Source organism: Candoia aspera, chromosome 3 (assembly GCF_035149785.1).
Source record: "Candoia aspera isolate rCanAsp1 chromosome 3, rCanAsp1.hap2, whole genome shotgun sequence".
Classification (NCBI taxonomy): Eukaryota; Metazoa; Chordata; class Lepidosauria; order Squamata; family Boidae; genus Candoia; species Candoia aspera.
In genome coordinates this window covers 146,089,410-146,208,605 of record NC_086155.1, presented here as the reverse complement: position 1 = coordinate 146,208,605, position 119,196 = coordinate 146,089,410, and the positions used below count along the sequence as shown (strand labels likewise).

At 39.4% G+C, this 119,196-nt stretch overlaps 4 protein-coding genes across 11 annotated transcripts; 2 read left to right on the top strand and 2 right to left on the bottom strand.

The window, feature by feature from the left end:
• Positions 1 to 6,060: 6,060 nt before the first annotated feature.
• On the top strand, positions 6,061 to 29,151 carry KIAA0319 (KIAA0319 ortholog). Of its 3 annotated transcripts, none has more exons than XM_063298977.1 (19): positions 6,061 to 6,167; positions 7,634 to 7,845; positions 10,105 to 10,297; positions 13,195 to 13,292; positions 14,291 to 14,378; positions 15,574 to 15,666; positions 16,356 to 16,488; positions 17,235 to 17,463; positions 19,131 to 19,254; positions 20,778 to 20,910; positions 22,280 to 22,428; positions 22,740 to 22,891; positions 23,407 to 23,545; positions 24,024 to 24,183; positions 24,623 to 24,765; positions 24,888 to 25,010; positions 27,088 to 27,178; positions 28,216 to 28,307; positions 28,866 to 29,151. In XM_063298977.1, exons 1-19 carry the CDS (start codon positions 6,113 to 6,115, stop codon positions 29,042 to 29,044), a joined length of 2,586 nt encoding a protein of 861 aa, XP_063155047.1. In that variant the 5' UTR covers positions 6,061 to 6,112; the 3' UTR covers positions 29,045 to 29,151. The 3 variants fall into 3 exon arrangements, with proteins under 3 accessions (XP_063155047.1, XP_063155046.1, XP_063155045.1); XM_063298976.1 differs by having other exon boundaries at positions 7,100 to 7,845; positions 15,619 to 15,666; XM_063298975.1 differs by having other exon boundaries at positions 7,100 to 7,845.
• Positions 29,152 to 30,623: 1,472 nt separating this feature from the next.
• ALDH5A1 (aldehyde dehydrogenase 5 family member A1) lies at positions 30,624 to 45,069 on the bottom strand. Of its 2 annotated transcripts, XM_063298983.1 has the most exons (10): positions 44,675 to 45,069; positions 42,209 to 42,292; positions 39,229 to 39,399; positions 38,274 to 38,390; positions 37,972 to 38,115; positions 35,477 to 35,620; positions 34,282 to 34,440; positions 33,974 to 34,143; positions 32,926 to 32,984; positions 30,624 to 32,537 (listed from the first exon to the last, which is right to left on the bottom strand). In XM_063298983.1, exons 1-10 carry the CDS (start codon positions 45,023 to 45,025, stop codon positions 32,329 to 32,331), a joined length of 1,608 nt encoding a protein of 535 aa, XP_063155053.1. In that variant the 5' UTR covers positions 45,026 to 45,069; the 3' UTR covers positions 30,624 to 32,328. The 2 variants fall into 2 exon arrangements, with proteins under 2 accessions (XP_063155053.1, XP_063155054.1); XM_063298984.1 differs by lacking the exon at positions 38,274 to 38,390.
• An 84-nt stretch (positions 45,070 to 45,153) lies between these two features.
• On the top strand, positions 45,154 to 91,304 carry GPLD1 (glycosylphosphatidylinositol specific phospholipase D1). Of its 4 annotated transcripts, XM_063298980.1 has the most exons (28): positions 45,157 to 45,254; positions 47,268 to 47,437; positions 48,465 to 48,572; positions 48,842 to 48,947; positions 53,294 to 53,349; positions 54,670 to 54,748; positions 55,444 to 55,541; positions 58,845 to 58,955; positions 59,533 to 59,581; positions 66,640 to 66,694; positions 67,666 to 67,773; positions 68,875 to 68,902; positions 68,990 to 69,129; positions 69,633 to 69,698; positions 70,639 to 70,762; positions 72,676 to 72,815; positions 76,904 to 77,090; positions 78,220 to 78,330; positions 79,199 to 79,273; positions 79,692 to 79,848; positions 81,809 to 81,950; positions 82,750 to 82,852; positions 82,965 to 83,058; positions 84,240 to 84,416; positions 87,600 to 87,757; positions 89,098 to 89,124; positions 89,997 to 90,047; positions 90,770 to 91,304. In XM_063298980.1, exons 4-28 carry the CDS (start codon positions 48,854 to 48,856, stop codon positions 90,845 to 90,847), a joined length of 2,508 nt encoding a protein of 835 aa, XP_063155050.1. In that variant the 5' UTR covers positions 45,157 to 45,254; positions 47,268 to 47,437; positions 48,465 to 48,572; positions 48,842 to 48,853; the 3' UTR covers positions 90,848 to 91,304. The 4 variants fall into 4 exon arrangements, with proteins under 4 accessions (XP_063155051.1, XP_063155050.1, XP_063155049.1 ...); XM_063298979.1 differs by lacking the exon at positions 48,465 to 48,572 and having other exon boundaries at positions 70,642 to 70,762; XM_063298978.1 differs by lacking the exon at positions 48,465 to 48,572.
• Positions 91,305 to 94,628: 3,324 nt separating this feature from the next.
• On the bottom strand, positions 94,629 to 117,681 carry MRS2 (magnesium transporter MRS2). Of its 2 annotated transcripts, XM_063298972.1 has the most exons (11): positions 117,447 to 117,681; positions 114,605 to 114,678; positions 113,730 to 113,766; positions 113,372 to 113,484; positions 111,999 to 112,172; positions 111,079 to 111,209; positions 110,029 to 110,145; positions 106,606 to 106,758; positions 97,715 to 97,832; positions 96,892 to 97,005; positions 94,642 to 95,254 (listed from the first exon to the last, which is right to left on the bottom strand). In XM_063298972.1, exons 1-11 carry the CDS (start codon positions 117,658 to 117,660, stop codon positions 95,144 to 95,146), a joined length of 1,356 nt encoding a protein of 451 aa, XP_063155042.1. In that variant the 5' UTR covers positions 117,661 to 117,681; the 3' UTR covers positions 94,642 to 95,143. The 2 variants fall into 2 exon arrangements, with proteins under 2 accessions (XP_063155044.1, XP_063155042.1); XM_063298974.1 differs by lacking the exon at positions 96,892 to 97,005 and having other exon boundaries at positions 94,629 to 95,254.
• Positions 117,682 to 119,196: the final 1,515 nt, after the last annotated feature.

Here is a 119,196-nt window from a genome sequence, read left to right as displayed (position 1 = left end):
GTTTTCCCCCTGTATTAAAGCAACACCTGTAAAATTTAAAACGGAAGGATAGCGGTTTGCTGTTGCTTTCAGCACAGCAAAATCAGCCGAATGTTTACTATGATCGTCCTTTCCGTCTCCTGTATTGAAACTTTAAAGACGCTCACCGCGCATTGTCTACAGAAGCCGATCGTTACGAGCACGCTCGGAAGCTTGCACACGTGACTTCTGTGTTTCCGCCCACTGCGCCCCGATAAGAACTGGGGGAGTGCAAGCGTCGCCCCCTGGTGGCGGGGCTGGGATTCGGCGCCGGAGGGGTGGCGGCTCAGGCCCGGTGGATGCGGGTTAAGTGGTCTGGAAGCGAAGCGAGAAGGGCGCCTTCTCTACACACGCGCACACTAGAGCTTGCCTCCCACCCTCCCGACAAGCATCAAGGTTTCCCGGCACCCAGCATCCTTCGCTAGGTTGGCCCCTGGGTGTCCACACCCACTTTTTTTCTGGACCGCGGACTGAGCGGTTTCGCCATCCAAGTCCTGGGGAAGAAAAGCAGATGGGGCGCGGAGGGAGACGGCTGCGTCCCGCGGAGGTCGCCGTCGCCGCCTGATTGTCGCCGGCGATCGCCAGGTAAGAAGAAGCGGAGCTGCCCCCTCCCTGCCTCGGGGGCGCTGCTGGGCGGCGAGCCCGCGGTGGGTGCAGCAGGCGCGAACCCAGGGAAGGCAGCTGGTGAATTTGCCCCAGATAGCGCTGGGTGCATCACCTGCGTGTCTTGACGGCGTGCTTCTGGGTGAGACCCGACGCTGCTTATCCCCAGCCGGATAGTTTCCCAAATAAATGGCTTGCAGGGAGGAAATGCGACAAGCCTCACCAGTTCCAGGTAGCGCCTCACTTCCCTCCTGCGGTCGGCAAATGAAGACTTTATTCATCTCATCTCAACTGAGGAGCGTGATGCTGCTCTGAATCCCCCACTTTTTCACCCAGATCGATATTCCCTAAAAACATGGCAGATCGCATTTCTCTTGAGGCGGCAACAAGGGGGAGAAATGCATACAGAGCTGCCTGTCTGTAGCTTCTAGACAGCTGTGGGAAGCCCACTGCTCCCTCCCACCTGACTGAAGTTGAAGTGAAACAAATATATTTGGTTGGTTGGAGGAATGGGGACATTTAATTGATCTGGCTTTCCGAAATGGTAGACATGGCTCTTGATCACAATAGGTTGGCCTAGAAAGACCGGGAGCAAAGGGTTTGATTGCTTGCTTGCAAGAGATGGTTTCTCATATGATAAATTGAATAGTTCACAGTGTTTAGGGGATGCATGGATGAGAAAGGAATAAGAATTCAGGACTGGTGCGTCTCCCTTTAAAATTGATATGGAGACTGTTACGCTGAAATACACCCAAATATAGCATACATATTTATTTTGGACAGCTGCATAAAGTGTCAAAAACCGGCAACTGTTAAACTGAATATCAAGATCTAACAGTGCAGTCCTACTTGTGATGGGTGAAAAGTAGGTAGCATTGAGTTCGGTGGTGTTTACCCCTTGGGAACTGGAACAGAATAGTAGCTCACTTATTTTCACATGTAATGCTTAATAGTGTTCCTCCTCCTCTTTTGGCATCCAGGTATTGAGATTGGAGTGGCAAAATCCATATTAGCTGAAATGTATTTTCAATTTCGAAGTGGTTCTGTTGTGTGTCGACAAATGCTGCAGGCAGACCACAGACCATTTTTGTATGAGCATTTCTGGAAAACATTTTAGTGCTGCAGTTTATGTAACCGCTGTGCAACAGTGAGAAAAAAGATATACATCACATTAGTATAACTTGCTTAAGGAGAAACAGTTGCAATCTTTGCTATGTATTCTGGGTAGAATATGGGTAGAATATTTTGACTTCCATTCTCTTCCTTGCCTCAAAGAATGTTTGATCTGAGCTAATATCTGTAGATAAAGGATGTGTTAAAAGGTAATCAGGACTGTAACCCTGTGATGGAGTTGTTCCAGAGGAACCTGGAGTTTCTCTACCCACAAGGGTTTTCCCATGTACTTCAATGGAGATTTTCCATTCCCTCAGTAGTGAAAGGGTCAATTTACTTGGCAAGAGTTCCATTTGTGTGGTCCAGAGTTATGGATCAGATGCTCTGTTTCTACTATTTTTAAATTGGTTAGGTTAGCTTTCGTACATACTGTGCATTCATGTCTACCTGTGAACTAGTGATACATTCTTGTACACATCTACTTGAGTTGACTTATCCTGAGTAAGCAAATTATTGAGCTGCAGAGACAGTGTATGATGAGCACTACACCAAACTGGCTCTCTCTTCTAACTATAGATACGAATATATATTCCATCTTTTGTAAGAAACAGGTTTTCAGACATCTAATGTTTATTTCTCATTGTGCACATTTTACTTTTTTTCAGCATTAGCCTTTTAATTAGTTAAACTCTATTTCAGACTAGAAATAGAAATATTGTAGGAGATTGATTTTTTTTTTACCTGTTTCAAGAGCTGTTGTCAATCCTGACTGTTCTTTTTAGATAAGGCGTTGAACAACATTTTTCTTCCAAGGGTTGAAGAACTTTTTTCCATCCAAGGATCACATTTCCTCATGGGTAATCTGGTGGGGCTGATGCAAGCAAAAATGAGTGGGCTACCTGGTCGCTTTCTCCTTCTGTTACCGTCTTCTCTTTATCCAAAGCCACAAGTCGATGAAGACAGGACAAAAACCTCCTGCAATATGTGCCTACATACTGTATAATGAAGACTTTTGAAATTAGATCTCATGTTTTCTACTTCTGATATAAAATTATTGAACTATGCAGAAGGGTAAGGTATTCCCTGCATCCTCCATCATAGAGTACCTTTGGAGGAAGGGGAAATGGCTTTGGGAAGAAGGACGTGGAGGTTGCAGATTAGAGATTTACCATTCCAGTTTTAAATATTTAAATAAAAATAAATAGCAGCTCAATTTCTGGGGAATGGAATCCCTTTGCAATTTAATGAAGCCCTTTGAGTTTGTTCCACCATTTTCTTGGCTGGAAGCATTTGTAATGCATATTGCTCAGCACCTGGCTGTTATTTACAATAGAAGACTTGTCATGCTCCTTCAGGAAGGTCTAGCAGACTCATTCATTACAAGGAGCAAATGTGTCAAGATAATTTATACTTTAGACACCATCTCCATCTTGTCCTTATTATATGTACCCTTTCTTCTGTGAAGAAAGATGGGATATGTAGATTCTTAGGGAGTCTCCTAGACACTGAGTAGACCAAGTATCTTCACAATAATGGAAGTTAATGGATTGTTACCTTCACATCATACCCTTGGGGTAGAGCAAGAAGATATATTCTGGCCAGCTAAAGCAATTCTTATTTCTTGGAGTGGAATGAGAGTAATTTTTTTAAATCAATGAAACTGATGGATATTTGCACTTATCTGAATCTTGAGCTCTGTTTATCCCAGGAGTAGCTCAAGGATCATATAAACCCCATTATAAGCTAGATATTTCAGTTTGACAGCTGTAATTGCTTTTCTTAAGAACAAATATTTATAAACGGGTTAAACTTTATGGAGCAAAGCACAATATTTCCCCATTTTTATATCTATATATATAGCTATAACTATATTTAAATTCTAATATAGTTTTTGGAAAATAAAATAACAGGAAAAGCTTCACAAATTTTAAATAAACAAATGGGTATAGCAACAATCTTCTCAGTTAAGTTGGCATTTCATTATTCCCCCCTATTTGAAACTCCCTGCAAAGTGTAATCAAATCGCTTTGAAGAGCTTTGGGCAACTGTAATGCCTTAAGGTTGCTCTTTACAGGAATTAGTATTTGACCTGTCGCAATTAGAAGCCAGAGCATCCTTTTTTCCCTGAGTGGCTTCTGAAATATCAGATTCTCTTGAACAAGAGAGCCAGCATTCATTTTTGCCCTGTGCGTCACAGTGTGGTGTAAATCTTCCTTTTAAGAATGACATTTTAATAACTCGCCAGACAGTTACAATGTTCACTGGCTTTTTAGTGTGATTGGCTCTTGGAACGGTGAAAATTGTGCTTACCTGATTTTGAATGCCTCAGATGACTTAGAACAAGGGCCTTGGAGGATGACTTTCATCCATGTTCCCCTAACCCTAATTCTTAAGGTCTCGTTTCCAAGACTATGTAAGATTAAGGAACTGAAAAGGAAGAACAACAGTTTTTCAGTAGGGACACCCCTTCTCTGGAATATCCCCTGCATGTAGGTTTGAGAGACGTTGCGTTCTTGTCTTTGAGATGTCATAGTAAGACCTTTTAAACAATTCTGTTACTGATTTTATTTTGAGTGGCTTTATCAATTTCCTATCTGATTTACCAACTGCAATCTGTTACTTGTGTTCAGTGGTAATGGGAGTTATTGCTTGCTTTCAGTTTTTGTGTTCAACAATTCACTGGCTGCCTAGGGTAGGGTTACCAGATCTGACTGAAATAATTTGGATTGCCTCTAGTTGGAAACAAAGTGCTTGAGGTTTCTGCATCTCTTTACTGCCATCTGGCAGCCATCTAGATTTTTTAGTTCAGATCTGTTAGGCCTAGCCAGAGTGAGCAGCAATTCCATGTACATGGAATTTCTTCCAGGCACATCAGCTGGCTGTGAAGGTGGGACAGAATTGTTTGTCCCTTCTTTATCTGTTCATTAGACTGCCTCACTGGTCATGGAGGATGGGACTTTACTTCCTCTGCAACTAGTACAAGAGCCAAGCCTTTGGATGAAGGAGAGAATGTTAATTCTCCTTTTCTATTCTCCTTGGTTTCGCTGCTGCTTATGAAGGAAATGAGGCCATTCAAGTACAGAAGTTGAGTGGGCTAGCAAAGAAGAACTATTTCCCTTTTGTCAATGTGCTCTGTTCTATGTGGGGAAATATTAGTCTTTTTATTCATAAGGCAGGTGAATAAAAATGTTGTGTAATTTGATAACATTAGTTTTATCTGAGCTGGATTTGGTTGTTTTTACTGTAAGTTGCTATGAAAATATAAGGGAAATCACAAGCCAAATCTTAAAGATATTAAGCCCTGACATTTGGGACACTTAAAAGTGGGAAAAGGGTGATTTAAGAACCTTTAAAATCTAGATTGCAAACAAACCATGTTTTGATCCCAGTTTGCAAGCCCTGCTTTATAGAGAAATGGTTAATCATGGGCAGACAGCCTGCAGCCTAGTTTTATATTTAGACCTCTGTTTCCAAAGATATGGTACTTGGAACCAGGGGGAATCTCACCTACATTTCTTACTGGCCACCACTACATGGATTGCAGGAAGAGCAAGTAAGCTAGAATGGTGTTTCTCAGCCTCAGCAACTTTAAGCTGTGTGGACTTCAACTCCCATGCTGGCTGGGGAATTCTGGGAGTTGAAGTCCACACAGCTTGAAGTTGCTGAGGTTGAGAAACACTGATCTAGAAGGAGTTGCTGAAAGGAAAGGAAACGGGAGAGAAGGGCTAAGGGATACCTGCAAATGGGTTTATGCCTTCAGAGTTTTAAAAGTTGCCCCTCTTTGATGTAGATCATTGCTTCTCTGCTTAGATATCAGAGGAAGTTTCTCTTGCAGCTGTTAACAGAAGAGGAGGAAGTTATAAGCTTTAAAATCCATTTAATATATCATGGTTTTTGGAGAAAGCCCATGAGTATTATTTACCTAATTAAAATTATTTTTGGCAAATGGTAGATAAACCCTAACACATATGTTGGGTGAAGATGCTTGTGAAAGGGCTACAGTCAAGAGATATTTGTAATATTTTAATTGGTATCAGGGTTTACTATTGCTTGTGAAAGGTTTTCACGAGAGCTCCTAACATAGAAACCTTCTACAGTTTTATAGAAAGACAGGCACAAATAATTTATTTATCCTTTTATGTTTCCTCATTTTTTTACCTTCTGCAACTACAAGTTTCCATACTTCTGTAGCCAGAAGGTAATGTGTATCTATTTGCTTGTTCTGTAACTTTTAAATTAATATTCATGGCTTTTTTTTACCTTTTTTTTTTGCCAGCACTGCAGATTCCCCCCCTTGAAATCAGGTGATATAAGATAAAGCTGTAGAATCTCCATCCTGCCACCTGAACAGGATTTGGTACTGCCTGCTTAAGAAAGGATGTTTCTTCAACTAGGTCTGGGAATCTTCTGTTTACTCTTGGGGGCTTTAATAGGTAAGCCTTTCTCCTCCTATTTCTGTTGTTAAGAATACAAAGGGTAATTTCTTTCAAAATCATATGAGAAAGTAAGAATGTAGCTAGCCAAAATTATCCATTGGGCATAGAAGCTGGCAAAGCTGTTAGGAAAAGTAGTGCTTAATCAAATCTGTGGCATCCTCCCATTATGACTTCATAATTTTTGCACCCATATAGCCTAGAAATTTGTAAATCACAGTGGATATTAAAAATAATAGGAGCAGACCCTAGATTAGGTATTTGGCACAGAAGCAGCCCTGAATAGAACACTCATTGCTCAGAGGTAGCATGCATGCTTTGCATGGAGAAAACTCCTATTGCTCAACAAACAAAACTCTATCTTTTTTTGGTGACTCGACAAGTTGCTTTGCTGCTCAGTTTAGCTGAGTGTCCTACCCTTGACTTCTGTGGCAACTTAAAAATACATTATAATTGATTTCAAAAAACGAGGAGTTGGACTTCTGTTCTTTCGGCTTTAATTAGAGATAAGTGCTATCTGCTAAGCAAGAGATGAGTGTTCTACTTCAAGGCATGACTTTTGATTTGATTTGATGGCTTTTGTCTCTCTCCCCATCTCCTAACTCTTATATTTCCAAAGGTGAGAGAGACAGGGAAGGAAATAATTACAGAATCACTGGAGAAGAGGAAAACTATATGAATCATAGCTATCTGGGGCTGTGATAGTCTTGTCAGCTGCAAATAGTTAATGTTAAGCATGTTGTAAATGTTTCAAATAGTAAATGACTCTAAAAATTCCATGAAATATAAAATAGATATTAATGGGGTTACATATTGTATAAAAATGTAAATCAGTAATGGTGATTTCCCCACCCACCCCTCCAAAATTAGGCTGTACTTGAAGGTCATGCAATGCTTGTGTTCTCTTTCTAATACCAGAGCCTATTTTTCAGGGTGTTCCTGTGAGCAGTGCAGGGAAGGCACCAAGTACACCGATGCAATAATTCCCAATTTAGAAACAACTAAAATTATGCGGGTCCCACGTGCTGTGTCCATGTCAGATTGCATGGCAGCCTGTTGTGATCTTTCAGATTGCGACTTGGCCTGGATGTTTGAGCGGCATTGCTATGTTGTCAGTTGTCAACATAAAGGAAATTGTGAGCCCAAGAAAATGGAGAAGGTGAAGTCCTATCTGACTTTTGTGGTAAGAACTCCCCAGAGACCAGCCACCTTGCTAGGGTATGGACAGGTGCCATCAAATGTGATTCGCTCCATGGCATTGCCAAGTGACCCCTCAGAGGAAGTTGGTAGCCTAAAGGAACTGTCCTTCCTCAGCAAAGACCACAATCTTGAGGACTATCCTGATGAATATGGTGAGATGGATCAGAATCCTTTTCAACTGAGCCTCAAGCCTGAGAAGAAGGAGAATATTAACTATGCTGATTGGGGATTAGTGGTGACCACTGAAAATGGCTTCAATTCTTCAGGACTCAGTAATGGAGACAAACAGGAAGAGGTACCTCAAAATGAGGAAGTTCATTTGGAAAGCCCTACAAATATAAATAAATCTGAAAGTATTCCTACCACTGAACATCCTGGAAAATTGTCAGAAGATGCCTTGGCCTTGCTGGATAAATCTATGAATGATTTGGATTTTCATCCACCTAAAAATGAAGTGAACAGCACCTGGCAGGAGGAGGTATGTATTTTTACACACACACTGCTAAGTATTTGCAGCTATCGTTGGTGCACTCTAAGCCTTATCTGTATATATTTTGATGGAAGGTATCGACAATTAGTGTGAATGTGTACATACTCCCATTGGGTTGGATCACAAGTGAATCTAATCCAGTAATTTTGATAGTGTCCAATAAGATGTCCTTGGAAGGTGAACAAGCAGGCAAAGACTGAACTTGGAACTGTAGCAGCCTTCCTTGTTCTGACACTCCCTAGATTTCTAAGGCTAAGAGAACTTGATAGTAGTTGGAAAGCAGATTTCTTCAAACATCTTTCTATGAGTGAAGAAATAAGTGTGCACGTGCGATAGAAAAAAGATCCAGGCATTTCCTAGCTTATACGAAATGGCTAAATGAAGCCACTGTACCTGTTCGGTTTTGATTTGCTCCATTAAGGGGCTGCATTAAAAAAAATCACTAGAATGGCTACTTGTATCTTCAGTTTCTGCAAATTAGAAAAAGAAGAATGAAAAGAGCAGGGATAAACATGTGTATATACGAGTCTTATCCAAATTAAAAACTCTGGAAATGGGTTAGAAAGTATTGCCTCTTCAAAGGAAACATGCAATCCTTAATTAATTCATTTTATCACATTCCCTTAGGACCATTTAAAACATAAGATTATTTCTATTAATACAAACAGGACTTAAAGAATCCTGTTTATAAGCAAAGCATAACCCTTTATGAGCAAAACATCGCTCTTTGAAAATAGATGAGCAATTTTTACATGCAAGCGGATTCTCTATGCATACACCAAAAATACCTGAAACACAATCTGTGGAAGCTTGTCTGTTACCAATAAGGTTAAATCAAATAGAAATTCACCAGGGAACAAATGTTTAATGATAATCTAGACTTGGTCTGTTGCTACCTTCATATGCTGAAGAAGAAGATAAAATTTAATTTTTGCTTCCAATTCTAGATTCATTCAAGAGGAATAAACATGTGAGTTGTAGCTTGGCCACACCTCTCAGCTGTGGTTTTGGGGTACTTGATGCTTCAGTTTAGCTACTTTTGCTGATGGAAAGAGTCATGTTGGAGTAATCCAGATGCTTGCACCATAAATAAGAACAATCAGAATTCTCTGAGCCAAGGGATATGGTGGTGATGCAATGGTATTGCAAGAGGAAGGGGGGTATTTCCACTCCGGTTTTAGTTCTCTGATGCCATATGCCAATTCTGTGCAAGGGGTTGCTTCTAAATTTGGGGGTTAAAGTCTTTGGGAACTTCAGTGGCATGAAAAAGAGGCTTGGTATATTACCTAATTCTGACCTAATTATTTATCATAAGGACAAAAGATGAGTATCAGAAAATAAATATGTTCTTCTAAGATCTACGGTGAATATGGTTTTAATGGCTGCCGTATGTTCTTTTTAGTGGGATGTAGTGGATGAAAGGAAATTTTAAAAAGGGTATTCTTAACATACTTAACAAAATAAAGCAGCAACTATGGTTCTTTTTTTGTGAGGAGGTCGTTGCAACTACACTGGGATAAAATTGCTAAATATTTGTAAATCTAAGCCTGTTCCAATAATGGGGTTTTGGCCTGATCTGATAAGGTCACCTTTGTTGTTGCAGTCTTTGTTTTGGTTGTTTAATTGTGGCCCCTGTAAGGGTTGACTTTTCAGAGCCAGCCTTGAGTTAACCAAGTAAGTGTGCTTTGTGATTGTTGGACAACTTAAGACAATGGTGTCCTTGTTTACACTTTCTATTTCTTACTGATTATTGTGCATGGGTTTATTTTTTTTGTGAGAGCAGCTCAAATGGAGAAGATAGAGTAGTACTGTGTCCATCTCATAAGTAAGCATGTTATTGGATCAAAGACATTTTTAATATTCTGTAATATTCCACATAACTGCTAGTCCCATATATACTTTCATGTGGTTCTTTTTTATTTTATTTCTTTGTTTTCATTTGCTGCAGAAGGAGTTCTTTCGTTAGAGATTGCAGGCATATTGCCCAGGGTTTCACCCTATTTCTGTTCAGTTTTTGTAACAGAATTAGAAGTGTCCTAGAAACCTGTTTGCACAAATACGTAATTTGTGCAATTCTTGGGATTTGGCAGTGCACAATATTTTTCCAGAGTTTGCTGATAATGTTGATTCTAGCTAGAATAGAATTTTGAATCTGGATCTCCAAATACATTTTAATTTTTCAACATTGTGTAACAGAATGTGAAAAAAAAATACAATAACAGTATATTCCTACAATTTGTCTTGTAGGTCGTAACACCTCCCCATAACCCTCCTCCTTCAGGCATTGTGGAATTTCTCTCCACCACCCCAGCACAAACTGAAATGTCAAACCTAGACAATTTCATAGAAAGTAAAACCACAACATTTCCCACCAGTGCTCACAGCACTGCACCTTGTGCTGTCAATGAAGATATGTGTCCCACTCCTACCACCAAAGCAGGTAATATGGATTCATTATGACTGAGATTTTGAAAGTAATACTCATAACTGAGATCATTTCAGCTGTTGAAATAGTCTGAAATTATGGTTGGAAGTGGTCACTTAAAGCCCTGGTTTCAGACTGCGATGTTGAAGGAATATCTTTCCGTTGAATTGCCAGAAACTAAGATCTTCCTGGAGGTTCTCCTCCTGATGCTGCTGCTGTTGCAGATGGTGACCATGCAGAAGGCATCATTGTAACTCTTTTCTCTGAGAATCTCATGCTATTGAGACGCTGCTATCTTTCATTTACTGGGCAAAACCTATTTTTCTCCCAGATTTCCCCAAAACTAATCTCTGATGTGTTTTTATTTATGTTGTGATCATTTTTAATCTTTATTTTTTATGTTGGCCAGCCATTCCCTTATTCTTGTTGGCTTTTGTTATATTTTAATAGAAAGGCAGTCTAAATTATTTAATTATTTCTAAATAATTAAAAATAAAGGAATTGCCTTCAAGCAAACAGATGGAAATCTTGGTTTAAACTTTTTGCCAAATGAGATAGTCAATGTTCTTTTTTGGTTTGACTCTGAATTTGTATTGTTTGTTTAATGTTTCCCCATACTTTTTGCTTCTTTTTTTTTAAATTAGCACAGCAAAAAGAAGGGTTGTAGTCTAGCCTGTTGCAAATGGCCTGTTTTGTTCTGTTTCCAGGAGGTGTGTGTTTTCTTGCTCTTTTCTTTTTGCAGGGGATGGAGATATTTTTAAAAAGTTGATCACTGGCTTGCACCCTGAAGTGATACCTCCAAAGTTTTCCACGTACTGTAGTTCCAACTTAATTCTGTCCCGTATGGAAATAAGACCACAGAAGTTGAGAAAAGTTGGAATTGTTATCAGCCACAAATAGCCTAAACCAGAGATCAGGAACAGAGGATAGCTCCCCTTAAATTATTACTTTTAAAGTTTTAAAATACCCAAAATTTCATTATTTTATGTGTATTGGTTGTTGGGGAGAGTACCTGGCCATTATACAGAATTGTCCAGGAGTTTACTAAAACCCTAACATAGAACTGGTAGAACTGTTTGTTGGCTAATAACTTTTGGTGAGCATTATGCAAGCCTGATTTAAATAGAAGAGAAACATCAACAGTTAAATTCAAACTGAGAGCTAATCAGCTATTGTTCGTGTCTCAAAAGAAAATGCCTGCATGTTGGAATAACCTAGAGAATTATGTGACTCAAATTCAAATCATATCACTTATATAGAACTTCATTCTGTCTCACCTAAACACACACACACACACACACAAATAGAAAAGTCTTGCCAAACTTTTTACTGTACAGTAACAAATGCTAGCTATCAAACTGTATTAATAAAAGTCCCTCAGTTTTAAAATAACACTGCCCCACTCTAATGTATGTGCAGTAAAAGAACTACAGGTGTAGGGTGGAGGTAATTGCAAAAAAAAACACCAACCAAAAAATGAAGTTGAATTGTATTCATTAGTAGTCAGACTAGCACTTTCACTTAAGTTCATACTGCAAATAGGATGGAGATTTTTAAAAAGGTTTCACTGTCATTCAAGTAGTTCATATTACTAGACCTGTCAGGAGAGTCTACTGAGGCAGAGCCTGATTTGATATTTGGTTTTGTGAATAATTTGTTGTTTTTGAAAACTCCTGTCTCAGTATGGATAAGGTGCAAATCAAAGCTTTACAACTCTTCCCTCTGGTGTCAGAAGTATGGGGCTTAGTATGAGACTGGATGAAGTGTGAGCTCAAGGTTCATGATGGCACATGCATATAATTACAAATTATATGTAATAAGCCATGTGTTATTGTTTCATCTGTACTGCGCCTGTTCCTTATGATCGAATTTTAAATTATGCAAATATTAAATCTGAAGAATAAAAAATTACAACTAGAATGTTTTTATAAATTTTGTTGGTCGACGTGGCTCATGTTGAGTGCTGAAATTGACATTTCATTGAAAAAAAGTAAGTCAAAACACTTTGTTTCAAAAGATGAAGCTTTACATGATATCTTCTTTAAAGTATTGGGAAAACATTTTGCACTTCATACTCAACTTTCATATTCAAGTGAGATATTTCATTAAGTTTTGTATTCAGAACAGTTCAAAATGAGATATTTGTACACCTCTATTTTGTGTGTGTGGAAAAAAAATAAGCAGAAAGGCTCAGGTGAAGAACAGGCAAAGAAGTGAAGGGTTTTATGAAATAAAATAAAATTAAAGTGTTGAGGAAAACAAATGACAAAGTTAAAGTTAGCAAATTCTATTATGAAAGCATTCCAGCTAATTTATATGAATAAGTAAAATTTCTAAACTAAGTAAAATTAGTGTACACATTCCATCTGATTTATAGTTATACTGTTATGGATCAATTTGGTTAACAATATTTTGTGAAAGGCAATACCCAATTGTTCCAACATATACCATACTTCTCTCCTAACTGAACTCCAGTTTAGTATTAATGCAAACTTTGTATGATGCCTGATCATTGTACGATGTTTTCTCTTCACACATAGATGTCATCATTCAGAGGTTATCTCCAACTGATGTCTCTATGTGTAGAAGTTCTGCTTGTGCATTCCAGAGTTGTAAGAGAGAGATACAACTGCTGGTATGGATATCCCTGAAATTAGCTCATAGTTTATATTGGTTTTCCCCAGGGTGGTCTCTTTATGTGATTTGGGACTATAGCTCCTAGAATTCCAAGATAGCATAGTCAGAAGGAGATACCAGTCAGGGAAGAATGTCTTGCATTGTAGAAGTTGTGAAACGGGGCGGGGGGGGGAGAGAAAGGGTTACGATTCCTCTATCCCATGAAAATGACTGGGGCTATGTCTCTCTTACATAATAGCAGGCATAATTAATTGTGCTGTATTTTCTTTTTTTAGAAACAGACTATATTTATGAATGGAGCTTGATCAGTTACCCTGACAGCTATGATGGTGAAATGAAGGGCAGGCACACACCAACTCTAAAACTTTCTCAAGTAAGTAGACCCTTGCCCAATCAAACTCGTATGAAGCTGGAAGTATTCATATTTTTTGTTATGTGTAATCCTCTCTGAATGGCTTGAACGTTGTTTTTATAAAAACAATCATGATTGCCGCTTGAGAAAGAACCTCAATTGATGAGCAGTTACTCATACAGAAGGGTTCCTGATTTATGGATGTGAGTGCCAACACCACCATGGCTTCCAATCATATGGAACCATGATGTGTGAGATGTTCAACTAGTTGGAAGTCCAATTCAGATGTTCAGTTATAATGGCCAGACATGAGTGGGCATGGGGCTGCTTGGCTGTAAGATGCAGATTGGTTATTATCTCAGTTTAGAAGAGAAATTAATATGTGGTGATGAGCATTGACAGAGAAAAAAATGACATTTTTTTCTGTTATTTTTCAGATTCTAAATGCACAGAACAGGACTCAGTAACATAAGAAGGGCCTGGCTGAATCAGGCCATCAAGTTCAGCATTCAGTGCCACAGATCTATAAGAATATAGTAATTGCTAAGCTGGGCAAAACCCAGAGTTTTTTTGATTAGCTTTCTGTTTCTGACTATGATCAGCCAATTGTCTTAGGGGACATTGCATTGAGAAGGTGAGAGTCTATCATATCAAACATGCCTCCAGATCTTGCCATGGTATTGATAGGTTTGTAGATAGATTACACTTTTGTTGTAAATGCTGGCTATGACAGAGCTGCCTATCCTTTCCTAAATTGTTTTCTTCCTAAATAATTTTTGGACCATTCTGGGTTATAGTCCAGGCCTAGAGCAGTCTTCTCCAGCAATACTGATTGGGAATTAAGAAGTGGCAGCCTCCACACTTCTGGAGGGCAGGGAAGGCTGTGCTAGGCATATTCATATTCTGGATTTGATATGAGTAGACTCTCACTTCTTGGAGTGATTTGTATTATGCCCTCAAGATGCCCTAGTTTTATTTAAAATTAATGCACCCATACCTGCACACTGTTTCTCTACCAGCTGCCAGAAGGTGCCTATGTCTTCAGAGTGACTGTTTCTGCTGAAAATGCATTTGGAGAAGGATTTGTAAATGTCACTGTCCAACCAGGTAAAACTGCTTTCCAATCAGTTCAATTAATCTGTACTCTGGTGAATCTGAATGCAAATTCACTGTTGATACTTTATTATTCCCAAATGTTATCAAATATGGAATAACAGTGAAAAGTTCTCATTCTTTTCCTTATTTCTTTCTAAGACGGAAGGTATTCTTGTGGATTGGTCTTTGTAATTTGTTATTACAAGAGGGAGGGCAGTTCTCCGGGTGAGCACCTACCAAAATTGTGCCTGCTTTGAGTCTTCTTCTTTTGCTCTATAGTACTTACTAATTTTGAGGCTAAAAGAGGGAAAAAAATCAAGTTGTCAAGCATATGATTTACTTCTAGCTGAATTTAAGTCCTTGCAGCTTATGTTAAACAACAGGCATTGCCAATTTGCTTGAATTGGCAATATGGATTTTATCCTCTGCATGTATTCCTCTCCCTCATCGTATTCCACCTGTTTGTCACAATCCTAGACAGGAGACATCAAATACCTCAGATTTGCATGTATCCCCCCAAAATCTAAGATGTAAGTTGCTGCTGAACTATGATTTTTAATTCAGACGAGAAGGGAAATTATTAAATACATGGGGAATAACCATATTAACTTGAATGTTCTCCAAGTAGAAAGGCAGGATAAAATAAAATCAATAATAATAATACAGGTATGGTGAAATTTATTTAAGTTATAAATTAACATTTAACGATGTATGATGAGGTCCTGCTCTCTTTTTGAAAGGCAGTTTCTGGCATGCTGATTGAAAGATACTGATAGCCCTTGGCCCCCCAAAAGTTCTGCAGGTGTATTGCAGAGTTTCTTCACATCAGGAACAAAACAGGATATTGAAACAGTTACTGCTTATTTTGCCTTTGTGAAAATTATGATTGATTGAGCTGTTGTTTACTGTTTGGCTCACCCCAGCATCACAAAATCCCAAGCCTGATACAATTTCCTTCATGTGGATTGAATCATAAGGGGTGGGTTGTTTTTTTGTTTTTTGTTTTTTTGCAAATAGTAATTAGCAGTGATTTTTTTATTGCTCTTAACATGAGCAATAAAAAATCTATTTTTTATTGCTCATGTTAAGAATTTAGTATTTTCAGTGTCAAGGGGTGGTTTCTGGTTTTTTAATAAGCATGGGCTTGAGATGCATGCAGTGGATTTATTTAATTATATGGGGTATTCTGGTTCTCATCTTTATCCAGCAATCCGAATAAATCAGCCACCTGTTGCTATTGTCTCTCCCAAAGTACAGGAGATTTCTTATCCTACTACCTCTGCCTTCATCGATGGAAATCGTAAGTACCAGGCTGCAACTGTTGCTTTGCATTACAATATAGCGATGTGGAAATCAGTCTAAATCTGAGTCATTATGGCATGGATTCAAACATTCTATTTTTTTCCATTGTCAGCTAATTTTTTTTTAAGAAATTGCAATTTTTTTCTACATTTAGATAGATAGATAGATAGATAGATAGATAGATAGATAGATAGATAGGAATGCAGCTTACCCTATTTTCCCTAATATGTTTTATTTCTCCCTACACACATTGGCAAAAATATCCTTTTTCTAAAACAGGTTTTCTCAATTTACTTTTAAGTGTAATTTTCCTAAATCTAAACCTTTTTATAAACAGTCTGTCATCAGATAGATGTTGTCATATTCTATGAGTTGCATAACTTAGTTCTGGTAGAGAACCAATATAATTAGTAATTAACGGGTTGGACTAGGAAAACCATGATTAAAAAGTCAGCTCTCATCCATGGCTCACTGGATGGCTTTGGATCAGGGATGCTGTTTCTCAGCCCAACCTATTTCACAAAGTTGCTGTTGTGAGGAAAAATTAGGGGAGAAAATACTTTTTATGAATCTAGCCAATGAACAGATAAAATCACAGCATTTTCTTGACCAGAAATACCCCTAGTATTATTATTGCAGAGATACTTGCTTATTGACCTATGACTGTGATATTTCCCTTGAACACAGAAAGTATAGATGATACTAAAATAGTGAGTTACCACTGGGAAGAAATTGAAGGTCCCTTGCAGGAAAAGAAGGCATCAGCTGATACACCTGTTTTATACCTCTCTAACCTTATTCCTGGCAATTACACTTTCAGGTGGGTGATTCTAATTATTGCTTTCTCAACAAATTACAAACTAAGCCAGAGTCTCCACTTCTGCATTTATAGGCACTACTTGGTTCTATATGTTTAGGGTTGGATCCAGATTGGTCTTTCCATCAATGGAAGAGCTCGTTCTATTCGTGGAAAGCACAGGGTTGAACAGAGGGTCATTAATGGAGAAAAAAGTTATAACTTCTCATTCTTCTCTCAGGCTGCTCTAGGAGAAACCCTTCAGAATAAACAGAATGAGTAATGCTGGAGACTATCTCCTTAGCCCCAGATTTATCCTGTTATTATGTAGTTTGTATTTCTGACTTTACAGCTTCAAAGATTTTCTCAAGAGACAGGCTGAGAGAACTAGCATCTGTTGTTTCTCAAATGTGCCTGAGATCCTATCATAAAATAAACACAAAGCATAATTTCTTATTCTTAGAAGTGAAGCTATGAACATAATACTGTATCAATATACACTTTGATTCAAATGTATTAGATCAGGGGGAGATCTAGGGTCAGCTGAAATTGGTCAGAGGGTCAGATCATATGTAGTAATGCACTGTAGTCAAAACTATGAGTGTCTATTCAGAAGCAGTTTCATGAATTCAGTGGCACTTTCTCCCAGTTAAATGTGCATGGAATTATAGCCTGCATGCATATTTTTCCAGCAAGAGATGTGGTTAAGATAAGGGCACACATTTAGGTGTATGAATTGTCCACATATTATTTTTGTTGTTGTTGTTCAGGCTAGTCGTCACTGATGCTGATGGAGCCGCTAATTCCACAATAGCTTCCTTGAGAGTCAACAAACTATTGGATTCTCCTCCTGTTGCCAGTGCTGGGCTAGATCAGGAAATTAGTTTGCCTCAAAATTCCATCACATTAAATGGAAACCAGAGTAAGGATGATCATGAAATTGTCAATTACAAGTGGTCCCTGAGTCCCAAAAGTAAAGGCACGGTGGTAGCAATGCAGGTAACTGAAGGACATCTTGCTTTATGCCATACCATTTGTATTATATCTGAAACTAGTTTTGAAAAGGAATTATGTAGGGCTTCTGAAAGCAGGCAAAAAGCACAGTCTAGCACTGAAATTAGTTGAACGTTACTTTGAAATGCTTGCACTGATGCCTGGTCTTCTGTTGACTATCTAAATCAGAGTTTCTAGGGTTCCACGAGAGGTCATTAGGAGTTCCCTGGGAGATCACAATTTATTTAAAAATTATTTCAAATTCAGGCAACTTCATATTAAAGAGATAAGTTTCATTCATTATTTTTAGTTTAAGAACACTGATAATGCATATATACAGGCCTACCCATGAAACAAATATTATAATTTGGTAACTTCTGGCCTTTATTTGGGCCTGAACGTGCAGGGATTCCCCGAGGCCTGAAAAATATTTCAAGGGTTCCTCCAGGGTCAAAAGGTTGATAAAGGCTGCTCTAAATACATGTTAACTTTTTACAGGGCTGGAACAGCAGCTTCTAAACAGAGAGATACTTCTGATTTTTAGAACTTGATTTGAAGTGTTCAGAAAATACTTGCAGGTCAGTTGCTATGGTTGGGAAATAAGGATAGAATAGCATAAAAGGAAATAGATATGACCAAGGACAAAAATGTAACAGTGTATTTGAAGGGCCCCACCTTGTTATGTGAGAATGCGAAAAAAAAGAGAGCAGTATCTGGAAGCATAGGACAACTACTCTTGCTGAAGCTAAGCAAATTTGGGTCTGACAAATGCTTGGATAAGAACGTTCCTGTAAACCCCACGCATCCTGCCTTGAGATCCACAACAGAAGAAATATGGAATGTAAATGAACTAACTCTGTAAAGAAATAAGGATATGATTAAACTTACCTGCAGTTCCAATTCCTCAGGGTAGGGCTGCCCATGCATGCTTTGGGTCTTAGTTCCCAGAGCAGTGTTTCTCTACCTTGGCAACTTTAAGATGTGTGGACTTCAACTCCCAGAATTCCCCAGCCAGCATAGGGGAATTCTGGGAGTTGAAGTCCACACATCTTGAAGTTGCCAAGGTTGAGAAACCCTGTCCCAGAGTGACATTACATGACTTATGAGTGTGTTACCAGCCACAAAAGGTTAAGTTGTATTAACATGGCAGGGGATGTTCCAACTCAATGGAGCTTCTGCTAGAAAAAGACAAATAGACAGGCCTTACCCAAAAGTTACCAGACAAGCATTAAGCAACAAATTGCACAGAGCACTCTATAATTTGACATGTATGTATGTATGTATGTATATGAAATGTGTTCTGCTTTTAGATTTGATGTCCATTTTAATTTATTTGAAAAGTAACTATGTTAAAGTTAACAAGAACGTTTTTGGTTTCATGCATGCTAAACCATAGTTTGCTTAAATGTGGTTTATTGGATAAAACCATGTGTTGCATTAACACAACATGCCAAATCATAAACCATAGTTTATAAAATACAATGAGTGTATCCATACAATGTTCTAAGCCAGAACTAAACAAGCCATGTGATGGCTTAATGCAACGTGTACACCCTGTGTCAACGCTTAAAAGGATGATCAGACAACAAACATATTTCAAATGGAAGAGCATATAGTATTATGTTGCACTTTTTTTCTCACCTCTGATTTATGTCCTCTACATGTTTTTTTAGGGTGTGAAGGGTCCATACCTTCAGCTATCATCATTGCAAGAGGGAGAATATACCTTCCAGCTGACAGTAATGGATTCTGCAGAACAGAAGTCCACAGCTGAAGTCACAGTAACAGTCCAGCCTAGTAGGTCATCATATAGCTGCCCGACACAGTAGAACATCTGTGCTCCTGAGCTGATGTCTCTGACGTTGATGTTAAAAGCAGGAGAGAACGGTGGCCTGCTTTGCACTGTGTTGAATAGAAATTGGGCTGTGGGAACTGAGTGCATGTATCAAGTCTCCTAAATGGGAGCAATATAACTGCCTTGTGGGAGAAATCCAGAAAAAATATGGCTGGGAAGGATGATGTCACACACAAGACTCTTGAATTGGAAAGGCTGAGCCCTCCACTGCTCTGAATGAAAACCCAGCTGGCCTGTGTAAGAGGGCCAGATCAAGTCTTTGTTTTAGCCATAGACCAGTGTAGTGTGAGAGAGTCATGTCTGGAGTTGGGGGCATGCTGCTACCCTCTTCCATAACTAAAGGGGCAGAAATCCTTTTCATGGATAGGAGGTGATTCTTTATTTTCTTTATTTGGCTTTTTAACATTCAGCTTTTTCAATTCCTTTGTATCCTCCTTTTTCTGCCAACCTGTCTATAAAGATCTGTTTCTTTTATGTTTGAATGTTTAATTTATCTGTAAGCACTTTGGTTAAGAAATGCGCTATAGATATAAAAATGAAGACATGGAATTAGTATCACTCATTGAGCAATCTATTTGCCATTTTTTTTAGAAACATCTACCTCAACCTTCACCAACCTCAGTCTGCCCAGATAGATTGGACTTACAAGCCCTCATGGCCATGCTGGTCAGGGATGCTGGGAATTGTGGTATAGCATACTTTGGGGGAAAGGTGTTTATCCCATCCTTCAATATTATTGTTCCCATTTGAGGCCTAATGGATACACAAATAATACAGCAATAGAAATAGAAATTAAAAGAATGGAATTCTAAGTATTCCCAGAAGTGGTCACCATAACTGTGAAGATCCTCTCCTCAGTTGAAGCTTGTGAAGGGAGAGAAACCTTGGGGAAGGAAGATGACCTCGATGCATTTCCTCTTAAATATCCCCAAATAGCCTTGTAGTCTTTATAGCTTCTCAGTAACCAGCGCAAGAGGTGATTGTGGAAGACGGCATGACAAGAGGTCTGGGATAAGATACTGGAACTGTTCAGGTTTTGGGGTTTTAGCTTTGTAACCTGCTTGCAATTAGCCTGGCTACTGCTGCGCTGCAGGCATCATCATGGTATTTTGATGGCAGCAATTGAGATGGGATCTGATTGGATAGCTCTTTCTCTTTCAGTCCTATCATTGGGCAAAGACAGTGGCATGATTTATCACAGTAGAAGTTAATCGGGAAGATCCTCTGGCACTAGGTGTGGATGGCTTGGATACTTATGTATTCCTCTTTACATTCAGTGCAGATGTTTGGTTCATCTTCTCTTCCTGGCCAGAGCCAGCATGGTGCAATAGAGCAATATGATAAATCCCATATCCTTCCTGGTCTCTTTAAAGTTCCAGAAATTCCTTATGGAGGAGGAAATAGACCTCGTCAATATATGTAGAAAGGGCATTTGGATTTTTTTTTTTTTTTGTCTTTGTTACAGGACCAAACAAGCCTCCAGCAGCTGTGACTGGCCCTGATAAAGTGTTGACCTTTCCTATCCAGAGCACTAGTCTTGATGGAAGCATGAGCACTGATGACTTAGGGATTGTTTACTATCACTGGGAGAATATCAGGTATTTTGTACAGAGGGAAGATGCACTCCAAGGCATGGATAACATCAGTATTGGTGATGCTAAGAAGTGAAAAAGCTTAGGAGGGGAGTGGGAAGCCAAAGTCAACTATTGCATGCGGGGTGTCTGCAGGGAGTTGTGGGGAGGTTTTGTAAAAGTCAGGATGGTGGCCTTGCCTGTGTAGATGTAGCCACCACCTTAACCTTTTTGACCCATGCTGTAGATGCATGCATTTGAAATCATGCTGGTTGTATGATTTGAATAGGAAATCTTAATCATTCTTAATCACCTGTTTCTAGTGTGGAACATTACCCATGCTGTTTCCTACAGAATTGTGACCTCTTGGAAAAAATAACATGTTTCCAGGGCAGTTGATGGTGAAGTAGGTGCCATATATGCCACACTTTATATTAATACCTGTCCATTAACTTTGTTACATTGATGAAGTCAGGGAAAGGGCTGCAGTTGAGCAATGGTATTTTTTCATAATTCAGTTTGGATGAATTTGCTTTCTCTTGGGATTACCATTTTTTGAAGAATGTCATGGACAATTAGTTCACCAAGTGTCTATTCCAAATAGTGTTCACAATGCCATTTTAATTTCCAGAATTCTATGCTTCTGAGCAAAGTGTAGCAAGAGAAGACATGTTCATCACCTTTGCTATGACATGTAACCGAAATAACGTGACCAGGGTATTTGCAACCTGAATTTAGGTTTGCTTACATAGAAATATGATGCATTATGCACATTGAGGCTTACTTCCTTATAAATGATTCTTGGATTATTGACTCAAACTCAACTGTTTTTTTTTTTGTTAGTATCATATTTTATGTATATGGCTTGAATTTGTTCAGTGGGCACTCAACCATTGAGTTAAACATGAGAAAATGCAATGCATTTTCCCTTTTAATTTGACTTTTTAAAAGCCATGTTCCTTTATATCAAGTTGTAAAGGAGCTTGTTAAGTTTTGTGCAGGTGAATGAATATAATTGCAAGGAACTGCTCTACTAGTAGCTAAAAGATTTCAGCTGCTTACCGATTTTGAGAATTACTGTGATGAATTGGTGTTTGCACTCTCACTCAGCCTCTTGAAGATTCAGAATCCTGGATGTCATTGTTGCTGGGATTTGCTTTACATATTTATTTATTTAAAAGTTTTGCATGGCCACCCATCTTAAAATACAACTCTGGGTGGCTCACGGCAGAAATAAAACTACAAAATGATAAAACTGTAAAATCATAAAAACAAAACTAAAACCAAGAACTAAAAAACCTGACACTCCTAGGATGCCCCAACAACATGCAACAATACTTTTAAGTTTTGAGCTGAAATTGGTTGCAGCATTATGGGTTGGTTTGTTTTGCTACAGTGGGCCAAGTTCTTTGCACATAGAGAATGCTGATCGTGCAGTAGCAACTGTCTCAGATCTACAGATTGGAACCTATCATTTCAGACTGACAGTAAAAGATGATCAAGGGCTCAGCAGCACTGCCACTCTTTCTGTGGTTGTTCAGGAGGGTAAGATTTTCTGTCCCAATTTTTTGAAGATATTTCCTGAATAAGTAGCCTGTGTTTCTATTAATCTCCTGTGTTTCAGATATTTATGGCTTCCATTTTAATCTTTCCAGTCCTAATCCAATTGTCTAACCATGGATAGGCAGTTTGGTGCTCGCTAAGTGGTTTGGGCTGTTTCGATAAATCATTTCAGCATTTAAGCTTAATTCCTTGCATTCTGAGAATTTTATTAATACAAGCATGACATTTGGGCTATGTCTGCATCATCATCCTCTTTTCTTGTTTGAACAATCATCTCCCTTTGCTATATTTAGGTAGCAACTCTCCACCCCAGGCCCTTGCAGGGGGCAAACACATCCTTGTCCTCCCCAATAACTCTGTTGCTTTGGATGGGTCCCACTCTGTTGATGACCAAGGAATTGTGTCTTATCTTTGGATCCGGGATGGCCAGAGTCCAGCAGCTGGAGTAAGTATTTAAATCATCTAATCAGGCCAAATGGAATATTTCTCCATGTTTATTTTACTTTTTATTGTTTATATGAATTTAAAGCCAATATGATCCATCAAATTGAGAGTTCAACTAGATTTGGGTGGAATAGCCTCAGGCAAATCAGCTGGAGAAGCTTCTGTTCTTAAAATAGGAGAAAGAAAAGGATTCATGGTTTTGAGGATACATGCTTCATGGCATACTATACCTGTTAGCCAGTGTGTCCTAGACCAATTTTATGGCATTCAGGCTAGCTGTCACTGCCAGTTGCAGAGAGGGATACTTGTGGGACTTCATGCCTCACATGTCATAATAACTCAATTAACTTTGGGCACAATGAATCTTGATTGGACTAAGTGTGGGTGAGGGCAACTGCTGTTTGATCAGGCAACAACATTTTTAGAGTCCTGGTAACAGAGAGTTATCAAATAATTGGCTTCAGATAAAAATGAATTTGAAACTGATTTTTGAGTGTCAATTTCTTTGCTTTTCAGGATGTGATTCTTGGCTCCAACCATGAGGCTGTATTACAGCTAACTAATCTTGTAGAAGGGAACTACATCTTTCACTTGAAAGTCATTGATGGCAAAGGAGATTCAGACATCGACACAGCAGTTGTAGAAGTGCGGCCTGGTAAGCTGTTTCCTAAGACATTTATAGCGTAAGCTATTTTCTTGCATTGTTCCCAAAACCCTTTTCTTTGGCAAAATGGCTAAAGATCCATCGAATCCAGATGATCAGTTCTTCGGTCAGATTTCCTGTTGATGCTGAAGTTTTTATGGTAGCATTCCAAACGTTTGCGTATCCATTGCAGTTCGTGGCACGTGCTTAAAGCAGATCAGAAGCATCGTCCAATCAGATGCTTTGAACTTTTGTTGACTTATGGGCATTTCCATGTGGTTTTCTCAGCAACAATATGGAAGTAGTTGCTTTCTTCCAAGATTTTTCTTTTTTTAACTTTTCAATCTAGCTAGACCCTGGAATTTCCTGGCAGTTTCTCATTCAAATACCCAACTAAGGTTAGCTAGGTGTTACCTCCAAATGTTACCTCCATGTATTTAGGCACTATTTGACAAATTCTGAGGAAAGTTGTTATTTTTTTCATTTACAGACCCAAAGAAAAACAGGCTTGTGGAACTGATCTTGCAAGTTGAAGCTGGTCAGCTGACTGAACAACAGAAAGACACCCTTGTACAACAGCTAGCAGGGCTCCTGGATGTCTTGGATTCGGACATTAATATCCAGAAGATACATGCTTATTCTGATATCAGGTATAAGAAGATAGGGCAAATATGTACACACACACACACACAGAATATTGTTGTTTTATACACATCTAGTCGGGTATTAGTCCCATAAAACTTGCTTCAAAGTAGACATGTGTAAGATTGGGTATTAAACCTTGGCCTCACCTTCAGCTGGGGACCTAAATCTAAAAGTGGGTTTCTGCATTTCTAATAAAGCAGCCTCAAATCTGAATAAAATCCTAGAGTTCTGGAACGTCATGCTTTGCAATATCTAGTTTTCCTTGTTTTATTTCATGGTACAGAAATTTAGCAGCTTTACCAGCAGCCAACTATATATTTACAATTAGGGGGTTATTCCAGGAAAAAAGATTATTAATTGGGGTAGGTGGTATTAATCCCAAACAAAGAATTCTGATTGCTGTAATAAATCTATTGATATTTAATCTGTGTATCTTCCCTTCAGCACTGCTGTTGTGTTCTATGTTCAGAATGGGCATCCTTACAAAATCATACAGGCTTCAGATGTTGCACAAGTGCTGCGTTTGAAACTCTTGAAGGAAAAGCCAGATTTTCTACTTTTTAAAGTGCTTCGTGTTGACACAGCTGGTATGTATTTGAATGCCATAGTCCAGCACAGGAAAAATATCAAGGGGTAGTTTTCAACCTTAAAAGTGGCCTAGAGTTCATTTTAAGTACATAAATAATTTCAGTTGCTTTGTAATTTCCAGCTTGCCTCTTAAAATGTTCTGGACATGGACGCTGTGACCCCATCACAAAGCGTTGCATTTGCTATCAACTGTGGATGGAAAATTTGATACAGCGATACCTAAGCGATGGGGAGAGCAATTGTGGTAAGTTGGGAAGAACTCAATGATGTTTTCCAGGAAACATCACCTGTTCAGGTGTTATCTTGATATTGATAGTGCACCGTAGAAGGAAGTGGGAGTGCTGTTGTAATGGGGTCTATTAAACCAACCATTTGTGGTTCTTTTGATGGTTTGAGGATTCCTGCCCTGGGCAAGGAGTTGGACTACAAGGTCCCTTCCAGTCCTATAATGACTTAAAGAAAGATCATAAAGAACACTGACTCATCATGTTCATGGTCTGCATTGCCTGAATTTGAATGAGCATGAGAACTCTATGAAATCTTGAAACAGGAAGGCAATTATGATTTAAAAGGTATAATGGAGATGGGGCAGGATAACTCCTGAGTGTGATAGAATACTGGCAGACAATTTGTTAAGAAAAGTGACTGTGCTGCTCTACACCTTCTGTACATTCCACCGAATCACAAAAAAACAAATAATTTCCAAAGCAGGAAAGGCTTTGGTGGTGGCAGGTAAACCAATGGACCCCTTAGAGATCATCCTAGATTCCTGGGAATATATTTTGATTCTGAAGAAGGAAAAAAAGGAGACCAACAGCTGTTGGGGTACACACTCCCCATGTACCTATGGGAGGATGATGTTTTCCAAAAGCAAATTCTTTCAAAGAAGCAGTTCTTGAAGTGATCATCTCTCAATCCAGCTCCCAATCTCCAACTTTCCCTTTTTGCTTTGGGACAGGAACCAGAGAAGATGGTGAGGTTTCAGCTATACACAGTCCTAGATTAAATAGATTATCTGGATCTCCTTCAATAAGGATTCAGGCCTGGTCATGGGACCAAAATGGCTTTGGTCGCTCTAGTTCACGACCTTCAGGAGTATACTCCTCTTGGTCCTGTTAAATCTCCCAGTGGTTTCTGACACCACTGACCATGGTATCCTTTTAAACCACGTGCAAGCACTGAGGTTTGAAGACAGTTTTACAGTGGTTCTGCTTCTACCTAAGTGGGCAGTTCCAGTCAATATTCAAGAGCATGGTCAAGCCAGTGGTTGCTCCAGCACGTGGTGCTTTCTCCCTCATGTTATTTAACATCTATGTGAAGCCACTAGGAGAGGTCTTCTGTTGATATGAAATTCAAGGCAAGATAGATTGATGAGAAAAATGGATTGAAAGTATGGAATGAAATACAGTGACAACTGCTAAGTTTTTCACTTAGGGAAAAGAAGTCAAATGCAGAGATGTAGGACAGATGATACCAGGTTTGGTAACAGTATTTGTGAAAAAGATTTTGGAAAAAATAATCTATAGACTGAATATAAGTAGGCAATGTGATATGGCGACAAACACAATTTTTTGCAGTAACAACAAAAGCGATCAACATTTGAACCACAACAAGTAATGGTTCCACTTTATTCTGGGTTGCTCAGGCCCTAACTTGAGTTTTGTGTCAGTTCTGGGTGTCACACTTGAAGAGGATTCAGGGAAACGAACAGATTGAGAGGGGCAGTGAGAATGAACAAGGAACAAGCGACTAAGTCCTATGAAGAACTGGGAATGGTTAGCCTTGAGAAGATTGAAGGAAAATATCAAAGCCTTCTTCAAGTACCTGAGGATGTCAACAGAGTGCAGACATGGAATAATCAATTTAGGTTACTGAAAGGAAGATTCTTGTAGAATATTAGAAAAATCTTCCTATGGATAACAGCCATTTGAAAGTGAAAACAATTATCCTGCGAAGTGGTAGATCCCCTTGACTGGATGCATTCAGAGGCTAGATAGCCATCTAAGATGGTTTAATTTGGATTCTTGCAATCAGCAGGAGCCTGGACTCATTAGCCTAAATCATAGGCAAACACTAACCACAAAGACAAAATGTGCATTGTGAGATGATGACTCACCCCACTCACATCCTGACAGATGCAAGTAAGTCACGGGGTTCGCATCATGCAGAGTTCTTTTTGGTGGATGGGTGGCTATGTACATTTTTTTAATAAATAAAAAATAAATGAAATGCAGATTTTGCCACTTTCCCCCCCTTGTAGATACCCAGATGGGTCCTTCCAACTTTGATTCTAACTTTAATGTTCCAATTTTGTCTTCTAGAATGGAGTATACTCTACGTAGCAGCATCTGCTTTCCTTGTGATTGCGCTGGTGATAGGATTAATTTGGCTTTGTATCTGCTGTTGTAAAAGGTAATAGTCCTCTATTTGGTTTAAGCCAGGGATGAAGAAAGTCAAAGCATTTTTTAAAAAAAAATAAACAGTAGTAGTAGCTGGCAGGGTGATAAAATCATACCTTGCAAATGGTGGCCCATATTTTCTCTGTTTTTTCTTGTTGTAGTTCAGGTTGCACTAAATCTGTCCAAAGGCTTATAGCAACTTGAGATTGGTGTGAAATTAACAGTGCTTATGTTTGACAATTTGCCACTGGATTGCAGTAATGTAATCATGGCAGGCTTTGGGTCCACCCCACCAAAAGAAAAGTTTGGGCTGTAGGCTGCCTATCTTTGGTTTGTGATACTTGCTAACATACTTAGAGGCATACTTTTAGTCATAAAGTTGTTTTAAGTGGGCAGGGACTATCTGCTCTTCAATGATTCCATGAATTTGGAATGTTATTGAACAGATGTGCTGGGACTACAACTCCCAGAATTCCTAGGCATTATGGCCAGCTAGTTTCAACACATCTTGAAGCACCCAATGAGAGAAGCTCATTTAAAATAAGCTTCCCCTCCTCATATGTGTGATTACTCACAATGCAGTAGGGCAAAATGTGCAATAAGCTATCTAGCTGGATTCACAGATCACAGGAAGCTATGGTATGATTTACCTTGGCTTTTTAAATAAACCATACTTGACTGAGATCATATAACATGCACCATTATCAACCATGTTTTATAAAACACAGTTCCTGCTTCCACATAGAGCCACAACCAACTAAATTAGGTTATGTCTTTGTGAACAGGGTGAACCTAGTCCTTTTGGGGTGTGACTACCTAGAGAAGCTTTATCCACACTCAAGACAACCCACATAGATTTGGTTATTTGTAAATGAGCTTCTCAGGTGAAGCCCTGTGCATGGGGTTTTGTTGTGTGTGTCACATCTGTAGGGCAGCTCCACTTGTTAAATGGACATGAATAGCACTGTATGAATGAGGCTCAAGAGGAAAGATGTGCATCATTAGAAAGCTGGTTTACCAGAAGCTAATTTATTTCTCTTTAATTCATAGCAGAAAGAGGACCAAAATAAGAAAGAAAATGAAATATACAATTTTGGATAACATAGATGATCAGGAAAGAATGGAGCTCAGGCCCAAATATGGTATGACATTTCTTTCCTTACTGTTTCTTTCATTTTAAAATAAAGGAGGATTATGACTTTACAGTTGAGGGGAGAGTTGCATCTGATGGAGCAAGCTGGTAATAAAAGTTCATGCCATAACAAATTAGCAATATTATAAAACTATGAAGATCTCTTGCATTTTTTTCACAGATACCACTGTGAAAAACCACTGATTGTATTTATTTATTTATTTCAATCACTTTGAATCTATTTGTCTGCACTAAAGTATTAAGTTGTTTTGATTTAATTGTTACTAGGGGTGATCCCTTTGACTGTAGTTAATTAATTTTGCCATTAATTTATATAGCACTTTGGCTTAAATTATTATTTCTATGGAGAAAGTGGCTTGGTTTACAGATTGCATTCAGCCATAATGTGATTGTTTCATTTTGGCTCAGTGTGATACATGATTTCAGCCAACCAATTATGATTAAACTAAAACTTCACTTAGCAACTTATTGGAACATCAGGTAGGTAGAAGGATTTCCTAAAGCAGTGCAACTGTAATCCTAATCCTTGTACCTTCCCTCCACCCAGGTATAAAACACAGAAGTACTGAACACAATTCCAGTTTGATGGTTTCAGAGTCTGAATTTGAGAGTGACCAGGATACCATATTTAGCAGAGAGAAGATTGAAAGAGAAAACTCCAGAAACATTATGAATGGTACCATGAAAAATGGTGTCTCCTTCAGCTACAGCTCAAAGGATAGATAAATTAATGTGCTGCTTTGTTGGGAAATGGTATTTTAGTGGGCTGAAGACTGGACAGCCCTCTTTCCTAAAGTCCCAAAGGAGCAGATAGACTCATAAACCAAAGGGAAGGATGGATACCACAGATGTTTTGCTCTGCTCTTCAAGGAGTAGTTTTTAACTTGCCATATGTGGGATATATGGAATATTTTTTAAGCCACGGTTACTAGAGATGGCATTTCCATCATGTCTCATGGACATCTAAAGGTTTACTATTTAAATCTTAACCATGATTCTTATGTTATGAAGATTATAGAGGAAAACTTCCTTATATTATTTTCCTTAGAACAGAGTGACTTTGTCTGCATAGGATGTCACTTCTGTCAATATGAAAATTTATCATAGTTATTAAAACTGATATGTAGCCAAAACATTTCTCACTTAACATTTATTTGCTAAATAAAGGAGCAGTATGAGTGTGGGGATGAATATGTATCAAGCTATATTGCTGCTAAACTCTGCTTTGATAAAATAATGCTGTTAAGCTGCTATCTGTTTAGGTTTATGACACGATGAGAACTGGCCCTGGCTTGCCTGTGTTTGAGAAATTACAATAGTTTCTAAAGAAAATATACATAGCCCTATTATGATCAGCAGTTATACTGCAATCTAAGATGAATATATGGAAGGAATATTCAAATATGAATATATTTTGGAGGGAACAAAAACTGGGCCCATGCAAAACCTTGCTTCTTGCCAATCTGTATGGGAGTAAGCACCTGACTTGTTTTTCTTCCCACTGGATGCAACGATTGGAAAGCTCCAGTCTATCTGCTATCTGTGGCATAATCCTCTTGACTGTCTCTTCAGGATCACTATTGGCACTTTCTTCTAGTCTTACCCTTTTCTAGCAAGCTAGATCGAGGGTTAAAGATTGCTCTGGCTGTTCAAAAAAATTATGTACCACTTCATACAAGGACCTTTGCTGGACAATTTCTATGAGAGGAGTTACTCAGAGCTAAATACGTACATTTTATTCTACCTATAGGCTATCTGAGTAAAACATAATCTGGGAGCACCCTAGTATTTTACTTAGGTGGTTATTATAAGAATGCTTGGACTTTTATGGATTTGTAAGAATGAACTGCTGAATAATCTCTTAGGGATTGTATCATGTAGTCCAGACCTGTGTGAAGTAACCTTGCAGTACATAAATAGGATGATTAAACACAAAACTAATGGTATGTGTGCATGTACGTTTTGTACATAAGCCAGGTTACAAAGATGTTTTAATGGATGTGAACAATGATGAATGGAATAGGATCTTAAATGCATCTACTGGCCAATAAAAGCACAAATCTCAAACAAAATTTGGGATTGAGCTATTCTTTAAGTGATCACAGTTGTTATGTATAACCTCAGCTTCCTCAAAATCTATATCAGCTGTAGGGACTTTTACACTGGATCTGCTAAACTTTGTAACTGGAAGGCTTACAGAAACTATTTTACCATCAACATTTGCTCTAATAAAGTATGCCATTCCCCCTACTTTTTTCTTTCTAGTTTGAGAACATCACAAAAAAGAGGAAATAGTCCTGTCAAATTTGACAGTAAATGTGAATGTCCAACTTTTATTACATTAGTAATTCTTTGTTAACATCCGTATCTGGTAAACAAAAAATCTAGGAAAAAAGTAAAGTAATAAAACACTTAATTCAAGTATCCCCTTATATGAATGTAAACATATACTGTGATTTTTTTTAAAAAAATAGTAAACATACAAACAAAATTTAGATACATTACCAAACTGATCCAACCTTTGAGACATTTCTTTGAAATTAAAATATGTAATAGATCATTAAAGTATTCATTTGTGCTGTATGAAACATTTTGAAATGTCTTCCATATCCTAAATGGCACAATAATTTATGAATGAAATACTCTTCTTGCTAACACACAAGTCAAGCATATTTGGCTTCTACTTTTTTTTTTTTAATAAAAGAATAACAATGTTACAAGTGGTGCTTTTTGGAACGGCCACAATCTGAATTTTTCTAGTACTTTAAAGAAAAAAATAACACATGCGGTAGTGAAAGTTAATTTAAAACAAGTACTCTCTATAATCAAAGAAGGTTTTGACTTTGTGCTGTTCAGGAAACAATGCAGACCACTTCTGAAGCCTCTTGATGACTCTCAGGAGCGGTCTATATGGCAGAGGGGTTTGCAGTCCAAGGACAAACACTTTTAACTACCTCCCCAAAGAGCATGGAATAAAAATACAAAAATTCAAATGCAGTTTTAACAAAGTGCATGTTCAATTTAATGCAGCAATGTCAGTGCCATGCTAATTTTTCCATCCTATTTAAAAAATAATCAGTTTATTTTTTATTACAAAAGAGGATGATGAATCACCCAGTTAGACTAAGTTAATTCTGCAGGTATCAAATGATTCATCCATAGAGCACTGACAAGTTTATAGCAGTCCCATGGATCAATATGGTTTTTTTTTAAAAAATGAGCTCATGAACATAGATCAATGAAATCTAACTAGTTTATGCAGCTACTGGTCGCAAGCAGGTCTGAATGAATCTATTATGCATTAGTATTTATCATTATAACTTGTCTTTGTTACACTGCCTCATAAAATCTGTAAGGATTCCATTTTTCTGCCAAATCAAGAGTCTCTGAAGACTGCATACATTACATATTGGCAGAAATGATTACTGCCCATCAGTTTGGGCTATTGCAAAGCTTAACTACAGGATACAAATTGCCAATCTCTTCTTAAATAAGCCTAGTCCTATTGACTAATAGGAGGATATTAGGGATCAATATGTATCTACAAGGGCACCTATATTTCAGAAAACAGCTGAAGAACCACCATGAAAATTGGATTTTTCCCCAATTAATTAGAAAAAAATATATTAGAAGTAAAATTCAAAATTTGGCACAAATATTCAAGATTCCATCACTTTTATAACCCTCCACATGTGAGAAGAAATGGGTAGAGAAGCTGCTCTGCCTGCTCCAAAAATGTTAATAAAGATTTTTGAATTCTTCTGTATGTCAACAGCAAATATGATTGCTTCTGCATTATGACCAAGATAGATAATATAAACATTTGCAACCACAATTTACTTATGAATAACTGTTTTATATATATTGACATAATTGGAAGTACAGATATCTCTACATATACTGTAAACCTGATCACATTTTATGAAAAAAAAAATCCAAGTTAGCTTGCTAAACAAAGTCTACGAATGGCCAAAACTATAGCTCTATTTTGGCTAGAGTCCTAAAAATGGCTACTGTAAACCTCCAAAACAAACATACTTTATTTCTAAATACTCATCAACACCATACTTAGAACCTTCTCTTCCTAGCCCTGATTGTTTTACCCCACCGAATGGGCACTCCACAGAAGACAGAATTCCTTCATTAACACCAACCATTCCAACTTCCAGCTGCTCAGCAACTCTCCAAATCTGGGCTGGGTCTTGAGAATAGAAATAACCTGCAAATTTGAGAAACTGAACAGTAAGTAACTATAACACCAACTGCATTTGAAAGCTTTATGGGAAAAAAAAAAGGCCAAACAGTTCTAGTGACTACCAGGAGTGCTCTGATATGTTCCAAACTCCTGCTGAAGATAGAAGACTAAGTACTGTTGCTGCCCTTCCTATTTTTTTTTTGGTAAGAGAAAGAAAAAACTGCCATTACTTGCAATGGAGCAGAATATTTCACACCAGCTACAGTAGTAGTCCATATTTTTCTCATGTTTGGGAATTCAGTTAGTTACAGCCTCTGAGATGCTAGTCCAAGTATGTATGAGTTTGTATCATCTTGACTTCCTTGACTATATCAAATTCCTCTATTCTACTACCTATTTAAAAAGCACATACCTGCTAAACCCACATTGGCTGAATTTGCAATGGCAAGTGCTTCTTCCTCTGTATCAAATCTGCAAAAACAGAAATATGACATCTATGGGAGAGAGAAATAATTTGTCCTGAAATAAAAAGCACATTGTGATATTCTTATACCCTTGTATCATAGAAACTTCCACAACTTCCTATGAGATAATTTTGAAAAGCACACATTTAGACTAATTTACCTATTTTGGAAAAGATTTGAAATTCTTGAAGATACCCATCAGGTAAAGATCTCTGGATGGGGGGGAAATATTTAGGCCTAGCCAAGAAAGTATACAGAGATACTTCCATCTCATATTCTTTAAGTACAGTTAAACAAATGACAGCTCTGGTGTGGGTATACTTATATCCAGAGTTTCTCTACGAAATACTGAAGCAAGCTGAAAGTGTAGCAGCGTAAGATACATATGTACTATGCATAACACATGGGCATCTTCAGAAAATTTCAGTCCCTTTCAAATTCTCCCAGCAACATTCATTGAAACAAGATGCTTTTTCTTCCCCAACACCTTGTCACAGAATTTGGGAAATGGAATGAGCAGCAAAACCTTACTTCACAGGCAAACATTTCCAACCTTTCCTGGCTGTGATGATTCCAAAAAACATAACCATAACTATAAACATCACAGAACAAAATCACTACATTTTCTCTATAACCTTTAATCCAAGAAGGTTCAGGAAGAATTGCAGGGGGGAAAAAATTCCATTCTGTGTGTGAGACAAAGAGGGGAAGAAACAGTGTGCCATAAGTGACTGAATGAATATCTATCCCAGAATGAAAACACACAGTGGGCTTATAACAACCTAGTTTTCCTTCTGGTATGTTTTGGGGCAAGGTAATATGGGTAATGTTTTATTGATTTTATTGTAATTTATTTAATGGTGAGCTGCCCAGAAACTTTGAGAGTCAGGCATCATACAAGTCAAATTATTATTATTTCACAGATGAAGATTTCTGGTAGCAGTTTAATGATCTGTGATGATTACATGGAAATCTGTCCAAATACTTGTGACTTACTTGATAACTGGAGCCAAAGGCCCAAAAGTCTCCTCTTGTGTACATAACATACTTGTTGACACATTGCTAAGTAGAGTTGGCTCAAAGAAATTTTTCCCATAACTGTGCCTTTTCCCTCCAGTAACTATGGATGCTCCTTGGGACACAGCATCATCAATGTGTCTTTCAACCTGAGAACACATCAAACTTAGGATAAACTACTATAATCCAAAGTAAAATGTTGTAGTAAATATTATTATACAGGGGCAGACAGTAACATGACTTGGATGTGCATTTTAACCATCTTTTCTTTTATAAATAATTCTTACCTTTTCCACAGCTCTTTCATTAATTAATGGCCCCTGGGTAGTCCCTTCATCGAATCCATGGCCAATACGTAGTTCTCTCTCAATGGCTTGGGCAAACTTCTTCACAAATACATCATGGATCCCTTTTTGCACCAAGAAGCGGTTTGTACATACACAAGTCTGGAGGGGATATGAACAACAGCTGAAATATCTAGAAATTAGAATTATACATCTCTCCTCCACTCAGCCTTAGTGCATCTATTACTTTATTCATCTTCCATCTGAAATATGGAACCTGTTTAATTATTATGGGTTGTAGGCACAAGCAACTTGGGAATGAAGTCCACAGACAGCAATTTATATGTTTTCATGAAGTCTCTGTGTGATGCTAATTCTTTCATCTGCTTATTCAAAGAGTGCTATTTCTGCATATCATTCTTATATTTCAACTTAATGACAGTACAGATCAGCCTTTCCCAACCAGGACTCTGCCAAATATGCCAAAGTTCCAAGCCAGCACAAAAATTGTAAAAATGGCAGCCCCACACGTACGAGATTTGGATCTCCCAATTTCTTAATAGTCTGGGTCAATTTTTCTGATAAGACCAAATTCCAAACTCTAAATAATTTCTGCCCTAACAATTCTAGGTTGCAATCTCCAGACAAAATGCAGATAATAGGAACATTATCAGAATTCGATGCAATAAATAAAGAAGCAAAAGGATTCCTCAAAAGAGTTTTTAAAAATTATTTCATTGATAAAACGTAGCATCCCCTCACCAAACTTCTGGGCATAAACTGCCCACTCCTCTCCATCGTCCTCAGCACACTGGGGAGAGGACATGCAAATATTCTTATAGGAGTTAAATATCCCTATAGTAATTTAAGTATCCCTATAATAATTTAAGCAAAGACACACATAACAAAACTGAGTACAACAGTTTGTTTAACAAAATGCAATAGCTGGCTTCACATGAAATGCAAAGTCAAAACTCAACAAACCACACTATGCCTGTGCAATTCAAAGAATTTTATTCATTGCTATTAAATGAGTTTCTGGGAGTCTGGCAGCATATATATTTAAATAATAATAAATGTTATTGATCATATTTTCCTCAAATATAAGATGCAATCAAACTTAACAATCCTCTAAGTAGCTGCATACATAGGAAAAACAAAAGTTCCATTAAGATTAAACAAAATAAGACAATCTCACCTGCCCTGAATTTCTGTATTTAGAAATTAAAGCTCCAGCAACCGCTTTATCTACATCAGCACTGTCGAACACTATGAACGGAGCATGTCCTCCAAGCTCCATGGAAACGCGCTTCACTGTGCCAGCAGCATGGCGTAGCAATATCTGCAAGTATACAGCAGACACAGAAAGCTAATTAAGAAGAATATTTTCCTAAAGCCAATGTTAAACTGTGCATCAGAAATTAACAGTTTCTTAAATAAACATCCATTTAAACCTTGGATATGCCAGTGTTCATTCTAGTTTATAGCTCATACACTTCGCTTGTTTGTAGTTGGATAGCTTAATCTGCCCCAATCACATCAGATTAGAAAGGCTTGTTCTTTAAGGTAAATATTGACTGAATACTGTGTCTGAAATGCCTCACGTTACTCTCAGATAAGAGGACGTAATCATCTAGAACCCTCCAGATGTGCTGGGTTTACATCTCCCAGGATTCTAAGCCAGTGAGAATTCCAGGAGGTGTAGTTTGAGGAAATAGTGCAGGATGGGGAAAGTGTTTTAAATTGAGGTTTTTCAAACTGTGTTCCATGGAACCTCAGGGTTCTGCAAAAAATTGATGGGGTTCTGTGAGAGACCAAAAAAAAAAAGATCACTTGAACACAGCCAATATTCTATCACTAAAGCTTTGCCTCTTGATCAGGGAGGTCCCAGTTGTTGTTTTTAACTAACAAGTTCCACCGACTGAAAGATTGAAAACCCCAGTTTAAGTCAATCAACAATGGTTATGCTTCTTAAGGGGCTTTGGGTTGAATTTCAAGAAATGCATTTAAATGCACGGATTGTGAAAATGTTCTAAGGCATTTCTTTATACTTTTTTTTTTTTTTTTACAAATACTCCAAGCCACAAATTAGTTGCTCCAAAGGGTATCAATTAAAACCAAGTCATGAATTCTCTCTACCCTCTTCTCTAGCAGTGGCTTTAGGAGGCATACACTCTAATCAGCGTTTCTAAACCTTAGCAACTTTAAGTGCTTGTGGATGTCAACTCCCAGAATTTCCCAGCCAGCATGCAATACCTAGCATTCTGGGAGTCGAAGTCCCCACATCTTAAAGTTGCTGAGGTTGAGAACACTGATCTAGATCATGTGACCAGGAGGAAGGAGGGGCTCAGAATGGAGTAGTCAGTCAGTAGCATTCCAAGCTGCTGCCCAATTGCACTACGGGAACGTTTTCTGGAATGATTTCTCCGCAGCCCCCAGCTGGATCTGGATCATTTTTTGAACTTAATACTTTTTTTTCCTGCTTCCTCCGTCCTCTCCCCCCATATCAAATTTGATCCTAGTCTTTTAGTTTTGGGAGAGTTATTCTGTTAATGGACAGTGTCCTGCCTCTGTCTTAGGTAAAGGTAAAGGTTTCCCTTGACATTAAATCCAGTCGTGTCCGACTCTAGGGGGCAGTGCTCATCTCCGTTTCAAAGCCGAAGAGCCGGCGTTTGTCCATAGACAGTTCCATTTTAGTCTATTTTAATATATATAATTTCAATTACATAATTTCTTTCCAACTTTCTGTTGGGTTGGAAAGAAGAAAAACAGGACAAGAATAAATTTCCTTCTTCAGCAGGAAGCCTTAATTAGAATCAATACTACTAATAACATTTGCATAAATTAGACACTCCTTGAGACAGGACTTATGGGTCATAAAAGCCTGATATTAATAAAATATCCCAAAATTTAACATCGTCATTCTTTCAGAGCACTTTTCCCTCCAAATGACTAGTTCTTTCATATGGAAAAAAAAAACTTGATGGCCTAAAGTAGATTTCCACAACTTGATGTTTTTCACATGTAAAAAACAAATCTCCAAATCTCTAGCCAGCAGTGCCCGTGGCTGGGGAGGCCGGGCATCTGCAAAATGGGTCGTGTGAAGGAAATGGTCATTGTGACATTGCAATAAAATGTCCACCCTTTATGTTCTTTATGTATGCAGCCTTGAGACTCAACTACTGTATGAAAGGGAAAAGTGTGTGTTGTGATGCCACAGTGCACGCTTTGTCATTTGGGCATCATTGTGGCTACCTGTGAATGCCTATGCTGCAGCGGTCAAGGATTCTGTGAGATATCCATCATATCTGGAAATCAGCAAGTTGGGAACAGGTAGGCCAGGCCATACAGAACTCAAGGGGAAAGGATAGCAATCCTTGAAGAATGAACAGAATCTACAAACTTTCCCAAGAAAGGTGAACTATGGAAAAATATTGAAATCTTTAAATTAGTGTTCCTCAGCCTCAGCAACTTTAAGATGTATGGACTTCAACTCCCAGAATTCCCCAGTCAGCATGGCTGGCTGGGGAATTCTGGGAGTTGAAGTCCACACATCTTAAAGTTGCTGAGGCCGAGAAACACTGATTTAAATATATAAAACAAACATCAAAATTGTTCCAAAAACTTTAGCTACAACTCTGTGAAGATTTAAAAACCTAGAGTATAAAACTTTAAACACATGAATATGCATACCTTTCCTGTAGCTGTTGAGCCAGTGAATGAGATTTTGGCTACCAAGGGATGAGTACAAAGCACCTCTCCAACTGCTGCTGCCTGTTGTCTGGAACATGGAATAACGTTATATACTCCTGCAGGAATTCCAGCCTGATTTGCAAGCTGCAGTGAGAAATAATTTGTGGGACAGTCATGGACCTGGGTACTTGCACAAAACATGTATCCTGCATTACAGTATTTTCCCAGCCACATCCAACAACTCATACTCAAGAATCCTATTCTAAAAAATGATCTCTGGCATATCAGAATAAAAATCTTACCTCGGCAAGTGCTAAGGCGGATAAAGGTGTATCTTCGGCTGGCTTCACTACTACGGTGCAGCCAGCTGCCAAAGCAGCACCCACTTTCCGGGTAATCATGGCACTTGGAAAATTCCACTATATTAAAAAGACACACACAAGTTTAAGTTCAATAGATTGGGGGGCAAATGGAAATAACTGGCAAGTTCTGAAATTTCTAGCAAAAAATAATACCCAGAACAAGATCATAAACTTTAATCGCACTGGCTACAACTTCCTCTACTATTGAGAGTGACAATATTCTGGAAATCATCGGCTATCTTGTCCTGCATGGTAGCTCCTACTTTTTTCCAGTTATTAATAACATCTGAAACAGGTTTTAAAATATCCCCAAATGGACCTGATTGAACGAGTCAAAGATTTCTGGGTCTGGCAAGTCATGTGTATTTAAAGGAGACCAAACAGAATTTGATTCTAAATTCTCTTTAAGTTTCATTTATATTTATATGAGAAACACAAAATTCTGAATTGAATAGAAATCCCTAAATTAGTCCAAGGTGAATCAGGCTTTACTTGAATTCATTGATTCAAATCTTCTGATTACTCTACACCCTAGTATTTAAACCCTGAGCTGTTGGAATGAGATAATCTGAGAGTTCCCTGAGACTCTAAGTTTTAATGGTCCACTCTCAAACTCCCTGCTAATAAGTGTCTGTTTAGATTTTTTTTTATCCTGACTTTTTTATTTTTATAAATAACTCAAGGAGGCGAACATACCTAATACTCCTTCCTCCTCCTGTTTTCCCCACAACAACCACCCTGTGAGGTGAGTTGGGCTGAGAGTGAGTGACTGGCCCAAGGTCACCCAGCCGGCTTTCATTTCTAGTCCCGGTGGGGGCAGTACCATGTTTCTGGAATCCCTTCCTCTCTTTAAGTGGATTCCCAAACTGATTTTTAACAAGGCAGCCAAACTCACAGGAGTAATGATGGCAGCAACTCCCACAGGCTGCTTCAACACAAGGATTCTCCTGTTTTTTGCTGAAGGTGGAATAATATCACCATAAATGCGCCGAGCTTCTTCAGCAAACCATTCTAAGAAGGAAGCAGCATACAGGACTTCACCTTGTGCTTCCTTCAGTGGTTTCCCCTGTGATACATTCAGAACAAATGAATGAACACACAACAATAAAACATTTCTTCTTAAAGAAATATGTATTAAAATTTTTCATTCCAATGTGCTTTTATTTAAAAATATTTTTATTGCTGTCTTCTGTATGTTCAGTCTGGTGCATACCTTAAATAGAGTTTTCCCCCCTTTTTTCTCTAAATTTGAGTGATCACTTGTTTATTGTCAAGATATTGATGCAAATACCTGGAGCAAGTTTGTACAATGTAACTTTTTTATTTATTCCATAATGCTGAATGCAGAATGGACATTCTTTTGCTTTATTACTATTATCTCATTAACTTTTCTTCCTCTGTGCTTTTTAAAAACAAACCCCCAAACTAATAAATACATAAGCACATCTGTACCCAATTCCACCTTATAGGAGGAAACATTACCTTAAGACCTGTGATTCTACACTTTTCCTAAGATTTATTTTTATTTTTGTATTTAATTAATCTTTATTTTGTAAAAATATAAAATATAAACAAAATGCCAAGATAAACTAAAAAAAATGAAGTTGAACAAAACAGTCCTTAAATTTAAAAAAAATGATAGAAACAAGAAAAAGAAAAGAGGAGGAAAAAAAAAACCACAGAGGGGGAAATATGTACCTTTTGCCAAGAAACACAAATCAGAAACCTTGATCTTGGTATTATGGGTTCCAATGACAAGTTCACATATTGCACAAGCAACAGTTTGCTTAGTGAAAGTTCAAATGGCTGCATTGATGCAATACACTAACCTGTAAACCAGTGTTTCTCAATTTTGATAACTTTAAGATGTGTGGACTTCAACTTCCAGAATTCCCCAGCCAACATGGGAGTTGAAGTCCACACAGCTTAAAGTTGCTGAGGTTGAGAAACCCTGCTGTAAACTATGATTTATAATTTGGAATGAGTGGGTTTATACATCACACAAAGCTCAAAGCAATCAAATCACATTATAGCTATCTGCAATGAAAGAACCTAGCCCAATTCTTCTCTGTAAGCATCTTGTCCCCTAGGCTGTTTCCTTCCAGCTGAGACAATTGTTCACTGCCTGAATAGAAAGGGGGAAAAACCCTTCCTGAAAGGATGGTTTGCAAGGAATAACTCTTTAGCAGGGGAAGGATTAAGCAAGGCATACCACTTCTGAGTTGCAAAAATCTGGATGATCACCAGATGGCAGTAAAGGGACAGTTTTACCGTATTTTTTAACCAGATATTTAATTCTATGTTTCGCTGAATTCTTGGATAAAAGCAGCAAGCCCGCTTGATTTGCGAAACCCATAATGTAATAAAGTTCAGCACAGGAGGCATTAACATTTCACCAACAGTATACAGATAATCTACCTCAGCTATTAGTTTGGAAACATTATATGAAGCTGACACAAAGTTTTTACTGGAAGAATATATAAAAAGTGCACTTTCCATTCCTTTTTTTTTTTTTTAATGTGGAAGACACTTCTTTTTCTTAACATAAGAAAAACCTACGGGCTTACTTGCAAATTCTGATGTCTGCATTCCAAATGGTTTCCAGTTTTGATGGTTTCATGATGGCTACCTCATTAGATAGTTCTGTGTGACAGATTACCCACAAAGGCAAGTGATTATTGCTACTTGCACTTCTGAAAGCAGGCTTTAAATAGCTATCAATATATTTCTGGGTCCAAGAAGTTTTAGCTTCTTATTCCCATTTCTACACAGTTTTGAATGTTTTATCAGTTGCATTCCCCATATATTCAAGCTGAAATTATTATTTTTTAATCAGTTAACCTAAGAACATGTACAGGTGGCCCTTGCTATTTGTGGTTTGATGTATCTGCAGTTTTTACCCTTTTTGTTTGTTCTGTTACTTTATTTTATTTAACTTTTTTTTAAGGCTTAGAGTCATCTGACTGCCTATGTTTTGGTTAGAGCACCCCTCTTCCCCCACCCAGAGTGCCGGTAACATCACAGGTGCATAGCTTTAGTTGGAGACGTAAGAGCTTGATTATTTGTACATTTTCTAAGGACTGTTATTTTATTTTTTACAAGGATCATGCCAGACCCAGACCATGGGAAGTGTTGATACAGAGAGCAGTTTCAGCCCTGATGGTCCCCAACGTGCCATTGTCAGTTCACTCAGCAAACAGATAATATAAGCAACAGCTGTTTCCATCACCTCCCAGTTCCCCCATTTAGGGTTTCCTGGCTGCAAGGCCCAGGATGTTTGCTGTATGTGTTAGTCAAGCTATACCACCATTCCTATTTTCCCCTCCACCTATGCAAGCAGGATAAAAGAAATATTAAGTTGGCCCCCATATTTCCCTTGTAGCATCTATTTATTTCTTAAGCCTTCAGTACTAAATTGCTCAGCTAACCAAGTTTTACTCAAAACAACTTCATTCAACTGTATTAGAATATTAGCTGCGTAAAAGGAAAAGGCTCTTCCCTTTAACACTGCCCTTAATTCAATTTTTATGGCACAGAATAGTAACATATGCATCACCCACATGGGCTGGGGTCACACAACACACAAGACTAAATCGAGATTCACTGTGTTCAGCGAGCAATGCCACTGTCTTAGCATGTTGTTTGAACCAGGCCATCATACTATGCTATAATGTGGTTTGTTTTGGCTTAATTTATTGTGTGAATACAGCCACTGTATTTTATGAATCATGGTTTATAACTTAGAATATAGTGCAAACAAAAGCAAGAAAGGACTTATTTGTTGCTTTGATCTTTCTTCTAAGCAAAACTGTAATCAGCAAGCTAAGTTTCAGGCCCCAGTCTCAGTGGAAGATTTTCTTTCTCTTTATACTTACATTCTCTGCTGTAATGATCCTTGCAAGTTCATCTTTATTTTCTATCAACAAATCATACCATTTACGAAGCAAAACCGCTCTATCCTGAATAAAAAATACAATTGTACTGTAGTAGGATCTTTGTAAAATACATTTGAAAACAAAAGCAAATTTGTCTAAGTATAATTGTAACATATAAAGAGCCTTACATTATTAAACCTTGATCATTCCAACAAATCTATGAATTAGATCAAAGTTCGGTCTAATATTATTCATAAAACTAAAACCAGATTTTAATACATCAGCCTCATTGTCAAACATCTTCAGTGGCTATATTTTGTGGCATGCCTACCTATAGTTAATTTAAGCATCGTTTACTCAGTTAATTCAATGTCTCAATTTTCATGACTCACCGCATGGGTTGAGTTTGCATCATAAGCAGTTTGTGGACAATAGATTAAAACGTCTTTGGCTAGTTTGTAGTACAGTGTGTCTATTGTACTGTACAAACACAGGCCAAGTGAGGCCTGAGAGAAAACAAGGGGTGGAAAGATACTTTATGTAAAAAAAAAATAGACAAAACATTTAACAAGCATCTAAGACTTTCCAAGTTACTCAAAGGAAAATCCTACACATGTCGATGCAGAAGTAAGTTGGATTTAATTCTAAAGAATTTACTCTCATTTTGGGCTCCAGAATGTAGGAAAATGCTGAGGTGTCCACAGGAAGTACAAATGTTGAAAGCAGTCACACCACAAGCTCTGCCCCTTTTGTACAGTGTGGTGATGTTAGGAGCAAGCTTGTGGCACAACAGTGCAATGCTGCTGATGAAAGCCTTTGATCCTACAGGTACCCCTGGAGAGCAGATAGCTTTATATTTAGAAACTGGATAAAATACAATTTGAATGTATGTATGTATGTATGTATGTATGTATGTATGTATGTATGTATGTATGTATTCAAATAGGGTTCTGCGCAGTATCTTAGCTGTTCCTAGCACTGCACTCTTCTGGACAGAGAGCTTGGATGTTGCTCCTGGGATCTGTTGGAGCCACTCTCCCAGCTTGGGGGTCACAGCCCCAAGTGCCCCTACCACCACTGGGACCACTTTGGCCTTCACTTTCCACATCCTCTCTAGTTCCTCCTTCAGGCCCTGGTATGTATGTATGTATGTATGTGTATATATACCAATATATATGTGAATATATGGTTTAGAAACAACAGTACATTAAAGCTGAAAACTAGGAAAATATCTTGTATTTTTCTAATGGGCCTCTCAGGTATCATCACAGTATTCACATATTGGAAGCATGTAAATATTACACATGTTCCTTATATCTTGTACAAAGTACACATGCCAATTTAGTTAACAAGTAAGCAAAGAAACTGTCACTACAGCAATTTCTTTCATTGAATTTGCAAACTGGATTTTAATCTACTGGTGAGTACTACCGATTTGATTTTTTTTTTTCAGAATCCAGCCACAGGACCAGAGCAATTTATTTGAATACAACTAGAGAGTGGCTTGGACTGCAAGAAGATCAAACCAGTCCATACTCCAGGAAATCAAGCCAAACTGCTCACTTGAGGGAATGATATTAAAGGCAAAACTAAAATACTTCGGCCACATAATGAGAAGACAGGAGACCCTGGAGAAGATGCTGATGCTAGGGAGAGTGGAAGGCAAAAGGAAGAGGGGCCGACCAAGGGCAAGGTGGATGGATGATATTCTAGAGGTGACGGACTTGTCCCTGGGGGAGCTGGGGGTGTTTATGACCCACAGGAAGCTCTGGCGTGGGCTGGTCCATGAAGTCACGAAGAGTTGGAAGCGACTAAATGAATAAACACACAGTACAATTTTTTAAAAATATATATTTTTTTAAATTCTAGATTCCAGATATTATTAAGATTGAATACATGGGTGTCTGCAGGGTTGACAAGGGGGAGCAAATGACAACACATGCTTGACATCAGCACATAAATGCCACGATTTATATACTTCCATCAGATGTCAAGACACAAATCACATAACCACAGCATTTGTGTAAAGATGACCTCACACTTGGGCCATTACTGTGGTGTCGCTGTGGTTTGCTGTAGAGGCTGCTGATTAAATACACCTATTAGGAGTAAACATTTTATTCTGAATCTGAGTCAACCTGCAAAGCGCTGTTCAGCACGAATATTCAGTGCTTGGCTAATTAGAAGCCAGCACTCTGCGCATCTTCAGAAACTCTTATGTTCTTTATGCACGCCTTGATACAATCCGGATCTTATAAACAAACTGGATCCCGTGCTTCTTAGCAAGCATTTCTTTCCGTGCCCCCCTCCCGCCCCCGCATTTGCCCTTCGGGTTCTCCCTACGGCGGATGTCGGGGGCGGGCACGGACGGGACCTTTTAATCCCTGTGCTGCCTCCTGCAACCCGCTCATTGCCCGCAGCCTCTCTCTGGACGGGATGCCGGCAGGCCGCCTTCCCTTCGCTCACCTTGGCAGAGACTCCGCTCCAAGCAGCGCCGGCTTCGTAGGCGGCCTTCACCGCGGCCTCAGCCTCCGCTACGCCACAGTCCGCTACCTGGATCAGTTCCGCCCCGCTGGCCGGGTCCCGCACGGGGAAAGTGACTGCCGCCTGGAGCCAGCGGCCTCCCACGAAACCTCCGGAGCGCGCCAGCGAACCAGCCCCCATTGCGACCCCGCGGCCTGTACTGCTCAGCCGGCTCGGGGACTGGCTCGCCATATTCGGCCTCGCCTGTGGCGCCTGCAGCAGGAGCCGGGGGCTGCAGTAGAAGCGATGGACCAGCAGCCCTCGGAAATGCTGCCACAATCCCCGAGCCGCCATAGCCCTTCCCCCGGGACGGAGGGTGGAGCGCGGGGCGGGCGAGTGCAAAGGGCTCGCTGAGCGGCCCTGCGGAGCGACGCGACCCTTTGGACCTTTCGGCTGCTTAGCCGGCAATGACCGCAAAGTTGTCAGCTAGGCCGGAGGAGCCGCGAAAGCCCACGAATGTTTGCTATGCTCACCTGGGAATAAGAGCCACTGGACTCTGTGGGATTTACACACATTGATAGAGGTAATGCCATTACATCGTGGCCCAGGATGGGTTTAAATTTGAAGTCACCCCGTGGTCTAGTCACCCTGAAATTACCCCCTCGGGCTGGCAGTTATAGTCATTCTGCTGTTTATATGGGACTTATAGTATGCTAAAAGGCCATGTCATTGTAATTTAGTCGACAATCTAGGAGGAACCACTTCTGATTGTGGATGGACATTTGTATGGTGGAAGTGATTCTCCCCAGTCTCTGCTGATTTTAAGGACAGAGAGGTGGAATGGTCAGTGTTGAGTCCCCACTTCAGCAGAGTAGTACTAAGCGGGTGACTTTGGACCTGTCACTGATTTTCAGTGCAAGGTTGTTCTCCGGTTAACATTAGGGGAAACCTCGTGTATGCTATTTTGAGCTGTCAGAGAAAGGATGCAAAAGGATGGGACATAAATGCAAACACATTTAGAAAGTACTTTTGTGGCACCTTAACATCTCATATTTTTTCTGCCATATGCTTTTGGCGAATATAGCCCTCTTAGTCAGGTGAATGGGTATCCTGAATTGTAAACCTATATGGTAGGGGCATAAATTGCAGTTTAGTCTGGGGAAAACAAAAATGCAGAAATACAGACAGTGAAGATTATTAACCATGGCCATTCAAATATAGATGTGTGATAATGCAGCTGTCCCTATGTATCAATGAGCTGATTAACACATGCAATGTAATTAAAAAAATAAATAACCCTTTATCCTGCTGTTACAGGACAGTTAAACCTATTAATAAATTTGCATGTTGAAAACTGTGTTTCATTTGATTAAGAATACACTTTTAAATGCCAGCGACTAAGTGTCCCAGGATGTTAAAATTACTCATTTTAAATATTGCCATGTTCAGTTACCATTTTCTGTTGGAGAATTGTATCCACAGTACTGCTGAAGGAAGAAAAGATAAGCATTTGCTTCTAACTGCTCACTTGCCACATAGAGTTAGGTCTTGGCTGTGCAAAGAGGAGGGCTACACTTGACTTTTCTCTCCTCAGTCCTCACCATCCAGAAAACACTGGTGTGCAAAAGATGGGTTAACCTTGGGTACATTGTTTATATGAACCCACAAAGAGGAGAGATGAATGGATGAAGCAGTTGTTCTTTCCATGATCAGCATTAGCTTAACTGCCCAGAGTGGGAGAAACAACATGGTGTTTATGTCATGGAATCCCATAGGGGTCCATTATATCTCTTACTGTAATGATTGCCTGTTCTGACATACTCAGTCTCACAAGGGGGTTCTTTATGAAAACTGATTTATTGAAAGAATAGTATGCAAATACGAAGAAAGCTGAGAATGAGCAAAAGCGTGCCAAATACAAACTTAAAAAGCCTTGCTCCCGTTGCGAACCCTCCCCTCAGGCTAGCATAGCAACCACCCACCCCAGATGCTAGCAACCGTTAGAATCGGCCTGAGAAAGTAACCTTGAACAGCAGAGATAACCCAAACATACATTCCAGAAGATCACAAGTCAGCACAAAGGAAATTTACCAGCGTGGCCAGGCAGGCACGCAACTGCGGACATGACATGTGAAACGTTACGAGGAACCATAAACATCGGAACGGGAACATGACACTTACGCTCTTTAACATTTATACAAAGCTTCTGAATGAGATCATCTCAAGAATTTAGAATTACTGTACCAATCATTACTCAGGTGATACTTAACTCTGTTTATGTCATCACAGACTACTTTGCAGATACTGAAGTGGTGTCTAGATTTGGTAATGGTCTGGATAAGGACCAATAAGCTTCAAATGGTCTTAGCAGCATGGATAATATTAGCTGTGGTTATTTCTCAACAGAAATGATCTAGGTGTGGTCATCCATGCTCTCCTCATTGCCATGAAGATGACTTAGAAGTTCTGTGCAAAATTGTCAGGATATTGACAGTAAAATTCATTCAAATGTTAAAACAACTCCAAGTAGAATAACTGCACTGTTGGCTTATTTGCTTTTGCACTTCATTTAAGGTGCTATTTCTTTCATTTCTAGCTCTTTGGGACAACTTTGGAACCAACTTCTCATGCCAGTCCAGGTTTTAGGAACTTCCAAAACGGCACTGTTCCAGATGCTTCCCATGCTGGAAGTGCTATTACAAAGAAAAGAGCTTCACTGTGGGGGAACCTCAGCTTCGGAATATGTTTCCTGAAGGGATTCATCAAGTAATGCCTCATTTACAATCTTTTCAGCATCAAGTTAAAATGGATCTGTATCCAGGCATTTCAATTTATATAACCTCTCACTCTGGCTTTATCATTGTACTTCTAGCTGAAAAGTTTATTGCTGCTTTTTATCATGCCTGCTGAATACTTGTATTTGTTTTTTAGACAAATTATTATGTTTATCCACTATGTTACATACGGTTCTGGAATTACATGATGAAAGCTGTAGAAATCTTTTAAATAAGCAAAATAAGTGGGCAGAGGCAGCTGCTGATAAAAATTCTAGCTAGTACTGTGGGCCCAAACTCCACCCCACACTTGGCAGAGAGAGGCCACGGGGAGGGGTTGGGTGGGGTGGGGGGGCTTCTTGGCTGGGATTCCCTCCCTCAGTATTTTCCAGACTTCCCTGCCACCTTGAAAGGAGAAAGGATTGCTGTTTAATACCTGCTGCATTTATTTCAGAATTTAATTAGCAGCTCTTAGTTGTTATTCCTTTATAACCCCATGAATCAAGCTACGTATAAGCTGCTGTCTTGCAGGCCTCTTGTTCCTGGGCAGCTTATTTCACAGTGGGTGAAATTAGCTCTGTATCATTTGCACTAATGGAAAGAATAGAAGGACAAACAGATACACTCATCTCAGCTGCTGCTTTTTCAAAAAGATGTATATGGGTTGGTGGTGGGTTTTTTTTTTAAATTTTTGTTGTTCAGTCGTTAAGTCGTGTCCGACCCTTCATGACCCCATGGACCACAGCACGCCAGGCCTTCCTGTCCTTCACTGTCTCCCGGAGTTTACTCAGATTCATGGTCCTTGCGTCGGTGATGCTATCTAACCATCTCATCCTCTGCCGTCCCCTCCTCCTTTTGCCTTCAGTCTTTCCCAACAGTATTCGGCAAGAGAGGCTTCCAGATGAGCCTTTTATTGTGCAAACACACAGCTTTACCTTTCATAAGTTTAAAGCATATTAGATCTCATATTTGTAACTTGTTATATTTATCTCTGGCTTCTTCTTTATTTTTTATGACAGAAACTCCATTAAGCGATGTCATTTGGTTGAAGCAGAGGAGCATCCATCTGGAGATGCCCTAGGATGGCTAAATAGTGAAGTATTTACGGAGGGACTTTTCCAAGCAAGGTTCAGTAACAGTCCCCTTTCTCCATTCTATGCATGATTTGACTCATATCAATGAAGAAGGAATTTTAGGTTTCTTTTGGTCTAATTCTTGCCTGTAAAATAAAATAATCTATAAGCTAGTTGATGGAAATGGGGAATTGAATTTCAAGCATGAGGCCTTTGCATTGGTGCCACTGTCATATTTGATTAAGAAATGAACTTTAGCCCATGTTTCAAAGGTTGCAATCCTCTTATAGAACACATTCTCAAAACTGTGGTTTATACTGCAGAATATCAGCAGCATGGAAGCTTTCAGGATTTGGTCTATTCTGGCTGTACTTTGCAACTTTTGTGAAAGAGTTACACCATGTGGTTTGTCAACACATATTGAAATAGGTAAGCTGTTACAATAAAGATATGAGAATTGTAATAATAATAATAATAATAATAGCGAGGACATTAATAACATTAATGGCACAAATATATAGCAAAATTCCTGAAAAGTACTATACAGTAGATGTTCTGTTAAAATGCTAGGAAGTTAAGAGCTGCTGTACATGTATTAAAGGTGGTGACACAGTATGGAATGATGTTATAAACAGAAAACAACATATCTCTCTGTTATTATTCAGTTATTTGTACTGAAAGATCTAACTTGTATTAAGTATTAAGTATGTATTGTATAATCAGTATTATACGGTATTAAGCCTTTATTGTATAATCATAAATAACTCATTATTTTCTGAGGCTCTAAAGATGCCCTTCATAAATTGTAAGCCAGTATCTGGAAATCTTTAACAATAGCAGTGGGTTGGTATATTTAATTGTGGGTATTTCATCTGTAGTCCAATCTTGTTTTGTAATTAGCATCAGTTATTCAATTTATGGCTAAAAAGTGATACAAGTGTTTAGTAGGTTACTTATTTTGCTTAAGGATATATAAACTAACTCAGAGTTGAATTATAGTGGACAAATTTGAAAATGTGGCTTTATTAGCTAACGATGGGAAAAAAATACACACATTAATCAATATTTATTATTTTTGTATAAGAATCTGTCACTGTCTAATTCTGTACAAACATTGGTAGCATTGCAAACATATTAGATTGCAGGTAGTCCTGGTTTAGTGACCACAATTAGGACCGGCAACTCAGTCGTTAAGTGAAGCAGTCACTAAGTGAAACTGCAACTGTGCTTATGATCTGACTTAAGCTTTCCTTTGCTTTACAGACCTGTGAAGGTTGTAAATGCGAGGGCTGGTCATAAAGTTACATTTTCATCACTGTCATAACTGCAAATGGTCACTAAATGAGGCAGTTGCCAAACAAGGACTACCTGCATGTCTTTTTGCAGGTAAACATTAATGTACCCTTGTTAATATTCTTTATAAATCAGCACATAAAAGTGGTTTGGCCTTTTCTAGTATCAGGGATTATATTATGTAACAGTGCCTGGACATATTAAGGGTCTGTATGCTTCATGTAAGGTATCAACATTAAAAAAAACTTTCTATATTTCAATATTGTACTCTTAAGACAAAAAATGGAGGAATATTAAACCTAACCCATATATAACTAGAAGTTCAAACTGAACTTTAATCCTGGTTTAAATCTACTGAGAAGTAATTAAGGACAGAACAGCATTAAATAACATTTGGTAATTATTGAATGATGGTATATAATGTAATGGTCAGCTTTTATTTATATATACTAAAATTTATGGATCATTAAAGGAAACAGTATGATTTGAATTTCTGATAATTCTAAATAGCTAGTGAATATTAATTATTATTTGATCTAAGAGTAGTACTGTACAGTAATTAATACCAACTTGTTGCATTGATTTTAATGTGTTTTTCTAAGAAAGATTAAATGTGTATCGAAACCATCCTTAACATATTTTATTGTAAAATATTGTATGATGGTGGAAGTTAGTGGCTAGAGGAGCATATTTCATACTCTTTTTAGTTTTTTTTTTAACTTTTTGAAAGATCTGGTCAAGTCCAGATTTGGAAGTGGGTTCTCCCTTTCTAAATAGCTGCAAGAACAACAGTTCTTGTATATAATACAAGATAAAGAACCAAGTTGAACTTGACTTCTAATCACTAAATGGAAGCATCCTTACATTTTTCTTGGTAGTAGTATAGAAGTGGTTTGCTCTTGCATTCTCTTGAAATTTTTTTTCAACTTCCAAGTCTGTCCTTCAGCCCTTGGATGGCTGACACTGATTAACTCTGCTTTGCTTTTTCAAGATCAGGCAAAGTTATCTATGTTCTGCCACCTCTGGTAGACATGTAGATGTCTACATGTTGTCTACATGTAGGTGTTCCTAAGTCCATTCCTCTTAAATCCAGGCTGGGATGGAAATGGCTATTTTCTGAATGTGATTGAAGGGTTTTGTCCTTTCCACCTGTTTTATCTGCCCTCCTCCTCGTTTCCCCATGTACAAAAACAGTTGTGAAAACATGGCTGTTTCTCCCAAATTGTTTTCCCCAGGGGAAAAAATCCAAAGGCAAATTTATTTATTTATTTGTCTATCGTATGGCAGCACATCATACATCTTACAAATACATTATATTAAAAAAAAATTGGGAATATAAAAAGGTATATAGGAAATAGACATTGGTCATAGGGCAATTATAACTAAAAACAAACATTAAGATTACAAATATAGTCCTTTGCAGCACCAGTTGCCATCAGGAAATCAGCAAAGTTCCTGCCGTAGGCTCTAGTCTTACATTCTTGTATTATGTGTTTAACAGTTTGCCTGTCAGCCCTGCAGTCACACCTTGGAGATGGTATCTTACCCCATTGATATAGAATCATAGGCCTCCTAGGACTTTTGGGAGTGGCTAAATGGTCTGTCATTTATGAGGCAGACAGATAATCCTATGGATCTCCTGGCAAGAGCACGTCCATTTTTGTCATCTCCAAAGGCAAAGCACATAATCTACAAGGCAGTAATTGATCAGGCTTGGTGTCAAGCAGTTGACAGAAGGGCATCACTCTAAAATGAGGGGAGGATTCTCCCTGGCAGTAGGGCTCCGTAGCTAACAGATCTATGTTTGTGCCAAGTGTGTGTGTGTGTATCTTTCTATATTTCCTATGGTGAAGTGAATAGTTGTATTAGCTCAGGAAAGCAATTCATTTTTATGAAGCTGATATGCACAGCATATCACACCTATGTCACTGAATATTTGTCTTTATTACTCATCTACCTTTCCCCCTTGATAGAAACATGATAGCCAACCTTTTTGTTCTGTTGTGTCTCCATGATAGGGCTTTCATCTCATCCTTGCTCATCCCAAGAGAGTTTGGTCCTTAGCTGTTGTTCTTTTCAAGCAGCGCTTTTGCTGTTAAGATGGCAGCAGCCTGAAGAATTTATTTTATTTAGCGTATGGCATACAACGCCAGGGAGTTTATAATGTTTTACGCACAGTAGATGTTATGGTGCCGGCAGATGCTAGTTCTTTATTGCACTGGTGCACCACAAGAGGGCGTGCTAGCTTCGCACCAGTTGGCCAGCAGCGTTCCGTAGGGAAATCGGCTCATCTGGGGCTTTTCTCCTGAAGCCTGAAGAAATTTCTGCTTGACAAATCTGACATGGTTTGATGCCAGTCCTCTTGGTCGGGCACTAAGTTGACTCATAAATTGGTACAGACACACCTTGGCACTCTCCTCGGCTGCCATTTTTTTTTTTTTTATTATTATTATTCTGGAAGAAAGAGCGTGGCCCAGCTGAAGTTGTACTGGGTAACCCACCAAACAGTTGCTTTGGAGCTGGGGGAACTGCCCAGTAAAATGGCAGAGCTAGCTTTTGTACTTTAAGGGGCAGGAGCCACCACACCATGTAGATCTGTAGTTCAGTGGTTTGTTTTGACTACATATTTAGAGCTATTTGGAAGAGCATTGGTGAAGCAGAAGCAGTTCTCCTGCTTTACTGGGCTGCTGTAATGATCAACTGCTAGGTGGCCTTTTTTTGACCCAACTCTTTGGAAATCCACTGTCAAAACAAGGCCAGTGGTCTTCTGATATGTGTGTGAAGTGGTGGGGCTTCTCCTTATGCAGATATTTTGATCAGAGGCTGGGAAGGCTTGTTTGGTGTCTTGAGTTTAGAACTAAGCTTGCTGTCAAAACAAGCCCACTTGAAAGCAGCCAATCCATTGAATCGAGATGGGCTTGTTTTGGCCTCAGCCTAAACACAGTGTCAAAACAAGCCTGTCCAGCAGCTGATCATCTGGGTTGCCTAGAAAAACAAGAGAGTCTTTCCTGCTTTACTGGGTCCCCCCAACTCCCTGGATTGCCCACCCGGTAGGCTTGAGGATATACCAGATTTTTGACAGCTGACTATATTCATGATTGGCAGATAGATTCCTGCTGGCTGATGTAATTCAGGAAAAAGCAGCAAAATCAGAGACAATAATAAATGTTATGATTAACCTGCCCTGCACACATGAAATCAGGATGCAAACATCTGGCAACAAGCCAGAGCAGGGAGAAGCCAGTTGGGGATCTGTGATGGGGACAGAACGTTTTATGCTGGTATAGTTTTTATGGGCTCAAGGACGGAGGCGTGGCATTTTAACTGAGCTGTGGGGAAAGGCCCAGCATCTTGGAAAGCACGTGTGCATATAAAAAGTGGATATTTATTGGCTGAAAAACTGATGCTGATTCTTCTGTGCCGTTTCTTTATCCTATTAAATATTTATATTGTTAAATGTATTGTGACCTTATTTTTTTCAGCTCATAGAGCGCTGGAATTTTTCAGCCAGCAAGATGGAAAAGTTGACTATCGTAAGGTAGGGAGTTTATTATTCTAACATGAATCAGTATACTAATACTGCCCAGCCTATAGAAAGGGTTATAAATTAAATAAAATAATTAAATTAAATTAAATTAAATTTTTAATTGAGAGGACCCAAAGTATGCCAACCCTGTTGGTTTGTATCAACCAGGCAGGCAGCAGACCTAAATGTAGGATATATCTTAATTCTGTTTTTAATTGTATTCACTTTGTTGTGTGGGAAAAAAGAAATACATTTTAAATAATAATATGTACGGCATCTTAGTTTTTCATCTACGTAGCTACATATGTAGGCTGTCTTTATTCAGCTTGTGCACTATATAAGCAAATATTACATTTTTAAATAAATAAATAAAAATATTACATTCTTAATCCTTTCCAAAGTTTAAAATCCAGTTAGCATTGCATTGAAAATATCATTCAGAAAGATGAACACAGCTGAATTGAAGGAACTCTGATGTTTTGCAGAAAGCAAAATCAGGGTAATTCTTACCATTGTTTGCATACCTTCGACTCTCTAGAGTCAGAGTTACCATTATGTACTAAGAATCAGTCTTGTTTTCTTTTGTCTATAGCTACAGGGAGAGTTATTTATTTATTTCTTCAGAAGGAAAATTGTTTTGCAATTAGTTGGCATGTCCCAAATGAAATATTTTGGGAAGAGATACAGCCATTTGTTTTCTTACCTGAAGCATGATATGTTCAGCTAGACAAATTCTATTCTCCTGTTGTTACCAGTTTGCTGAGGGGTATGAGAGTGCTCTTCAAGCACAACTTAAGTTCAAGGAAGCTCTTTCATTGGCCATCAGTCTTAATAGTCTCATGAAAGTTGATCAATTCCAATAAGCTGCTGATTTTATGCCTGGAAATGTAGGAGAAGTATCTATAGATTGTATTGTTGTTGAATAATATGATATGGGGTAGTTAGGGAACAGATTTCCCAATTTGGGAAGGTATTTGAAGGACAGCTCTCAGAATTCTACCTAAGCATGTTGAAGGCCATCGTACCAGGAAAGGTGCACATTTGGATTTAAGATGAATAAGTTACGTTACTGCAGAAATTACTGTTAATAAGTATTAGCCAAGGCAGATCCCTATTCAGAAGAACTTTCTAATAATGTGATGCTAGAGACAAATCATGTGGGGTGACTTCTCTCTATTATGCCTTCTGTGATCCTTCTGGGGAATTACTTTGATTTTGTTAAACAGAAATAAAATTGTAAGTGTTACCTCCTTTCTGTCCCTTATATAATAATAAAGTAATAATAATATCCTTTTAATGCTTATATGTTTGTTTCTTTGTTCTCTTGTGCAGTTAATACTAGCTCACCAAGATGCATATCAAGCAGGAAGTCTATATCCTGATGCTTTTTATTCTACCATCTGCAGAAATGGTAAGAGATCATAGGTCAAATATTATTCTTTATATGATCACATCATGGCAAAAGTAAGCCAGTCCATTTATTCATGTAACTGTCTAAAATACATGAGTAAGTGTACAATTTGGTTTTCTTGATGGATTGCAATCATGTGTGAGAACCTGTTTTCTTTACACTCTAATGAGACATTCCTCTTCTTGATTAACTGTGGTTTTACTTTATGACCTTGGCTTATGGGGATAACTCATAATTTAAATAATAAATGGGCCCATGTTCAGATCTAACAATAAAGTGCAGTTAATTGAAACTTTTATTAGTGCTTTTCATATTAAAATCGGGACACATAGTGAACAGATACTCACTTGGGATTTAATAAATAAAGTAAAATCTTTTTTAAATCAAGCTTGACTTCTGGTGGCTTTGTGGACACACCCTTGCAGTTTCTTGGCAACAGAGCAGGACTTGCTTCTCACTGCTTTCTTCTGGGAAGTGTTTTGATCTTGGAATGGGATCTTGGAATGTTTTTATTATTCACATTATTGGGATTTCATTATAAATTTGTTTTGACAGTATGCATTCAAAAATATTTTCATGTAATATTTTGCCATAAAAATTGTTATTGAATGTTACGTTCTGTATGACTAAAATGCAACGTATAGAATAAATATGAGAGATTTTTAAAGAATAAGTCTTGTCCTCTGAATTGTCAGGGTTGTTCCATTATGTTTCTGAAGACACTCACTGGTCACCTTTTCTCAACACGAGTATCCATTACATCAGAAAGAACTATCCGCAGCCATGGGAAGAGGTAATACATTTCCCCTCTGTTGTTTGGTTTGAAGGTCCTGAAGTCTTCTTTTCAAAAACTGTGTTTCTCTCTCACTTTTACACCTAAAAATAGAAGGTAAGAGAGAAATTGGCAACTGAGTTTTGGTGAGCAACCAGGGATCAGCTGAAAAACAGAGCTTCAGGTTCTGTTCTCATTCTATCTTTTTTTAATTATGAATTTTATTAAGTTTAAAGAGAAAGATAAAAGCTACAGAAAAACAAAAAAACTCCAAAAAAAAAGAGAAGAAAACTAAAAAGGTATGAAAACACAAAATAATTTTTTTTACAACATTACAAAAAGGTGTGACTTCCAACTTTTAACAGCAAGGATATACAAAAATTTTCCATAATCAATCTCTTACTCTATGATAAACCAAAATCACATTATTTCTATAAATCATTCCCCTTTAGCACATTATAAAAATCATTAAGTATAGTTACTCCCTCCCCTTATATTAAAATAAAGAAAAAAAAATCATATAAACCTCCTAAACAACTCCCCCCCCAAAATAACACTTATTTAATTATTCCCATCCTACTACTATTCTATATGTTTCTGTCTACTATAATAAAAATCAAACTAAAAAGTACATAAATTGTCTGCCGTTATACTAAATAATACAACAGTTTTAATAAGCTTAATCTTAATCAGCCCCCAAAAGAAAAGCAATTTGAAACAACCTTAAATCAAATTCTTAGAACCACCCAAATAAACATTTTTATACCCTAATAATCTTAATTCATATCCTTAAAAACAAATAACATCAGTCAAATCCTAAAAGCAATCCAGATAAACATTCTTTAACCCTTCAAAATAAACCAAAGCATTTACATATCCCCACAATGTGCACAGAGCTTTTCTCTTGAAAAAATCAATCAGCCCAACTGCCCCCCTCAAAAATTCGAACTTCTCTTCAGAAAACCTTCCATACATAATGACCCCTTCTTTTTCATAACATTTCACCAAAAAGTCAATTTTACTTACTGCTTGCGGATCCCTCTCTCCATTGAATTTCTCCAGATTCACTATCCAATCTTCATCCAGCATCTCAAAAGAAATCCCAACCTCATTTTTAGAAGAAAATTTTTTGTCACTGTTGAAATCCTCCGTTTCATCCACTACATCCCCAACCAGATGACACATTTTAGAGCTCATATTTTCCACAACGTCCTGAATGTCTTGTATAAAAACTTGATAGGAGTCAGAAAGATCTGTTTAAAATCTTTATGGAAGTCAGAAAAAAAATCTGTTTAAAATCCTCCATGTCTCACTCAGTATTAAGGTGCCCCCTAGGAGCTTAACCAGTGAAAGTTGAAGATATGAAAAAGTTCCGAAGTAAGTTTACACAAAGTGAAAATGAGATAAACAGTTCCCAAGGGAAAATAGAAACAGAAAGCTAAAGGTTTAAATCAGCCGATTCAATGTGTAGGAAAATGCTAATATTTTCATTAAAATTTAGTACCAAAATAATAACAGGAAGACAATTATTTACTCTCAATCCTCCTTTATATTTAGAAGGGAAACTAATTCCAGAACTTAAAAAAGATTTTTTTAAAAAAAGTAATCCCCCAAATAATGATAAGCACAAAGAGAGCCAGCTTCTCCTTGCTGTAGAAAGCCTCTCTTACGGTATGCATACTTTAAAAAACATATAAATTTGGTGATTTAGAAATGGGATGGCTGGTCTTAGTGTCCCTTTAAGGCTGCAGCGCAGCTTGGAAAATGGTGACATTGCAGCCTCCCAGCTAGCTCTTACCAGTCGAATGTGAAACACTGTTTGTGAACTTCTGGCTGCATGCAGCCGTTGGAAGGCAGGTAGGGTGATTCCTGGTGTTTTCCTTCATCCGGAGAACACTCCTGGGCTTAAGAAAAACCTGCCTTAGCCTGAAAAAAATTGCTGTGTTGTCAGTTCCACCCGCAGAGCCTGTGAGCACAGCTGCTCAGTCAGCCATGTCCCCACTGGAAGTCCAGGTTCTGTTCTCATTCTATCTGACCTGTAGTGGAAGTACTACTTTAGTGAAAAAAATGCATTTAAAAATGTAGAATCAATAAAAGCTACCCAAGAACCATTCAGATGAGGTAAACATAATAGTCTTTTGGAATCATCCTTTTGCTGCTTCTCAATTAGTCAAATGCACTATACTTACCGTGACCATGTTTTCTTGGAAAAAAATTAAGGACAAACCTGAAAAAAGGCAAATCTGAAAGAGTTCATAAGGATAAAACATTTTAATTGTTTATATTTATAACTTTGCTTTACAAAGGCAAATTCAAGAGCAAAACCAAGAAAACCTTTACAAAAACACATATTCTAATAAAAATATCTAAAATCAAACAGTATATATTTATTTTAAAAAGGCACTTTATTTTCCATATTTTTCACATGAATGTGAAAGACTGTGCATTAAGTGGTATAATTTGTACAGTAAAAATTAAATGGCCAAAATAAAGGACAAAGTGAGTTTTTGAAAAATAAATAAATCTAAAGGACAGCTTTCTGAAATAAAGGACTATCCTTTGTAATAAACGATGTATGGTCACTGTCAAGAGCCAGTTTGGTGTAGTGGTTATGGCATCAGGCTAGAAACCAAGAGTTTGTGGGTTTTAGTCCTGCCTTAGGCATAAAGCCAGCTGGGTGACCTTGGGCCAGCCACTCTCTCTCAGCCCTAGGAAGGAGGCAGTGGCAAACCACTTCTGAAAAACATTGCCAAGAAAAATTCAGGTACTTGTCCAGGCAGTCTCCGAGAATTGGGCACGATTAAATGGAGTAAAAAAAAAAAAGGTCACTGTAATTATACTCCATATTGATTTATTCAGCTCTAATTTGGTGGTAGAGACCTTCTAAGTCAAACAGGTCTGTAGACCCATGTTTGCTATCTTTTACCTTCTTTCATTCATATTCCTCTTTAGAACCCATCCTTTATATGAAGTCTGACCATTTTGTCTATTTTATCTCTTAAAACTAAATTTACATAATTTCCTCTCTAAATTCACTGTTGTTTCCTCTCATTCTTTGTTCACCTCTCCTGGCCTATGGTGAATTTTCGATTGTAAACTCCTTGGGGTAGGGACTGATCTTCTTCATCTTTTTGTTCTTGATCTGAAATTATTTTACACCTTGGTAAACTGGATAAATAAATTTCTTGTTTGCATCAGGGACATTATAGTCAGCTTTCATCAACAAACAAGTTAGTTTGAACGTATCACCTATTGTCTGTCTTTTGCCCACTTGGTTTCAATAATGTTGCTTTGGAGTTGCATTTTTAACAAATTGGTATGTAGGCTACAGAGAAGCTGGTGGCTTTTCTCTTTGGGATTGCCTCCCACATGGTGGCAGACGTGAGCTGGCACAGCTTGGGGATTGAACAAGGATTTCTTCGGGCCATGGCAGCTGTAAGTAATGTCCTGTTTATCTTTCTAGGCATAGGGTTTTTCCATGTGTTTATTTTACAACTGTATTTATCGTTTTGCTTCATTGCTCGTCTCAAATGCCAACGGTATATTAAAAAATAAATAGGGTATATGCATTCTGCAATGTTTTTACAAGCCACAACAGAAAACTATATATTTCTAACGAGTAACGTTTCAAACACATCTTTGAATATCCATATGTTGCTGTTTTAAAACATTTATATAGTTCATAGCAAAAAGTGTTTGTTTATTGAGTTTTCTTTTTTTAGCTTTTTATGGCTGAAGGCTACTAATTATAGAACTGTTTATATGTTGGGGCTGAATTAAAACACTTGGGCAGTTATGAAGATAGCTAGAAGAGAAACAAGAAACACATGGATTTTTGCAACCAATTGGTAGGGAATTCCTGTATATATGGGCAGGGAAGAAAACCATAAGGGAGTGTTTCATCTCTATAAACTTATAAAGTTAAAAAAGGAAAAAATGAAAAAAAGCATCTTAAGGTTTCTCTAGTTGTTAAAAAAATAATTATAAATAATTTTGTTCCTTTTTTATTTAGATTGATTTTCATGGCTCATATTCAGAAGCTCATTCTGCTGGTGATTTTGGTAATTTATGTACTTATAAATCCTAGAAAATTCTCCCCAAATTTCTTTTGAATGCCTCATGATTCTTAGACTTGGGGATGGCATTTTGTAATTTTATTTGAAAAGTGTGTGTTTTGTTGTTGTCGTATGTATATACCATAGGCATTCCCCATTTTGGATTCCCTGTCTCTAGAACAACGTGATATTCAATATGTATCAGTTTCCCATATGAGATATATTTTTAATGGAACTGAAAATTATGGATACAATCTAAGGCAGCCTTTCTCAACCTTTTGACCCTGGAGGAACCCTTGAAATATTTTTCAGGCCTCAGGAAACCCTTGTACATTCAGGCTCAAATATAGGCCAACGTTACAAAATCATTATATTTGTTTCATGTGTAGGCCTGTATGTATGCATTAACAGTGTTCTTAAACTAAAAACAAAGAATGAAACTTCTTTAATGTGAAGTTGCCCGAATTTGAAATAATTTTTAATTAAATTGTGATCTCCTAATGAACCCCTAGTGACCTGTCATGGAACCCTAGGGTTCCATGTGTGAGTGGGGGGGGGGGCAAGGTAAAGAAAAACCCTTGTACGTGCCTCAAACTCATGAGAGAAGAAAAAGGGAGTTAGCCACAGGTGGGTGACCGGACCCTGAACCCGTGGGGCTGAGGATATGCGTGTTAGATAGAGCCGTTTAGGTTAGGAATTTATAGCTGATTGTGTAGAGTAGCTGGCGTCTACAAAGAGGTGTTTGAGTGGGATTAGCCTTTGAAAGGAGAAAGAGATAAGGAGGCAGAATCATCCCGGACACATAAACACATAAATTTAGTAACTAACTCAAGAATGCTTGGGAAACAAGAATATTGTGAGCTGAGCCCTCAACAAGAGGGGGAGGACAGATTAGGGTATAAAAAGTTGGTGTTAACCTTGTTCTTGGTTCTTTCCTGCACCTGCATGGAGGGAACCCGCCTTTGCAAATGCGTTACAAATGAACTCTTTTCTCTGTATCATCGAACCTTGTGGATTGGAATTCTTTTGGGAGGTTTTCCCGCTGACAATTTGGCGAGCCAGCCAGGAGCCTGAGGTTCAGGACCGATCCAGAGGGGTTGCTATGAGAGGGTAAGTGGCCACCGCTTCCCATTGTTGAAGTGTCCCTGTTCGAGACCCCTCGGGACCGCCTGCCCAGGTCCCTATACAGAGCGACGATCCAGAGAAAAGAAGTGAAGCCCGACTGTTGGAGCAGTGGGTGGAGAAGACCAACCGGTTGGAGGCCAACTGATCGAGGAGGATCAGTTGAGCGTTGTCCAGTCGTAGGCTCTGACGAGAGCTGGAATAGGTAAGTTGTAAGGCTTGTGGGAGGATGTGACTGACCAAGGGACCCTTTGTGTGGGTGGTTAAACAGTCGCAGTTCCTGCAGGTAGCCGTGAGAGTCCGGTGCCTCAGGTCGGCTGTAGTGCTCCGTCGGGGGTGGGTGTTGAAGGAGTCAGACTTTAAAAATAGCCAGCGTCTGCTGGGAGTCTGATAAGATCTTGCCGTGAAAGCGAGGGCTTAAAATTCGCATCCAGCGTGTGCTGGAGTCCTCGGGGCGAGATCAGTGAGAAGAACGGTCAGTCATGGGGAAAGAATAGAGCAAACTGCCTAGGAGACTGGAGGCTGGCAATCGAGTAGGATCCAGCGGAGGGCCAGATCCGGATGTGCCCTTAGGACAGGTTATAAACCAGTGGAGCATGCCATGGCTGAAAAGGTATACCAGAGGATTAGAGAAGGTGATGATGATTAAGCTGTGCACAAAACAGTGGCCAAAATACCCATTGGTCGATCCCGAACGTCCCTATTTTTGAGATCCCAATGGGATGTCCGATGGGTATTGGATCACTCAATTAAAGAACTATATTGTGGAACATGGTCTCACGGACCAGGTCCCTTATGTAGAAGTCTGGTAACATGTGTCTTGGGAAGGGCCAGACCCACCCACAGGCATTTTTGTAACTAAAGAGGACAGCAGCGATGAGGAATGCCTTTTTAAACTCGTCTCGATGCCATAGGTTGAGGTCGGACTTTAAAAACTAGCCAGCGCTTGCTGGGAGGCCGGCTCGGTTTTGCCCCCGACAGTCAGAGGCTTAAAATTGCTGGAAAGCAAATCCAGTGTGGGCTGGAGTACTCTACCTTGGGTGTAAAACAATCAGAAGGCCGAGAGGGGCTAGTGCTGATCAAGGATCAGGGTGAGAGAAGGCAGTAAGCAAGATGGGCTGAGGAGAGTATAGAGGATTTCTTAAAAGAAACAGAAAAACGTAAGCAGAAGGGCAGGATCAGGGTAGCAACAATAAGGGAGGTTATGGAACAAAGGGAACACAGCAGGACGCCGCCACTCAGAGATGAGGAAAGTATAGGTGTGGAAATGGTGGGGAAGAAGAGAACCAGTAGAAATCAATCCTGGGAGTCCTTCAGGACTGTCAGAATTTGTATGAGTATGTGAAAATGTTTTCCGTTTGTAGGTAGTTGCCTGTGTATTGGTATGTATATTTGTTGAGGGAAATGGTGCAGAGAGTGTGTGTGTGTGCTTATGTGTGTGTGTGGCATGGGCATCTGTCCTGAGCTGAGGAGAGAAAGTTTGAAGAGGGAAGGAAGGGAGAGAAAAAACTATGTGAGCTTGTCCCTTAAGGAGTTAAACGTGAGCCTGTCCCTTTAGAGGAACTGAACTCCTCCACAGTAGAAGGGGAATGCTTCAGGTTTTTGGAAATCCATAGCCCTGGCCAGGCTGCGGGTCTTCCAAATTTTTGGCTTTGCTGTGAATGGAAGGACATGGGATTTGATTGTGCCATGTGTTCAGTGCTGTGAGTAGGTGACCAATTTAATTTGTGTGGAAGGGAATTGGGTAAAAGTGAATTAAATAAAGTGGAGAAAAAATAAGAATGAACTTGTGATGTTGAGATGACTTGAGAGAAAGAATGCCTATGGGGTGGTACACAATTTTGGAAAATATGGTTAGAAGGGGACAAAAGGGAAAGAAGTTTTTCCCTGTAATAACACCACAATTAAGCACCGGAGAAAGATGGTTTGTGGATGGGTCAAGCAAAGTAGAAGAGGGAAAGAGGAAGTCAGGTTTTGCGATTGTTGAAGGGAATGGGGAAGTGATAGAGAGGGAGCTTTGCCTCTGAGTTGGTCAGCGCAGCGATATACCAGCTCATCAGAGAGGCCATAGCCCAGAGGTGGTGGGAAATCGGTGGGCAGATAAATGGGCGAAGGAGGCCGCTGGCCAATTGGAATTACAAATGGTGGCGGTGCCAATTTTGGACCCTCCAGAGAGCCCGGTCTGGAAACCCACTGAGCAAGAAAGAAAAAGTTAAGAGAGGAGGGTTGCAGAGAAACAGAAAAAGGATGGCAAACGGAAGGAGGGGTAGAAGTAGTATCTCCCGAGGTTATGAGGGGAATTCTGGAAAAAGTGCATGAAGGGCATTGGGGAACTGATGCTTGGGTAGATGCAGTGAAAGGAAAGTTTTGGTGCTTAACTATATGGACCATAGCCCATAGTGTGTGTTGGAAATGCTTAATTTGCTTAAAAGTCAACAAAAAGGCAGCTAGAAAGAAAGAGAGAAGGGGGGGGGGGCGACCGTTAGCCTCCTGGCCGTTTCAAAGGGCACAGGTAGACTATACTGAGCTGCCAGAAAAAGGGGGGTGCTGGCAGAGCCCATAAATGAACAGGGTGTTTACAGGGCAACCCCAGGAAGAAAGAAAGAAAGATAAAGAAAGATGACATGCCTTGTTTGTAGCTCAAGGTTTGCGGCCCCAAAGAGGGGGAGGCAGGGGGAGTTCTCGGAAGATTGGGTCGAGGAGGTATCCCATGGAATGGAGAGCTCGGGAAACAGACAGGCACAAAAACGACCTGGAGAGACGCAGGCTCTCTGGGGAGGGGAGTTGAGTTGAATCACAATAGGGCAGTTGAGTGTGGATTGACTCCAATAGGCCTGGGAGCGGCTAGATTCATCTTGATGGGAGCTATCGCCCTTTTAATAAAGCATTCCTTTCTCCTGGCTGAGAGGCAGGGAGGAAGAGCTTCTGTGTTCCTGCAGGGCTGTGATGGATTGCATGTGGCAACAGCCTGTTGAGGCATTGGTGTGCGGTTTTCTTTTTGAGAGCATTTGTTTGTCTGAATGTGTGCGTACATGTAAGGTTGAGAAACTGTTTTGAGTTGTAAAAAGAGAGTTGAGAGATTGTGTGAGTCTATTCCTTAGGTTTTGTGTATGTGTGTCGTGATTTATGTAATTTGAATGCATATGATGGGAAAGTTGAAAGGTTTTTGTCAATCCTTTCCCATTTGTTTTGTTTGTTTTTTTAATTGTTTGAGGAGTATGTGTGTTTCATTATTTGCCCAGTCTCACCCAAACTCCCCCCTTCAGTCTGCCTCTTGCCTGCTTGTTACAGGCTTGAGGATCCAGATGAGGGGACAGAAGGGTGACAGAGGGGAGGGGCAATGCTTTTACAGAAGATCCTTTACTCCCCCATCTTTTTAGGATTCTTCCTTTTGCAGTGCCTTTACACACATCAGAGACAATCTTTTAAGTTTCAGAGATTTCTCATTTTGCTGTAGAAGGAAATGATTACTCCTCTTGTGAAAAGGGGGGGAATGTGGGCAGTTTCAGAGAAGCAATGACTCAGAGTGAGGGGGGGGCACCCCTTTGCTCTCACAGCTCCACTCTGCTCTGCCCCTGGCATTCCAGTTTTAGAAAAGTGTGTGTGTTTTTATAAATTTTATATGGATTAAATTTTAATCACTTCTCAACATAGCACATGATGATAAAAACAGGAGAGAGAGAGAGGGAAAATTTTGGACAATGTATGGTTTTAAGTAGAGCTTCCATGGACTGGTATGATCTATCTGAATTTTTGTTTTTGTTTTTGTTTTGACAATTTTGGTTATGGAAACAGTCCAAACACTAGATGGGCTCTTATGTCAATGCTTTCTTTTTGTGGTGATTGTTTTATAAGTTTTGATTTTAAGGAAGTTATTGAGAAATTAAAAATTGGCAAGTAAAATCCAAAGTAGTGTTTAGATATATCCAAAACTACACCTACCAATCTGGTCACATGGGACAAACGCTTTGGGGGATTGTGTGACTAGAACATGGACACAGGCCTTTGTGGTAACAATACTAAGTCTCTGGATTGCTCCTAAGAACAGACTAGCAGTCAGTCCAGTTGAGATGGGTGACTCTATCTTGGAATTCTTAGTGGAGAAGTAGGAGACATGCATGCCATGGGGAAGAAATTTGTCTGCAAGTATTTGAAACAGTTATCTGCGCAAGTCTTGTCCTTGTCTCCCTATCTACAGGAACACAGAGTCCTCCTGTTGGAATAGCAGACGCATCCTTTTAAGTCTGGAAATCGAGTTAAACCAGGCGGAGGGGAGTCGGCAACTGAGTTGGGAGAAACTCTAAAGAAGACACTGGTGTTGCCAAATACTGCTGGACACTGGACTGTGTGGAAAAAGAAAAATGCGCCTGAACTTTTGTCTAATATCTTGTAGTTTTGATGACCATAATAGGTCCCTGAACCTGGAGAAGAGAGTCACAGGGTTCAAGGGAAGCTTTGAAAACTCAATTTAGCACAATAGGGAATTTCTATTTCCATATGAAAAGGGATTAGGGTACAGTTCTGAAATCCAGCCTACCTGTAGTATGGAACTACGGTTAATCCACTGGTATGGATTTGTTAGCCTTATGGGCCGGTGCCTATAACTCACACCATCCAAGAGATGGAAGCTTCAGTTAAATGGCATTATCAACAATGGGGAAATGAGAACCTGGGAGAAGATGATGATTGGAGCTGGCTATGGGACTGGTTACCAGGGTTTGGGTGGATAAAACAGCTTTGCTTTGTGATTATAGCTGTAGTTTGCTTATGCATATTAATATGCTGTTGTATTCAATGTGCCCCTACATGTATTCAGATGGGAAAAGGGTTGTGTGACAGCTTGAAGTGGAGGACGGAGCGGCAGATGTTGCTTGAGTTTGAGGCAGTAAGGAAGTAAGAGAAAAAGGGGGGAATTGTGAGTGGGGGGGGGCAAGGTAAAGAAAAACCCTTGTACGTGCCTCAAACTCATGAGAGAAGAAAAAGGGAGTTAGCCACAGGTGGGTGACCGGACCCTGAACCCGTGGGGCTGAGGATATGCGTGTTAGATAGAGCCGTTTAGGTTAGGAATTTATAGCTGATTGTGTAGAGTAGCTGGCGTCTACAAAGAGGTGTTTGAGTGGGATTAGCCTTTGAAAGGAGAAAGAGATAAGGAGGCAGAATCATCCCGGACACATAAACACATAAATTTAGTAACTAACTCAAGAATGCTTGGGAAACAAGAATATTGTGAGCTGAGCCCTCAACAAGAGGGGGAGGACAGATTAGGGTATAAAAAGTTGGTGTTAACCTTGTTCTTGGTTCTTTCCTGCACCTGCATGGAGGGAACCCGCCTTTGCAAATGCGTTACAAATGAACTCTTTTCTCTGTATCATCGAACCTTGTGGATTGGAATTCTTTTGGGAGGTTTTCCCGCTGACACATGGAACCCTGGTTGAGAAACCCTGATCTAAGGTGACACTAACTATTTTCCACAAGTCTGCATATAACCAGAGTGATTTTCTAAAATTGTAAACTCCTGTGATGCATCACAAGCTTTTTCTGAAATGTCTTTGAGCTTCATAAGCAATTTGATCCTGGATGCAAAAGGGCTGACATTTCAAAGATTTTAATTGGCATTCCAATTCCTTTGACACTGTCCAATTATAGCTATAGAACATGTGTTGCAATGTGTGTATGACAGTGTGAGAGAAAAAAACACCCCACATAGAATAACTACCAATCTTATAGGAAAAGCCCACGTGACTTCCTACCCAATATTACTGCAGTGCTCACAATATGTCATATCTGCTTGGGCTCTATTCAGAGATGAATGGTTGTACTGTGAAGATTGTGTCAGGTTAAATCACATTATGTTATGGATTATATTAATAAAGCTTCAAAATGAAGGCACTTTTTTTGTTAAAGTAAATTAATGATATATATTCCTTTCATTCTAATTTTAGGAGGAGACGTGTTAAGCCAATTTGAACTTGATTTTGATTATTTGAAACCAAGCTGGTAAGAGCCACAAATGTTTGATGCACATGGACATGGATATGCACACTCATATAGTGTTGCAAATTGTGGAGGGAGGGTGAGAGAAAAACAGTTACTGAAATCTGTTATTTTTTTCTTCTCAGCTAGTCAGGTGCTCAAGAATCATTGTGAATTTGACTGTAGTGTTGTACTAGATGAGGGAGATCAAGGGTAACATGTTTAGTCCACTATAATATAGACTGCAGCCTTATATAAGGCTAGGCAGGTCATCTGGTTATCCATACCTTGATTACATTCTGCCCTGACTACTTTAATGCACTCTATCTGGGGTTACCTTTACAAAGATGCAGTTGGTACAGATTGTGGCAACTAGGCTACTAATCATGGTCAGGTACAGAGAACATATGAAACTTACACTACTGAGAAATCTGCACTGTTTACCAATTGCTTACTTGTGCTCAATTTTACCCTTATTAATCTTTAAAGCCTTGTTCATAGGTTGTTGAATGTTTCTATTTTAAAAAAAATGGAGAACAGGGGAAGAATTAGGATGGTCTAAGATCAGACCACACTGTATTTACATCCAAGAAAATAAAGCCAGAAAATTGGGCATCATGATGTGCAGTTTAAGTATCTAGTTTACTGTAACTCTTGAGTATTGTATTATAGAGCATTGTCTACAGTAATAGTTCCTTTTTATTTGTATCTGTTTGTTAGATTTCTATTCAACCTTTCCTCCAGGAATTGCCAATCCTGGAGAAGTCAAGGATTTCACCTGAAATCTTTTGAATACAAAACCTGTGCTCTATATCCAAGTTGTATCATTTTACCATTTATATATTGCTGACATACTGACTGATTAGTGTTCTATTCCTATAATATTTCCAATATTTATCAAGGAATTTGGATGGCAGGGGAAAGAATTGGTTTAGATATTTTATTATGCCAGTGCATTTCTGTTGGCTTCAAAGTTCTGATATTAATACTTTTAGGTATGTACCTGTTAAAGATTTACTGTCAATCTATGGGGATTATTATGGAAAGGAGGTGATAACTGAAAGTACTATTATTGGCTGCACGTATTTGCAACTTCTTGAATTGTAAGTCAAAATAAAAGTTAAAGTTTCATTTCATAAACAAATGAGAGTTGTTAATTATTGCTGAGTTGGTCAAGCAAGGGTAGAAGAAACACTGGTATATGGTGAAAGTTGGAGAAGATCAAGTGTAAAAGAGGGAAGTCTTACCATGGAGATGCTTTTATATTTTGGGAGCAGATTTCCAAGAAGGGACATGGAGTAGTAGGTTGATAACTAGCTTGGTCATTTTATCTGATAAAATACATCTAAGAGCTTAAATAAGGCTATGAAAGGATTGACATACTGAAATTATATGTGTGCATACCAAGAAGAGTGGCCAGAAGCAAGAGAGATTCTCTGTTGTGTATGTGTGTGTGTGTGTGTGTGTGGGCGGTGGGGGAATCACTCATTTGAGGAGTGTCTTCCCTAATGAAATACGTACACCGGTCCATTTTAGTAGACAAGCAAGGTATTCCTTTTGTCTTATAGTTTGATTTTTTTTTTCATTTTAAGGATGTACACTATCTTAGAATAATGGCTGTTATATCTTTTCATTATCTCCTTCCTATACAATATATAATACAATACAATACATTTCTTTAATGTTGCCAGATGTTGTGAGCTTGTTGAATAGGGCAGTCTATGTTTATATAAATTCCTTTATTTTAAGAGAGAGCCCACCATGTGGCCTTGAAGTTAGAGTCAGGGAAATGAGGAAGTATTTCAACATTTCCTAGGACTGTCAGCAATCATTGCTTCTATAGTAAACATAATTCATATTTACTATGATGTTTTTCTGTGTATAGGCATAATGCTAAAGTGTGGCTAATCAGAAAGGGGGCAGAAAGATCAAGAGTGTGACACTCATTGTGATTTATCCCATAATGAGCTGTACTTCATTCAGAACATTTTAACATTTTAATTTGAATTGGTTCATTAACTTCTTAATAAAAACATTACTAGCAGTGATTTAAATGATATTGAATTCTATGAATTTTGAAATACCAACTGTCTTTATGGTGTTGTTAAAGGCAATAAACAAAAATGAAGAAAATATAAGAAGTATTTTTTTCTGCGTGGAAAAGGTCTATAATAATAGTAAATTATAAATAATTGTTTCCATAGATATGGCGAGCTCATCACTGTTGCCAACGTAAGTATATTTTTCTGAAAAAAGCAATTAGTTGGATGCTACTCTTGAAATATCCAACCTTCTAATTAAATTGGATCTTATTCACAGCTTTACCCCATGTATGCCAAGAAGTCCGCATTTTTAGTGGACAAGTTCTATGACTATTTCCTTGGTGGAGTGGATGATATGGCTTCCTCATCAAATAATATTTTACAATTAACCAGTTGGATGTTAAACTACGGGACTAGGTGAGGTACTAGATAAAGGTTCCCAAATGTTCATTCCTGGAAAAAGATATAGTACATTGTTTCACAAGAGATTCTACTTAGAAAAATCTATTTTTCCTCAGAACCTTGATTCAAGCAAATTGTGAATCAAAATGTGGACAGTATAGTAATTTGTATTTCATTGTTGCTTGTTATGATTTATTTTTAATTTTAACCTGCAGATTATGATTAAGAAGCTAGAAAATACAGTAGTCCTCATTTGGCAACCACAATTGGGACCGGCAATTTGGTCATTAAGCAAAGTGATTGTGCTTTCAATCTTACTTCAGCTTTCCTTTGCTTTACAGACCTGTAAAGGTCATAAATGTGAGGACTGGTCGTAAAGTTACTTTTTCATCACTTGTAACTGCAAATGGTCACTAAAAGAGGCAGTCACTAAGTGAGGACTATCTGTATGGGGAGTTATGAGGATAATGAGTGTTAAAACATATTAATTACAATTAATCTATTAATATTTTCTTCAGCGGTTGCTTTCTTCCCGAGAATCCTTTGTATATACAATGTGAAGTTGAACAGCGAAACCTTCTGATGTAAGTACATTAATTAACCTAGAATGGCCTGAATAAACTCCAAGATTCATATTACTTTCTTTAATTGTGGGAAATTAAGACCACGTAGCTTTCTTTTCTGGTTATGACTTGGCAATAGAAAGAGGTTCCCATAGATATGCAAAGCCTGATAACACTTCATTGTTCATTTCTGGAACTACTTCCAAAACATCACTATTGCAATTGCACTTGTTCTCCAGGGAGATGTGATACATTTATGCCAATCCTGTTTCATGGTTTTGTTTCAAATTGTTCTCCTATCTTTAAACAAGATGCATTTAAGGCATTGTTAGAAGCACACAGCAGAAAAAAAAGATGTTGCTGAGATATGCAATGTATCCACCACCTCAGTCCAAAATAGTCTCTGGGTGGTTTACAAATATTCATAATATGGATATTAGAAATACACAAAATAATATGGATATTAGAAATACACAAAATGTCAGTAATAGGTTAATAAAGAATAATAGAAATACATAATTTCATTAAAATTTGTATTAAACTAATATTGGTGCCAATGTTTCCATGGTCAGCACAGTTTTGGCTACAAGAGTCAACTTGTGGAAAGTCATCAGTTTTGGCTTCTTTTTCATAAAGGTATAAACTTTACAATCCAGAATTCTTGTTTTTTTAAAACATACTAAAATACTACAGTCCCCAGTGTGAAGAACTCCAGACACCATAATGGAATGAATATTTAAATTAAATACAGACATGGGATACGAGTATTTAAGAGCAATCACAGTCTAAAATCAGAAAATTACTGAGGAAAAACCGTTGTTATTTTGTAACTAAAACATTTGATTTTTTTTTCTTCATTAAAATATGCATTGCTGTCTCTGGTGTAAAATTGGTCAGCCCCATGCTTACCTCATTTTTATCTTCCTATAAGGAAACTTTCTATTTATTATATCTTATTTCATAGGTTTAAAGAGTCTGAAACTCAGCACCACAGGAAGATAACTTCCGACGTGGCCAAATCAATTGAAAAGAATATCAGTTATACGGAAAGAGGCGTTTATTTAGAAGTTCCTCACTGGACAATGGTAATTCCTTTTGGACCTAAACACTAATGGCAAGAAGCCAATACGTGACTATAATTTAGGCACTGTTTGCTGGAGATTATCAGGATTGGACGTCTTTTGGGTCTTCAGATATAACCTCGTCTCAGGGCTGTGTGCAAGGAGAGTCAGAACAGCCACGATCAAACCCTTCCCCTTTTGCACAGACATGTGACATTGGCATTTGTGCAGAACGGCCTGGGCTTCGATCACCCTGTAAGTTTTATTCCTTTATAAATTTAGAATTTATTCTGACTCTAAAATTACAGTTTCGAATATAGTCGGGCAGGATTTGCTGGATTCAGTGGACTCAGAAGAGGGCGAGAAATGAAGATTGCTGATGGGGAAAAGCGGGAAAGGAAAGGAGCCACACTGAAAGTGAAGCAGTTCGCAGTGATGTTGCTTGCTGAGACAATTGGTAGCTTTGTCTGATCCTCACCAGTTTCTGAGTTTTTCCCCAAGCTTTTCTCAGCAACTGTATTGGCTATGAAATGAAACCTGAGGGTCTGAGGAGGTCTAATTAGAGCCACAGTTTTCTTCCATTAATAGGAGTATACTCTAAGCAGCATTTTGCTCAAGGATGGCCCACTTGGTGTTTCTGGAGGACAGGAATGCATGTGTTCCTCAGCCTGCCTTGACCCACTGAGAAGCAGCCTCTGCCTGTAGTTTCTTGTTCCAATGCAAAAGTGGTGGTTTTCCATTGCTGCCCGGACAAGCCAAGCTTAGTGAAAAGTCTGCAGTGAATAATTCAGCAGTGGGGGCTTGCCCTGCACTGATTGGCTACCTGAGGTTTCTACAGGCACAAACTCCCCAATCCTGGACACTGGTTTTCAGGGCGATTCACAGTCTCCCAGTGTGGCAAAAAGCCATCTCCAACTTCTCTTGCCACCCCATGGTTTCTCCTGGCGCCAAAAACACCTGCTAAAGGGAGAAGAGAGGAAGTAGGTCTTCTGCTATCTGTTCTCTAATTTTTGTGAGATCGGAGAATTGCAATGGAACCATTCCTCTCCACTTCTTCCCCTTTGGGGCAGAAAATGAGGGGAAGTGGGTCTTTGGGGCTCCAATTCTCCTGGTACCTCAAAGGTCTATGTCCCCACCCAATGTATAGTATAATTGCCTGCTAAGTCTGTATGGCTTAGGTACTGACATATGCCCAATGGTCTGCTGATAGACTGCTGGACATGTTTATAAAAAACTGATTTCTTCCAGAAATGTTGGCATAAGAGCCATGGTTCTGCTGCCAGCAGCTCAACAGTGAAGCTCTCCTTGGTTTCCTTGCATTACTGCTGGTTCTGTCATCAGCCCTGCAAGGATACCCAAGCAGCTTCATCATAGCAGCTCCATTGTGAAACTACTGTTCTGTCATTGACTGTGGGCAGATTTACCACGCAAGGGCATCTTCTACCCTACTTCCTCTCTGTGGGAAGGGAAGCAGGAAGACCAACCCCCACCCTGTGGAGGGAAGCAAGTCTTTCTGGTGCTGGGAAAATTGGCACCAAAAAGGCCCACTTCCCCTTCTTCTCTTCCCCCAGTGTTCTTACCACCCATTATATATCAGCCAAACTACTGTAGCCACATCTACAACATGAATGAGCACTGTGCTGGTATTTAATTAACAAACTAGACAGATTTTTTTTAAAATTTCTCCCTGGAAAACTTCTCCAGTTAGCAGACAATTCAAGAAACTTGTACCATGTGTGACATGTAGCACTGACCTCTTCTATATAGTGAAATCAACACTCTGAGTACAGCGTTAGCTGGGCCAATGCCATGCCAGGCCTCTTCATTGCAATGATGTCTCTGCAGAATGAGAAATGGCCATTTACATCTAATATTAATTGCTAGGCCAGCATCCAGCAAATGGTTACACTGTTTATTGGTCACATATTATTTCCCAGAATTATCTTCAGTTCCAGAATAGTGACACAGCAAAGAGTTTGATGAAAATAATGGCAGTCCCACAGCAACGCTCATCTAAATACATCACCAAGCCCAGTGCTTCATATTTTCTGAAAACTCCGTATGCAAAACTCGGATCGTGAGTGCTGATTTATTAATTTGTTTTTGCTGTTTTTTTAAAATATTTGTTTGATAAATGAACTTGCATTACTTGAATACAGTCACTACCTTTAGGATATATAATTGCTTCACTGGTTTAGGAATAACCTTGCCAGGATGTCAGTGAATGAATATCCTTATTAAAAGTTTTTTTTTATAGAAGCCACTTGGATAAGGGTTGGGTCTATGATTAAAATGCAATAGCCACCTATACTTGCATTTCAAGGAGCAAATGAATAAAACGGCTCATTAGTAAAGCCATGGAACAGATCAAATTCAGCTTTTAAAACAACAATAGTTTGGTTTGTCTCAGAAGCTTAATTGATAGGACTGATATCCAAAGTCATCCCCCTCCTAAGTCCTGCTGTGCTGCCTTGTTTATTTGTTTGCGGCAGGAGGTGTTCCTGGGAGGGAAGGGTGAACAACATTGGAGGATATTCCCTACTTACAAGAACCTCTAGTACTAAAAGATGAAGTTAGATCAGCACTCCAGTCATTACCAAGTAAGAAGGTTACAGGAACTGATGGAATGCCCACTGAAATATAACAAGGAACAGAAGAATACTTAGTAAAGGTTCCAACCAAGCTATACCAGCAAATCTGGAGAGTGATACAGTGGCCAACTGATTGGAAGAGGTGAATCTACATTCCGATATCAAAAAAGGGAGACTTAACAGAGCATGCAAATTATTGTACAATATCCTTAATTTCACCTGTTAGCAAAATAATGCTTAGGATCATCCAATGCAGATTAGAGCCCTACATGGCAAAAGAGGTGCCAAATGTTCAAGCTGGCTTTAGAAAAGGCCGAGGAACACGAGACATGATTGCTGATGCATGCTGGATAATTGAGAAAGCCAAAGAATATATTAAAAAAATCACTAGGTGCTTCACTGATTATGGAAGGGCCTTCAACTGTATCAATCACGTCAAGCTATGGAATGTGCTCAGAAAAAGGGGAATCCCAGAACATCTCATTGTCATCATGAAAAACATATACAGTACAGACAGCACATGGTGAAACAGACTGGCTCCAGGCTGGCAAAGGAGTGAGACTCTGTATGCTCTCCCCTTATTTATTTAACCTGTATGCCAAATAAATGTTAAGGGAAACTGGATTGGAAGAAGATGAGCATGGTTTTAAAACTGGAGGAAGAAACATCAATAAGCTGGGCTATGCTGATGACACTACCCTGATAGCCGAAAATGGTAAGGATCTACAAGCCCTAGTAATAAAAGTCAAGGAACACAGTGAAAAAAATGGGACTAAAATTAAATATAAAGAAGACTAAACTAATGATAACAAGTAGAACAACCAGCCTTATAATTGATAATGAAGATATCAAAGTGGTAGAGAGCTTCTGCCTTTAAGAATCAACCATCAACAGTAAAGGAACAAACAGTCAAGAAATATGCTGCAGACTAGTACTTGGTAGAGCAGCCATGAAGGCCTTCTCTTTCTCTCCTCTCTTCTGTTTCCTTCCACCTTTCACAACATTAGAGTCCTCTCCAGGAAGCCCAGACTTTGCATAATGTATATATGAAGTAGGATAATTTGAGCCTGGTCATTTGAGCCAAGAGGGACACATCTGATGCAGTGATGTGTCTATATCTACAAAGACCAGAATTGTCCAAGCTGTGGTATTCCCTGTGACACTCTATGGAAGTGAAAGTTGGACTTTGAAGAAGCATGATAGGAACAGTATTGATGCTTTTGAACTTTGGTGTAGGAAAAGGCTCCTGAGAGTACCATGGATAACCAAGAAAACAAACCAGTCATCAAACAAGTCAATCCAGAGTTCTCCCTCTTGGCTCAAATGACCAGGCTCAAATGATCCTACTTCATATATACATTATGCAAAGATAGTATATACATTATGCAAAGACTGGGCTTCCTGGAGAGGACTCTAATGTTGTGAAAGGTGGAAGGAAACAGAAGAGAGAAGAGAAAACTAGCAGCAAGGTGATGGACACTACTCATTACAGTAGTGATGAGTGCACCATTGAAAGAGCTGAAGGACCAGGTTAGGGACAGATTGTCATGGAGAAAATCTATCTATGTGGTTGCTAAGAGTTGACAACAATTTGATGCCATGTAATCCTCAATCAATCATATCCAAAGTCTCTTAGATTTGTTTCCAACAATATTGCTTTCATAAAGGAAAACCATGGGTGTGTCATTATTTTTTTTCTCTATATGTATTAGCCCTTCAAGGTAGACCAGACAGGAAACCAAAACCATGAGTACTAATAGTACCTTTATTGTAAGATTACAGTAACAGAATCTTGCAAGTCTGAAAGCCCTTACCCCCTCCCCTATCTACTTTCCAGAGAGGTAGGAAGGATTCCTTCTGAGACGTTTTCTCCACCCCCATCCATCCTTTGGACTCAGATTTCTCTTATCAGACTGTTGTCTAGGCTGCAGCTCTTCCTCCTGTCTCTCAAGGTTATTCTCACAGCCCATTACAATATGGGATAATATAACAAATACACCCTTGCCGTATTTCATACTGTTATACATAGTACAATATTTGGATGTGCAGATGATACATGGTTTTTTAACTTTTGTATTACCAATGAAGAAAGCATCTTATGGGGAATTGCTTTTATTTTTAATGAGAAGTGGGCTTAAGGCTGGAATTTTATACACTTGCCTAGAAACAAGTACCACTGAAATTGGTTGAGCTTATTTCTAGGTTGATGGGTACAGAATTGCACTGTAAACTACTGAAAAGTATTATGTTAGAATAGAAGTTGGGAACTTATTCAAGTGATGTAATTATAGAACTAACCTCTTATGGGTTAGAATGCATGTCTTATAATTTGCTTTCATATTGTAGGTAGTTATATCTTCAGGATGTGCTGCTATTTCATAGAATCATCATAGAAACATAGGGTTGGAAGGGACCTTGGAAGTCTTCTTGTCCAACCCTGTGCCCAAAGCAGGAATCCTCATAACATCTCAGACAAATGGTTGTCCAATCTTTTCTTGAAAACCTCCAGTGATGGAGCACCCACAACTCCAGGAGGCAAACTGTTCTACCGCTTAATAATTCCCACTGTCAGGAAATTCCTCCTTATTTCCAGGTTGGATCTCCCTCTGATGAGCTTGCACCCATTGTTTCTTGTTCTACTCTTAGGTGCTATGGAGAATAAATTGACACCTTCTTCCCTGTGGCAGCCCTTCAAGTATTGGAAGACTACTATCATGTCTCCCTTCTTCGTTAAGCTAAACATACCCAGTTCCTTTCGCCATTCTTCATGGGTCTGGAGGCTAAAACCTATGTAAATAGGACATTATCCTTATATAATAAAGTCAGATGAAACTTGCCAAGTCAAGAGTAAGAAATTAGTACTAATGATTTAGAATTTAAATTCTTTTTTAAAAATCTGAAGTGGTTGACATATTTTTATTCAACCTATTATGCCAGTAACTTTAAAAATTTTCAATTTGCACAGACTTCTATAGTCAAGGAACATATGTACTGTCAGAGTAACAAGGTTCTTTAAAGACTTGTTACTCTGACAGTACATATGTTAAAGTGATCCCACCAGGGATCTTAAGCCTTTTTGGGCTGGACTACATTTGGAATTTTGAGAACGTTATGCTCCATATGTCTCTGCTGATCTCTCCCCTTCTTTCCTGAGTAGAAAGACACACTTCCAAACAAAACATTGGGCTATAGTTACCCATCATTTTTTAATCTTCTAAGCAATTGTATGATGACCATTTGATATCCAGAGGTGTAAGTGCAAATAAAGATCATGCTGATGATTAGTATTTTGTGTACAAGATCGTAGCTATTTTTTCTAAAAATAAAATATTTTAAAAAACGAATAGAAAGCGAGATGGAGCAGGGGTCTAGTAATGTAATGGGCTGTCAGGCGATTACCAAGAAAGGTGTCTGCAAGCATCTTGGCATTTCTGGTTGCTAAGTTGGGCCCCCCAGTCTTTCTTCAGGACCACCATGGAATTACATCTATAAGTAGAAACTATCCAGTTTCTTTGAAATCTGCACAGGAAATGTCAAACAAATGGACATTGGCACTGTCTTCTTTCATATGCAGGGCTATGACTTCAGCTGATCTAAACCAGGATGGATATGATGACCTGGTAATTGGAGCACCCGGTTATAGCCAGCTTGGACGCCTTCAGTTGGGACGTGTGTATATTGTTTATAGTAATAAATCAGGTTTGCCTCATTCCAGTCTGGACCTTGATCAAGAAGCGGATGAAATGCTAGAAGGCACTAAGGTAGCAAAACAAGTCGAACATTGATAATTAAATATACTGTCCTAACAGCCAGGAACCACGCTGAGACAAGAATAGGTCTCTAGTGTTTTATTACTGCTACATGACAGAAAATCCTAACAAACTGAAGAAGCGTGGGAAAAACCCAGACATATAAACCCCAAAGGCTAAAGCGGGCCCGATCTGTGTCTCTTTGAATGGCTACCTAATTCCTCAGTACTACGCATGCGCTTTACAGCCTGGATGGGAGCCCCTTGCTCGCCATCCTTACTCATGACAATATTTTGTTTTTATTTTGGATCACTAGTTCTGTTTATTATTTTCTACAGTAATTTCATTAATGTGGTTTCTGTCATAAGTAACTGAGACTAGACTGTTATCTGAGCCTTTTCCTCTTGATGCGTGGGAACTATAACAACCAGAATTTCCGGCCACTGTGGCTCCTGTATGCTCCAAGTCATCTAGAGGGCACCAGGGTGAGGACGGCTGCTTCTTAATTGCTGCTGATATCATATAATTGGGAGACCTAAGTCAGGTTCACAGATGATACCACTTCCCACATAAAAGGCTTTGGTCATTCTTTCTGTTTTTTACATGATTTATTCAGGCAGTAATTTTAATTTATAAACATTTTCATAGAAATAAAGTGAACAGCCTAACTTAATGAACAGAACTGCTAGGGACAGACCCATGAGGATTGACAGTCTAGGTAAAGTCTGTACGTATGGCGAACAAATGAGATGTTGTTCTTCTGGAAATTATGAATAGAGTTCACTGGTGATCTGAATTTTAAATTTGTAGTAAGGAATAAAAAGACTTACATTTGAAGAAAGAAAACTTAACAGAGGACATTGTAAGTTTCATGCAGCATCAACCAAATCCGTTTTATCTCTTACTCTTCCTGCTTGATGAGTTAATACATTGCTAAAGAATAACTTGTCATAACTACTTATTACTGAAATAGCTTTAAAAAAGTAACAGCCCCCAACTTGTGTATTATCTGAATGTGTCTTCTTTTTAAAATAGCTCTGGTCTCAAGAAGTGTGTGTGTGTGTGTGCGTGTACGTACCTAAATGCTTATATGTATATATGTAATGAATATATATGTCTGTCTGTCTGTCTGTCTACCTAGCCTTCAGGAAGGTTTGGTTCTGCCATAGCAATTCTGGACTTCAATGAGGATGGAATATTGGATCTTGCAGTAGGAGCCCCATCAGTAGGATCCCAGGAGCTTAGTTACAGGGTAGGAAACTGTAAAATGTTAGTGTAAAATATAGTTAGTTTGGTGTAGTGGTGAAGGTGCTGGCCTAGAAACTGGGAAACTGTGAGTTCTAGTACTCCCTTAAGCATGAAAACCGGCTGGGTGCCTTTGGGCCAGTCGCTTGCTCTTAGCCCAACCAACTCACAGGATTGTTGTTGTGGGGAAAATAGGAGGCAGGAATATTAGGTATGTTTATTGCTTTGAATGCATGAATGCAAGAATGAATGAATGAATAAAGGTGGGATAAAATAATAATAATAATAATGTTTGCTAATTAGACTGCATTTAATATTGGCTTACTTTTTTGAATATCTGAAATAAAAAAATAATGGGAAGAATTTATTGACAGTCTTAGGGGTTATCTATAGGCAGTCCTCGTTTAGCGACTGCCTTGTTTAGTGACCATTTGTAGTTACAACAGTGATGAAAAGGTAACTTTGCGACCAATCCTCGCATTTATGACCTTTGCAGGTCTGTAAAGCAAAAGAAAGCTCAAGTAAGATCATAAGTAGTTGCAGTTTCATTTAGTGACCACTTTGCTTATTGACCAAGTTGCCGATCTCAATTGTGGTCGCTAAAGGAAGATTACCTGTATCTTATATTGGCCCATATCTCACAGATGAATTGATTAGGTTAATTTGGACTGCAAAGGTATGGCTTGGTTTTTACAGTCCAATCCCTTTATGTGGCTTGCTGCATTTTGGCTTAGCATAATATTTTAACTCGCCTAATGACTGGAAATACATTTTGATGTGATGAAAAGAACAGAGGACTTCCAGTGTAATATTTTAAAACAAAGGGCTTTAGTTTGGGTATATAATCTATTAAAACGTTATATTCTGTTATTTAGGGTTCTGTATACATATTTCTTGGCAACAGAGGAGGAGGTTTCCACAGCCTTCCAAATATTACCATACTTTGTCAAGTAAGTTTGCTGATGTAAAGGCTAAGCATGAAATCCAAATTTAATGCATGTTTTCTTTCTGCTCAGTCACAATAAGCATTTTGAAAATTAATTTTCCTGGTATTATTCAGAACAATTTTTACTTGGGATGAAAGCATTATTCTTATGTGCTTATGTGTGTAGAGGATACACTCTTCTTTAACTGATACATTTTTAACCTATATCCACCATTCAGGAGTGGATAGTGCTAATGTATGATGGATCTTTTGGGATAGTTTTGATAACTAAAGGTAAACTATGACACTAATGTTTCTGGTAGTTGTGCTTCAATATGCAATAATATTACCTATTTTATAAATAAATTTTACTAAAGGAGCTGTATTTCAGCAACTGGGTTTTGTGTTCTTTTACGTAGAAACCAATATATTGACTTTTGCAGGAAGCATATTGTAATCTAGGCTGGTCCCTGCTGACAGCTGATGTTGACAGGAATGGAAATAATGACCTTGTGCTTGGTTCTCCATATGCACCTGCTGGGGGAAAACAAAGAGGATTTGTGGCTTCTTTCTATTCTTTCTTCAACAGAAGCAGGCAAAGTAAGATTTTTTGAGAAATGTTTGTGTTTCCTATAGTATCTTATTTTGGCACTTTCAAACTCTTGCTGAAACAACATCAGAATAATCATCTAGATCCTTCTCCACATTTTTAAGTAGCACTCATAGGAATGATTCCTAAGCAACATATTCAATGTTAATTCACCCGTATTAAATATGTAACCTAGTTATCAGTGTTAATTCACCTGTATTAAATATGTAACCTAGTTAATTAATTTTGCATTAATTTACCCTCATCCAGGGTGAATTAATGCAAGAGATTCATACACCATCCCATAGATTTTCATACAAAGTGTACTGGATTTCTTCCTGAAGCAGTTGTCTTCATGCCTTAGAAAGATTTCTTTAAAATGTTTATTTTTAGAAAGATTTCTTCAAAATCTTAAGTCCCCTCTCAAACTGAGCATTATTACTAGAAGGGCATCCAAATGTTATTTACCTTCTTTACAAAGAGCTTGGTGCAGTCTAAGAAAATAAATTCTTAAGGTTCATCCAAAATGTAGCCACCAAGCCCAGTACAGGACCACTTCAAAATAGATGTGTGCTCTTACATATACACACACTATAATGGGGCATTTGTTGGCACATGCACCATAGAGATGTGCTGGGTTGAGCCCTGGTACTCACAAGGGGTCTCTAGATCCTCCTCCTCCTCCGCTCTCAAATTCCAGGATATTCATTCTGATGGGAGATTCTCCTTCCCACTATCACCACCATGGTATGGGCACACACTTGCACAAACATGCAGAGGGAAGTGGTGGACTGGGCCCCTGGTACCCACAAGCAGATCTGTAGATCTTCCACCCACAGCCCTCCTATGGAGACCCTGTTCCACATATACATATAAATTTTCCCTATCTTATCTGCGTATCTATCAGTCAATCAATCAATCAATCATTGGGAGTCAGCATACAATTTTTTAAAAAATTACTCTTTTGTATCTGAACTTTTTGGGTTGGATTTCTCCCCATCCACTGCAAAGAAATATACACAAATACAATGTATTTCTTAATTTATTCCACCTAGAATGTTGTTATTTCTTTAGATTCTGGATTAAGATTAAAAATGCTTTTCCTAAATTGGACATTCAGTTTTTATAAAACAATGCATTTATCAACTGACATAACATGTTAGATGACAGTCAAGAACCAGTGCAGTATAGTGGTTAAGGTAGTGTTTCTCAGCCTTGACAATTTTAAGGTGTGTGGACTTCAACTCCCAGAATTCTGGGAGTTGAAGTCCACACATCTTTAAATTGCCAAGATTGAGAAACACTGGGTTAAGGTGTTGGATTAGAAGCAGGGAGACCCAGGTTCTCCTTCACCCTTAGCCATGGATGACTTTGGGCCAGTTACTCTGTCTTAGCCCAACCCCAACAGGGTGGTTGTTGTTGGGAGAAACAGGTGTTGTACTGCGTTGAGCTATATGCCCATGCGAAATAAAAATGCTGATATTAACCACTGATAATTTCCTGAAATATGTAGAACAAGTTACTTTAATGAGAAGTCAGCTACTGTATTATAAAATTAGGTGACCAATTTGAGTTGTGGTATGAAATTCAGTATATGCAATCAGAAGTTGGAACCAAAATGAAAATGTGAAAGCCTATGCAAGTATATTCAGAAGTAAATTGCGCTAAATCTAATTTTCTAACTAAACCTTGTTGTCATATAGGATTGAAGCAGCATTACATTTTGAACAGCCAATCCACGCTGATTTGGACATAATTTGGAGTTGACTGAACCTTCGTGTGAGATAGATGGGTAGATAGAGAGAGACACACATGCACAGACACTCATATGCCTACCTGCATATAACGTAATGGTCCATGCTACACAGTAAGATTGAACAAAGCAAACATTCTTGCCCATTGCATAAAGTATATAATGTGTTTCAAAAACAGAACCATCTGATCAGCATTCATTTTTTCTTTATTTGTCAGGCCTGCTCTTTGTATCAGATGCTGACTGGATGGTAAAAGGAGAAACAGATTATGCTTGGTTTGGGTCATCACTCAGCAGTGTCCAGCTCCCAGATAAGATCTTGCTGCTTATTGGAAGTCCTTTTGGGAGAAATTGTACAAGGTGTATGCACTTATTTTTAAGTGTCTATATATGTGATGGTTTTCTAGCCTATCTTCACAATCTATACTTTATCACTGCAAATATATGCAACAGATCAACAGTTTTTGTGGGTCTTCTTTTAATAACACTAATGCTCTAGTAGTACTTGTTATTTTTAAAATCTTTTCTGCATTTGAATCAGAGATACAATTTGAGGCCTCGGGGCTATATGCCTTAGGTATAGTTCCTAGAAACCTCAAAAATTACTGATAAACAGTGCAGTTCAAGCAATAGAGGTGTTACGTGGGAATAGTGAGGTACATCCATAACTGCCTTCACCGCTGCATTCTGGACCAGCTGTAGCTTCAAAGTGATCTTCAAGGGCACAGCCACATTGACCACGTTCCAGTAGTCCACATGTGAGATACTAAGACATGAGTGACTATGAGGAGGGCCTCCTGGTCCAGGAAAGGGTGCAACTGTTGTTCCAGACAAAACTTCCTCAGGGATTTATAAACTACCCAGATTCATCTGCCTTTGGAAGAAGCAGATAGTTAAAAGTGGCGTCTCAAGCGTGGGAAAATGAGCAGTAATCTGGAGGATAATGGTCATTGTAGTTCACACGTATATCTGGGAAGCACTAGTCATATTAACCTGGCAAATAAGTTGAGATGAGTAGCAGCATGGTCCAAAAGTTGAGGTTCTGAAATGAAGCAATGATATTTGATGATGTCTTCTATATCTTACAATTATTTTTTTCAGTATTGTTCAACGTTCACTATAATCCTGGTATTTTGACCATAACCATCTTGTGCTCTAGTCTAGGTTGCTATTTCTCACAACGTAACAAGCAAGCTGTTGGAAGGGTATATGGCTATAACCCACCAAACACAAAAAGCTGGTTTACTTTAAGTGGAGATGAGGTGAGTCTTTGTGGTGCCATTTGAAACAATATAAAAAACAGGAACAAGACAGAGTCTGATTTCATGAGACTAACTATATATATGTATTTACACTCATATTATAAATATGCAGGAGAATGGGAAATTTGGCTCAGCTTTGGCAACTGGTTTCCTTTCTATAGAGGGGATCTCCAAGCAAGTACTAGCAGTTGGTGCACCAACACAAGGTATGTGACTCTGAACAGGCACATATGCTAGCCTTGGCAGCATTTTTATTTCAGCCGTGCGTCTGACAGATGATAAAATAATTCCACTAGGCAAAGGATCATGATGCTGAATCCAGATTTAGTTATATATAAAGTTGATAAAAATAAATTCAACTTAATATACAGTATATTCAATATAAGGGTTTCCTACTGTGTTAGGACTATAATCCCCTATTGTTGATTTCATCCCTTTCTTCCCCTGTAACCATTGCTTTTGTATTTCCTGCATGTACCCTCTTTTACTATAGGTGAATGACTAGACTGAGCCATGCTTAATAAAATCAGAGCGATCGTCCAACTAACTCATAACTTGCATCTCACTTCTCCAATATTTTGTTCATTTCATCTTCCTGAGATCTTTGAGACTTGGAGATATGCAGCCATTTAGTGCAACCTCTAGTTGAAAGAATATTTTATTTATTTATTAAATTTATACACCACCCATCTTACTACAGGTAGTCTCACTTAACAACTATTCATTTAGTGATGGTTTGGACTTACGATGGTGCTGAAAAAAAAACGACTTAAGTCCTCACACTTACAACCATTGCAGCATCCTCACAGTCACATGATCACGATTTGGGCACTTGGCAACCTGTTTGCATTTATGACTGTCACAGTATCCTGTGGTCACGTGATCACCATTTTTGACCTTCCTGGCCAGCTTCTGGCAAGCAAAATCAATGGGGAACAGCATGATTCGTTTAATGACCACATGGTCTGTTTAACACCCACAGTGATTTGCTTAACAACTGCTGCAAAAAGCCATAAAATTGGGTCAGATTCACTTAATGACCACTTTGCTTAGCAACCAAAATCCTGGTCCCAATTGTGGTCATTAAGCAAGGACTACCTGCATAAAAGTGGCTTTGAGTGGCTAGAATATCACCTAGTTGAAATGACAATATAGCTTTCATTAATGACAATATAGCTTTCATTAAGACTGGGAGCTCTGAACATAAAAGTAGCTCTATGCTGGTAAACTATTTGATCATTACTTCAATAGATTCAGTAGAACCAATGTTTCCTGCATTTAATTCTGAATTCTTAATGCAACAATGCTTTGTTAAAACCTATTTTTATAACAAACTATCCCAGGAAGAGTATCATGATTCTGTATCACCTTGCTTGGTTTCCTTCAGACAGTATCTCCAGGATTTCATTTATATCCTCAGTGCTATACCAAGCAGGAACTATTTTGATATATGATTTGATGGGAAATGACAAGCCTTCCTTACTCAGCACATTCAATGGAGACAAGAAATTTTCACGCTTTGGAGAAGATGTGTACTTACAGGATCTGAACAACGATGGACTTGGTAAAATGTGATGGTCATCATCCTTATTGCTATAATTGTTTATTGTGAAGCATCAAAAGAATTGCACATTAAATTCAAAGACAAATCCCTATTTTGAAACTTGCTTCCTAAGATAATAACAACTGAGGCCTTGGTTGAAGCCTGGAATAGGCTGGTGACTGAGGCTCTGGACTGGATTGCTCCTATGAGACCTCTCTGTGTACACTGATCTCAGGGTACACCTTAGTTTTTCAAGGAGCTCCCAGAGATGAAGTGCCAGAAGTGACACTTGGAGTGCTGTTGGAGAAAGACTAAAGAGTGAATCTGACCAAATACAAATACTGTAAGAGCCTGTATTTGGTGATAAGGGCAGCAAAACATTGCTATTTCTCTGTCTGCCCTTATTGCATCTACTGATAGCCAACCAGTAGTCCTGTTTAGAGTGACCCACCCTGGGGAGGGGGTTGGGCCACAAGACCATCTGTAGAACTTCAGTGAGGAGCATTCATGCTATTTGGTGAATAAAGTCACTCAGATTCACCCGTAGTTGGACTCTGACTGGCCAGATCCAAGTGAGTTGCCTGGGGCACAGTCTTGTGAAGTTATCTGGACTGAGTTCAATTCTGTAACTCCCAAGGAAGTGGACAAAGTCCTCCAGTCTGCCAGCTTGGCCACCTGTTGGGTAAATCCTAGCCCCTCCTGGGTTGTCAAGGTGGCCCAGAAGGTGACCATGGGATGGGTCCATGTGGTGTCTTTGAGGGAGAGGGTGGTCCCTCTGGCCATGAAGGAAGTGGTGATATGCCTCCTTCTCAAGAAACTAGCGCTGAACCCCTCCGTTCTGGACAATTATTGTCCAATTTCCAATCTTCCGTTCATGGGAAAGGTTGTGGAAAAGGTGGTTAGATGGCAATTACAGATGATCTTGGAGGAAACAAATTATCTGGATCTGTTTCAGTCTGGGGTGTAATACTGAGACATTTCTGGTTGTGCTTGTCGATGACCTTTGGTGGAGTTGGGATGGGGGTTGGGTATCCATCCTTGTGCTGCTTGATCTCTTAGCAGCTTTTGATACTGTTGGCCATGGATCCTTCTGGACCCACTGGGGGGATTAGGGGTGAGAGGCACTGTGTTGCAGTGGTTTGCCTCCTTCCTCAGTGGTGGTTTCCAGTCAGTGTTGACAGGAGGGGAGAGATTGTGCCCATGGCCCCTCACTTGTAGAGTGCCTCAGGGCTTGATGCTCTTCCCCCCTATTTAACATTTACATGAAACTATTGGGTGAGGTTGGAGTTTTGTATCATCAGTATACCAATGACACCCAGCTCTATATCTCAGTCCTGGGCTGAACAGGTAAAGCTGTCACTATTGTAACCCTGTGTCTGGAGGCTGTTTGAGTCTGGATAGGAAGGAACAGACTTCTGCTCAATCCTGACAAGATGGGCTGTTTGGCTCTTCAGGGTTGGGGCCATTTTCACCCTTGGTCTTGGATGGGATTGTACTTCTCCATTCGAGACTGATGTGCACATTTATTTATTTATTAAATTTATATCACTGCCCATCTCCCCCAATGGGGGACTCTGGGCGGTTTACAATAAAAGTAATAATAGAAGCATATAAACCTCAGTTTGAGGGGGGGGGGTCCTCCTGGACTTGCAGCTATTGCTGGATGAGTAGGTGGCAGCTGTGACCAGGAGGGCCTTTGCACAGGTTCATCTTGTGCATCAGTTGCGCCTTTTCCTCAGTTGGGAGGCCACTTAGATGGTGACTCACACCCTGGTCACCTCATGACTGGACTGTTGCAATGTGCTGTACATGGGGCTGCCCTTGAAGACCACCCAGAAGCTACAGCTGGTTCAAAACACAGTGGTATGCGCAATAATGGGTACTTGTCATGCGCTGCCTACTACTGAGTAAAACACAGACACTGATTCAGGGAAGAGCAGGTTCAGGTTTATTTCAGCATAGTGCATAGCTAGAAAAAGCTGAGAGTGAAGGGAGCGTGCCGGTGCGGGGTTTAAATAGCCCGCGCCGGTCAGCGCCCCCCCCACCTTGGGTTGTGTCATCCCCCCAAGTCCTGTATGCTTCATTGCCGGTAGGTGAGGGGTCGCGGGGCCCCTGCTGGTGCCCCGGGCTTCGCTCATAATCGGTTTCTTCCTCCGGCCGGTGATTGCTGTCAGCTGGGCGATATCCGTTGCATTCCTGCTGACAGCTTCAGGTGTGCCTCGTGATCCGTCCTGTCTTTGTCGTTCTTTCTTCCCCCTTTGTGTTCTAATGGCTGGTTCATCCAGCCGGGGTCGTTCCCTTCTCCTCGGGGTCTGTGTCTGTTGTTGTGCGTGCTTTGCTTATCTTTAAATCCCTTCCTCTAGTTTCTGAGGTATTGTCATGTGTGCCGTTGTGCTGATGCATTCAGCTCAATGGTGCTCATGACAGTACTGCTCGTTATGCTTGTGTGACATCACTGCTATTTGAGCTGCATTGATTGCCAGTTGGCTTCTGGGTGCAATTCAAGGTTCTGATTGTTACCTATAAAGCCTTTCATGGCACAGAGCGTGGGTTATCTTAGGGGCTGCCTATCTCCTATTGTTTCTGACTGCTTGGTATGTTTGGTCAGAGTGAGTTGCTCCAGGCCCCTCAGTTAAATGCTGTCATCTTGTGGGAGTGAGGAAATGTGCCTTCTGTCACTACCCCTGCCCTCAGGAACAGCCTCCCTGAAATATGTACAGCCCCCACTATCCTGGGGTTCTGGAAGGGCCTTGGCATCTGGCTCTATTCCCAGGCCTGAGGTTAGCATTTCTATGGAGCCCCTGCCATGTTTTTTATTGTTATGGTGGTTTTTAATCTGGGCTCTCACATTTTTATATTTTTAACTGTTTTAATCATATCTTTGGATACTGTAAGCTGTCGAGTGCCTTTTGGAGAGGGTGGCCATAATAAATATAATAAGGTAAAATAAATTATAAAATAAAGGGAGGGAACCAAGAGGCAATACATTCTGAAATAATAATTTTAACAGCTTTAAAAAATGTATGTAAGTGTACATATCATAAAGCAACACAACCAGTGGTAAATAAACATTCAGTTTCTGTCTGTGCTCAGCTCTTTGACTGCAACTGTTTTGTTCTAAAAAATATAAATGGCATTTTGTATATACAGTTACACATTTTGGCCATGTTTACAGTGTGAATCTTTTGCTGTGAATGTCGACAGATGAAATTATTGTAACATCACCTCTTCGAAATGGAGTTATAGATGGATTATTTGGAGAACAAACTGGATACATTTACATATTTAGTGGAAAACAGACCACTTCAGGTCATGTGACAGACCGCTGCACATCATGGATTTCCCCTTGTCCTGAAGACTGGGTAAGCTGTTTTGTTGATTGCACTTAAAACTAGTTTTTAAAACCTTTTAAAAATTATATTTTCATTTAAATTTCAAAACATGACAATTAAAATTCCTTGAAAAAGTTAACTCTGATATTATTGAAAACTAAGTAGCAATATAATAGTATAACCATATTACTGCTTTATAATAAAACTGAATCCTTTTGAAAACATACCTAATCTATTACATGTAGATTGTGAAGCTGAAGAAAAAGAGCTGTATTAAGCTATCTAAAAAGAACTCAAAACCAACAAAAATAGCCCTCCAAAAAAGATGAAAAAAAAAAATCCTACACTAATCTAAAACACACACACACACACGTGTGCAAAACACTGTAGACGAGCAGGCTGCTGGAACCAAACTGCAGGCCCCTGTGCTGCCTTCTTCCCCACCCACTTGAGCCTTTTCCCCAGCGACAGCACAGCAGAGGTGCCAATAAAGTTGCAACCTGGACACCGACGTGAGGGGAGATGCACATTTTGAAGCTCTGCAGCCACCAGCAAATAGAGTACAGCAGCCAAACAAAATAAGGAGTTTTTCCTTCAGAAGGAGTAGACTGTCCCAAAGAGACAAATCCATGCAAGTTGGTGACGGTCCAGAAGAGAGGAAAAGAAGTATAGAGGCTCAGCAAGACAAAGCACGATGTAAAAAAGGTGCAAGAACTCTATATGCTGGCCATTAAGAGAAAAAGAGGAATTCTCATGGAGAGGGGACTTAAGGCAGAACAGGCTTAAGAAAGAAATGTCGATGCATAATAGTAATAATATAGAGCACAGTATATAGGTAATTGTAATAAAGTAATGGGTAATAGTATAAACATTATCATAGTAATAGTATCGAGGTAGCAGTAGAATAGAAGCAGCACTCATACCACTTTTATATGTTTGTTTTTACAAAACAAAACATCTCCCCTATCCTTATAGGGGGGTACGAAGAAACCACCTGTCTAGGGTCTAGTGCTTTTGTGTCTCTCTTGAGTCTAGATCAGTCTAATTGGCTACAGTTTAAAAAAGAACGTGTGAAAAACACCTAAGTATCTAATTTATCTTATGCATACACACATATAAAACCCCACTGTAGTAGTAACAAATGGATCAAAACATATGCATTTGTACCAAAAACTGTAATTGTATATTGTTCCTGTTCAGATTGATAGTATCCATTATATGGAATAAGTTTCTGTACTGCAGTGAGTTTCCACAGTAGAAATCAGTCATGTTCAATCAATTTAGACACCTTTTAGAAACATTTGCGGTTGATTGTTGTACCATAAAAAAAAAAAAGTGGTCTCTCATTCTTTTCTCTTTTCCTTCCCCAGGCACAGTATGTCATAATTTCTCCAGAGGTACAGTAATCAAATGTTCTGACTAAAGTGCTGTGATTATTGCTTTAATTTAATATTAAGGGATCTTTAATTATTCGAATGAAACCATCAGGACACCCAATTTCTTTAGCTTCAAGTTGTAAGGGATATCTTGCTGTTGCTGATCTAGCATCTTACTAAGAATCCATTAGAACCAGGAAGATAAGCCTCCCTTTTTCACTCAACCAGATCCGAGCATGAAATTGTCACAAGTAGAGAAAAGTGGTCAAACAGTATGGACGTGTAAAGCTGGAGTCATATTTAATGTAGACTTACTAAATTAATGGTACCTAATCAGTTCATTATTAGCGTAAGATATACTGATTTAAGTTGGATACTACCTTTAACCACTGCAATTTTTAGTAAAATTGTGGCTTGTTCCTGTTACTGAATCCATTGATTTCAATCAAATCTGTGGCTAAGCAAAAATGTTTAGAATCACATTTCCAATTAATTATAGATCACCATTTTCATCTTATTCTATTTTGACTGAGGACAGCGGCCTTTTGAGGACTGATGCTAATAGGCGCAGCCAGGAGCCGAACAAGCCATGTCTTCTTTCCACCCACGCAGGTTGCTGAGAGGAGGATCAAATCCTTCTTGCCAGAGAACTGATTATTTGCTGGTGCTTTTTAAAATTAGTTCAACAACGTTTGGTATTGACTAAACGTTACGTGATACCCATGTATCTTCACTCACTCACTCACTCACTCACTCACTCATTCACCTGAAGCTGTTTGCTCAATAGGTATTATTCTCCAGTACAGCTGTTCCTAGTTGTAGCAACTGGTCAGGAGCAGCAGTGAACACCTTAATTACAGAGTATGTCATGGGTGGTTATATTCTCATTGCAGGAAAAATCAAGATTTGGGAGCACGGTTCTTACAATAAAAACTGGAGAAAAGGTAATTAAAGCTAGTAGTACTGTTTTTTCTCACAGTGGGAAACAAACCCAGATAGTGAATCATTTGCTGTTTACTGATATTACTAGTATCGTACAAAAAATTTACTGAATCAACTGTTTTAAACCCCCAGAAAACCAAAAGCAATTGAGGAAAAATCCATGCTTGCTACATCTTTCTTCTGATTACCTAGCATTTAATGGAATTTTTCCAATAGTTTTTTTTTTTTTTGGTGCCTTCAAGTCAGTTTTTGACTCCTGGTGACTACCTGGACTAGTCCCTGCAGTTTTCTTGGCAAGGTTTTTCAGAAGTGGTTTGCCATTGCCTCCTTCCTAGGGCTGAGAGTGAGTGACTGGGCCAAGGTCACCCAGCTGGCTTTGTGCCTAAGGCGGGACTAGAACTCACAGTCTCCCAGTTTCTAGCCTGGTACCTTAACCACTGACCGACAGGAAGCTCTGGTGTGGGCTGGTCCATGAAGTCACGAAGAGTCGGAAGCGACTGAACGAATAAACAACAAAACCTTAACCACTACATCAAACTGTCTCTTACCTGATTTAGTGCCCTCCAAATGTGTTGAAACTATAATTCCCTAAATTCCTAGACAAAGGCCATGCCAGCTGAAATTCTGGCTGTCATTTTCCAGACAAGTAATCCTGTCACAAAAGTTCAGGATACAGTTCCTTTTCCTATGATGCAGTATTAATAGCTGTTTTCTGCCTTGGCAGAGTGAAGTTGTTGTAGCTGCTGAAAGAAGTTCAAATGAAGCCCGGCTTAGCGGAAGGATTTTTCTCTACACCTTCTGATTACCATCCTGTATCTCAAAGAATCTCTTCAATTAATTAATCTCCGGTTTTGTGCACCAGTAATTCCTGAAAACAGAATAGCATAACAAACTGCTCCTGGTCTACCATATGAACAATACTAATCTTTTAAGAAGCTAATCATCCCATGTGTATTTCCTTTTAGTTGTTCATGTTAAATGTAATAATGAGTGGAAGTTTTTCTAAATCTTTTGCAGCTTTTGATCATTAGCTTTTGTAACAGGTGCATGAGAACGGATGCATAGTCTTATTTTTAAAATATTTTTTCCAACAGATTGATTTAGTACATTGGAGAAGAAAGCCTAGAGGAATCTTGAATGTTGTTATACAAAAACAGTATCAATAAAACACTTCCTTTTCACCTCTATTATTATAACTGTATATGTTATTAAGTATTATAATATTGCTTCTATTATTATAATAAAGAGCACAAGCTGAGGCTTCTGAATTACATGTGACCTTTAAGAAACAGTCTCAAGCTAACAGATGAAAATAATTACAGACATCAGTATTTTTATTACTAACTCATTTGACTTTTGCCACATCAAACTTAAGTTTGCTATCCTGCCCACTTGTTGAAAAGTGGCCCCCAGACACGATTTATGGACAAGCACATTGCCATGATGAAATGGAGACTACGGGAGGTATTAAAATGTTTTCCCTTCAGAACGGATAGTTACCTAGCATATTTCCAGTTCAAATTAATTATCCAGAAATAAGAGTCCACGTACATTCTCTATGCATGGTCTTTTACAACATTAGAGAAACAATGTTTGATAAATTCAGTAAATTTCAGAAACTGGCTCAATATTCCAACTACACTGTTAAGTAATTTCTATAGCCTGTGCACAGAATGGCCAAGGTTTGATCCCTAGCACCTCTAGTTAAAAGGATCAAGTAACAGATGGGGATAGAAGAAAACTCTATTCAAAATTCAGAGGAGCTACTGTTGGTCACTATGGACAGTAAGTGAAGAACCCAAGATGATGATAATGTAGCTGCTTATATTTTAAACCAACACATTTTCAATTTTGCCTGTGAATTGGATTTTCTTGATACTATTTAGGTTAATGATTAATGTACTATCTTGATTTAAATTGTCTAGGCAAAGGCTGAATTTTTAGTTTGCGTTTGGTGCAGTACAAGCAATAAGTATTGTTACTTCTGACTGAATTAGCATTTTGCGACCACTCTGAATGAAGTCACAGCTCTGCCTTCATATTACAACGGCTGTAATGAGACTGATGCCGCAGTGAGATCAGAACACAGAAGAGCTGTTTGGAAGGCTGATGCTGAAGTATAAGCCTATCTGAGGAAGTTTCTCCTAAAACAGTACTAGTAACTCTACTCATTTGTTGCAATTATGACAGGAATATAAAACTGGGTAAAATTAGCTTTTTAGCTGTCATAATCCAGTAACCGAATAGTTAGAAATAAGATAAAAACCTGATACCACGAAAGAAATGTTCCTTTGAGTTAAAACTGTTCACTGAATAGAATATTCATTAAGTACTGAATAGAATAGAATAGAATAGAATAGGACTTTTATTGTCATTCCACTATATGCCAAGGTGCACATTAAAATTTCGTTGCAATTGGCTCACAAAAAACAATCACTATTATAATATATATTCTTTACCATTCCACTCCCCTAATCGTTATCCCTAATAAATAACATAGACCTACATACAACATGTGCCACCATGAAATGAGGGGATTATTAAGAGTTCAGGAGTCTAACAGCCCAGGGGACAAAACTATTACCTAATCTAGCCATTCTGCATCGAATGCAGCGGAACCTTTTCCCAAAGGGCAACAAGGAGAACAAGGCACAGAGGGCGGGAGGGGTCACTGACAGTATTTCAGGCCCTAGACAGACACCTTGTATATGCTCTATCCTGAATGAGAGGAAGTGAAATCCCAATTATCTTCTCTGCTGCCCTCACCACCCTCTGCACAGACTTCCTATCTCAGGCGCTGCAGCCTCCAAACCAGATAGAAATACAGGTGGTCAATACACTCTCTATGGTGCCTGTATAGAAAGTGAGGATGGGAGGTGGAAGATGCGCTTTCCTCATCCGGCACAGAAAACGCAAGCGCTGCTGTGCCCGTTTTACCAAGGATGCAGTATTAAGAGACCAAGTTGAAATATGCCTTATCTGCACCCCCAGGAACCTAACGCTACTGACTGGCTCCACAGCTATGTCTTTAATAAAGGGTGGTGTATGGCTGGGCCGGTTCTTTCTAAAATCGATGATAATCTCCTTAGTTTTTTCAACATTTAGAACCAGGCCATTTATACTACACCAATCCACCAAACCCTTCGCCTCCTCCCTATAAGCCCAATCACTGCCCTCCCTGAAAAGATCCACCACCGCCGTATCATCTGCATACTTCACAACGGAGTTGGTGGTAAGCCTGGCACAATGGTCATGGGTCATCAGGGTAAAGCAATGGGCTCAGGACACAGCCCCGAGGAGAACCAATGCTCAAAGAAATAGGCTTGGAGATATTATTTCCAACTCACACCGACTGGGACCCATCAGTGAGGAAATCAAGTAGCCAGTTACACAAAGGAGTACTAAAACCCAGAGAGCCCAATTTGTTCACCAAATGCTGAGGAACAATTGTATTAAATGCTGAACTGAAATCAACAAACAGCAATTGCACATAGCTGTTTTCCTCTAGATGTGGTGAACTCAAATGAAGAACAGAGGAGACTGCATCCTCTACAGAGCAGTTCCGCCGGTAAGCAAACTGAAGTGGATCGAACGATGGGGGAAATCTGGAGCCAGTATGGTCCTTTATCAGGCTCTCAAAACATTTCATCATAATGGAAGTGAGCGCTATAGGGCGATAGTCATTAAGACATGCGATTGTAGATTTTTTAGGCACCGGTATAACAGTTGCAGTCTTAAAACATACTGTGACCACAGCCTGATGCAATGAAACATTGAAGATGTCTGTGAGAACACTGGCCAACTGATCAGCACAGTCCCTGAGTACCCACCCTGGAATATTATCTGGGCCCGCTGCTTTCTGCATATTGCTGCTTCTCGGGGTCCTCTGGACATCAACTATATCAAGGGTAAGAGCCTGATCATCAGGATGAGGAACAGCCTTCTTTGCAGGGGTATTGTTAAGTGCCCCAAACCTGCCAAAAAACATGTTAAGTTTGTTAAGTCTATATTCTCCTCACACAGTGTCGGAGTAACCTTGTAATCTGTGATGGTCTGAATACCCTGCCACAAGTGCCTAGCATTTGTAGGATCATAAAAAAAATTCTGAACCATCCGACTATAAGCCTGCTTTGCTGCTCTTATAGCCCGATTCAGATCAGCTCTTGCTGTTCTGAATGCCCCCACGTCACCAGATGTAAAAGCAGCATTCCTCACTTTCAGCTTCACACGCACTTCATGAGTCATCCAAGATTTCCGGTTCGCCCGTATAGTCATGTTCTTAACAACACTGACATCTTGATACACTTCTGAATATATGCAGATACAGATGAAATGTATTCCTCCACGTTAATATGTTGATTATTCGTTGCAGCTTCTTTAAATATGTCCCAGTCAGTACACTGAAAACAGCCTCGTAATGCTTCCACTGCTCCCTCGGGCCAGACTCTCACCTGCTTCACAATTGGTTTTCCTCTAATTAACAAAGGCCTGTATGCTGGAATTAGCATTACAGTAGGATGGTCTGAAGAACCGAGATGGGGGTGCGGAGAAGCCTTAAATGCGTTCTTGATGTTAGAATAGGCTAGGTCCAGTGTGCTCTCATTCCTAGTTGCAAAATCCAGTTATATGTGGACAACGGAACATTAAATTAACATTCTAGAAAACTACATTATTTTCAAGAAAGAATTTGCTATCAAAGATAACATTAGTTTTACATAAATATATCTCACTCTTTAGAAATAATGTAGACAACACTTTTATCTTTTATGAACTATGCCTGTGAAGGAATACAAGTGACACTATTATTAGGGTAGACACAGAGTTTCCTTACATTGGCAAAAGATTGAACTTCATCAGAATTCCTAAAGGAGGCATTAGTTTGGAAAAAAAGGGGGAGGAGGAGGTGCTTTTTAACATCTTCATGATTCAGATTTTCTCCTGTGGTATACAAAACTCTGAAGCCTTCTCTCCATAGCTGAAGATTTATAACTTCGTATTTTTGGCATATAACACAGTCAAATGATAAAGGCTGCTGTATTTTTAAAAAAAGGAAATCCAGGAAGATAGTCTCAAATTCAGATATCCTGGAGTATTCATGTCATTGGCTGGTCATCGTACTTCTGCTTGACTCAAAGGATTCTGTTTTAAAAACGTTCTTAAACTCTACTTTCCCATTTGCTGACTGCGTTTTTTTCAGCAAAGCAGGAATCTAGAGGGGAAAAAGACAGCAGAATGAGGATTGTGAAAACTGGTGAAGTTGGTGGTGCAATGGTGTGCTTAAGTATGCTAAAGGAAGGCAGCTTGCACTAGCTAACCCGGACAGCCACACTACCTCTTTCAACCTCTTAAGTAGAATAGGCTAGTTCATTATCTCTACTTATGCTAAAGAACACTGGCGGTATATTACCATTTCTTTGCTTATACTATACATGGTACACTAAGTATAAATATAGTATCCTTGGAGTAAGTGAAGTTGTATCTAATTAAGGTACAAAGGGGAAGTCTGGCTTGTTCCTTAGTCTGGAACTACAGTATGTACACCTGAAATATACACTCAGAATCAAATGGAGGTTTATCAATCATGTGCATTTCTGCTAAGCCATGTGCAACCACCATTAAGCAGAAGAAGTTCTTAAAGGACTACATTTGACTTTTTAAAATAGGAGCCTCCCTTCAAAACCCTGCCAGAAAGTAGAAGCTCATTCTGGCTGTTATTCTTAGAATTCTGCCTGAAATTAGGAGGCACTGTCTCAGAGGGCAGATGGTGCTGTGATTACAGCAGGAAGATAGCGCTTAGGGCATACACAGCAGCAAAGCCATACTGTAAGGAACATTCATCACACAAGACAATTCTTTAATCATCAATATGCCTGCATAATTCAAACATTCTCAAAAACAAGACAGCCAACCAACAGAATTCAGGATCTGAATAAAGCTTGTAGATTAACATCACCCTAAACCCAGGCAAAATACAGAGAGAACTGGAAATGCACAATAATTCACCATTCTGTTTGTTTTATGATATCCCACCTTTCGTTCAGGAACTCAAGGTAGTGAGTTACCCAAGGTAGGTCAACACACATAAATCGGATCATACATGTCCTCTATAATCCCAGAATGCAGAGCAAGGAATAATGTTCTGAAGCTACAGGAAGATAAGAATCTGATCAAATATTAAAAAAAGAGGACTGAAGAGTAGGAGTAGTGCAATGGTGGGGGTGGGGGTGAGCTCTCTTTCACTTGATATGTACAAGTAGAAACAAGATAGCCAATTGTCCAGAATGCATTAATAAACTGATAGGAGATTGGACTTGACAGTGTAATTGGCCCCTTCTGGTTCTACAGTAGAACTTCATTTCTGTTAGAAATGATGCATTTGTCTACAAAGTATTGATTTCAACTCAGGAAACCTATTACTGACATTCCTGCAACTGTCATCACATGGATCCTCCAAATTAGACCTCAAAATGTGTAATATTATTCAATGGAACTTTTGCAGGCTTAAAGGTGAAATGGACTGCCATCCTGGCAGCCAAGGATTAGTAGGAGAAAACCATTCATTAATATATCCATAATAATCAAATACACTTCCAGCATGACAAATACACATTTAGCTAAACTACTACTTCTTGGTGGCTTTCTATAGAGAGCAGGCAATATATTATTGAATTCATATACTGTAGCCACACTCTACTACTACTTGTTTTATTTCAGGCTTTTATACACACGATTCAAATGGCTTTGTTGCTTCTTTTATTCCCAATATACCTGCATACGAGCATTAAGCTAAAATGTTGGGAAGGAATGAGGTAGCTTAATATCAGTTAATAATGAAAACATACTTACTGGTGGAAGTACTGAAGGTTCTAGATGCCGCCCAAGAAATGTAAGCAGGCGCCGCCAAATTAAGCCACTGCCTAGGAACATGATTCCTGTCACCAGCCAAAACATTCCATGGTTCTGATATTGTAAGAGCACACAATGAATCATTCCCACCTCAAAACCTTCATTATATATTTAAATCTTACGACATTTCTTAAAACGACTCTTAACTGAGGGTAGCACACATTTATCAACCCAGGAGCAGCACTTAACACACCAGTCATGTAGGGATGACATGGAAAGTGAACAGATCCCTGGCACCTACAATGGCTCCTTTTCTTCCCATTGGAATTCCCACTAAACAAAGACAACTGCTTTTAAGCTTCCTTTTTTTTTTAATCATACGCTCTATTGGAGCTTCCAGAAACCTTTTCTGCCCCATTAAGAGGAAACCAGTGAAATGGAGAAAGGTCGATGAAGTAAAGTTGATTTCTTCAAAAACCCTCTGATCTCCCATAGGGTAAAGCAGACTGCATTTGTTCAGATATGATTGTGGTTACTGGTGCTCCTAGTACAAATCTCAACAAGTTGAAATGCCAGCCTTTTGATGTAACAGGATATAAAACAAGTAGGGATGCTGTGCAGTTCCATAAAGAATAATATAAAGCATTATACAGTAAATAGCTTGCTAGCCTGAGACAATGGTCTCATGGTATTTTTTAAACAATGCGTATCCTATTTGCAAGTTCTAGCAACCTGGCACACTGCAATTAAAAGCAGCCCTTGTGACTTTACTGCAATATTTTACAAATAATCTGGGAATGCTGTTTTCAGTATTGTTTCTCACCTCTTCAAATGATGATTCCAAATTCATACCAAATGCTACTCCTATCAGTCCAAAAAGCGAGATTGAAAAAGTACCCATGGTCAGCTGCAAGTTCAACCTCATCATAACATTACGGTGGCTAAAGAGATAAAATATAACTCTGTTAAATTGAAGGATTAAATGTGACCATTAATATTTGCTTCAGAGATTTTAAACAACTTTAGAGAAGATGCTCTTTCATACTTGCTTCTAGGACTAGGATTCCAGGTTATAACCAGAGTTTCTAAAATCTACCACTATACACATTTTAGTTCAGCCTGTGGTACCATCCATTTAATGCTATTGTTGCTCCAGAGCAGTGTTTTCCAAGCTTGACAACTTTAAGATGTGTGGACTTCAATTCCCAGAATTCCCTAGCCAGCATGGGGAATTCTGGGAGTTGAAGTCCACACATCTTAAAGTTGCCAAGCTTGAAAAACACTGCTCCAGAAGGATACATCTTTACCAATGAAGATTAGTTTGCCTACTACAGGTAGTCCTCACTTAATGACCCATTAATGTCCCTAATTGTGACCAAAAGTGGTTGTTAGGTGAAAAATCATGTGACCGCACAGCTTAGGAACAGCAGTTCGGGTAGTCTCGGTTGCGATAGTTAAGTGAAGACTGTGCCATTGTTAGGCAAGGACTTCACGCTTCTCCTGCCCTGCCACCTTTGCCTCCACTTCAACTCCCCCCCATCTCTGCCCTTTTGGCCACCCTGCCACCTCTGCTGCCCCAGCTGACCTTTGCCATCTTCTTGCTGCTGATGAGGTGTGCCCAGCTGAGGCAGCTGCTGGCCCTCACGGAAGCCTCACAGAGACCTTGCAAAGGGCCAGCAGCTGCCTCAGAGGGTGCACCTTGTCAGCAGCAGGAGGAAGATGATGAAGGCCAGCTTGGGGCAGCAGGGGCAGTGGAGTACAGGGCAGCAAGGGTGGTGGAGGGCAGGGCAGCCAAAAGAGCAGAGATTTGGGGGGGAGATAAGCGGGTGGGTGAGTTGAAGTGTACCCTCTGGAGTCCTTGGTGCTCTCTGAGCCTTGTTGTTTTCCTGCAGACGTTTCACTGCCAGACTAGGCAACATCTTCAGTGCGAAGAGGGAGTGGGCCCACAACAAGGCTCAGAGAGCACCAAGGACTCCACAGTTCAACCCCGAGCTACAAATTTTGCTTCAATTGTGTACCCTCTGGTTGTGAATATGGACGGGCTGCCAAGTGCCCAAATCTTGATCACATGACCATGAGGGCGCTGCAATGGCTGTAACTTTGAGGACTGGTCATGACTACATTCCTGCAGTGCCACTGTAACTTTGAATGGTCGCTGAATGAATGATTGTTAAACAAGGACTACTGGTAGTCAGAATGCTATGCCTTTGTCAGTTTTCTGGGACCTCCTTAGACCGCAACATTCTTTCCTCAGTTTAACATATAACATAGTGTGTCATATGTTAACTAAACTTCTAAGGGGAAACCTAGGTTAGAATAGACCCTGCTTTTAAAAAACAAAAATTTAATTATAACACCACACAAATAATGAGCATGATAAATAGGAATGAAGCACTGCTGCATTAAATTAAATTAAAGCCCCTTAAGGCAGCAAGATATGTAACACATATGTATAATTAACTCCTGAAGTTTGAATTCAGTCTTCCTTCCTGATAAGTTTCCACTCATATTCCACAGAAATACTTAATTAACATGACAAACTAATACCAACATCCAGTTTATAGCTTTGAGCAACATTTCAATTTCTTGAAAACAGAACTCTGGATCCAGTAGCTATAAAGAAGGAACAACAGAGAACTTAAAAGAATTTGTTAGAAGGTTAGAATGAAAGTCAAGTTCACATAAGCAACAATGTAAAAGCAAACAAAAGATGACTTGTTTTTCATGGCATGAGTACTTTAAGGCAAAAATAATCTGGGGGCAGAAGACCATACTTGGCCTTTGAGTAGAGTGCATGGTACTCCTGGTTAGTGGATGTGGGGAACACTTTGTGGCTCTGGAAGTTCATCTGTACATTACAGATTCTAGCTTGCATAAAATATTTATTTATTTTATTTTATTCTTCAAATTTCTATCACCGCCCATCTCTCCCAAAAAGCACAATCACCTTAAGTAAACTGGAATTTAGGTGCACTTGTGGCATGCTGACCAAAATGTGCTAAAACTTACTGGAACTGATACATATGTATGATTAAACCTGGTAACCTGGTCTACCCTGTCTTGCCAAGAAGCATTATGAGAAAGCAACATCACCCAAGCCCAGCAGATGTAAAAGATTATGGGCCCATCTACTGATGACTGTGGCACATAAAAAAATTAAGAATTGGAATATAAAAACATGAATGACTGACTGAAATGAAATAAAAACAGATACTGTATGTGGCGAGTTTGTGAAACCAAAAGAAAAGGAAAGAATGCAACAGACTGGAATGAAAGTGGTCTGAACTAATGAAACAGAGTTGATGGAAGTGAAATGAAAATGGAGATAAAAGTGAAGACTCAGGTTTAATTATAGAAGGGTTAAAATGTATGAAAATATGAATCAGATTGCTCTGGCTGTGACAAACAGGGATTTCTTAGACTGTGACAGCTGAATATTATGTTCCAGGGAATGATAAAAAAGCAGGGATAACTTTGTGAACAAATGGGCAATATTCTATGAATGTGATCCATAGAAAAATGTTCTGTTAGGTGACATGAATGGACAGGTGGTAAAGAGACAAAAGAACAGAAAAATGACTGGGTAAGAATGAAGGAAAATGGTGACAGCTTTGGGAATAGCTGCTTAGAAGTTTGTTTTGCATATGTGTCATGTTCCCATTTCAATGTGCTGTTAACATTGTAACGTTTCACATGTCATCTTCTGTTCCGTGTTCCTTCACCCGGGGTTTTTCCATTCCCTCACCCTCCGTTGTTTTGAGGGCTTGGAATGTATGTTTGGGTTTGCGCTCCTGCTCAAGGTTACTTTCCCAGGCGCGTCTAACGGCTTCTAGCACCTGGGAGGGGGAGCGCCCTGACGAGGGATGGGGCGGAACGTGCTCACAGGCAAGGCTTTTAAGTTTGTATTTGGCGCGCTTTTGCTCATTCTCAGCTTTCTCTGTATTTGCATACTATTCCTTTAATAAATCAGTTATCTTTAAGCCCGAGCTTGTGAGACTGAGTATTTGGGATTAGGCAACCGTTACATAAAGCTGAGAATCATTTCATCCATTTTCCGCTAGCCCCATCCAATCGTTGGATAAGAGGGAACGCTAGCGATGACCGAACATCAGCTTCGCGCAAGTGATGGAAGCGAGGAGGAGCGGGAGGCGGCAAGGATCCGGCCAGCTCTAACCTCGAGAGCGCAAAGAGCAGCACGTCGGGAGTTGCGGGATGTCCAACTAGATGAGCTGCTGATATCCATGCAGGAGAGCCTCAGGAGTGAACATAAAACTGTTATGGAAAGAGCACCGGGGAGGGGGTCTCCACAATTATCCTGGGAGCCCGAAGTCCCCTTGTCACCAAGGGTGGTGGTAACCAACCAACCCCTAGAAGAGCCGGTCACTCCAGCTCGTATGAGGGCATTAGAGGATAAAATGGATCTAATAGTGACAATCCTTAAGGATCTACCCAGAGATGCAGAGCCCACCCCGGAGGATTGGGAGGAAGAGCCGTCACAGTACCCCAGGCACAGTACCCTACCAACCAGGGGGAGAAGCAAGACTCGATCAGCCCGTCAGGCGGGGGGGCGAGAGGCAAGACCTCCTAGGGATCGGCCACCCATGGGGGCTCGGTGTACGCTGACATTCGCGGAACCGCCACAGCCAGCTGAGCCGGCAAGAAACTTCCCACCATTTGGAGTAAAGTTTGATGGGGATCCCACTATGCTCTCCTTCTTTATCACTAATGCTAAGCATTATATGGAAGATTGGGGCCGGAACTTTCGGTCAGAACATGGCAAAATCAATTTCATTGCCAACAAACTGAGAGGAAGGGCAGCTGATTGGTATGTGCAACTGTGCCAGGCTGAGGCAACTGAGTTAGAGGACGTCGAGGACTTTTTGTGGGCACTTAAACAGCATTTCGAAGACCCTCTAGCCCAAGAAACAGCTAAAAATGCCCTGAGGAAACTCTACCAAGGGTCCCTCTCAGTTGCCAATTATGCATTGGAATTTAAAGCTTTGTCGGGGAAAGTGGAAGACTGGTCTGAGCCAACCTTAATTGAAACATTTAAGCAGGGGCTAGAACCAGAAATCCTTCGCTGGGCACTAGGAAGAGATGATCCCAAAACGCTGTATGGGTGGATTCAGTTGGCGGGCAGCGCAGAAAATGCCCTGCAAACCTATGCCCATACCAAAGAGCTTAGACAATCGCGTCTTGCTAGAGGAGCGCGCACATCTGGACTTGCCAGCCGCCCCAAACCGAAATCCTGGGAAGAAGAAAGGGAACGACGATTCTCCAAAGGTCAGTGCCTGAGATGTGGGAAAGAAGGGCATCGAGCCAAGTCGTGCCCGAGACGCCGTCCAGAGGAACGACAGACGAAACCTACAGTAAAGTCGCCTGCTCCTGCTCCACCGCGGAAACTGAAAGTGGCCGTCGCAGAACTGGACCCCCCAGAACTACCCTTCGGAGAAGAGGAAGAAGAGTTGCAATTCAAGCAGCCGGCGGGAAAAGCCTACCACCTGCCCTGAAGGGCGCCCTAGGGCAGGTGGAAGAAACCGGGCGTAACCACGATTCGGTGAGTGGAAATTTCCCCACACTGACTGTTAAAGTTAAACTGAGCTCAAAAACCAAAACTGTGGAAGTTTGGGCCATGCTAGACTCGGGCTGCTCCCGTTCCCTTATGCACCCTGATGTCGTAGCGGCTCTGGAACTGCCCACGTTTCCTTTGCCAAGACCTATGATTTTCACCCAATTGGATGGAACTATGGCGGGAGGGAAAGCAGTCAATCATTCCACGGGACTGGTCGCCTTGCAGATGGGCTCCCATCAGGAAAAGCTGCCATTTGTGGTAGCTCCAGTGGGGGGTCCTCTGGTTATCCTGGGGATGCCTTGGTTTGTGCAACAAAACCCTTTTATCAACTGGCTACATAGAACTGTGACTTTTGCAGATGGATTTTACAAAGTACCCGAAAAAGACCTACTGGAGGACATGGAGGGTGGAGGGGTAGCGTATACTACTGTGCAAACGCTTCAACCTCTTGAGGGACTACCCAATCAGTATCAGGATTTTGCTGAGGTATTTGGGGAAAAGGAAGCAGATCGCTTGCCACCCCACCGAAAAACGGACTGTGCCATTGAATTTTTACCAAACGTAAAATTGCCTCACCCAAAAATATACCCCATGTCTCCCAAAGAGCTCACTACGCTAAGGGAGTTCATTGACAAAAACCTGGCTAGGGATTTCATTGAGCCTGCTAATTCCCCGGTAGGAGCCCCTGTCCTATTCAGGCCAAAAAAGGATGGGTCATTAAGGCTTTGTACCGATTTCCGCGGGCTCAATGCGGTCTCAATATTAAATAAATATCCTTTGCCCCTGATCAAAGATATGTTATCACATCTGGCCAGAGGCAAAATCTTCTCAAAACTGGATTTAAGAGAAGCCTATTTTCGTATTCGCATAAGGGAAGGGGATGAGTGGAAAACAGCCTTTAACTGTCCTCTTGGGGCTTTCCAATATAAAATCTTACCCTTTGGTTTATCCGGAGCACCTGGGGTCTTTATGCAACTAATCAATGAGGTCTTGCATGACCACCTATTTAAGGGCGTACTGGTATACTTGGATGATGTATTGATTTATACTGAAACTATGTCAGAACATATCCACTTGGTGCGTCAGGTACTGGCTAAATTGAAAAAACCAGAGTTGTATGCTAAACTGTCAAAATGTGCCTTTCATCAGTCACAAATTGATTACCTCGGCTATCGAATTTCAGCTAAGGGCATTGAAATGGACCCTGCAAAAGTAGAAGCTATTGTGGCATGGGAGCCTCCCCGTACCAGGAGACAATTATAAAGTTTCCTTGGATTCGCTAATTTTTATCGGGCATTCGCCCAAAATTTTGCAGAAATTGCCCTCCCCCTCACTGAACTGTTAAAAACCAAAGGACAGGGGGATACGCGACGTTCAAAGAACCCAGGCGCGCTCCTTAAATGGACTCCTGCCTGTCAGCAAGCGTTCGAAGCGCTCAAACAAATCTTTACCACAGAGCCAATTTTACAGCATCCAGACCCCTCTAAACCCTTCGTTGTACAAGTCGATGCTTCTGATTTCTCCATAGGAGCAATCTTGTTACAATCTGACCACTCTGGCGCCTTGAAACCCTGTGCTTACCTCTCTCGCAAATTCACTGAAACTGAGAGGAGATGGCACGTTTGGGAAAAAGAGGCTTTTGCTGTAAAAATGGCTTTAGAAACATGGCGACACCTATTGGAAGGCACTTCCAACCCTTTTGAAGTCTGGACTGACCATAAAAACCTGGAAGCTCTAAGCACCAGTCGAAAACTCAGTCCCAAACAGCTGCGCTGGGCTGAGTTTTTCAGCCGCTTCGACTTCACCCTTAAGTTCATACCAGGCAAGAAAAACTTTTTAGCTGATGCACTCTCCCGCAGACCCCAAGATGCTGGCCCAGGGCCAACGGTCCAAGGCACCGTCTGGACCGACAAACAATTAAGTTTGGCAGCGGTGACTCGCAGCCAGACCCGAGCGCAATCAACGCAACCTCCAGCCGCTCTGCCTTCCAGCCGCTCGCCGCGCTTGTCAATTCCATCCGATTTGCAACAACAGTTGCTTTTCCACCTTAAAACAGATACTTGGTTACAAACCAATAGAAACAGTTTAACCTTCACTGACGATCTTGCCTGGCACAACGATCGCCTCTATGTACCAAATGCTATGCGAAAAACCATACTCCAGCGTTGCCACGATGACAAGCTGGCTGGACATTTTGGCTATGTAAAAACTCTGCACCTTGTTCGCCGGCAGTTCTGGTGGCCAACTTTACTCAAAGACCTGAAGGCATATGTTACTGCTTGCCCTGTGTGTGCAGCTATAAAGCGCAAAACAGGCAAACCCCAAGGTCTCCTTCAACCTGTTGCCACCCCATCTGTCCCCTGGCAGGACATTTCCATGGACTTTATCGTTGATCTACCCCCTAGTCAACGCAAAACTGTCATTTGGGTGGTCAAAGACTTTTTCTCCAAACAAGCCCACTTCATCCCATGCGCTTCTATCCCCACCGCACAACAGCTGGCACGCCTCTTCCTCATACACGTGTACCGCCTCCACGGTTTCCCCGCCCGTTTGGTGAGTGACAGAGGCACACAATTTACGTCACAATTCTGGCGGGCATTTTTAAAACTTTTGGGCACCAAACAGTCACTTTCCACCGCGTGGCATCCGGAAACGGACGGATCTACAGAGGCGGTTAATTCTACACTGGAACAATATCTCAGGGCTTTTGTTAACTACCAACAAGACAATTGGGTTGACCTACTCCCATTTGCAGAGGTCGCCTACAACAATGCCGTTCATCAAACCACTGGTCAAGTTCCTTTTAAAACAGTTTTTGGACGTGAGTTTGTTCCTATTCCTGAACTTCCCCATCCACAACCGCTGCCAGCTTCCCTTACTGACTGGGCGGACTCTCTCAAGCACTCATGGATTAATATTCAACAAGCTCTCCTCCATGCCCAGGCTACTTATAAACGCCATGCCGATGCAAAGCGTTCCCCAGAACCATCTTTTACTGTCGGGGATAAAGTCTACTTGTCAACTAAGTTTATCAAATCCCCACAACCCTCCAAGAAACTTGGCCCTAAATTTGTCGGACCTTTCCCAATTATCGCCCAAGTTAACCCTGTTACGTTTAAACTTGATTTGCCTCACAACCTTAAACGTTTACATCCTGTTTTCCATTGTAGTTTACTCAAGCCCTACCGGCCGTCGGACCGCTGGCATCCCCAACCCATTCCACCACCTCCGCTCATGATCGACAACCAGCAACACTTCGAGGTGACATCCATCCTCGACTCCCGACGCCAGCGCTCCGCTTTACAATACCTCGTCCGCTGGAAACATTTCCCTCATCCTGAATGGGTTGCTGCTCCAGACGTGCTTTCCCCTCGTCTGGTAGCCCAATTTCACTCTGCCTATCCTGACAAACCTGCTCCATAGTTTTTTTTGGGGGGGCAATATGTCATGTTCCCATTTCAATGTGCTGTTAACATTGTAACGTTTCACATGTCATCTTCTGTTCCGTGTTCCTTCACCCGGGGTTTTTCCATTCCCTCACCCTCCGTTGTTTTGAGGGCTTGGAATGTATGTTTGGGTTTGCGCTCCTGCTCAAGGTTACTTTCCCAGGCGCGTCTAACGGCTTCTAGCACCTGGGAGGGGGAGCGCCCTGACGAGGGATGGGGCGGAACGTGCTCACAGGCAAGGCTTTTAAGTTTGTATTTGGCGCGCTTTTGCTCATTCTCAGCTTTCTCTGTATTTGCATACTATTCCTTTAATAAATCAGTTATCTTTAAGCCCGAGCTTGTGAGACTGAGTATTTGGGATTAGGCAACCGTTACAATATGTGGTTTAAAGTGTACTCATGAGCCTGCATGGAAAAGGAATGAATAAAAAAAATACGATTAACAGTTTATGATAGAGAATTTGTGAAAGATACGAAGGTGATGAGAAATTCTAAATGTGGGACTGATCACTATTTTGTAGTGTCAAGATTGGGGGGAAAATGGACATAGAAGAAAGTAAAAGAAATGGAAATTAAACTGCACAAAGAGAAAGTACAATTCTTGCATGAAAAAGTACTGGATAATCAATTAATCTCCCAGCAGAATGATGGAAAATACACATAAGGAAAATTGATGAGTTGTTTCCACACAGCTAACCTGTCTAAGTTGATAAAGATGATACTTTCGGAATCATCAATCAGTATTTTAAGTTCCCGGGTTTCATTAATAAGATCCTCTGCCTGCCGGTAGTAATTTTCCAACAGCAGTTCCATCTCCTCCACATGGTCAATTCCAGAGAGACTTGCCTCACTGTGAACAGTAACAATAAGACCAATTGCAAACAGAAGCCATGGTGATAGTATATTGCAACAAAACATTGAAAATTCACTTTTTATCAACTAACAGGAAATTCCTCCTAGCAGTGTAAAATCTGAGGACCACTATCCCTTGAGTGGCGTCTATGTGAGCGTAACATCAAGAATAGTTAGCAATTAAGAACAGTCTTTAGTTGTACATTGGATCAGCACCATTGTCATTCACCTGCCTCTAAGCATATTCAGGTTGGGGATTTCACTTATGGCAGAAAAAGCAAATGGTTTTCTTTCCGGGCAATGGAAACAGCGTGTACTTATTGTAGAGAAATCTAACAAAATCCTGATTAATTTGCTTACCTAACAGATCTTGTTCTCATTTTGCAGGTTTTATCATTCAAAATATTTTTAAAGTGAGATTTCCAAACTACAATGGCCTTATTAATAATCCATGTGGAATATCAACTGTAAGCAAACTTACCTTGGGTCTTTTTAATGATTAAAAAATATCTTTACCCAGAAGATAAAGAAGATAAATGGGTAAAAAGCTATCTTTACCAAGATTTGTACAAATGGTACAATAATATGGTAAATGTTGTGGATATACAATATTGGAACAAATCTAATATCCTGTCAACTGGTGATAAGGTAGCTACAGTTATGCAAAAAATTATGATTCCTTTATTTCTTTGATTAAATACCTTTAAGCAGGAGAAAATCCTTAAGTACAAATGAGTATCTCAGGTTGTATAGCTCAGATAAAAGAGGATATTAGGAGAAGGATGAAAATACCTTTGAGTTTATGGAGAAGAATGTAGTGAAATGAATATAGCTTCAAGACTGATACACATGCATAATAAGTAATGAATAGGTACCATAGTAGGCCCAGTTAGTTATTATCTGGAATCTTTGAAATTCTGGTAGGTACTTTGTTCCAACCAGAATAAGTACTCAGTGATTTTTTTTCAGCACCTGGCAAATACATGTATTTGGACATTCTGGGAAAGAAATTAAAATTTGATTTGAATTCTCATTAGAAATTGGTATTTTGGAACAGCCCCTATTTAAAACAATTAATCTCCTTTTTAAAGAATATGGGTCTAAAGTGGGATACAGTATAGTCACTCTTGATCAGTTAATTGTTAATTACACCTGTAAGACTTTTACAAGTTTTCACAAGGGTTATAATTTAACTAAAGAGCTGAATGGCAATTCAAGTATTAAGTTTTGCTACAATGACTCATACCCTTGTCACTCCCTGACTTAGACTGCTCACCCCCTGACGTAGACTACTCCAACATGTTCTACATGGGGCTGCCTTTGAAGATCACTTGAAATCTGCAGCTGATTCAGAGTGCAGCAGTCCACATGCTGACTGGTGTTCATTGGTGGAAGCTCATTACACCAGTATTATGGGCCCTGCATTTGTTTCCAGCAGGCTTCCTGGGGCAGTTTAAAATACTCGAATTAACCTTTAAGCCCTACATGGCTTGGTGCCTAGTTATCTGCTGCACCGCATTCTTCCACTGGAATCGGCCTGGCCAGTTTGATCTAACTGGGAGAAATTATTAGCAGTGCTCCTACTTTAGCAAGCTGAGGGGGCCAAGGCTCAGAGAAACTGCTTTTCAGCAGCTGCGCCAGTCCTTTGAAATGGCCTCCCAGTGCACATCCAGTTGGCTCCTTTCCAACTCCTTTGGTAAGCTGCTCAGAACAGAGTACTTTCAGAGGTAATTTTGGCCTTGATTCCATCTTACTTTCGCTATCTTCTGGTTTGGTTAATTTATTATTATTTTATATTTTCATTAGTTTGTGGCCCTTTCATTTTTGTTTATTGTATATTGTTTCTTTCAGTCTTTTAAAATGTATTTTTCCTGTACCCACTGAGAATCCTTAGAGATTTTGGCAGTGTACACATGAAATTAAGGAACAACAAATATGTTTTGTTTGATTTGAAAACTAGGCTAATTAAAAAAAAATCTGTGGGGGTTTTATTGGGCTTCCCAACAGATGTTTAAAAAAGGCTGGTTGTCATCCTATGTTGGAGATTAAATAAGTTGGAAGGCACCCTAGCATACATGATTTGGTCACATTCTCCAGTGAAATATTAATACAATGTTGAACCAGAATTTTGGAGATTAAGAGTAAGATTTAAAGATGTTACTGTTGTGTTCAGTATATCTCCCAAACATGGAATTTGCCTACTTACAGGGAGGTTTGGATATATTATGCCTGGATTGTAGTAAAAAAGGTAACCGTACCATTCTGGAAGGATGTTTGGGTTTCAAACTCTAAAGTAGTGTTTCTCAACCTTAGCAACTTTAAGATGCGTGGACTTCAACTCCCAGAATTCCCCAGCCAGCCTTACCTGGCTGGGGAATTCTGGGAGTTGAAGTCCACGCATCTTAAATTTGCTAAAGCTGAGAAACACTGCTCTAAAGGCTGGCTTATTGAAATATGTCAACCCGCAGCTTTTGAACTAGCTTTATACCAACAGAAAAGGAATACGGCACAGTATGATTCCATGTGATCTAGATTTACCCCAGTCTAAAAATTGAGTTGCAGCATTTTGCATTAAAATTGCAATTTGGGGTTGTAGAAAAATAGATAAATCTGTTGCTATAGTATTATTTGATTTTCTTATATATTTTTTCATCTTTTAATTTTTTACTTCATTTTTTCTTCTACTTTTTTGCATTTATGACTGCTGTTAGTTTTACAGTATTTAGCTTTTTTATTATATAGCTTGGGGTGAATTGTCTGAATGGTATTCAGTGTTCTGCTTTTTATTTATATTCTCTTTGTACTCAAGGAAATCAATTAAAATATTTGTAAAAGAATGCAATTAACCTAGTTCTGACTGAAATATGCCATGTAATAGAATTCTGTTGGAAGTAGATAATCAAACAGACTTTGAATTACAGCCCACTGAAATGCATTTGTCAGTCTCATTTTAGAGAAACCACAAGTTTTTTTAAAGGTCACAGGTCATTAACTACTAGCTATAATAATTGTCATATGATGGCTGGTTGGTTTCTGACAAAACAGCATTTGGTGTGCTTTTGAGGGGAGCACTATACATTCTCAGCATAACTATGCTACAAACAATAACACTTGGTGCAAGTGTTTGTGCAGTGAAAAATTAAGACATTTGGAAAATTAGCCGGTTTACAAAAATAGCGAAACGTATTCTCCCTCCATCTCAAAAACTTTGAAGTAGAATTTGGACAATCAGAGACATATTCCTTGAGCCTTTACAACTTATACTTACAATACTTCTGGGTCTGTCCATTTAGTCAGACACAGTTCTTCCATGACTTCTTTGTCATCTAGGATTTCCAATATTGTCTCTTTGAAAACTTTAAGATCAGTTTCTAATTCTGACAAACTAAAAAATAAAAGTGTAAGAGACCCACGACATAATATACTATATTTTTCAAAGTTAAAGTTAACCAATATTTCATTGAAGATCTGTTTGTACACATCAGCTTGCTCTGTTAGACCTCTTGCTGGGTCAAGTCAAAATCCAAAGTGCAGTCATTCTTGAAGTCTCTCCACAGTTGAGCAATAATGTATTTCATCTATGCTTGAAGGAATGCTTACTATCCATAAACCATTACAGTGGCTTCATGTTATGTAGAAATAAGAATCTGTCATCTCGGATCAACAGATAGAAAAACATCTTGTATTTAAAGTGTTATGCAGTTGGGACCTGCTACCTGAAAGACCATCTTTGCCTCTATGAACCTGCTGGGATTTGTAAGAAGTCCTTCCCCAGCTACATCTCTAATGTAGGAGAAAAGTTAAGTAGTAATAGGCATTTCAATTATGATGTCTATATTACATTATTAATGCACCAGCTTCAAACTGTTGTCTTAACCAAGACTTTTAAGAATGACTATCACCTGATTTTCTGCCACTGTTAATTCTTGGCTTTCAAGGACACTCTTTTCTCTTTTGTCTGCCACTGTAATAGATTTGTAGTATAAAATTAAAACAGAAATTTAAGTAGTTTATTTTTTATATCTGGCTCAAACAATCCATCTGCTTCAGTAGTGGTTTACAGTGTCTCACTTCCACAACTACATTATGGGTAGCTATGTTAATCTGTTGCAACAAAAAGATTATAACTGCAACAACTGGAATTGAACAAATCAATTCAGCTTTTAAGACATTAACCTACAGTGCTTTTACCCCTGCCTAATATGTAGTTTAAGCCATCTGTAGTAATAAGGGTACAGTTGTTATATAATTCAAGAAAATGGCTTACTACATCATACATAACAAGGTAATGTAAGAGAGTGAAGGTAGACTTGCTTACCTCTTTCCATTTTGCAATAAGATATGGACTTTGCTCCTATCCAGAGACAAAAGCTTAGGATCCACTAAAGCATTCAGTGTCTCAAGAATTTGAGGCTGCAGATGGCTAAGTTTGCCACTCAGGTAGCTGATCTAGATAACAACATGATCCTTCATAAGAATTAAAACAATTCTTTTAGAATGCCTTCTAAAAGAGTCCTCTTGTCAAACAAAACAGAGATATAATCTTGAACTTATAACAAAGTTGGTAATCCAGGTAGAAATATATGCAGAACACCTTTCTATTGGAAATAAAACATATACTGACCTTATCACAATTTTGATGCATGCTGAAATCTTTTATTATTCTATTTCTCACTGCCACTGATTTAAATAGTGAATTTAATGTTACTATTTTATTTTATATTGTATTGGATATATATGCAATAACATGCAATATATAAACATTCAAAAGTAAATATTTGCACTCAAAACTACTTCTGATACCTGTCAGTTATTACACTGCACAAAATAAGGGATTTTTTAAAAATCAAATCAAAAATATCTTCACTTGTGGTCAAGTCAGCCCTCTTCACTTTCCTTGCAGGAATCTCCCAATTTTCTGTGGTGTATTTTCTTTCTTTATACTAATTACAGAAGTTGTCAGGAAACTAGCTCAGAAACACAGTCTTTAAGTACAGAATAAACTAATTACATTCAGCCACCTGAACTAGCCTATAAAAAAGTGCCGCCTTTAGCCACAATTCTCATATTTATCTGCCTCCTTCAGCAAACGGTTATAATGTCCTCAACCCAATGTCCTCCAGATATGTTGGACTTAAGTTCCTGGATCTCTTGGGAGTTGCAGTCCACCATGTCCAGAGAGCTCCAGATTGGGAAAGGCCACAACAATCACGCTCAGCACAGCGTAAGCATGCTCACCCAATACTGTAGTATTGCTTCTATAGCTCTGAATTCAAAAGGCAAAGAGTATGTAACTAGTTGACCTTCTCCAGCTAGCTGAGATGCCAGTTCTTGGAATAGCCAGTTTTCCAGATTTGAACTGCGATAGTCAAGGATTAGAAGATACTCTGGTGTTATCACAGCCTTCAAAAACTAAAAGAAGCAAACAAGAAAATTAGCTAACATTTCATTACTTATGTTTTCTTCAGTTGTTATGCTAATACTGTATAATTACCTTCCCAAAGAGATTTGTCTAACCCATCCCTTGGGTTGTTAGTTATAAGATGAAAAAACTTTTTAAAAGCAACCAGAATTTCTTGGCTATGTAAGATTACTCAGAAATAAACCCTCATGGAATTCAAGAGGATTTCCTCCCAAGCAAATAGGTGTAGAATCCATTCTTGACTGTTTTGGTGGTGTTTCTTTTGCTGTTTTTTTTAATCCGTTCAATCATGTCTGATTCTCAGAGACTGCCTGGACAAGTCCCTGCAGTTTTCTTGGCAAAGTTTTTTGGAAGTAGTTTGCCATTGCCTCCTTTCTAGGGTTAAGAAAGAATGACTGGCCCAAGGTCACCCAGCTGGCTTTGTGCCTAAGCGGGACTAGAACTCACAGTCTCCCAGTTTCTAGCCCGGTGCCTCAACCACTACACCAAACTGGCTCTCTCTTTTGCTATTAGCTTTGGATTTATACAACTTGTGTTTTGTTTTTATTGCTGTTGTCCTGAATTTCAAATTGTCTCCTATTTTTATATGTTGCTTCTATTTCTTGTGGTTTTGCTAATTTGGCTTTAGTTGCTCTTCCTTATTGTACATCTTTTGATTCCATCCTTCCCCTGAGTTCTCCCATTACATTCGACGTCATAACACTTTGAAGTAGATTAGGTGAAGAATGACTGTCTCAAAGTTTTCTAGCAGGCCTCCTGATAAAGTAAGATGATGATCTTGGTCTCTTCGACACCATCTAGAGACTTTCCTCTCAATTTGCATTGGCTCATCTCCACTGTGCTGTTTCTCTTCCTAAACTATTTCAATCCTGTTTTGCCATTTAAACAGTACAATTTAACTTTAAGAACTGGCTCCTGTGTTTGCTACATCTCAATTCATCTTCCATTCCAATCTTTTCTGTAATGTTATCACTGCACAATCTAAAAGACAGAAACTGTTTTGTTTTACTGATTACATGCAAAGTATTTTGGAAGATTTTGGGGAGAAGAAGAAGGTAAACAATATTTTACTTATAATTAGTAAAGAAAAGAAATACGATGTTTCAACTTGCCATGTGTAAATATTTCAAAAGTTTTCCCAATAACTGAAAGCTGTTAAGCTACAATTATTTTCATATATTTTACTTACCTCCATTCTCATAATAATTTTGTTGTTTCTGGGTGTAATATTTACTTGATGTTGAAACCGTAGATCTCGTGCTTGAAGACTTAGTTCCTGATATAGTTCTGTTTTCTTTCTTTCTGCCCAAAAAAGATGTTTAAATAATATGAAATGAAAACATGGACCACTTGGGACAAGCAGATTATTTCTGAAAGTTACCACTTCAACAAACACAACAAATATCTGAAATTTAACAGAAAGTATTTGCAATTGCTGATAAACTGTCAGCAACTACTGATGTTGTAATATCTATTTAAAAACTCTATCATGTCTGTAAAACTTCACTTTTTTGTTGAATTCATAAGTAAAAAAGAATTCTGCATACCATAGCAAGTAACATTGCCTTCTTTATCAAACTTCATCTAAAAGAAAGGAAACAGAAAAATTTTAAACAATAGCACATTCTGAAATTAAAATTGTCCTATTTAATATGGATAGTATTTCCACTATTCAGAAATATCAAATATTTCACTATTCAGAAATATCAAATATAAATAAGACAGATTTCTACTGAATTTTATATATTCAGAAATAAGGCAGTTAACTGTAAGACGAATAACGATAACGTATTTCCACATAATGTACCTTTTATACACATGACTCAGTATGGGTGCTTTTGAAAAATACACTGTTTTCTGCTATACTAATAAAGTGGCAGATGTGGACATTATTTTATAAACCAAGAACACCAAACAGAAACTAACAGCATAATAGTTAATAGTACAATGAGAATAAAACAATTGTGTAAAAGTTTTATCTTAGTGCAATCCTAAAACGATAGACCCCTAGATGTCTCTGAAAGGGCTGGACTTCAACTCCCATAATCCCTAGCCAGCACAGATTATCTGGAATGACATAAGACTGGGGAAGGCTGCCCAAGGAAGTGTGTTTAGAACTGTCTCTTAATTCATTTATTGACAATTGATACATACATGTTTCCTCCTATCTAGTGGCCCAATACAGGATGAATTATTTTTAGCCCTTCCAATTTTACAAACTGATGTTTTAGTATTTTATTTCTTATATGCTATTCTTTTGTACCAATGTTGTGAGTGAACATTGCATTATTTAGAAATTCTAAACACATGCATTCATCTGCTACTTTACATCTCTATTCCTGCAGCATCCTTTTCCTCCACGTACCATGAGTTATCCTTCCCCTATGCCTTCTATGTCATGGACTTATGGAGGAATACTTACCACTGAAAACACTGGTGCCACACTGGCTAGAGTAGCCTGAGTCACCTCTGTACTGCAGTGCTGAGAAAGATCATCTAAAGTGAATAGGGAGAAGTAGAGGAGAGAGGCTGTAAACAAAAAGTTGCTAATATGAAGCATCAGCAGGAATGTTGTTCAATAATAAATTCCATCTGGAAAAAAGATGCCATAGAATAAAAGGTAGTTTTCTTTCAGCTTAGTTCCTGGTTACATTACAGACACAAACCACAAAGTTTTATTTCCAACAATATAGAAGTGGTAGACATGTCTTCTACAAAGCTGAAGTGCTCTCATCTTTAAGTCAGTATTAAAGTCAACTGGCATGAAATTTGTTGTCTACATTGCTAATCCAAATCTTGTCTCTACTGCCCCATTCTAATCACTGCAGTCCCTTACTTCCCTCCAGGGTAATGTCTGGTAAACCCTAGCAGGTTTTTCATACTTTTCTTTGGTTTTTCTTCGATGGTGCTGAAACAAGGTGTGTATATGTATGGAGAGGGGGCACTATTTTAACACCAACACAACTTAAGCCTGTTTCACTCTTTGGCTGGAGATGAGGTGATGGGGACAGAGAGAGAGAGAGAGAGAGAGAGAGAGAGAGAGAGAGAGAGAGAGAGAGAGGCACATTTGTGCTGGGGCTAGGTACAAGTGGGCAAGGCCCTTTTTGACTTGCATTTTCTGTACAGCATCTGTCATTCTGATGGCAAAGCGTTCTGAAGAACTGGGATAATGAGGTATTCAGCTTGTGATGGGAATTCTAAGTTCAAAATCTCATCTCAGTAGAAGGTAGGAAGAGAGAAATGGTATTTTGTGTGCTACCTCTTATCCTGACCTTGATACATTCATGTTTAGCCTCTACCTGGCTGCATGCAAAACTCTCTGGACCAAACTGGAATTCTTGAAAGCACACAGAGTTATATAGTATCCCACAGTATCTGCCCAGCCAGTTTGATCTGGCAGGTTTGGCGCATTCTGGGTTCCATCGATTAATCCAGTGTTTTTCAACCTTGACAACTTTAAGATGTGTAGACTTCAACTCCCAGAATTCTGGGAGTTGAAGTCCACACATCTTAAAGTTGCCAAGGCTGAGAAACACTGGGTTAAACATTGCCATCTCTCTGGACTCAGGAAACATGCCTTCTCTGTAGCAGCACCTGCCTCTGGAATGAGGTTCCCCCAAAATTCAAATGGCTCCCACCCTACTGGTATTTCAAAGAGCCCAAAAGATCTGGCTCTTGGCCCATGCCTTTGGTGGCCCATGCCAACTGATGCTCCTTTCTTCCTTTTTGTTCTCCTCTGGGTTTGTTTTCTTTGCCATTGTTTTTCTTTTGTCTTGTGCTGTTTTTTGTACTGCTTTTTCTTCTTAAATGTTTTTAATAACCGTAAACTGCCTAGAATCGCTGGGATGGCATATACATTTAATACATTATTATTATTGATATGCCAAAGGCTTAACCCTGACCTTAAAATTAACATTAGCACAGTACAGAACTTTCTGCTGTAACTGCAGCACTTTCCCATGCACATTTAAGTATTTACTTTGAATACTGTTGGTAACCATCCAGTCTTGCTTCATTCATTCAGTTTTCTAAAGCAAATGGGCAGCATCCTAATCTATAATACAGGAGTGTCATAAACATTCCTAAAATGTACACAATTTGTTCTGAATACTCAAAATATGGATGCTATTAAAAGTAAAAATGGGATGACTACATATTCCTTGGAGGATATTTACAGATGGGATAAGAAAGGTATCCCAAAGAAGTACTTTTAGGGCAATGTGTACAAGACACAAAAAAAATCTAAAACTTCTCATTTTGAAACAGCTGGGCACACATGTGTATTTTCCAGTTAGGTTCTGAATAGCACAGCAGCATGGGGCAGTAATTATCTTGCCCTTCTTCTGTATCCCAAGCTGTTATGAGCTCTGCAGTGGAAAGACAGAGATTTCTCTACCTTGTATGCCTCCTGCAGGGCCAAGAACAACTTTGGAAAAAGGCAATGTAGATACCTTGAAAATGATGCACGCTCCTCAGTGGAATTTCCTCAGCTAGTTAAAAAATGACAATCGGAAGAGCCTGCATTATGTGATTTGATGGACACTTCACATTTCAAAGTAAAACAAGCTGCTTGCCACTTCCTGTTTTGTTCATTATTAAAGGACATCCAGATACTAGCTGCAAACCTACTTGGGATCAGATCCATTATCAATCAACATTCTGCAACCATTAGAATGTTTATAATTACATTATAAATCAAGCCAAATACACTTTCAACACACTACACTATAGTTTGCTTAGCAATGGCTGAAAACCCCATTACTGAGTTTAATTCATCACATTATGCCATACACCATCATTCACAAACTGTAATGACTGATTTGCATTCCACATTGATTCAAACTCCAAACAAGCATGACTGGACTGAAAATCCAGTCAGTTGCTCAAAAACTGCCACATAATTCAGTAAATCTTTTTTCTACGTACAGATAAGTTCAGGCTACTTGTTCTGTGTGGAAAAGTTCAATGCCTCAAGATGCAAAGTTGTAGACGCTTTTATAATCCCACTGGGGAACTTCGGAGTACTTTGCGGATTTGCACCCAAGACACCAACTTGTTATCTATCTATCTATCTAATTTGTCACCATCTCCTGCCAAGAGGGGGACTCTGGGCGGTTCAGTCATTATTTATATTCAGGTGAAAAGATTTCTGCTGAACTTGATAGCACTTAGACAGCAACACCTTATGCCCCTTCGCTAGCGAATAAATCCATGTGATTTACTTCCCAGAAAGGCGGTGTAGACGGCCATAAGGCACGACTTACTTGCGCAAAGTAAGGTCTGTCCGTCAATTCGGTGCCACCGGCATTTTTCGGACCTGCAGCCAAGCGGCGCCCCAGCCGCAGCACCTGGAAAGCGCCACGAGCACCCTCCTAGGAGCAGACGATAGCGGTGGCTACAGCTACAGCAAATCCGCCTCCTAAGCAAACAGTGCACGCCAGGCCGCAGACGCTGCCTCAAAACCCGGACACACTCCATGTCTCCCACCACCCCACTGCTTTGCGCGTCCAAAACGCGCAGCTTCCGGTAGCGATGGAGTAGAAGGGGTGGAGCTGCGCCCAAGTTTGCTCCGGAGGCGGAGGCTGCCTGCTTCGGCGTGCGGATTAGAGCCGGCGGAAGGACGCAAACGGCGGCACCCACAAATGCAAGATAAATGCAGTGCTTTGTAATAGACGTTGAGGCAGGGTCGGATGTTGTACGTGTTGAGGCACTAAGCTACGTGCAGCTTTGAGGACCCCCCAGCATTAAAAAAAAATTCCAACAAAATGAAAATAAAATAATAAAAGTTTAATTTTTTTCTCCTGTACTTGGCGATGACTAATGAGTCCCTCTGGTGGGAGGAGATGGGAGGTGACAAATTTGATAAATAATAAAATAAAACAATCTACCGAAACCGGGTATCTTTCTAAAATTCTATTTGCGCTGGAAATATTACTTGAAAATGATGTTACAAATTTCAAACATGCTAATGAACAAAAACATTAGCACTTTCACAGTACTACTAAATTAAAAAAAAAGCATAGACTGCGGTGTCCTTTGCATATTACATAAAACTTACCTTTTATTTTGCAATTTTTGGAAAGTGAAGTCATTGATGACGTCATCAACTTTGTTGTTGTTTATTCGTTTAGTCGCTTCCGACTCTTCATGACTTCATGGACCAGCCCACGCCAGAGCTTCCTGTCGGTCGTCAACACCCCCCCGGTTCCCCCAGGGACGAGTCCGTCACCTCTAGAATATCATCCATCCATCTTGCCCTTGGTCGGCCCCTCTTCCTTTTGCCTTCCACTCTCCCTAGCATCAGCATCTTCTCCAGGGTGTTCTGTCTTCTCATTATGTGGCCAAAGTATTTCAGTTTTGCCTTTAATATCATTCCCTCAAGTGTCTGGCTTTATTTCCTGGAGGATGGACTGGTTTGATCTTCTTGCAGTCCAAGGCACTCTCAGAATTTTCCTCCAACACCACAGTTCAAAGCATCGATCTTCCTTCGCTCAGCCTTCCTTATGGTCCAGCTCTCGCAGCCATATGTTACTATGGGGAACACCATTGCTTTGACTATGCGGACCTTTGTTGTCAGTGTGATGTCTCTGCTCTTAACTATTTTATTGAGATTTGTCATTGCTCTTCTCCCAAGGATTAAGCGTCTTCTGATTTCCTGACTGCAGTCAGCATCTGCAGTAATCTTTGCACCTAGGAATACAAAGTCTTTCACTGCTTCTACATTTTCTCCCTCTATTTGCCAGTTATCAATCAAGCTGGTTGCCATAATCTTGGTTTTTTTGAGGTTTAGCTGCAAGCCAGCTTTTGCACTTTCTTCTTTCACCTTCATCATAAGGCTCCTCAGTTCCTCTTCGCTTTCAGCCATCAAAGTGGTATCATCTGCATATCTGAGATTGTTAATGTTTCTTCCAGAGATTTTAACTCCAGCCTTGGATTCCTCAAGGCCAGCTTGTCGCATGATGTGTTCTGCATACAAGTTGAATAGGTAGGGTGAGAGTATACAGCCCTGCCGTA

Bases quoted from the DNA above. Each gene is read 5' to 3' on its own strand.
- MRS2 (XM_063298972.1), bottom strand. From the start codon at position 117,660: ATGGAGTGTGTCCGGGTTTTGAGGCAGCGTCTGCGGCCTGGCGTGCAC. The intron at 113,485-113,729 runs GTATGCAGAATT...TTTTTTGGGCAG, and splicing joins AGGCAATGTTACTTGCTATG to AAAGAAAGAAAACAGAACTA. The intron at 106,759-110,028 runs GTAAGTATAAGT...TACTGTTCACAG, and splicing joins TGGACAGACCCAGAAGTATT to TGAGGCAAGTCTCTCTGGAA.
- KIAA0319 (XM_063298975.1), top strand. From the start codon at position 6,113: ATGTTTCTTCAACTAGGTCTGGGAATCTTCTGTTTACTCTTGGGGGCT. The intron at 15,667-16,355 runs GTAAGTACCAGG...CCTTGAACACAG, and splicing joins TGCCTTCATCGATGGAAATC to AAAGTATAGATGATACTAAA. The intron at 19,255-20,777 runs GTAGGTCATCAT...TCTTTGTTACAG, and splicing joins CACAGTAACAGTCCAGCCTA to GACCAAACAAGCCTCCAGCA.
- GPLD1 (XM_063298978.1), top strand. From the start codon at position 47,414: ATGTTTCCTGAAGGGATTCATCAA. The intron at 66,695-67,665 runs GTAAGAGCCACA...TAATACTTTTAG, and splicing joins GATTATTTGAAACCAAGCTG to GTATGTACCTGTTAAAGATT. The intron at 79,849-81,808 runs GTAAGATTTTTT...TTTATTTGTCAG, and splicing joins CTTCAACAGAAGCAGGCAAA to GCCTGCTCTTTGTATCAGAT.
- ALDH5A1 (XM_063298983.1), bottom strand. From the start codon at position 45,025: ATGGCGGCTCGGGGATTGTGGCAGCATTTCCGAGGGCTGCTGGTCCAT. The intron at 39,400-42,208 runs GTAAGTATAAAG...AATGTATCACAG, and splicing joins GGATCATTACAGCAGAGAAT to GGGAAACCACTGAAGGAAGC. The intron at 35,621-37,971 runs GTATGCATATTC...GTATACTTGCAG, and splicing joins GCTCAACAGCTACAGGAAAG to ATATTGCTACGCCATGCTGC.